Below are 105,905 nucleotides of genomic sequence, written 5' to 3' on the forward strand. Positions count from 1 at the left end.
CTACTTGTGGAAAAGTAAAGCGATGTGCTTATTTAAAACCCCCTAAATTAAGAGAAAGGCCTCAGGAGATGAAAAGGAGAGGATGAAAGACTAAGATTAACACCTGGAGATTTTTGGTCTTCAGTGCAGAGGAAGTCACCTAAAACCCCCTGCTTCCTCCCAAGTCTGGTAAACCAGACCGAGATTGTTTGTACCACTCCCTGAGGTAGCAATTCCATAAGGACATTTTAATAACATAAAAACCCTACAGAAAGGAATTTATGTCTGAAAAATTGGCAGGAAAATATTTTCCATCATATCCATTACCTCAGTAGCTACTGAGGACTGACAGCTTACTACATTTAACAAGTATCAGAGGAAAAGCCTTAGGTAATGTGTTGAGTAAAAGTACTCACAGGTACTTATAAAGAACTCCACTTACAAAAATACAGGGGGGGTTCCTCTAAAAAAAAAAGAAAAAACCCTCACTGCTGTTTAAAATGTGTATACAGCTATGTTTAATGTAGAGGGAAAATTACTGTTATGACCAAACTGAAAAATACAAAAAGTAGGATGCCAGTGTTAGTCTGGACAGGCTAAGGAGCATCAAAAGCAAATGAAAGCATTGAAATCACAAAGGAGAAAGTGTATTTCCTCTTACAACCAGTATGCGTTGTAAGAGGAAATAAAGTAACTCAAGATTAAGCATTTGAGCCCAGACTCGGAAAGCAAGTATGGTTCCTGTGCAGCACACCTCCTAAAAGCTCTGATGACCCAGGGACTGTGGGTTCTGAGTACCTTGAAAGTTTCTCTGCAGACGGGATGAAAGGGCCAGTAACTGCCTGGTGGGGAACAGACTGACCTTGACGAATGAGCACATCTCAGCATCCCTCAGAAAGGAGCTACACAGCCCTCCCCTAAAGTTCACTAAGCAGAAGAATTTGCAGTAAGATTTTGTCTTTTCACTCACCTACGGGAGTTCACGTTCCTCCTCGCAGAAGTATTTCTAAAGTCATTCTTCTTCCAATTATACACTGCAAACAAAGAGAGAATTTCCCACTGTGCAACATCTGTAATCACTGACCAAACCCTCCCAGAAACACTTTCTTTCATCAAGGCTCCTTTCAGCTGCTGCTTGATTTCACCTCTGTCGTGGTTTCACCCCAGCTGAGAGCCGAGATCCACGCAGCTGCCTGCTCCTTAAAGGAAAAGAGCAGGGAAAAGGGAAGGGGGGGAGGGGAGGGTAAGAGGTAAGGGAAGGGAAAAGGAAGGGGCAAATAACCCCAAAACCAAGAAATAAGAGGCCCGTGGGTTGGGATAAGGAGAGTTTACTAAGATAACAGAAAGATACAGTCTAACAATGCTGACAGGACTTTAGAGCAAAAATATATGAAGCTGTTGATACACAGTGCAGTTTCTCACCAAACCCACAACTCAGGCCGTGCCACCCAGAGCCGTCCCAGAACCCGACCGTCCCCCAAGAACCGCGCGTCCCGGAGCCGCCCTCGGCCTTCCTCCCGTCAGCCCCCCGATATCCTGGGCAGGAGGTAACTGGCGTGGAATACTCTCTTTGGTCAGTTAGGTCACCTGTCCTGGCCTCGCCCCTCCTTTCTCATGAAGAGCTGAGAAAGTCCTTGACTGTCTGACAGCAATTAACAACATCAGCATTCCATCTGCTGCTACAAATGAATTTAACTCCATCCTGACCAAAACCAGGACAAGAGGGAAAATTACTGTTATTACCAAACTGAAAAGTGAAGCAAGCATTGAACAGCAATAGCAAGCCCAAACCTGCAAAAATTAGAGAAGCCTGAAGCCTAAATGCTCCCTATCATCCTTCTCCCTTTAGCTTACCCAACTCCTCACACAATCAACAATCTCCTTGTGAACTCCTGACTTGGCAGGGATGAACAAGAAGTTTGCCCAGGTAACACTTTGCTATACACCGAATTCTCAACAAAAGCCAGGTGTAGTTTGCAAATGCTGCATGAAAAAGCATAAAAATAATAAGGTGAAGGAAAAAGATGAGAGATGGAAAGAGAAAATTCACAAGAGAAAAGCAAAACTATGATAGGTGTAATTGGAAGCAAATAGCTCATCATCTTGAAAGAATCTAGAACTGCTGACAATTAAAATTGATCCTACAGGACATGTGGTTAAATACTTTCATCTGAACCGCCTATCTGAAACCACTTACACGGAAGAAACCAGAAAGCACTGGGCTGAAAGAACATGGAAGGCAAAGAACCCAACCAACCCACGGACTTTTAAACAATGTTCAGGCCTCAGCAAAGTTTCCAGTGAACGTTTCTACCTTCCCCTACGGGAGATCCAGGGAAAAAGCTCCCCAGTAAGATCAGCCTGCAAATCCTCAATGACTGATGGGTAGGGAAGTGGCTGCTCTTTTCAGTGACTTAAAAAAGCCAGTAATAGATAATTCTCCACTGTCCAAGCCACAAACACAACATTTGCAGCAACTCCTGCTGAAATCCAGCCTAATTTCATAAGTGACTTCTATGTCCTCCTGCCAAGTAGAACGCTTTGTATTACTGCACTGAAAACACAAAGGAAACTCTGAGACAGCCCAATGCAAACAGGCACTTTCGGTGACAGCAACTGCGGCACTGCCATCTAGCGATTTGTGAGCATCAGCTCATCTCACAAATTTCATCCCCCTGCCACATTTAGCTAGAAGGCAATCTCGGTTTAGGCTTACATGGAAGTAAAAAAGAAGGGATATGGAAAAAAGAAATACAGAAAACCACAAGGGGTGAGGGGGAAGGGAGGGGAGCGGGGGACACGGACGGGACGGGACACACACCACATTCCCAACACATCACGCTTAAATTTATTATCAAGTCGTTACGTTTCCGCTAATATTTTGCAATAATCTGGACAACATGACCATACTTCAAAAGCATTTTTCAGGTTGTGACTCCAAAATATAGAAATTCACAGCCAACTATAACCTACAAATGCAGATGACCAAATTCCACATGGAAAAACACATTATCTAGAACGTGGTGGTATGTCAGAGTTTAGAAAAAGGAACTCTTTTCAGTCACCCTTAAATAACTGCTGCTTGTAGTGCAGTAGATGCTCCTGCTAATAAAGTCCTGTCCCCCCAATATACTTCATAACCCCAGGAGGAAAAACTGGTCTCTAAGCAGAGCCTCAAACAAAACAAACAGTTGGAATACTAAATTCAAATGCCATTAAAATGCTATTCTTGCCTGTAAGCGTAATACTGACTATTCTAATTGTGTGGAGCAATACTGATTACATACATTGTTAATATCTAAGCACAAGTCAACAACTGTCCAGAAGAGTGAGCTGTCATTTATTTATTTATTTAACTAAACAAATCGATTGCTTTGAGCCATTCCCAGCGCAAAAACCTCTCTAAATAAGATATTGCATCCCAGGTTGCATTACCTGATAGAGAGATTCCTAGGCACATACTTGGAGTCAACAGGAGAGAAGACAAAAGGAAAACCTTCAGTTGTTAAAGACAGAGTGAAGCTGACACAAAATAAAAAGACAACACTTCAGAAAACACCCCAAAACAACAGAGCTGAGCTGTTCCTATATCAAAGTTTCATCTGAAAAGTCCCTCACCCTACTTTATTCCATTTCAGACAGGCAGGGACAAAACTTCCTTCAGACTGGGGCCTGGTCAATACAGCCAGATCCCAGGGGACACGCAAAGCCTCGCTCTAGCCAAAGCAAGGGCACGGAGGGATCTCCAATGTAATCACCTTGGGTCAAACGACTTGTTCTAACACCTGCTGAATAGTCACAGCATAATGTTAATCACAACTCCCACATTAAAAAAGAAAAAAAAAAGGAAATGTTTACCAAGCAGAAACCACTTTGCCTCAGACCTAATGCTGTACCAATAGCTTGAAACACCAGGCATGACAGAATGGTTTAGCCTCATCCTACGACTTCTGCAGACAGTTACTGTAGTGCACAGATAGCACAAAACCCAGGCAGTTTTTCTAAGAGTTTCCTAGTGCCTGAGAATTATTTTGTTTCCCACATTCTTAGTGCCATTGTCAACCTTTGGGATTTGTTGCACATCCTTACTGTTGTTATTTTGAAATCATAGAGGGCTTACATAGCTCCACAAGCCACTGATGACCACAGAGAACTGTTGGTCTAGTATACAGTGTTATCTACATGGGACTACGTAAACCCAAAGACACAGCTACACAGAACCACATGCATTCAACCAGTTTGTACCAACTGACGTAGGGTAAATGTCATGATGCAACAGCTCCAGCACTTGCAGACGATTTTGCCCAAAAGAAACGTTTGTTTTTCACGGCACTATAAACGAACTAGAAAGGGCAAAGCACTGCAACAAGGTATCCTCCAGAAACAGACTTCCTGAAGCATCACTTCTATCCTATGCTAAGAGATCCCCAAGGGTAAGGATTTCTACTGCCAATCATGCTAATTCCAGCTAAAACCACAAGGGATCTAGCACTTCCAGCCTGAGCTGCAACGCTGGAGCACAGGGCCCTGAGAGGAGGCATCTGAACACTACCCAGTGCCGGGAGAAAGCCTGGTCACCAGGAGGGTGACTCGCAGGAGCAGATCACTATACAGGACCTAGCAAGCTATCAGGAGCTGGAAGTTCCGTGAAGTGCTGGTGGTTTCCAATACCACTGCCAGTCATCACTGAGGCCGCAAGGGGTCTTGCTCTGTAGCTTCATCTGCCTCACAACCCACAACCGTAACGCTGCAAGAAGCCCCAGAGCCTGCCAGCAAGGAGCACTGGGGCCAGTGCAGCCTTTCTTTAGAAGGACAAGACGGTTCAGAGTAAGGGCAACAAGACAGACTGCCTACACCAGAATCAGTCTGGTGAGGGGCAGACACCGTGCAGTCGCAGGTGTGCTGCCCAAGGGGGGAAAGTCGCCCCGACGGGACGGCTGCCGGAGCTCGTCCCGGGGCGGACCCCGCCGACATTCCTCACACACACAGCCCGGCAAAGACCTCAGCGACCCTCCGCCCCACCTGGCACAACCTCCCGCGCTGCCCCCAGGACCGCGTCTTAACATCCGGACCTGCCTACGGGGCCCCAACGGCCCCAGACGGCACCCGGGACCGGGGGACACCCACCGCTCGCTCCGGGATGCCGCCCACCGCCCAGCCTCACCCGCCCCAAGCCTTCCAGACGCTCCCTCCCCGCCGCCGCCGCGGACGACGGGTGCCAAGGCGTGCCCTCCTCCCGCCGCGACACGGGGCCTCACCGAGCCCATCCTCCAGAGCCCACCGCCTCCTCCCGCTGCGCACCGCCCAGACATTCTGGCCCAGCCAGAAGGCCGCGGCCCCGAGCACCTCCGGGTGGCCCCGCCTCCCAGGAAAAGGCTCCTTCGGGCTCGGCCGCAGGAGCAGCACAGCTCCCCCGCCACGCTCGCAGCGGACCTCGCGTCACGTGGGGGTGCCGGTCCCGCAACCTGCCCCCCACCCCCCTCCCGGCCCGCTGCGTGCCGCCTCAGGCTGCGCAAGTCGGCAGCTGCCCAGCTACCCGTAACCCTCGTGCCTTCATCCTCTGCCAGCCGGAGAGAAAACATTTACTTCAGTTTTACAGCCTTTACAAAGCACCAGGCAACCCTCCCAGCTGCCCAGGGTTTCCCCCACAACTCACCTCTGCTGCTGCCAGTGCACTTCCTGGGTCCAGTGAAGGTGGTGGACAGCGCTGGGGTGGCGAGTGATGGGGGTGTGCCCCAGCTGCTGGACCGGCTCTGGTGTTGGCAGCTCCTGGGCCCAGGTCTAGTTTTCCTGGGAGGGTGGCCTCTTGGGGGGCTGGGAAGAGTCCTGGGAGCCGCTGGCCCTCCTCTTTGCTGCTCGTCTTGGTCTCCCAGGGGCACGGTCCCTGCCCTGGCTGGCACTGGAGGGACCTGCCACAGCCTGCCCCAGACCCGCCGCCGGCTCTTCACGCTCCCCGTGGATGGGAGAGGGGGCGTGGTGTGGGCTGGTGGGATGCCCAGCAAGAGCAGCGGCCGAGGTGCTGGGGCGCTCCTCTTCCCGAGCCCCTGCTGGGCTGCTGGAGGGGGCTGGTCCAGGGGCAGGAGAGCCGGCTCTGGAGGCAGCAGGATGGGGGGCAGAGGTGGGCCTGCCCTCCCGCGCCTCGGCTGCAGGGCCATCCTCCAGGCCCAGGAGACGTCGGGCCTCCCTGCGGCAGCGCCGCACGGCGACACTGATGAGCCGGCGCACGAACGACACTGCGCGCTCCTGCAGGCTGGGCTGCAGCAGCCGGACCAGCACGTCTTCATCCAGCCCGTATAAGCCCAGGACGGCCCGGATGAGGTCCTCCAACACATCTGCTGTGGAAGGCTGCCGTTGAAATGTGGCCCTCAGGTGGTGTTGTAGCCACGGCAGAAAGCGTTGGAGGAGGGCTGGGTGCTCATCAAAGAGAGATGCCCAGGTGTCTGGCTGCAGGCCACCCACTGTAGCCCTGGGCACCGTCTCCACCGCCGGCGGCTGGGCAGCTAGCGGGCGAGGGGGGCTGTCGGTCCCCGGGTGTGCGGGCGCTCCTCCAGCTGCAGGTATGGCAGGCCATGTTGAGTCCTCTCGTGGTGGTCTGATGTGGACCTCTTCAAATTCATGGTCTGCCCGCACCGAGTGCAAGATGGATTGTACTCCCCTCTTGCAGAGGGGGCACTCAGGTTTGCTGTTAGCCCACCGCAGGATGCAGGCGTAGCAGAACTGGTGGAGGCATGGCATCACGAAGGCGGCGTTGTCAATGCTGTCCAGGCAGACTGGACAGCGGTGTGCCACCTCCGTGGCCATGCTGTTCTGGCTGCGGTGGGCTGGGAGGAGCTGCAGGTGGTGAACTGCTTCCTCCAAATGGCGCTGCAGCAGCTGGAAGCTGCGCTAGAAGATGCGCCGCGTGTGCCCTGGACACACCCTTCAGTATCTCTGGGATACCGCACTGGAAAACCGTCCTGAGTAAGGCAGCAGCACCAAGCCTCGCTCAGCACTCCAGCCTCGCTGGCTGCTCAGCTGGAGTCTGCGCTTGAGGCCGTTGGGCACCCCTGTGTGCTGGGTTACAGGGCTGGGTGACGTCACGCTTGTCCGTTGGTGACCAGTAAACATGGCACTCAGGCAGCTTCCAGAAGCTGCCATGTCAGATGACTACTTTTTGGTGGTCTTCTGGCTTTCACAAACCTTGACGGACAATAAAACACAACAGAACAGAACTGTCCCTGGTGGAAGGAACTCCAACAATCTTCTAGTCCGACTGCCCGACCACTCCAGGGCTGACCAAAAGTTCAAGCCTGTTGTTAAGGGCATTGTCCAAATGCCTCTGAAACGGATGGGCACGGGGCATGGGCCATCCCTTGAGGAAGGCTGTTGCAGTGTTTGATCACCCTCTTGGTACAGAAATTGATCCTGAGCTCAAGTCTGAACCTGCCTTGACACAGCTTTGAGCGCTCAGTCACATGCTCTGGCTTGGCTGGCCCTGTGTGGAGCCAAGAGTTGCACTTGATGATCCTTGTGCATCTCTTCCCACTCAGGATATTCTGTTATTCTATGAATTCATACTTGTGCCTGGCACCCAGCCACCCAAGGTGCAGAAGCCAACAGTTTGTCTTGTTAAATTTCATGCCCTTGATGACTGCCCCATGCTCCAGTGTATCTACAGCCCACTGCAAGGCCTGTTCTTGCTCAAGAGACTTAACAGCGGCTGCCAGTTTAGTAGCACCGGTAAACTTGCTAACGGTGCATCCAACCCCTGCCCCCGGATCACTGATAAAAGGATTGACTGGAACTGGCCCTAGAACTGAGCCCTGAGGAACAAGCCCGAAGCACTTGGCTCACTCTTGTGGGTTTTCTCCTGCCTTTCTCTCCTTTCATTATGACAAATCTCATCCTTGATCAAACTCTAACTAAATTGGAATAATAGTTAAAGCAATAAATAAGTAGAACTAAAATAAATAACAATTTCCCACACATCTGCCTGTAACCAGTGTTTGAAATGAATCGTTGGAGGTCAGAGTTACAAAGGAGAAACTGCCATATGCTTTGCCCCTTTATGCTGCATTTGTACGTTGTTACTGGCTCCTTAGTCATTAATCCAAGGCGATCATTGTTGTTATTATTATTAATTTATTAAAGGGAAAATATCTTGCTTTTATGAAGTCAACTTCCCATCTTTCTCAAGGGTAAAGGTTAAATATTGAAGAGACTGGGTTGGAAGAATTGCCCTACTTCTGGACGTGTCTCCTCTAGGAACAGGCAGAACATCACAGAAGTTCAGCAGCTCAAATCAGCCTTGATTTCTGTCAGAGTTTTGCGTGGCTGGGTCCTGGTGGAAAAGGGGGCGGGGGGCTGCAGAAAATGGCTGCTGCAAGAAGCAGCCAGAAGCTCTCTGCAGGCCCGAGAGAGTAAACATGGGCTAATTCAAGGCCAGAGTTGCTGCTGAACAAGGCCGAGCCAATCGTCCAATGTCACAGCGCCTCAGGGAATCACATTTAGGAGAATAAAAACACAGGCAGGTGCATTTTCCCACCAAAGAGGGGAGTGAGAAGATGTAAGGAGCTGTGGAGGCAGCAAGGCCGGGGAGGGCGGGAGAGGAGGCCTCGCCCTGCTGCTGGAGAGAATGATGCCTCTGCAGCCTGTGGAGAAAGCCATGGTGGAGCGGGTGTCCCTCCGCAGCCCATGGAAAAGGCTGAGACCCCACCTGCAGCCCCTGGAGAGGCTCCACGCTAGATGAAGCAGGTGGAGACATAGAGGAGATGCTGTGACCCACGTTAGAGCAAGCCCCTCCCTGTGCCGCAATGCAGGGGAAGAAGGGAGTGAAATCATGACCAAAGTCTGAAGTGATAGAGCAGCTTTGGTGGGCGTCTGGCCTCCAGCCAGGGCCAAACCACCACAATTTATGACAAAGCATCTCAGGAACTACTTGCTGTCTCTAAGAGAGAGACTTGTATGCCATCAAATACATGACTTGGTTGTCCAGCATGGGTAAGTGTAACATGTTTTATAGTTCCTGCGCTATTTCTAGACCCACCCTCAGCAAAAGAAAGGGAAAGGAAAAAACGTCACAGCATTTCACATCTTTCATTAGAAACTTTATTACATCATCCTACAGGTACATGAAGTGAAATAAATGGTAGTGAAGGGCAGAAGGATCAACAGCAGTCATCTTTGGAAAACAGAAACATTTTCACAACAAAATACCTTTTTGTTACAGCGAAGAAAGAAAGCCAGGCACACTTAATAGCTTTTCTTTAAAGATGTATTACAGTTCAGTCACATCAAAGTGAAACCTTGTGGGCTAAAACTGGGAAGTTCTGTGCTTTAGCACTAGTACAAGCCTACCAAACCACATGATTTTCTGGGCAGCAATTAAGAAACATGCATCTTTCTGTCAAAATTTCTGTCCAAATGAGCTGTGTATTCTTCAGTCTGGACTTTAGAGCTTCAGTATAAGGATCATTAGTTGGATACCTATGTAATGAAACACATTCAATCATGGCCACGGTACTTGGAAAATCCAACAGATCTTAACTGACACCTCGGCCACTTTGGAGTTTGTTTTATTCTGTATTCCCTTCAATATGAACTCAGCTTTGCAGATTGTCTCAGCAGAAAGTATGAATGCACTGAAATCTTCTTTCCCCTAATCTGCATGCGCATCTCCAATTAAAATTTATGTGACTTCTCTGGGTACATCAAAATAAGGACAAACATTATATGTGACTGTGTTGTGATTAAAATCTTTGCTTAAAAGCCTTTAAGCCTTTTAAAAAACCTTGAGGTTCATGGTGTTTCTCCATGACCACCATTAGTACACCTACATTACGGAAAAACCTCAAGTTTCTACTTACTACCTCATTTAAAGTCAGCTATACACTTTGTGCATCGTTTTGCACTTCAGTAAACTGGCACCAAGTTGCTCCCTTTTCAGTGTGACATTTCTCACTGTTGTAATGCGACTGTTTAGCAGCAAAGCTTCTCTTGCCGTCCCTGTCCCTGGTGAAGGCCTTTCTCTTAGTAGACAGTACTTGCTGAAATTACTCGTCAGCTTACTCGTTAAATTCCCACCACAATATAGTATCTCTGTTTGGATTTAAATTCTCTAAAGAGCATACTGGGATCTACAGAAAGGGCTAGATGACAAGCATGAAGATTAAGTTGGGGGGGTGGTCTCTCAAATTGACAGATGAGTGTCCTCCAGTGCAAGCCTCCTGGGGCACAGAGGGGACAGTGGGATTGCCAAAGCCAGTCCCATGGGCTTTTGTCCTGTGGCTGTCATTTGACAAAAATATGTGAGCCCTGCAGGTAATCTGTTCAGAGTGTCTACCAGCGATCCTTCACTGAAATAAATTCAGGGAGGACTCGTGCTTCCCGCTGTATGCCATACGATGCAACTGCCTATCCCCTTTCCCTGGGCACAGAGCAAATGTTGGGAGAAGCTGCTCCCAAGAAGTTGGAGAGAAACAGTCCTGCCGCACCTGATTCGGGGTTCTAGAGGTAACTTGGCACTGGCACAGAAAGTCCGGTCTGGATCAACCATTTTATTTCCAGCTGAGATGTTTGGGGAACAATTCTGCTCCAATGCATCGCTACCTTGGCAGATTTCACAGTTCCCAACAGGCTGTTCTGGAGGGAGAGAAAGGAGCCTGTTGGAAAGGTGCTCTCCATGCAGAGCCAACAGAATAAGCTAAACTTTAAGGAGGGACTGGTTTGGACTTTCCTTCTGCTTCCTCGTTACTAGCCTTGACAACACCACCTTGATGTTTTTTCCCAATGAAGTAGGTTAAAGTGTTATGTATTAGGTAACCACCTCTGACAGACATGGGGACGACACGAATTCTGCCTTCAATCCTCTCCCTCTGCCCAGAGGTTCCTTCAGCCGGACAAAATAAAGGCCAGTTGGCCAAAATGCCAAAGAAACGCACACACGGTAGAATATTTTTGCAATTACAACTAGATGGCTAGAACACAGACACACAGCATAGAAATGGAGACAGGAGTTAATAAAGAATGGGGGGTACATGTGTCACATTATCAGCGATGCAAAAGACCAGCTTAAGCACGTGTTTCTTTACGTCAGCTATAAAAAAGAAAAGGTGCCTTTTTAGCAAGTATGCACAGAGATTGCTCAGTTATTTCTAAGAAAAAAAATACACAGAACACTTTACTATTTTTATCCTCTATTACAGACATTATTACTACCTGTTTATAAAATGTAAACCTTTCCTCGCAGTTAAGATTTACAGCAGTCATCACCTTTGTCCACTCCTTACATAATCAGTCCCTGGTGACAAAAATAAACTGATGTAGCACACACCTTTTCTGAAGTAATTACTGATATGTCATGGAGCATTAGTTGTGTAGTGGCAGAAGTAGTGGTCAGAACTGCAACGTATGGAGCTGAATGGCAGCAAAAGACTTGTTGAAGGCTGGTGCTGGGTCTGGAATACCAGGAGTTTCTCGAGGCATCCACCGTAGCATACTGAGGTACGCAATGCTTTTAACTCCCAAACTATGCAAGCAAGGTATGCCCACCACCAGTAATGGACAAGAAAAACCTGGTCATGGATTCCCCAAGCAACTAGAGTATTACACTTCGTTATCACCATCAGACCATGTCTTGAGATCAGAATGGAAGGTAAAATTTGGCCAAGCGCCTTTTCTTCTACAGAACTAGTGAATCAAATCACCTGTACAAAGTGGTATTTGGTAAACTCCACTGTCCTGGGAGGACATGAATTGGCTGAAATGGGATGTTATAAAAACTGATCTGCAAGCTAGTATTTTTAAGCCAGTATATTACAGTATAAATGTGCTGCATACCTGCGTCTATAAAATTTACTGCCATGAAAAAAAGAACGACCAGGATCCCCAGAGTGTGGCATTTGTCCATCTGTCACTTGTAGACACAATACAAAACTCACACTGAGATTCTGTTTCATGTACAGCAGCTGTCTGCTGGACAGATTTGGAACCAAATCTGATGGGAAGGAAACTAGAGGAAGGAGCACAGTCCTGCCACTTTGCCCCGTGAGTCCCACTGTGCTACACATCAGCTTTTGGGGTCATTCACTGCCGACCTCTTTCGGTGAGGATGTGGGGCTGTCTCGAACTGGTAGCAAGTCATAATGACATGGAATGTGGCTGTTTTTTGGCAGATCATACGGATCCTGGCTGAAACGTCCGGTGCTGCTGAGTGCTCCCTGGACAACACTCAATGTAGGTTCTGTGATAAAAGAGAGAAGATGCATTCAACACTAGAAGCAGCAAACAGAAACAAACGCGGGGTTACACTTCAGTTTGCATTACAAAAGATCCTCTCTTCTCTGCTTCAGTATTTCTTGTCACAAGGCAGGTGTGGGAACAAAGAGGGATATTACGGTGCTTTGGCTTTACACTAAGTTACACCTGTGGGTTTGCAGCAGGGCCCTGCCACAAGTACATTTCCTGACAGAAGCAAGTGTGCTTTGTCTGTGCATAAACAAAACCAACCAAACAAAACCCCCCAACAAGAAACACAAACTTAAAAAACCCACCCACCAAGCAAATTTGGGGCTTTTAATTAGTTTTATAATGAATTTATAATTAGTTTTTATAAAAATCCTTAGAAATGTTGGGAGAAATGGTGGGTTTTGGAGGAATGTCTAATTGGGGACAGAAAAGGCAAATGGTATCCTATGACAGAAGACATAGACTTTATTCCAGCCTAGAGAGCATTGGGCTAAGGAGGATTCTACCAGACCCCCAAGTTTTCTGGAACTACACCAGCCACAGTAGCGCAGGAACTCGATAGGGCCCCTGTCAGTGAAATACAGCCTCTGGGAGGGAAGATGCTGGTTTTCATGTCAAGAAGAGGAAACAGATTCTTTCTATCCCTCCCATAAACTTACTCCAGCTGTGTTCAGTACTTAACTGCTGCTGTGGGTCTGCATGGCCAAACCAGCTCAAGGACCGATCCGCCGCTGACCAAGGCCGAGCCCATCAGCACCAGTCAGAGCCTCTCTGTGGTCACATATTTAAGGAAAAAACCCACCAGTGGACGCTTTTTGCCACCAGAGGAGGGAGTAAGAAGATGGAAGAAACTTTGCAGACACTAAGGTCAGTGAAGAAGGGGAGGAGGAGGCGCTCCAGGTGCCACAGGAGAGATTCCCCTGCAGCCCATGGAGAAGAGCATGGGGAACAGGTTGTCCCCTTGCCACCCACTGAAGATGATGGGGAGCAGAGATGCTTCCTGCAGCCCATGGAGAGGCCCCAGGCTGAAGCGGGGAGACACATGTAGAAGATGTAGTGACCTGTGTTGGAGCAAGCTCCTGGCAGGACCTGCAGCCTATGCAGAGACAGGCGCCAGGCCACAGCATGTTTTCTGGGGGGACTTGTGACTCTGTGGGGGACCAGGATGGAGCAGTGTGGGCCTGAGAGACTCAGAGACATTCTATGATTTTATGACTGTACTCCATAGCAGTGACCCACACTGGGACAGCTGGTGAAGAGATGGAGCCCCGTGGGAAAAGACTGATGTTGAAGAAGTTTGTGGAGGACCCCATGCTGGAGCAGGGGAAGAGTGTAAGGAATGCCCACCCCCCCTTTCCCGCTAAGAAGGAAGATTACTTATGAGGAACTGATGGAAACCCCCATTCTGCCACCCCCCTGTGACACCTCAGCGAGGAGGAAGGGAGAGAAATAATGAATAAAGTTGAGTCTTTGAAGAAGGGAGAGGCAGGGACAGGCCTTTTAGGATTTGGTTGCACTTCTCGTTATTCTACCCTGGTTTCTGTGCATGTGAGTGTGGTAAGATGGGTTTTTTCAATTCCCTGTTGAGTCTGTTCTGCCTGTGACGCTGATTGCGGAATGATCTCTCCCTGTCCTTATCTCCACTCCTAAGCCTCTCAAGAGGTATTTTCTCCCCCAGCTGAAAAGGGGAGTGAGAAGAGTGTCTTTGCTGGGAACCCGGCCTCCAGTCAAGGTGCAACCACCACAACAGCCTAAAATAGAGTGCGATCAAATGCTTAGCTTACGCTGTTGTTTAAAGACAGGCCTTCAAACCAGGGAAATTGAGCGCTCTCTCTAGGTTAGAGATCAGAGCTGAAGGTATTTAAAGCTCTGTCCTTGTGAACTCTACCACTTCCCTGGAAAAGACGTGGTTAGATGGGTGGAGCAGAAAACAGAACCTGAACGTATCGCTTTTTTAACTGATTTTTTAATGTGTTTTGATTAACCTGGCTCAAAGGAAAAAGTCCTGTGCTCTTTGTTCTTAACCTTCAACATCGAGAAGTACATTTTGCACTTACCAACTTCATAAACGTTCTTATTGGCTGAAGCAGAGCCAGCGATCTCAGCATACGGGGAGTCCCTGCGTGCCGGGGACTTCATTTCCACATAGCCGCATTCTGAACTTCTGGGGACAAGAGCTGGTGGGTCTTTTATAGTAGCGTAGGGGTTCTCAGAACTACTTAACGAGCAATTACTTAAATTATATTCGGAGTTCTTCACTAGATCTGCAACAAGAAAAACACGTGTTTCTCTCAAGCATGCTAGTAGTATGGACATTGATGCTAAACAGGGTGTTGAGTTCTAACAAGTCACTCCCCATCAAATATTTAAATGGAAACCAGTCATAGCACTTCCAAATGGTTAGACAGTCCTTAATGAATCCACTTCTACTGCTATACTTGTTTATGGCCCTTGGTCTTGTCATCAGCAAATTCCTGTTGCAGTCTGAGAACTGTCAATTCTGGTTAGAATAGTAGCTGGCATTCAATACAGATAATCCCAGAGTGGTTGGGGTTGGAAGGGACCTCAAAGCACATCTAGTTCCAGCGCCCTGCCATGGGAAGGGACACCCTCCACTAGACCAGGTTGCCCAAAGCCCCATCCAGCCTGGCCCTGAACAATGCCAGGAAGGGGGCAGCCACCGCTTCTCTGGGCAGCCTGTGACGGGGCCTCACCACCCCCTCAGAGAAGAATTCCAACCTAATACCTGATCTAAATCTAACCTCTTTCAGGTTAAGGCCATTACCTTTATCCTTTCACTATATGCCCTTGTAAACAGCCCCTCTCCAGATTTCTGGTAGCCCCCTCCCGGTTAGGTAGTGAAAGGCTGCTACAGAATATCCAGAGCCTTCTCTTCCCCAGGCGCAACAAGCCCAACTCTCTCAGCCTGTCTTTGTAGGAGAGGTGCTCCAGCCCTGCGGTGACCTTTGTAGCCCTCCCCTGGCCTCACTTCAGCAGCTCAGTGTCTTTTACTGGGGAGCTCAGAGCTGGACACTGTACTTCACGTGCTTTCACTTTCTGTGACTTGGGCACTGTGGCTTGAGCACTTGCCAGAAAAGACTGAGGCAAAAAGTCATGAAGTACCTCAGCCTTCTCCAGATCCTGGGTAACTGTGTCTTCTGTTTCCTTCTGGAGACAAGCCCAATTTTTCCTCTCACCCTCATTTTGTCACTGATGGAGATATAGAAGCTTTTGATGTTGCCCTTGATGTCTCAGGGCAGATTTAATTCTGTCAGCACTTTAGCTTTCTTAACCTGATCCCTGGCTGTTGGAACAGTTTCTCGTTATTCCCCCTAGACTACCTGCCCATGCTTCTACCCTCTGTAGGCTTCCTTTCTCTGTCTGAGTTTGCCCAGGAGCGCCTTGTTCATCCAGGCAGGCCTCCTGGCACATTTGTTGGGCTGCATCTCTCCAGAGCTTGAAGGAGGCAGTCCTTGAATACTAACCAGCTGTCCTGGGCCCCTGGTCCTTCCAGGGCTTCGTTCCATGGTACTCTACTGAGCAGGTCCCTGAAGAGGTCAAAGTATGTTCTGCTGCAGTCCAGGGTAGTGCGCTTGCTGTGCACCCTCCTTACTTCCCTGAGGATCTAGAACTCCAACATTTCATGGTCACTGCAACCAAGACTACCTTTGAGCTTTATATTCCCTGCAAGCCGCTCCTTGTTGGTGAGAACAAGTTCCAGCACTGCAGCTCTACTTTCGACACCTCTACCACCCTGAGACGGAAGTCGTCATCAACGCATCCCAAGAATGTCCTGTATTACTTAAGCCATGCTGCGTTGTCCTGCCAACAGATACTGGGGTGGTTGAGGTCCTCCATGAGGACCAAGGCTTGTGAACTTGGGACTGTTCCTACCTGTCTATAGAAAGCCTCATCTACGCGAATTTCCTGGGCGGTTGGCCTGTAGCAGACACCCACTATAATGTCCCCTCTTCCTGCGCTCCTTTTAATCCTGACCTGGAAGCTCTTGGTCAGCTCCTCATGCAGCCCCAGGCGGAGCTCCACGCAGCCCACCTGGTCACTGACAAGGAGGACAACAAACCCACCCACCTCTCCCCTGCCTGTCCTTTCTGAAAAGCGCCTGTCCTTCCATTCCAGCACTCTAGTCACAGAAGCCATTCCATTGTGTCTCCGTGATGCCAGTAAGATCGCAGCCCTGCAGGCATGTGCACATCTCTAGCTCCTCTTGTTTGTTACCTATGAACCCCATCATAGGGGGATGATGAACCCCATCAGCCCCCAGCAGAGCAGTTTTCTCAAAATGAGTCCCACAGTCTAAGTAGCCAAAGGTCTGACTGTGGCACCAGTGCCGCAACCGTTGGCTGACTTGCTAGAGCGGACCAGCCCTTTCATACCGCTTCCATGTGACCAGGAGTACTGGTGAAAAACTTGTGCTCTGGAGTCCCTCACTGCCACTCCCAGGGCTCTGTGATCCTTCCTGATGCTCCTCAGGCTGCTCCTGGCTCAATTACTGGTGCCCAAATGAAACAACAGCAGCAGATAATGGTCAATGGACCGTATGAAGCTTGGTAGTCTCTCGGTGACATCCCCCACCTGTGCCCTTGATAAGTAGCACACCTTTCTAGAGACTGCATCGGGTCAACAAATGGGTGGCTCTGTACCTCTCAGAAAAGCCACCTACTACCATCACCCATCACATTTTCTCAGTCATGCTGGTTGCTGCCTGGTTGTTGATTGGGCGGCCTTCCTCAGCTCCAGTCTCTCTCCCGATGGCGGCAGGTCTGACTTCTTCAGGAGGCAGTGCAGTGAAGTGGTTCTGCACGGGCACCTCAGGCTTTGAGGGAGGTCTCTTCTTCCTTCTGGTCCCTGAAGTCCCAAGCTTCCATTCTTTTGCATTACTGGACCCCCTCCCTTTGGTGTGCGCCAGGGAGGGAGTGTTTGGCTGTTTGGCTGCCGACTCTCCTTAGAACGAGCTATGGGACTCCTTCTCAGGCCCACTGATGTTACACAGCCTTCTCACTGCCTCCTGCAGCTCAGCAACCTGCTGCAGGAGGTGCTTCACCTGGGCACCCCTTTTGCAGGCAGGTTGGCCACCCACCTGTCCCTTCCCCAGGAATGTGCAGAATTGGTTTTCACCCTCCCCAGAGGCTGCAGCGGATGTGGGAGCACTGCGGGCTTGCAGTCCTGCAGCCCTACACTGACCATACCGGCTGCAAGAAGACTTGGCTCTCTTAAAGCCTTTCACCCACGCCTGGCTAACTAAGCTTAATTCAAGGGCCATCCCTCTTCTGCTCTCTAGGGTAGACACACTTGATAAGTGAAGCACTCCTGAAAAACCTGATGTGCCTGACACACAGGGGACTTGGTTTGTGGAGGTTTTTTTAAACCCTTCCCTCAAAAAAGGCAAACAAACAAAGTTCAGACATTGATTCATTGCCTAGGAATCCTTTAGTGCCAAATTATTTTACAGTTACACAGAAACCAAAGGTAATTTGGAAGAGTAAACAGAATGTCTACACATTTTCATCTAAATTCATTGAGAAAACAAGCTCACCTTTCAGGGACTTTCCCAGATATCCCCTACCAAGTCCAAAAGCACCTGACAAAAAAAATATAAAAAACAGAGAAGTTTTACAATCAAATCAAAGCAACTGGCTTACAACTTTCAAACTAAAAAACTACTCTGGGACTAATTTCTACCTTAGCAGAACAGTTCTCTTACAAGCTCTGTGACAGGGTTATAGAAGCATTTGAACTATTTGCTGACATACTTTTATACAGTATCTTCCTGAACAGCGGAGGTGGGTAAGGTCCTCACAGGCCATTGAGATTTTCTTGTCTGACCTCACACACATGACAGGCCGTTACGTTTCCCCCAGTTACTCTTCAATGAGCCAAAGAACTCCTGTTGCCTAAAGCGCATGTTCTGTTTGGATAAACCATATCCACCAGCAAGGCCTGCCATCCTGACCTGAACATCTCAGGGTATGTCCAGTTCACTCTGACTCTTGGTATTTTGCTTCCAAAGTTAATCACTTCCACTGTGTTGTCCCAGGTAAGTCAGTTCCAGTCCCTCGGTCTGCAGGAATACTCTGAACACCTGATGCTTCCATCAGCAGCTTTGCAGTTGTTTGCATTTAGTGACATCTTTCTCTTGATACAAATACCAGTTCGAGCGTTGGCAACCAGCGATGCCTCCCAGCTGTCATCAGAGACTTGGCACCTGCCTGGTTACTAATTCGTCCCAAGAGCCTGACATTAGGAAGTGCTGAGTTTTTAATCAGATTGCATCATGGTACTCTGTTACAAGCATTACAGCAGTCTAAAGGAACTTTCTCTAGACAGTCTCTCTCTAAACAAAATACACAGTTTCCAAGAACAAAATTAGGTTATTCGAGGAGACCTAAACCAACTAAATTTATTCCTACTCCATCTTTATTTACTAGGTCTCATGTCAGCTGTCCTGCTGTTTTTGCCAAGCCTGACACCCAGGTCACAAGCCTAGAGCTACCCAAGCAATCCCACTGCACCTTCTAGAAACCAGGCATAACATCAGCATTCCTCCAGTCTTCCAGAATCTCCCCATGCAGTGGGGTAGCCACAGCTGGGATCTCTCAGAAGTCCCAAGTGCTGGTACATCTGCTCTAAGAAAATGTAAAGCTGAACTCTGAGCGTTAAACTGTTTTCTTAAAAACCCCGGGTCTCGGGCGGAGCTGTTGTTAGACCAAGGCTGGGGATGGGCAGGGAAAAATCCTGCTGCAGACTGCTTCTGATGCTGCACCTGATCCCCAGAACCTGACAGTGAGAAGGACTAGAAATGAAGGTAATTCAATCATCTAAAGAATAATGGCACTCAGAGTCCCTTCTAAGGCTTTCACTGGGCAGAGACATGAGGAGTGTGATCCAGCCTTTGGGATGCTTGAGATTGGGAAAGGATGAAGTGTCAACAGGATACAGAAATTCTCACCCCTTCTCAGGAATTTTCTTTTGAGGGACAATGTGCTGTGTTTTAGCAGACAGGAGGCTTAGCTGGGAAGATGCTGCTACAATTTACATCTGCAGCAGCCCAGATGATGAGAAACTACTTCAAAAAGAGTTGATTCTGTGTGGTGGGGATTAAAAAAAAGGATTCACCCAACCCCACACCTATTTAATCAAAGTAATTTTGCCAAAAAATTACAGTGAATCCCATTCACGCTCTCCTCCTTCTTACCAAGCTCGTTGAGGTAGCCACCATGTTTCCAGTCTGCAGGCAATGTTCCCGCGTAGTCCATGACAGTTCCTCGTTTTCCAGGTTCCACGTTTTTAAGGTTCACAAACAGCTGATTGGTTTTGGCCTAATTCAAAGGAAGACAGATAACAGAAACTGAAACTGATGGGAAGTTACAGGATTTCCAGGTGCTAATCAGGCAAAGTGGTTTGGATTTGCGTGGCCAGGTTTTGGTAGCGGTGGGGGGCCAGGGGTGGCTTCTGCAAGAAGCTCCTAGAAGCTTCCCCTACGTCTGACAGAGTAAATACCCGACAGCTCAAGGATGGACCCACCGCTGGCCAGCGACGAGCCCATCAGCGATGGTGGCAGCACCTCTGTGATAGGATGTTTCAGAAGGAAAAAAACCCACAGGCAGACACTTCTTGCTGCCAGAGAAGGGAGTGAGAAGATGAAGAAACTCTGCAGACACCAAGGCCAGGGAAGAAGGAGGGGGAGGAAGTGCTCCAGGCACCCGAGGTGAGATTCCCCAGCAGCCCATGGAGAAGACCAAGGTGAAGCAGGCAGTCCTCCTGCAGCCCAGGAGGAAGATGATGCCGAGTAGAGATCCCAGCTGCAGCTCCATGCTGGAGCGGGTGGACACACCTGAAGGAGGCTGTGACCCCATGGAAAGCCTGCATTAGAGCAAGCTCCTGGCAGGACCTGCAGCCCGTGGACAGAGGAGCCCATGCCTCAGCAGGTTTCCCTGGGGCAACCTGTGGCTCTGTGAGGAAGCAGGCTGGAGCAGTCTGTCCCTGGAGGTCTGAGCCACATGTAAGCCACACCGGGGCAGTTGGTGAAGAGCTGTAGCCCCCATGGTAAGGATTCATGTTGGAGAAATTCATGGAGGATTGTCTGATGTGGGAAAGACCCCGCACTGGAGCAGGGGAAGCATGTGAGGAGTCCTCTGCCCGAAGAGGAAGGAGCGGCAAAGACAATGTGTGATTAACTGGCCACAATCCCCATTCTGCCCCCGTCCTGTGCCACTCAGGGGCAGGTGGCAAAGAATTTGTGAATGAAGTTGAGGCCAGGAAGAAGAGGTGAGGGGAGGTGTTTGAAGATTTGGTTTTATACCTCATTATCCCAGTCTCTTTTGATTTGGTAAGAAATTAGATGCATTTTATTCCGCGTTGCGGCTGTTTTGCCCATGATGTTACCTGTGGAATGATCTCTCCCTGCTCTTATCTCAACTCATAAGCTTTTGGTTATATCTTTTCTCCCCTCTCCAGCTGTGGAGGGGAGCTACAGATCGGCCTCCAGCCAGGGTCAACCCACCACAAAAAGAAACCAAACGTGAAACATGATGGAACCAAATGAAATATACTAGAAGCTAATTGACAGAGGAGCACTGAGATTTTGATGCTCTACCTTTGCCAGGGTCAGTCTGTCCATGTTGTTGACATGAGGTGGGGTAGCGCACTGAGTCAGAGTATGATAACTGGGGTTAGAGAAATAGTGACTGTTGGAATTTCCACTGGTACTGTGAGGGATGGCTTCTGAAAAGAAAAGAAAATCAACAACTATCAATAACATGGCATTTCTTTCTGAGGAGATGTTTTTTACAGCTCTGCACTCATTCCAAAACCTGATGGAGAGTTTCTGGAAAATATCTACCTAGGAAATTGCCATTCATTTGACGGATTTAGGGACACAGAGCAGGAACTGACAGGTCACTTGAAGCAAGAGCATGTTACTTGCTAACTTACTTCTCTCCTGAGGTTCCTTGCTCTCTTTTGCCTCTGCAGTCACTGTCCCAATTACAGAGAATTTTAACCACCAAGTTCATAGCAACACTCTCTAGTGCCTCAAGAGCACCCCCACCTTTGCTGACAGCTCTTCTTGGCTCTGAAAACTCTTTCTGCCACCTTCTTCACCTGCTGCCTGCCTTAACAGCTGTGGGCAGAAGACAGCAGTGCCTGAAGTTTCACGTACCCGTTGCGTCACTCCCGGGTTTGCTCTTTGCCTTCACTTGTTTCAGACCCGAGCCTCTCTGCTCCCTGCCTCTCCAGGAGATCTTGCCACAGCTCCTGTGAAATCCTGACTGGCCACAGCTACAGCAGCCGCCTTTGTGTAGTCCAGCTGCTGGCACGGAACTAAAGTCTCAGTAGAAACTGTATTTTGCCCGTTTCCAATCCTGTTTTTAAGTAGCCACAGAGGAATAGAAAAGTCCATGCTTCCTCTGAACTGGGCTGAACTGTCTCTGACAGCTGAAAGGTAAGCACGTACATCTGCCATCACACCCCACTGGTCCCCTGTGCCAGTCCACCGTCACGGCTGCCAGGGTGGTCTCTCTCCCCCGAGAAAGGCAACTGACAGCAGTGTCTCAGGCTTCCTCTTCCCCCTGCCTCTCCTTCCAGGAAGCCTCCCATGGCAGAACTGTAGACATCCTTTTCAAAACCACGTATGCGCCTGCTCACAGCAACCCTTGCTCATCCCAAAAGGTGAAATGGGCACTGTTAGGGGCACGTGAGAACCCTTCAGAGCTCAGCTAAAAAAGCGCAAAGTGAAGAGATGGAGAAAAACCCCCACCTTCTAAATGTCACTTACCTGGAATGGTGTAATCTGCATTGATGGCCCTCAGAGCAGGGGTGTAGGTCACTGCAGGCATATTGTTTTCTTTTCCTTTCTGCTTACGTCTGTAAAGGATGAACAGCACCAGCAGGAAAAGCACAACCATGACAAGAATGATGATGCCTGCGATAGCCCCTATCTGGTAAGAATCAGCAGGGATGGCCGTACTGGTGCGACTTAAACTGTTCAAGTTTCCCACTATTATTACACCAGCTGAAATTAAAAAAAAGAAATTAAAAATGTGGCATGAATTCAGAGGCTTCTGTGTCAGGAACTAAAGGCAATTTTTAACTTCTAAACCTTTCTGCTAATTTAATTGTGTTTAATCAGGCAATACAATTGAATGATGTTTGAAACCGATGTGAATACATTCCTGGCCTTAAGGAGAAACATTCATGTTCTTCCTAGAAAAAGGTGTTTTCATGGACTTGAGAAAGTAACAACATTTTCTAAACAAAAGCACAAAGCAGGTCAAGCACTCGCTCCATCAGCAATTCTGCCTTTTTGGAGAGGACAGCGCTGTAAAGGCTGTCCTGTCCTGTTCCAGACTCCCCAGGGAAGTGGTCACAGCACCCAGCTTGACTGAGTTCAAGAAGCAGCTGGACGATGCGCTCGGTCCCATGCTCTGACTTGGCTGGTCCTGTGTGGAGCCAGGAGTTGGACCCTATGATCCTTCTGGGTCCCTGCCAACTCAGAACATTCTAGGAAGGACTCTGTATTTCACACAACTACACTGATTGCTTTGCTCCAGTGAACTCTTACTGAGGCATGGAATACGTACAAAATCCACAGAATATACATCACTTAACAGGATGGACTATTTAAACCTACGAGCTTTATCAGACTAATTTAGTGAGTGATACAGAGATGGAATGTAATAGGCTAATCCAAATTTCCTATCAAACAATTAAGAGAATTTGATTGCTGGAGGCTTTACCTTGATCACATCTGGCCCCCTTCCAGCCTGGGCTGCAGTAACATGTTCCCGTGATGTGGTCACACGTTGAGTTGTTCAGACAGTCACAAATTTGCCGGCATCCATACCCGTATGTACCCTGAGGGCATTCTGCACCAAGTGTGAGAGAAAAAAGGAACTCGAATCAGTCAGAGCTTCTTAACTGTATCGGGATTACAGATCTGCAGCACCACGGACGCTACCATTCGTTCCTAGCCCCAAGCTCTGTCTGTCCATGGCCAGCAGATGGCAATGTGTCACCAGTGGCAGACCCCTACGGACAAGATTTGCTTCGAGAGGATCTCTGTGTATCTGGGAGACTATGAGAAGGGAAGAGGGAAAAGGAGAAGGGAATTGTCTCTACTTGGGATTTGGCTTTACTTGTACTGGGTCTGCCACTAAGGCCGTGAAATTAGGAAGGAACGAAAACCGAAAAAGAAGAAAAGGGTAAAAGACAGTAAAGAAACAGGCAAAATAGGAACCAATTGTCCTTCTCCACCAGACTGTCAGGTCTCCCAGGCTACTCAGAGCCCCGTGCTTGAAAACCCGTGCAGTCGTATGAGCGGAGCCAGACATCTGGCTGGTGTCACGTCATATGACACGTGTGCCGATGTGGGAAGACAGCAAGAGATAAGGTCTTCATAACCAATTCTGCAGGTTTTCTCTGGAAAAAGCCCAGGTCCAACTCCTGAAGCATCTACCCCATTAAGACTCCCCCTGAAGCAAAGAGGATGTATCAAAACACTGGCCAAAACAGAGGCTCCCCTGAGGGTTGAGTAATTGCTCTTAGGCACCAACTCTTGCCATTCCTACTCACTTTGCTCGCAGTGCTTCCCCATGAAGCCCGTGCGGCAGGTGCACTGCCCACTGATGTGGTCGCAGTCAGCTCCGTTCTGACACTGGCATAGCAATGCACAGTCCTTCCCGTAAAAACCCAGGGGACATCCTGCAATAGAAGGAGCGGGAAGAGAACTGGAGTGAAGCAACTGCTCCAGAACTAAAATGCAAACATCCTGGGTAAGTATATTAATGGACTACAGCCAGTACTGCACATCCGCAGGGGGAGCATCTGAATGTCAGAGTCATTCATTCTGTGTGTGCACATGACAGACTCTTCCACAGGGATGCCCAGCCGCAGCCAAAAGTTGTCTTCCTCTAAAGCAAGGCTAAAGAGGAGTTCAAATGTAGTTGCCAGCACTCTGCCAGTGCTTATGCAGCTGCCTCCCCTGCTACCGCGGAGGTAACGTGTTACATCTTCTGGGCCAAAAATGCTTAGCAGCGTGGGAAGACATCAACGACTGAAATGTGAAAACACCAAAGGAAAGTTCTGTCACTCGTTTATAGACCAAGAATGGATGACAAAAGTCACTTACTCTGTGTACAGTAAAGGCCAGTCCATCCTGGGGTACATTTGCACTCCCCATCGTAGGCACTGCAGTAAGCTCCATTATGGCAATTGCATGTGTGGATGCAGTTCGGTCCCCAGTGGGAAGGTGGGCAAGCTAAAACAACCCACAGCAATTCATTAATTCATCTCAAATGACAAAGATCAGTGATATCCACAAACAGAGCTGCTTACATTCACATAGAAGCACTGCTTCACTTGGTGTTTGTTGTTTTGCTTTTAAAGCCATTTCTTGGGCTACTCCATTCTGAGCAAATCGCCACAGGTTGGGTTTTCTCTAACTAAGGACTTCTTTTACTCTACATAAAAAGTGTTGAAAAAAATTGGAAGTGTCGAAAAAGCCAGCAATTCAAACTTGATCCTCAGTAAATAGGACACTCACACCAGCTTTCTCCACACAGAAAGCCAAGTAACTTTCCTCTTTTCATTATTTTTTAATCTGCAAGCAGTTACATTCAGCACAGCCAAAGGTGTAAGTCTTTTAAGCCTCAAACATGAAGGAGTACAAACAGAGAAGGTTGAAACACACCTCACACCCTGTAGATTTAGGCTAAATGTTATGCTTAATTCTTTTATTTCCCATGTTAGACTCTAGGAAATTACCTAAATAGAGTGCAAATGATCAGGACTGTACCTTTATCAAGTGGACTCTTGCTGCTGTGGTTGCATTGATGAATATAGCATGTCTAAAAAACAAGTAATTATCTATAAAGGTGGAGGTTTCTTCCACTCACAATCATTTCAACGTGTGATGAGAGGGAATTTCAGTGACTGCTTTGAAAATGCCACGGTGAATGAATCTGATACTCTGTACTGCCATTAGAACTGTGAAGTGGGTCCAAAATGCTAATAACTGTTCAGAGACAGCCAAGGATAATTTTCTTCACAATAAAATATCTCTGAATGCAGAGGGTACTCTAAGAACAGCCCCTTTCTCCTGATTAGGGGTCACATCCTGAAGTTTTTATTTGTTTCTTTACTAAAAAGAGATGTGTGATTTTAAAATACTTTTGTGGAAAGGTATTGCATGGGTGTTTCATAGGAGAGAAGAAACAGGTCAGATATAGAAGCCTTAGCTTTAATTCTGTGTAAGTTTAAAAAGACTGTTAACTGTTTGTTGCTGTGCACTGATTTGGTTGTCCAGAGACCTGTCTGAGAGCAATAAAAATTCCTGAATCCTTTAAATGCATAAGGACTCATCTATGTGTGGGCTGCATTTTTGCAAAGTGTTGGTTTTGCCCAAATTTCACTTCATTAAGAAATATACTACATTGTAGTGAAAAAAAAAAGGTACTAAGTTTTTTCTTGCTTTCGCTTCAGTTGTGCCTTATGATTCTTTTTGTTATTGTTTTTGTTTGAAAATAGTGGTCAGCTATGAGGGAATGTAAACCCCATACAGATGAAAGGTTAAAAGTTTTAAGAAGGTTACTGGTTCCAGAAGAATTTAATGGAATCGTTATTTTCCATGTGAACAAAAGGCCAGTACACAAAGCAAAGAAACTTGCTCTGTTACAGCCCATGAGCACAGTCTAAATAGATGCTTCCATTCATATTGCTGGCACCATTTTCTTGTTACTGATTTGTGAGTAAGTCTCTCCTCCTCCTAAATACCCCTATTCTTCTACTCTCCAAAATACCTACTTATTTTACCATAAAACCAGACGCCTTTCTTGCTACTGGCTTCCACAGGAATCGGCTCAAGATTTATCTTGCTATGATACTTAGTTGTGCATGCCAATCACTTCACAGAATTTAGACAGCAGAGGGTTTTTTTCCAAAGTCACCAGCTGCTACATTGCACTGGTACAGAGCTAGTTAACCTGGACTAGCCAAGCCATAAATGAGTTACCATAAGTGACGTGAAACCAATGCGGGATGGTATTCGGAAATGCACCTCCCTGGAAATCAGCACAGTCTCTTTGGAATGTTGACGTATCAGGCTCTGGTGTGGCTTCTTTTATTCATAGAAATGGGTTGACTGAAACTTTGGAATACAGTGTTTCGGACCGTGTGGATTTTGGTACTTCATGGAATCGGATCTATTTCTCGTGAGAATTCTGCCTCAGGTATTTCTCTCCTATTATCAGTATTTTCATAGACCTGACAAGGCATCTGGAGAATGCTGAATTATTTAATAAAAGAACTCCTATGAAACATAATGAAATTAGGGCCTCTGAGTCAGTAACAAAGTCTTCACTGGTTTAGCATACCAAGGCAATACTCCCCAAGTGAGGTAGAATGACAGTAATAACGGGTATCTGCGTTGTGCTTTTATGTGGCAAGGTTCTGGTGGCGAAGGGGGGAAGCAGGGGTGGCTTCTGCAAGAAGCAGCCAGAAGCTCTCTGCAGATCCTCTACAACTCTTCTTGGGCAGTGAAAGACTGAAAATCGGTCTGTTCTCTCATATGCTCCATCCCACTTCTTAGAAAAGCCAGAGTGCAATTATGTTGCTGATAGTGATGATAAACTGAAGAAGAAAACTTGAGGATTTCTTCCTCCTATACCACACAGTCCTCATTTCTGACTTAGTGGTTTTTTTTTCCTACAAACTAGATAATGTAAATAGCCAAACCCAGATTGATTGTTGTTAAAAGAAAGGGGAACATTTCATACTTACGTTGAGAGCAGTCACTACCAATCCAGCCAGGGTAACACTGACAGGATTTATCAATAGGATTGCACGTTCCATTATTGGTGCACGTGCATATTCCAATGCAGTTCTTGCCAAATCTGCCACTGGGACATACTGGAACAAAACACAATTAGAACTCCTTAGTAATCAAAATGAGATTACCTTTTCTTTATTTCAAGAGGAATCTTGATACTAGGATCAAGACAGGTACTGCTTAGTATAATGTTCAGTAAGGCATTAGAAATTCTGGGAAGCCCTTTATACATGCTCATTATACAAATAATACAAATAACAATACAGTGGGTTTCATACTGTAGGATCAAATGTTCAAACAGTTTAAACCTGCTTAAGATTCCTAATTCATACGCTGCAAGCACTACAACAGCAACTGCTGTTGGTTTTATGGCTTCCAAGCGACGGAAGGAAAATTGCTGAAGTGCTTGGTCTCTCTGTCCCAGAGAGTCTTTACTACAACTTGTACCTTCGTTACAGAGGGCTCCTGTAAATCCAGGTAAGCAGTCACATAAGCCAGTAATATGGTGGCAGGGACCACTGCTGTGTACACACTGGGGGCATGTCTGGCTGCAGCGGTGTCCATAAAATCCAGGGGAACAGACTGGAATCAGAAAGAACAAACCGTCATTCCTTCCTACACTTTCTATACAGCCGTGAACTACTCTTCAGAGCACTTCCTGACTCTGAATTAGCTCTGCTTTCTAAAAACACAAGGCTGGCAATGGTGTCCTCATTATTCGTGCAGTTCAAGGCTTTACACTCACAAATGGAGATTTGCTCGTCTTCCTCCAGGGTTTACTATATCCCAGCTCTTAATGACTTAACTGACATTCTGTTACTTGTCAGGCCACGCTGACTTGGGTTGCATGTGAAATGCATCTCTAGTTTTTATGTTATACACATTTGGCTACACATTGTATGTCCTCTCCAACACAAACAACTCCTAAGGCATATTTGAAGAGAAGTCATTTAAAAAGATAGACTGGATAGTTTTATCTGTGGAGGAGTATGGTCATCTTAGACCTTGACTTCTTACCTGTTTCCTAACTTGGAAAACAAATAGCCATTACTTCACTGAGAAAAACTTACCAATGTTTTCCAGTGATCCTTTAAGTACTCATGACATGATACAGCCAGCTACACATCACCTAACTTTTAGAGAACCTGAGACCAGAAATAGGAATTCACTTAATTCTTATGCAAAAGGCACAAGTTTCTTTTAAAAAAGGAGAAATAAAAAAGGGGGGGGCGAGGGGGACAGACAGGGAGAGGCCGTTCCATAAAATCTCCTCCTTTGCCACTCTAATCCCTTCCGGTATTTTTTTCCTGATAAATTAGAATATTAGGTAACGCATCAAGAGAAATAGCTGTTGCACAGCGGCAGTTAGCACTCACAGAACTTAACTTGGAATCTTTTCTGTATTGTAATTTCATTCAAGATTCAGTCTTTTAATTATACACTCGATACGAGTTACATGGCTCGATCTCTCTAGAGAGATTAACTTTTTCCAAGTGAAATGGTGCCAAAAAGTCTTCCTGTTTACTGAAAAGGCACTTTCTTATTGGGATCCAAATTAGTCGTATGAACTTTGTCTTCCCTGCATCCAGACCATGCTCCAGTGTGGGGCTCTGAAGCCTCCAACTGGAAGCCTCTTGTCCAGGTTATAGGCACCAGTCCAAAACCCAGGGAACATTTTTCCATGTAGTGCCACATTGAGTCCGCCTCTGGATTAACTGATTAACTGCAAGGTCTTTGTAGATTAGATAGTGAGAATAATTGCTGCACTTAGTTAGAAGTGCAATTAAGGAATGCTAATGCCACACTAATGTGGGATTTAATGGTGCCATAGGCAACCACATTCTTCACCCTGAAATGTTGCCATTCCTGGGTTATTATGACTTCATTCTTTTCTGGTACTCTTTCTATCTTCTGCTTTTTAAGACTCTTTTGGAGGACCCAGTAACATCTCTGCTCGGCCTTACTGCACCCATTTCTTGACCCTGTTTCTGAGAGACCTCCTCTGAAAACAGGGCTAACCCTCCACGTGCGGAGGACCCGCATTTCTCTTCTCCGAACACCTTTCTCTCATAGCTTCGACAATTGAAACAGAAGACAGCTGTACTGCTGGCAAACTGTGAACAATCTTCTTGGGAGAGGATATACTTTGTAGATCATACTCTTTTTGCCTCCCTCTTTCTTGTATGTTTGTCCTCAGTTCATCTCTAACTCTTCTAGTAAAATTTAAATTTTACAGAGACAAACTCTCCAAATACAATTAGGGGTACCTATGATACCCTCTACCTACTGAGGCCTGATCCCACTGGCCATTCATTGCTGCTTAAAAATAGGTGTTAAAACAAAGCAGTCACTAAGTCAATGATTCCCACCGGGCTCAATGGGAAGCTACAGTTTCTAGCTCCTGAAATTCAGACATGCTTTATTCACCTATCAAAACATGGGTTTCAAAATTAACGATCATCAGTCACATTGGGAAATGCTTGCCTTTAGAATGGAACCCCTACTAATTTGTTTCTTAGAAAGCCATGTGAATAATGATGGCATGGCAGGCCCAGTGAATAAAAGTAAAGTACGACAAGAAGAAGAGCACTGCTGGTTGGAAGCACTTGTTCATTTCAGCTAACGCTAATCTCTGTGGATTCATGTATTTTGAAAAGATGTCCAATCGAGGATATTCTCAGAGTACTTCACACTACAATCAACAAAGCATTATGGTGTTATACGTATTCCAAGTAGGGAAGGAAGAAACATTTTGTCCTTACTCCTCTGACAAGTGGTGCCTCTGTATCCTGGCGCACACTCACAGATTCCATCATCTGGAGAGCAGGATGCTCCATTTTTGCAGTAACAAGACAGTGAGCAATTTGGACCCCACTGTCCTTCAGTGCACACACTGTCACAGTGAATGCCTGCAACCATAAACAAACAAGGATGTCAGCCTTTGGAAAGAACTCTCATGCAAAGTTAGTTTAAACCTCTGGTCCTCAGAGAACTCATTTTTAAATCACAGCTCAGAAACTCTGTTTATGAAAATACCACTAATATCTAGAAAGCTGAACAAGGTAAACGTGCATCTCTGCTCCTGTCTCCCCACAGAACTGTAAATTACTTTTGTATTCCACTTTTGACAAGATGTCCATAAAGACTGATCCTGAGTTCTGTAATTGGAAAGCACTTCCGCAGATCTACATAGAACGCAAGAGCCCCATGGGAGGCTATTTTCAGGTTTCCTGCCTGCTAGTAATTTTAGATCAACAGAGATGAGTGCAAGCTTCTCAATGGTATAGAGTTCCAGAATCTTCCAAGACCTATATACATATATATAAACAAATTAAGGGGTCATTTATTCTTCTGAGTATTTTCACCACTGGTACCAATAAAGAGAACGTAGAAAAGTAGAAAGTAATTTAAATGCAGTGTAATAATGACTTTTTTTCTTACACCATAATGGCTGTTTCAGAATAGCCAACGCTTATTTTCAAATTTTATAGTAGGGAAAGGCATGACAAAAGTTATTGCAGAAATTTTTCCTTCTGAATGTAAAAATTCTTAAGGTCTGACATAAGTTTAAGTAATAATGGGGCCCAGGATACGGAATGATTTCTAATTAGTGGTGAGCTGATTACTGCTAAGTCTCATAACAAATGGAAAAATGTAGTGCACAAAAAGGGTTTCCAAACACACCATGTGAGCATTCCAAAATGCTTAGCTGCAACAGTGTTAAGGATGCTGGTTAGTCAGTGCTTTGTCTAACCATTTTTGGCATAGAATTGATTATAAAATGGCCACAACCTGAACCACTGTAAATACATTGCAATAGAACCACCAATCATAAACGTCTAATCAAAGGAGTTTTAATTTTTTTTTTTTTAATTTTGGTTTGTTTTTTTTTTAATGCAGCAGCACTAAATATAACTTTCAGGCTTGTTTTTTTCCACTATCTGCTTTTAAAAAGCATGGTGCATGTTAAATGCCAGCAGGCACTGCTGTGGAACTCAGACTTTATTGTGTCTACAGTACTTTGCATTAACAATTAAGTATTATTGTAGCGCTTCCACTGAATGAAGCCCTTCGCTAAGGGAAAAGTGGATGGAATCCAACCACAAGCATGTCTTGCTTTGTAAGTATTTCCAGCAGAATATGTTCACTGGCTGCCAGAACCCTAAAAAAGCCGAGTAGTTTCTCTTGTGACAAGAAAAAAAAGTTTTACTTTTGAAGTGGAAAACCTGTTTATAACAATACTGAAAAATAATGACATGGTTTACTGATAGACTAGTCTCAGAGGTGATTCCTCAGCCCCACAGCATGTGCCTCCTAAAGCTGACTATATCTAATTACAGGAAAGGTGACACTCCAGACTCAAATTGTTTGTTTCTCCACAAGACAATCAACAGATTGATTAACCAAGTGTGTCACTGAACAGACTGCACCAACTAAGGTCAGCAAGAGAGAAAAGACTTGTCTTTTAGAATCCAGATGCTAATCAGCAGCAGACAATACACAGGCTACCTAACAGCCATAACTGTACAATTATGTACAGACATTGTACCTCTGTTAAAACTGCCTTAAAACAAATTTATAGTAACAAAATGAAAGACTCCTTACATCATTACTGTTGTAATGTTGCCTGCATACGCAGTGTCATTCTCCTAACTTCATCTACATTTGAGAGGCAGTATAGACGTGCTTCTCAGTCTGGGTCAACTTTTCCATTAGATTCGTAGATAAACAGATAAAAGAGAGATGCTGATGCACAGGAGCAGGATGGTATCACTGCATTTCTTTTAGAAACACTAATATTTCAGAAGCATAAGATTGCTTGGCTTGAGGTTCCCAAATTTGAGAACTCGGGTTTCTACATCTGTGAAAGCACAAGCAGACACACGCAGAGGCTTTCAGAACTGACCCTGGCATCCTGTTCACATGAGTGTTATCTGTCATATTTTACACAGCTCCACTCAGTAAGCCCTGCTAGAGAAAAGACATTTTTCAAGGAGTCTTAATGGATTTCAGTGGTGTTCAGTATACAATGGTCACTATTAACAAGTCAGCGGTTGCCAAGAGTTACCACAGTGCATTATCTGAGATTATGTCGACCAGTGACATACAATAACACCAGGCTCAATTACACTGTCTTGATGTGTGCACAGAGGATGCTTTATGACAGCATGGTGTCAAAGGGTGATGCTGGGCACACTGGGATAGAAAAGACAACGGGCTCCTTGCTGCATAGAGCCACGATAGTTAAAAGAGCCAACAACTACCATTACAAATGAAAAAGATCCTCCAGTACACACCAGGGAAAAACGTCCATTAGGGAAACAGAAAAACTTACCCTTTGCTTCCCACTTTCACCCCTCAGAGGAGGTAGTCAGGTGAAGAATGACTTGTTCTACTTAGCAAAGAAACAGCGTAAAACTCACTGAATAAAAATTATGGCCACATCATGTACTGAAAGAGGGATGAACATTATTTCTGCTTCACTCTAAAAGGAATTTTATTTCATTCACTATTTATCACAAACAAAATCAATTTCACTCCTCTGTGTCAAGAATGAATGTAGCAAAGCAGAAACACTCACTCACTTAGTTAGTGAGTTATTGCATTTCTACTAAAACCGGAATCTCACCCATTCGCTGTCATTTAGAGAAGCTCGCAAGGAACTTAAAAAAACTGACTTTCACATAGCTATATTTTTGAGAGAACAGGTTAGAAATTAAAGCATTAAAGAATAGTTTTCCAGACTCTTACACTTTGCATGAAATTTCTGCAGAGAGTGCTACGCTTTTATAGAAAAGCTAGAAATTAAGAAGGAACAACCCCCCCACACACACTTTTATTAGAACTCACAAAGCAAGATTAGACTAAACTTTTACTACATGGTATCTACAGTGTACTGTCTTACAATTGCCATAGGTTCAAGCAAGTATTAATCCCTTTTGCAATAGAATTAGTTCTGAATTTTCATTATGATTTGGATAATGATAGGAGTATCTCCAAGGAAGTGTTTTTGCCAGAGCTATGGACAAAGAGCTCTTTGATGGCCTTTGCAAGTTGCTAGGCAATGGCTGAATGGTCATGATAAACTTCAGCTAAGCTGCTCTGAAGCAATGCTCGTGCATTTAATGCCCAGTGCTTTATGCAGGGGGCCTCACATCTAAATCAGCATTCCCTCAGCATTTGTAATGGCATGAATGAAGTGAGTAATTCTTCAGGCATACCAGTGTTTCTCCCCATGCTAGTAGAGTGTTTACATACTCACTGTGCTATATTTTTAAGTTGAGACTCAATGATCCATCCAAGTCAGATCAATGGAAAGCTAATTTAGTTTAGCACTCAAAGGGGAAAAATCTACCACTTCGTTCTTAAGATCTTCCCAGGCAAATCTATTATTAGACTAAGTGCTATTTTCCAGTTTATGATGTTTCCATTAGTCTTATAAAAAGTTCTCCAAACTTTAAAGAGACTTATTTTTTCCATAAGAAATGTTTATTTGCTATACAATTTATCTTAACTTTCCAATATATAAATCTCCTTCTATATCGGTGTACTTCCCCCTGTGCAGAGCTACACTGGATATACAACCGCCTAAACAAGATTAGAATTAAGCCCTCAAAACTTGGGGAAATCTTGGTGTCATTAAAGCTAATGATACATTTCCATTACGGCCCAGGATCTCACCATTTATAAGAGAAACAAACACCAGGCCACTTCTGCTCAAGGAAGCCGAGTCTTCTGATGGTGAGAATTGCTTTCCTACTTCTCTGTCAAATGACAGGCGTAATTCCCCCCCATAGGAAACAGAAAAACAGCACGGGGAAGTGGTGAAAAAGTTCATAGGCAATATTTAGAAGTATTCTTGTCTTTCCAGGGAGAAGTACCTTGTTTCCTATCTGAAGGTAGCCAGAAAACTGAAAATGTTTCAAACTAAGGAGCCAACGAAAGGATCAAAGTTTTTTCTCTAGAAGTTCACACTGCAGCTTCTTGATCAAAGTTTTTTTCTCTAGAACTTCAGACTGAAGCTTCTTCACTGGGGCAGCAGAAGAGTTTGTGCCTGCACATTTCTGTAGGAAGCCAGCTACAGCAGCTTGTCCGCACAACCAGTGCTGAATTAGAGACTGAAGGCAAACATCACTATCTGCAACTTTTAGGGCAAGAATCACTTCTGAGATATCCCTGGTATCTTTCTGAAGGATGTATTGTTGCTGCATGCTGTCATCCACTCCTGTGATGTCCTTTTTTTCATTTTCATTTACCACATTTTAAGTAGCTGCAAGAAAATAACACCTCCCCTTTTCTTAACTTTTTGATAGCAAGAAAAGAAATGCACTTCATCTACTTTTTGAAAGTTCTTCTAGAAGACTGCTATTTTTTTCACAGAAAGACCAAGTGCAACACAGAGGCAACAGAGATACAGACACAGTGAAGTCCAGACATAGGGCAGGCCAAACCTTTTATTAAAAAATTCATCTCCCCGGGTCTGCAAAGTAAATATACCATTTATCATGACACGGTGTCGTGTATGATTTAATGGTGTGGCACACTGAATATTCATCACAATGGGAGCTTGTGCTTCAGGTGCTCTGGGCACACTGGCCAAGGTGGACAGAAACCCATGATTGCAGCTTGGGTGTACCAGGGAACCGGCACCACGCATGCTTCTGCTCATTTCTCACTCTAAATGTGAGGGATACCTAGGACACTAGTGTTCTTATGGTTTTTTTCCTCGATGTAGGAAGGGGAAAAACATGTCCACATTAAAAGCCAAGGAGGAAAGGAGAGCTCTGTTTCATTCTTCCCAAGGGACCTGGTTATTTGCATCAATGGGGAGGCTGTCAGATGTCAGTCCTCCCTGCTATAATCCAGGCTATTAGGGAAAATTTTGTTACTGAAAGGGTTGTCAGCTATTGGAACAGCCTGCCCAGGGAGGTGGTTGAGTCACCATCCCTCAGCATGGTTAAAAGAAGAGTAGATGTTGGACTTGGTCTAGTGTTGGACCTAGTAGGGCTGAGTAGATATAGTTGGACTCAATGATCCTAAAGGTCTTTGCCAACCAAAACCATTCTCTGATTCTATGCTCTTGTTGATCACCCAATGCTCACCTGCAGCTATATCTTGAGACTAAAATAAAGGGTAGCATGCTAGCTAGGCTGCCCTCGCTATACAATACCTCAGTAGCTCAGAGCCCCCCTCACTACCTTAGGGAACATGCAATGTATGCTGTGACCCCCCCTACACACCGTTCAGCGTATTTCCTGCTCCCCAGTGTTACGATACAACTGTGTCATCCAGCAAGGGAAAAAAATCTCCCACCATTGTTTTACTTCTGCAAAGGTATACAAACTGTTCCCTGGGAAACTGTTGACAACTGCTCTCTTCACATGGCTGAGAAAAATATTGCAATTTAAATAACTACTTGGAAGCTTTATATGGTTTTGGTATCAAAACATTAGGGGATGTTCAGCTTAGATTCACTGATTTACTCTTCTTGAAAAAGAAAAAAACCTTAACAAGTTCACATTTTTCAGTTTCTTCAGATGCATTTATTTTTTAGAACTACCCTCCCAATGCTTTTTAAACAACTAAATCCTTCCGTCACATCAGATAAGCATTACACTTACCCAAAGTCAGTTCCTCGATCTCTTTGTGGCTTTTTTCGTAGGAACTAAACACCAAAAAATACCAAGTCTGATGGTTACTTTAACAAACCTAAAAGAAAAAAACCCTAAGCTATTCTAACATACTTTGTTACATTTAGTTCCTTCCTCTATTGTCACAAACCCTTTGCCTGCTACTCCACTTATTATGCATATACATATGTTCCACACCACCTTTCTTAATCCTACCTTCTGATGTTATCTCTGCAATGTAACTTTATAGAGCAGCTATTTGAGACCCTGTTATGAAAGTATTGCTCAGGAGTATTGCTCTGACATGTGAAGTGTGGGAGGAGGATATTTCCGGACACCGAGCAGAAAGCAAACTATGCTCTTTATGTCATGTGTGTCTGGACATCACCAACGTGTTAAAACTAGTCCGTTACACACGCTGTTGTGATGACACAATCCCGGGACAGATACTCCATTTTTTCTAGAATCACACACAAAGTCTCTTTCCAGCAAAATCTTTTTCCTTTCCAAAGATGAAGATTTCACTGAAGCCAAAAGCAGTGTCTCCTTTCCAATACCTGAGGTCACGCAGTCAAGGTCTGTGCTACGTCTGAAGTCGTCATCTCCACCCAGGATAGTTCTATCACACCAGCCAGCTCATTTTTAGAACATATGACAAAAAGATGCTACTTTTTACTATGGACTTTCAAATCTACCTACTTTAACCTGGCTTCATTCATTACCTTACTTTCTGTCTCTGGTGATTTGTCTGCCCTAGTGTCTCACAAACCAGTCATCGATTGCACAATGACAATACTATTATTTTCTCATCATTCACTCCAATTACTTTTATTATTTTTGCAGCCTTGCCATTTCCCAGTGGTATCTGAGTGACTGAGGGGAGGTCACACTGCGGCTTTTGGGATGACAATAAGGCCAAGAACACTCTGGGCTCAGTTAGGTGAGTGCTGGCTGTGGCAGCCTCCCTCTCTTTCTGTGAGGACTCCTGTGGAGAGAGTCCACAGAGGCTACTGACCCTTGAATACAAACAGGAAAGCTGAAGCTTGCAACGCGCTACAGTATCGCACGGAGACACAGAAGTCCAGAACCCTCTGAGAGGGGCAAACTTAAGAGTGTCAACTCCATCTTATGGAAGCTGGAAGAGTTTTCCCAACACTTACATAGACATTTAGGTGAGAACTCAAATCCCTTCCTGGAGATAAAAGGTTTGTGATAGCATGCCTTTCTGCAGAGTTTCATCATGTTTTCAAATTACCTTGCTCTCCATAGACAACAGTGCCAAACACAAATTCTAATGGATAACCAAATACAAATACTTCCTAAAACCACAAGGAAAATGCCAGAGAAACCTTGCAGAAAAGTGCAACAATTTTCATGCAGAACAAAATATGTGCAGAGACACTTGAGTTCTCAAGTTTGAAAAACCTAAGTAGAAGCACAGCTTCTGCACAACTGATCCTCTTTTTGGCTGCCAGAGCCAAGCTTTCTGGGTTCCTGCACGCAAGGCTTTACGTACCAGAGCTGCCAGCACAGCCTTGCATATTTACAGCTCTTCACCACTTCCTGAGGAATGGTTCTGTGAAGGCGCGCAAGGTTTCAGATTGACCCGTCTACTCTCCTACTACCAGTTTGTCTGTGGATCCCACACTCAACAACATTTCCATACCTGTGAATCACAGATGGAACAAAACAGCCACAGAACTGGCCCCTGTCTCCTTCCAGCCCCACACAGTCCTCCTGTGCACACCAAACTGAAAGGCAAGACCAAGCCCCGCCATAGTGGAAACTCCCATTGTCCTTCAAGAGTCTCTTTTGTACCTGACCATCCCGGCAGACAGCGACAGTAACCCGTGGTGGGATGACAACCGTCTGCATGGCTGCAGTCACAGCGTTCAGCGCAATCCATACCGTACGTGCCATCCTGTGGAAACCAAACAAACAACCCAGAGATGACGACAGCTGGGAGTTAGAAGACAACAAGTTCTGGTCAGTCCTGCCTCAAAAAACAACCACGCATCTCTCCTGAATCCATAAGCTGCGTTCTTAAGATAAAGCACTTTGGGCTTCTGCAGCAGTTTTTGTGTCCTGCATTTTCATTCCTTCAGTTAAGAGGGGAAAATAAAGAATTACATTCTCTGGAAAAATCCCAGAGGAGGGACTTGGAGACGGTGATTCAGAACACAGCAACCTACACTATCAGAGGCTGCAACGAAGCCTTCTTGGACTGTCCCTCTAATTTCCCTAACAGCTGAGGTCCTACTCCAGGACCAGGGAATCCCTTGATGAGAAAGCAGTTCAGAGTCCTTTCTGCCTCAGCTTCTGAGTTGTCGATGTACTGGACAAAAAAAAGATACCACAGAATACCACAATTTCTACAACAAAGTAGTAAAACTTTAGATTAAAATGTATCTTCAGTGTAAAGCTCATTGCCTAAGCAATTCAAACTGTATCCCTTTGATTAAAAGTCCTTCTCTCTGCACTACGGCATGTGCTGGTAAAAGAGAATTTCTCTGGCCAGGAGACAGGGCACAAAACATTTCTTCTGGCTACGCAACGTTTTTTGAACCATCAAGAGAAATTACAGTTGTAGGTTAAACACCCTTCTTGCTGTGCTGAGCTGTGCCACAAAAGCAGAGCTGATTTTCATGGAACTACATCTGAACATCTGAATTTGCCTTTTCTTCTTCCACAGAAGGTGGCACATACATCTGGAGGCAGTTCCATACAAAATCAATCTGACAAACTGAAAAGAGCAAAAATCTTCACAATTGCATTTGTAAAACAAGGGAAAGTACAGCTGTGAACTGATCTTACACGAGAAGTGTCAAAACCAAATTAGCAACATGGAAAAACCCCACTAGAATTAAGGTGATACTTATGGGGCTGCCCACAGCAAGGGCAAAAAAGGAAAAAAAATCCATGTCAGGTTTTAAAATCAGCTAAAAAAGAGGGTTTCGTTTCTAAATTAAATGAATTGAATTTACCAGTCACTAAAAGCCAGAATAAACCCCACAGGAAAGCTCCTCTGCTGGTTTTGGTGTTCGTGCCTACAATTCTACTAGGTTCCACAGCATTTACCTATTCAATCCCAGCACTTTCAAGTCTAAAGTAGAACAAAATCTAAGAGCACTCAAGTGCTAGGAGCCCTTTGCTCATGGCAACAGTACATTTTTATACAGAGAAAAAGATAAGATTAGGCATTTCCTTTGCATATAATCAGATTTGCAAAGAAAGGAAATCCTCAAGTACCTAATTGAAAAGTGGTATGTTTAGTCTGCTATTTATTTAGACTAAAGTAACGATCTGGGCAGTGATAGGAATTTTCTGAAGTTACTGAAAGAAATTGAAATACGTTGATTTAAATAAACTCCTCAAACAAGAACAAAACCAAGATAACTCTGGACTCAACTGAATTAGTTTCCCATTCATTCTCCTACTCTGGAATTAGGAGGCAGAATATGCATTGGAATATGTACATGCTTACAGACTTCACTTGACACAGGCAGAGAGAGACAGCAAGACAAGGAGCATGGGCATGCTAAATTATCTGATGGAGAAATGCTTTTAAGCACTATTGTGGCTCTATTTGCAACAGTGAAGCAAATGCCATGAAACACTACCCATCTTTTTTAATAAGTCAGTTTTGGAAGAGCTATTGGAGCTTGGGAGATCGCATCGTCCTCCAGATCAGACACTAAGTGATAAACAAAGCTGCCCTAGGACAAAGAAACATTAGTCTTCTGATGGAGACGTACTGTTGAAAACGCTGCATGAACGTGCACAGATGGAACTCTAATCCACTTTGCAGAATATCTTAGAATTTGTCTGTCACTCTACTCACTCTGTCAATGTAAGCTGTAGCTCACCTGGAAACTAAAAACAACCACCAAAACTCCAAACAAACAAAAGCTGAGTATTCTGAGAGAAGTTCAACAGAACAAATTTTCATGCAAAACAAAGTCGTGGCTCCCAGTTTAACACTGTAGTTCAGTTATTCCTACCACATTACTGCTCAGTAGAGCTCCTCCAATCTGATAGAAGCTTAAAGGTGATAACAGGAGCAAAATTCACAAGGTTTCTGTTTGGTTTTCAGGCAAAAATTTGGGTCTGTGTTTTTCAACAAATTCTAAAGGAGCTGGAGAAAAGTCTGAGGCTCGACTTTAAAGCATGAAAGCAGGAAGAGTTTTTCATCTGTGCATCTTAACTGTGTGTCTTGTGTACTTCAGCGTGTTGCACTGTGGAGTTCTTCCCGAAGATTTGTTGTCATGTGTCCCCAATCTTCAACCCAGTTGTGTATGGGCTACCAGGAGCAGTCCTCCTTGGAGACTTATCCCCCCGACAAAATTCAGTGCAAAATCTGGTGAAATTATGAAACTACCTGGCAAGGGAGTTCGCACTTCTCTCCTCTCCAGCCTGGGGCACAGGTACAGGTTCCATCCAGAGCATTGCAAGCCCCTCCGTTAAGGCACTGGCAAGTTAAGTTACAGCCAAGCCCCCAGGTACCTCTGGGACAATTTATTGAGCAATCTACACCATGCCAACCTGCCAAAAAGAAGAATTTCAAGTGACAAATTAATCCAAGTTTTCCCCCATTCCTCTCTGCGGACGTGTTTCACTCTGCCTATCAGGCAGCATCTTTCGGAGATGTGCAATCCCAGGGTACCACTAGCTACAAGCTAGTAGCAGCAGTTTCAGACGAGGACTCGTCCACGTTGGAACAAGGGTGGTGAAGGGCACCTCCTGACATCTCTGCACAGCACACATTTGCAGATGGGTGCCACCACGCAATAGCAACTCGGGGGAGATCGGCAAGGAAAACACAGACACCTTGAAATTTCACTGCCAAGCACCAGAGGATACTGAAGGTTTAAGGCATGGGCCAAAAAAGCAAGGACTATATTCCCTACATTCAAGCTGCTGCTGTCGTCATTCTTCCGCCAGTACTGAACAGATGGAGATCTGCAATACAGTTTAGAAACTAAAATCCTAGACACAAAACAGAAGGAAACATAGCAGCAGTGCCTAAGTTGCATTTCTCCAAGGATACATGGAAGACCTTCTAGATTATTTCTGCACTTCTCTCCAGATGCAAAAAAGACTGTAATGGGAAATGGTTCTAAAATGCACCCTTCACTGCTGATTATGCTGGGTAACAATGATTTGCAGACTGCACGCTGGAGGCAGAGAAATGGAAATAGATTTTTAAAAATATGACCATCTGATACAATAGAAACGGCAGGAGACAGTCCGACGTGACCATCAGCAGTGACACAAGCCAAGGTTCTAATTTTGTACCTTGTTTACAGCAAGCCAAGGGAAAAGTAATTCTGCACTGAGACCAATCAATAGACTGTGCAAAACACATGGATTGAAACGAAGCCGCCTCGTGCCCTGGATTGAGAACTTCACATTTAGGGGTCATTTCAGGCAAAAATGTTACACCATACGAGCTAGAAAACTGAGACACTTTCTCCCATGTCTCTTTCCAGGATTTATACATCTCCTTCTGTTACAAGACAAGCAGCTGAGTTCAGATGCATTGCACCGTTTGCCGACCTTTTGCACTGTACTATGACTAAAACTGCACAATGCACAAGAAGACAGGATTTTGCCTGGCTCAAGGATAGTTTTCTCTCACAACCTAGCCTCTCAGCAGTAGCTGCTTTGCGGTGGTTACAGAATTGTCTCAGCTGCACTGTCTCCGGGAAGAGCAGAAGATAGAAACTCCACATTTCCTACACGTCTGATTTAACAGTATCAGCCCCTGACAAATTTAGTGGCTATTTTCCAGTGTAACTAACACTTCTCTCCCACTCTCAAGCGTTGTGCATTTTTAGACAGGGAGGTCTACCACGCAGGCTTGGCATGGGATTTGCTTGGGAGCATTCAACAGTCTCCCCTCTCAGCAAACCCCCATCACAGCTGAATGACGCTGGACTACAAACCCTTCCTTACAGCAGAAGTGACAAAGAGAAAGATGTATTGGAAGAGTGGATCTTTAAGGGAGGTGAGTAGCATAGTTTTGGGTTGAACATCGACACAATATGAAAAAATTTCTACGAAACCAGTGCTGGAGGATGTCTGAGATATCTTTGTTCCAGCCAAAGGCATGTGCTACCAGGAGATGAAGAGGTGGGCAGGCACGTGCAGTTTCTGAGGGGGTACAATGACCATCAGAATTACTGCTGGGAGGTGAGAGCCAGGCAGGGAGGTCAAGGAGCGTCAGTCTAGTCACACGAATACTGGGAGACCTAGAAAGTTTCTCACAGAAGCAGGGAACAGCGGGCAAAGGCTTGGAAGGGTCTTAGGCAAGGTTTTCTCAGAGAGCTGGTGAGGAAAAGAGCATTCAAATAGAATAAATTGCCAGTAGATACTAACATCAGTGCTAAAATGGCAGGAAGAAATCGGTGCCTCTGTGTGGCTGAGAGGGGCAAGGGTTGCAGCCAGAGGTCATGCACACCCAGGCTGAGGGAAACCCGCCTATGCATTTCGACCAGGCAGGCTGCTGTCAGACACATGGCAGGCATGCCTGTGGTACATCCAGCAGATGACAGCACTGCCACCAAGAGAGAAGTGGTGGCACACCTCAGGGTAAACACCCGTAATTCACTAAGCCGCAGCCTCCAGCCCACTGAGAACACAAACATGAGGCATGTGCACTCTTCTCAGGGCAGATGGTTTCCTAGTTTTCACCTCCCAGAGCAGCAGAAGCATAAATCAGCTGGTGATATGGCCTTCAGGGTGCTCTGCTTTTTATTAAGTTTCTTTCTTCTTCTCTACTTCCAAAACTCAAATTCATTTTATGATTAGGGAAAAAGGAAATTAATCTGAAGGGATGCTTACCTGCTTTGCAGGCACAAGAACCATCTACTGGTGAACAGATGGCTTCGTTTTTGCAGTTGCATACAGATGAACAGTTCATTCCATACGTCCCCAGAAGACAGGGAGTACCACAAGCAGCACCCTGAATTACACAAAAACAGAGTCTAAAAACTATTCAGACAATAGAACTAGTACATTCTGTAGACTGACTCAGGTGCTACAAAAGCCAGAGAACATGCCTGTTCCAGGCTGTCACTAAGGTATCTGAAATTTCATGGCGAGGGACTCCTTCATGCTCTTTAAGTCCACAGTAAGCATTACTTTCCTGTTAGTTGTTGGGAGAGCTCAGGTCACACAGCAAACACCACTTGGTTAGATCAATGGACAGTATCTTAAGTAATAAGGAAGCCCTTCACGAAACCAAATCTCGGTAAGACAGCAGGTTCATGGAACATGGATGTCTACAGTATTTTTAAGAATTAATTTGACTGAAGTTTTCACAGTTGTTGTTCCTACAACAGTCACCCTGTAAATATCCAAAGCACAGCATGTAAAAGCTGCAGAATAATCCATCCTGAACTGCAAAAACAAGTGTCTTGCTCTAGATTTTCTCTGGAATGAACATCAGGAGCTTCTGCAGCAAGATAGTGATTGAAACCATCATTCCTCCCCTTATTTACACATCACAAGCACATCCTCCTACTTATCACTGTCTTTACAAAGTCACTATCTTTTCTTTCCTGAAATGCTCTTCAGTGCTGAGAACCAATCACATTTTTGCCTCAGAATCTTATAAAACGCCCAGTATTATTTATGTACCTAAATACCGTTACCTTTCTTTTCCTGTGGTGGAGAAAGGACACTCGGGCACCATGAAGAACTTGGCACTCAACTAAAGCCAATGGAGTTGAAAATGTACCGTGAAAGAGAGACTTATTTACCTTAAATCCAGGGGCACAGGTGCATTTTCCAGTCACACTATTGCAGTCAGCACCATTTTGGCAGCTGCAGATCTGCTGACATGACTCGCCATAGAATCCTGGAGAACACGTCTCGTTGCAGTAGAGCCCCGACCAGCCAGGCTTGCAGGAGCATTCCCCAGACACAGGGTGACAGCTGCCAGGAGGGGATGGAAGGGTAAGTAATTCAGGACTAAATGTGACAGTATCTTTTTATCCAAAGAACAAAATGCTGCTACAGACCGGTTGCATAAAGGACCTTGTATGCTACATGCAGAGAAGTCTTTACTCCCCAGATCACAAAGCAAAGTGTTCTCTATATGTCTACATGGATGCATGCCAACTAAGGTAAGAAATGTAACATCATACAGGATCTAGATAATTTGGAAGGACATGAAGGGAAAAAAAGAGGTAGAATTGTTCTACAGCTGGTTGAAAACAGTCTGAATCACAGTTTTTACCATAAAATAGGGATCTACAGTTATAAATATAATGGTGATGAAAGCACTAAATTTCCCATTATATCGTCAGGTTTCCACTCCCAGTACAAAAGGTTTATTTTCATAACACTGGCCAAACTCAGAAGCAAAGTTTCTGAGAAATATGATCCTTCAGTAAAACCACATGGCATTCAAGATAAAATAACACCACAACAGCCAGTGAGTAGTGAGCTGGTTCTTTTCTTTAAACCTTTCATTGGGAAGAGGACAACTAGCATCTTTCCAGTAATTAGGCAAAATTATTGGCACTGGGCAAAAGTCAGGTATATCATCAGAGCTGTGATGTTTTGGAGAGTGCCTCCTCTATGCTGCCCATACCTGGTAGAAGACCAGACCGGCTGTCCCTACCTGGAACAGCACTTTCATTGAAGGGCCAGTCAGACAGCTGTTGCCTCAGAACAAATGGACATCATCAGCTGTGCAAAGATCTATGTGCTGGAAAAGGGAACACAGTGGGGCACTCTGTGGCACTCTGGCAGACAAAGCACTTGCTTAATTCTTACCAAAGGAAACCCTTAATATCCATATCCAATCTATTTACAATGGGAAGACTGTTTAAAGATATTTGTTTGTCACAGATTTCAGTGAAGGTCCTTTAAGTGTGCTGGAAAAAAAGTGTGCCTTTGTCCAGAGGCATTCAATGACGCGTGACAAGAGCCTGGTTTTGCAGGACTTGCTGATTCCTTGGGTGTTTCAAACTCAGCATTTTTCTGACCATCTGGAAGTTTGAAAAATACTTCCTGCACTTTTACGTGCTCTAACTTACGTAACAACAAGAGTTTTTGGAGAAGTTGCAACATAACAAGAGAATGCTGGATTACTTGCAACTACTCTTGGACTTGAGGGCTACTCTTGTCAAGCAAAGATTTTCCTGTTTCTGAATACAACCGTTGATCAAGGGAAGTATGAATTACAAACATCGGAACATTATGCATGCACTGTGATGTTGTAAGAGATTAGATGTCTTGTGGGTATTAAAATCTCTTTTACAGTATTGAGCTGGTTTTCATCAAGTGATAGGAAAGGTCTTTTTAAGTATGTCATATATGGAGGAATCGTTCATGAAAACACAGGATGCAGCAAGATAATCACACTTGTCACCTATTCCTAACTACCTGTAGATACCCAGTAGCATTTTGGATCCAATTCCCACATTTCTTGTAAGTGGAAGAAGAGACAGCAGGGAACACGAAAAGATATTTCAATCTACAACTGAACAGTTCTTGAGATATAAATTAGAACATATTTATAAAATTACTAGTACTGGCATTTTAAGACATACATCACTGTCCTGTTTGGTGTGGTTTTTTTCTTTCAGCAGAGAGGGACACAACACACATGAGAAAGCATTGGGTATAAAGCAGAGGCAATGAATATTCTTGGCCCCCCAGTAAATGTTACTAAGGCATACTGACACATATTGATTGACACCATAATTAGTACTCCATAATTTGTAATTAGATGTAGGAAGCTGCAACACTTCTGAAGGTTTTTGATGGGTACTCATGCAGTTAGCCTAATTGACAGTAAGATTTATACATTAAGAAAGGGAAGTAAAGAGATGTGGAGAGATACATGCTTTCTGAAAAAACAGCTTACTTTGCAGAGAGACAAAAACCCTCTGTGGGTAGCTGACACTACAGAGTTTGAGAACTTTGATGAAATTAGTGATACTCATATGATTGATACAGGTGTTTTGCTATTAAAATATCTAAATAACGTAATTCTGTAGCACCCTATGCAATTTAAAATTCCCATGAAAAGCTTTTGACCATGTACACATGAGTCTGTGAGAAAAATGCAAACTTGCAAGATGCCCTAAGTTTGGCGTTAAAAATACACCCTGACTACATTAACTAAATTAACACCACAAAATTTAACTCAACCCTATATATATATATGTATATATCCCTCAGAGAAAGCAAGAGACAAAAGAAACGCCACCAGAATGAGTCCTGAAAAAACCCTAATCCCAGCCTGAACTATACCAAATTAGTTGGTGATGCAGAATGACCTCCCACAGTCTTATTTACAAATGTGAAGCAGGGGTGGAAGATCACCAGAAAGAGCTTACAAGACTAAAGAAAAAACCCTTGTAGAAAAGTACGTAGCTACAGTGTGCTCTTTTTACACCAGGTGTCACGTGAGTAAAGACATGCCAAAACCAGCCTGAAATGCTGCAATTCCTACATTTTGTACATTCCTGTACAAAACAAGGCGCTAATGTTGACAAAGGCAGACAGAGGCCTTTTTTGCTTCTTCCTGCAAACCGCATCTTCAGAATGACAAGTTTCTGTAAACCCCCCAACCTGTGATGGGAAGTGGCAGGGACGTATGGATCTGCTCATACCAGGTCACAGCGCTGTTGCTGTACCCCACTGAGGAAACGGGGTTTATGTGGCCTTAGTCTCAGCCAGCCAGTGCTCACTCTCCGTTTTCTCTTGACTGTTGAGTACAAAGGGAAAAATGGATACTTTCACCTGGTCACAGAGAACAGAGGGCTGGGTTCAATACACACTCTAGCTCAAATCCTTGCATATCTACCAAAAGAGGCAATGGACAAGAACCATTTGTGAAAAAACTCTTTGCATAAGAGGCTTTTTACCTTCTGCTGTTCTCTGGACCCCTGGAAAATAATAGAACCTCCCAGGTATACCTATATCTAACCCTTCATGAAGCATAGGGGCTGCTAAGCACGAGGATGGGCTTGCCCTTCATGCCCTGGAGCTGCCATCAACTGATAGGAGCAGTGAAATCCATGTATCTTAGCCAAACCAAAGTGCAAATTATGAATGGTTGTCCAAGCTGTTTTGATGCAATTTCCTCAATCATAAAGCAGCAAAAGAAACACATCTACATTTCTGAACTATGGTGTGTAATAAACTTCTGTACTTTGAAGTGTTTGAACAAAATGGCTAGACACGCGTTTGTGTCCTGCAGCTATGTACATGTACTTTATAGCAGTATTGCTGTACCTTTTAAACTAACCTTTACTTCATTTGTGGGTCTGTGAATGCTAGGAATGTATGGAATACTGTAGGGCTCTAGGTCTACCAACAGCTCCTCTCTGAGGGTATCTAAACCCAGATGAAGAAAGTTTTCACAATACCAAGGGCCCTACAAGTCCTAACAGAATCCTTGTCCTACAGACACACGGCATGTATCTGAAGAAGGAATTGTACCCGCTGTTTGGTGCCCTCCAACTACTCGTTACATTGCTGCTAAATGGGTCAGCGCTAGGAAGCTTTTAGCTAGAGCCAGCCCAAACAGTACTTGGGCAAGTAAAGGATGAGGATATTCCCTTCCTTAAAAAGTTGTCTCGGGGCCCATGATGTTTAGTGAGACATGGAAACAGGCAGACACAACTAACCTCTCATAAGACGCGCAAAGTCTGCAGGCGGCATTATCTTCTATGCCATTTCTCAGTGCCCTTGGCTTTCTGTTCTTTGGTGACCTTAATCATTTCCTGAACCACGGGGAAGGAAACTACAGAAAATGCACCTGTGAAGTCATGAAAATCTTCCTTTTCCTCAAAGATTCCTACACCCTTTCAAAAATGCTTTTGACTAGTCATACCGAAAGGACAACGTTCAAACAAAGACCAGCCATATGCTGCTGTTTACATAGGAACATTTGTGATCTGATGTGACCACAAGCTGTCTTCCAGCGGTATAAATGAAGGAACAGCTGTGTTGAAAATGAATCAGAAGTAATCCCGGTAATATCAGAAATACTACACAGTGTAATGCATTCCTGTCAAACAGGGCTGCTACAATAGTCTGCAGACAGATTTTCAGGAAAGCAGCTAACCATAATTCACAATACAACAGTATCTGGGCTTCTAACACAGTTTGAGAGCTCAATAGGTCAGCATTATGGTGCCATTTACTCTTGAATGCACAGCCCAAAGATTCAATTGCTTGATTTGAGGTCAAAAACTCTGTATTTTTTCAAAAGACACTTCAAGTCAATGGGATAAACACAAGTGCAAGCACACAACTGTAAAAACATATGAATATAAAGGGAAAAGATTTCAGCTTGCTGTCGGATGGTTTGTCAATGAAAGGCATGTCGAACAACTCAGACAATCTACAAAGTCCTTTTGCAGAGAGGCCTAAAAGAACAAGTATTCCCATGTATGTGCTTGAGTGCTTAAACATCACTGCCTAGTTCTGACTAAAGGCTTTGGTTTTACCTGTGAGACAAAGTGCCTCTTATAATCAATATACAGCAGCATTCTCTGTGACAGTCGAGAGTTACTGCAAATTTATTTCACAGCTCTTCTCAACAGCAAAAATTTAGATCATGCTCACAAACCTTTTCTAAGGTACTGTGGTTAGTAAGGCAGTTAGGTGGACGTGAATGCACAATGTCCAAAGTATTTAATCAGAAGAACTGTGTTTTGTAACAAAAGAAAGCTCTCCAGAATTGTTCTATAAATACATTGGCTTGTCTTGACTGCTATCTGACATTCCTCCCTCACAGCTGAAAGTTCATCTCCAAAGAGCCAGACTTCAGATTCTCCTAAGGCTCTGCTCAGACACTGAGAAATCCACAAGGACACATAAAACTCACACCGTAGGACTCATTACCAACTGAATAAGGAAAGATGGGAAAAGATAAGCCAACTGGAAAACTGGTTGCATTCAGTCTCCTGGGGTCAGATTTTACCTGCCTTCTGGGAAAATCATTTACATCACAAAAGACTCTTTTTTCAACTTAACTTTGGTAAGGCTTAAAAAATTTTGTATTAAGATAGCCACCTACACCAAGTCTTACTTATTCACACAGGCAGAGACAGAGAGAAACGGATCATCCTCTCATGCCCAACTGGTAAGGCTACATCTATTGATTTCAGTTATTTCACACTTACAGCACACCAGAACATGCAAGGGATGTATGATCTATCCTGCCTACACACAGTGAGCAATGTAATGATCTACCCACTTGGTAAATAGAGACAAAGGTCCCACTTTGTCATAATATTTATGTGGCGGGTAAGCCACCAAATAAATACAGCAATGAATATTAAGATCACATATAGCTGCAAGCACTGTAATTCGGAAGCTCTTTTGGGCTGAGAGTTTCCTGATCCAGTTAGGGAATATCAGATTCTCTCACAAGTCCTTCGCTGCTTCAGATTGCATGGAAGTACTAGAAAAATCAGGAAATCTTTCTTTTCAGATTTCTATCTTCTCTACAGAAGAACAGGTTCAAGGGTGTAAAGCCTACCTCCAGGTAGTGGGCCTGTGGCAGGGACATCTTTTATCACACTTGAGACCATAAATTCCTTCGGGACAAAGCCTTGTTTCACACTGCTCTCCAGTGTATCCTGCTTCACAGAGACAGGCACCACTTATATGGTAGCATTTCCCACCATTCATACACTTGCAGGGCTCAGCACACTGCACCCCGTAAGTCCCCACTGGACACTCCTCTTGGCACCTATGAGAAAAACAAACAAAGAAAAAAGTGGTTTAGTTCCCATCAAATACAGCTTTGGGACATTCCAGGGAAATTGAGTTTATGAGCAATCTCTATACGGCTCTAAAAAGCCTCTGAAGTGGAGCAGTGATTTATAGAAATTCATGTTTCAAGTACTTTATGTCAGAATTTGTAACTTTTAGAAGTAAACTGGATTCTCCACTTAGCAATAGCGTGAACAGCCAGCAGATTTCTGTGCCCCTGTAGATGCTCAGGGCCTGGCAGTCCTCTGGCAATCACGCTCAGCAGTCTCTGATGAGAACCTTTTCTAACTGTGTTTTCCAAACACACTATGTTTGACACAAGGCACGGCAAAATGTAATAGAAGTCACAAGAGCCTTCTGACTGAGGTCAAAGGGGTATATGTGTTCATATCATGCCTCCGCAGTACTGGCCTCAATCCCTTACTCGTATCCAAGTGTCGAGGTATTTGCAACTCTGCCCTGAGGGGAGCAATAAAATCCCCATTACTTCAAAGGTGCAGCGTAATAATAGAGCTAATAACCCCCTACAAATGTTTCCCAGTGAAGTTACACAAATACAACTGTGAATGGATTGTCTCCAAATGACCATCTGGAATTCCAGCACTGCAATTTCACTTTTTAAACATCATCTTCATGACCTTCTGAAACACCATCTTCCTGGTGAGGACAGTGTTGTCTCAGCCAAAAACTTTTAGGCAAAACGTTAATTTAAAGTAGATTCTTCCAAGTTAACTCCGATCATGTAGAAATTGTTACCGATGTAGGAAAAGTTAAGGGTTCAGAGTGCAAAGTACATGACACTTCACGTACCCTTCACGGTACCTTCTGAGATTACAGTAACCAGGATGGCATCTCTTCATGGACCAAGAATTTAGAAGAGGACCCTGCAAAGTATTCTGCCCCTTTTGTAAGTGCATATAACACAAATCTAGCCTTGCAATAGCATCAAGAAACGACGTCTCCTTAACTCCCCTGTACTGATTTTAATGCCGAGTTGTACCCCGCTTTGTGAATCATGCGGGTGCTAATTACAAGGCCTCACCAAGTCTCTGAACCATGAGGAAAAACACGTCTTTATGGTGACGGTGAATGAAAGGTGGGTAAGGAAGTTTCACACCACCGATCGGCTACATCTGACTGTAATAAAAAAGGCACGCTTGATGTGTTGGGTGCACGTGCTGGTGTTTTAGGCCCGGCACCCTGTTCTGACCAGAACCGAAATGAACACCTCGACTCTGCGTGTGATTAGCTCTTTTCACACCAGGGGGTTTTTGATCATGGGATGGTTTATTTGGCACTGGGATTCCTGGCAGCAGATGGGGTCCTCCTGTCCCAAAGGGGGACAAGGATCCTAGCCCAGCAGTTGGCAGGGCTTGTGGAGTGGGCTTTAAACTAGGTCTGAAGGGGGAAGGGAATAAAACCAGGCTAGCTGGAAAAGAGTGTCAGAGTCAGGGGTGGGACCAAAAGTCCACCTCAAGTGCATCCACACAGCTAGGGATGCCATCCTACAACCAGAAGCACTGTGTGTTGGCGAGTTCCTTAAGTCCACTCCAGGAGGTGAGGGATATGTTGAAGCACATCTGAAGTGCTTCTACACCAATGCACGTAGCATGAGGAACAAGCAAGAAGAGCTAGAAGTCCTGCCTTGGTCCCAGAGGTATGGCAGCACTGGCTTAAGCAAAATCTGATGGGAAGAGTCCTGTGACTGGTGCGCAGTGATGGGTCGTTACAGGCTCTTCAGAAGAGACAGTTACGGCAGGAGAGGGGGGGACATGGCACTCACTGTATGCCATGGAGGGGCTGGACTGCGTTGAGCTATCAGTTGGTGATGACACTGATGAGACTCTCTGGGTAAGGATTAAGGGATAAATAAAGGGGATGTTGTTGTGGGAGTCTACTGTGGACTGCCCAGCCAGAACAACAACAACACTGATGAGTTATCCTTCAAGGGACTAAGAGCCACCTCTAGATCCCCTGTCCGTGTCCTTATGGGGGTCTTCAACTTGCCAGATGGTAGCTGGGAACACCACCACAGCTAATACAAACAGGTCCAGGGGAGTCCTAAAGCAACTGGATGATAACTTCCTTGTTCAGGTATTGAGGGAGCCAATGAAGAAAGGTGCCCTCCTAGATCTCTTGCTCATCAACAAAGAAGGACTTGGGGGGAAGTAGAAGTAGGTGGACGTCTTGGCCATAGTGACCACAAAGTAGTGGAATTTAAAGTCTTTGTTGGGAAACTGCTTTTGAAAGCATCAGGGTCCATCAATGCTGGCCAGTTTTTAAGTGCCACCTCCTAAAAGCGCAGGGACAGGCAATTCCAAAACACTGGAAATCAGGCAGGTGGGGCAGGAGGCTGAATAGGGACGTTCCTCTAGAGCTCAGCAGAAAAAGAAAGTGTATGGCCAGTGGAAGCAAAATCAGGAAATGTGGGGGGATTACAGGGACACTCTTCACCTTTGTAGGGAGAAAATTCATGAGGCTTAAGCCCAGTTATAGCTGAGAATGGCCAATACTGTGGCAGACAACAAAAAGGGATTTTTCAAATACAGTAGCACCAAGAGGAGTCTGTTAATTGAGAGCTAATGGGGACACAGACTAACAGAGGTGTGCTACGTCTTTGTTGCCTTTGTCTTCAACAGAATTGATGGGCTCTGGGACTCCAGATGCCACGAGTTGGAGGACCATGTCTGTGGTAATGATAAATTCTTAGTGAACCCCAAACTTGTGGTAGATCTGCTGCTCCACCTGGACCCACGTAAGTCCATGGGCCCCGTTGGGATTCAACCCAGGGTACTTAGGGAGCTGGCTGATGTCATCACAAGAACGCTGTTTTAAAATGGTCCTGGGAATCCGGAGAGGTCCCAGTTGACTGGAAGCTGGCAAATATTGTCCCAGTTTTCAAGAGGGTTAAGAAAAAAGACCCTGGTAATTACAGATCTGTCAGTCTCACCTAGTAAAATTATGGAGAAAATCATACTGGAAGTTATTGAAAAGCACCTAAAGAACAACACAGTCATTGGGCACAGTCAACGTGGGTTCAGGAGAGGAAAGTCCTGTCTATCCAATCTAATTTCCTTTTACGACAAGGTCAGCAAGCTGGTTGACCAAGGGAAACCAGTTGATGTTATTTTTTTTGGGATTTCAATCAAAGTTTTGATACTGTGTCTCACAGTATCTTGCTGGACAAAATCCCCAGCATACAACTAGACAAAGCCATAATGCGTTGGGTGGGCAACTGGCTGAAGGGTCAGACCCAGAGGTTGATAGTAAATGGGGTTACATTTGTCTGGCAGCCAGTCACTAGTGGGGTTCCCCGGGGCTCCTTTTTAGGCCCAGTTCTTTTTAACATTTTCATAAATTACTTGGACACAGAACTACAAGGTGTCTTGTAGTTGACACTAAATTGGGAGGACCTGTTGACTCTGTTGAGTGTGGTGAAGCCTTACAGAAAGACCCGGACAAATTCAAAAGCTGGAGAATCACCAACACCACACATTTAACAAGGGCAAGTGCCAGATTATGCACCTTGGAAGGGACAACCCTGGCTGCACATACAGACTGGGGGATGAGATGCTGGAGGCCAGCCTTGCTGAGAGGGATTTGGGGGTCTTGGTAGACAGCAAGTTAAACATGAACCATCAGTGTGCACAGGCAGCCAGGAGGGCCAACGTATCCTGGGGTGCATGAAGCACGGCATTGGCAGCCGGTCCAGGGAGGGGATTGTCCCACTCTGCTCCGGTGCGGCCTCACCTCGAGTACTGTGTGCAGTTTTGGGTGCCAGAGTACAAGCACTTTTAAAACCTGTATTTTTTTGCTGCTGAAATGCATGTGCTAGCTCAGGCAGTTCCCACACATTTCTTGTAACACTTCCCTCCCCTGCCAGTCCACCGACCTGAAATCAGAACCAGGTCTAAAACCTTGCTTCTGATCCCTTCCTGTCCTTGAAGTATCTTGAAAAACAAAAGAATTGCAAATGCAGCCTGTTTTGCAGGAAAAGAGGGAGCTCAGCCTTGCAGAAGTGATCAAAATGCTTCTGTCTGTTAGGCATTTCAGATTAAAGTTAGATTTCAAGTTCCAAGTCAAAAAAGTTAATTGCTTTTAGAAAAACAAGCACAGTGCATAGACTCTCATATCAATATTACTTTGATTTCCTTGCTTTATTTGTACGTGTCCTTAACTGCATCTACCACCTTCTGCACTGTTTCTTCATAGACACAAATTTAATTTTGCATCCAAATGACTCTGGACTAATTGTGCCTCTTATTCATGAGGTTTTTGTCTCCTTACACCTGGCACAGCTCTTCCTCTGTCCTGTGAACACTTGATTCAAAAGTGCATATGGTTATAATACCTATTATTGTTGGCAGAGATTCCCTGGACTGACCCCAGTGATTAAGCTGATTCTGACTTCAGGAACTGAATTGCCCTTTAAACTATCTGCTGGAAAACTCTTTATTTCATCACTTTCCACTGCCTTCAAAACCAATGTCTTGCTGTATTATCTTTCCAATCTACCAAAGATGATTTTCAACAATCATCAGAAAATAAAAAAGTTTAACTTCTTCATTTGAATGAAATATTACAGAAGACAACTCTGTACAGCAGACTCTCCGACACACTTCCTTTGAAGACAAATCAAATGAGCCTCCGTTGCCACTATCACTGCCAAAAAACTGCACAAAACCCAGATCTTCCCTCCTCACCCCTTCATCACACCCCAAACCGCATCATTCTATAAGCCACTCTGGTCAAGATCCACAAGATACTGTCAGAGCACAGGCCACAGCAGGAAAATCTCAAAACCGAGCACTTCTTCATAGAAAAGAGATCAGATTGGCACTTTTAATTTGTGACTCAGCATCAGCTAAGTGAAATGGCAAACATTTCATAAGACTCTTTCAATGGTATCACAGACATTTTCATTCTGCTTTCTACCACTTCTTAACTTTCTCTGTGGAAGCAAACCCCTTGCAGGTTCAATGTAAAAATCATTTTTCCTTACCGTTCCCCTGTGTAACCTGGGCTGCAATTGCACTGGCCCGTTGCTGAGTCACAGGTCCCACCATTGTGGCACTGGCATTCCTGGGAACAGTTTTTCCCATAACGACCCTCAGGACAAGGCTGACCGCAGACCAAGCCCTGTGTGTGCCGAAAAAAATCTTAGTATTAGATTTAGGATTACAGCTTGAATGGACAAGCAAGAAAGATTTGTAATGAAGGAGAATCAATGAGATCATCCATCTAGTACTGATCTTGGAAATGCCAGGCCTTTCTCCAGCTTTAAATGTGGAGTATGTTTAGCACTGGAGGAATAATAGGAAACACCATCTCCAAGTGGCAATGAAAATATTTCGACATTTCAGACTAATCTCACGGTCTTCCCAATTTATTTATCAGCAGCAGTATGTATCAAGATACCCAGAAATGCCCTCCAGTCAGTAGTGCTGTAGAAATCAGTATTTGCTGTAATTCCACAATTATATACTTTATGATAATTTGCTTTCACTGATGAGAGGAAAAGCTGTTGTAATTTCACTGAAAGCAGCATATCTAAAAACTTAGGTAGGATGTCTGCTTCCTTTCCACAGGCTTTGAACTTCTGCAAGGCTATTTACATCCTTGGAACTGATTACACTTGTGTAGAGAGTGGAGCATTAGAAATTAAGACATTTAAAAAGCACTCTCAAGAAAAACACATTTACAAACATTTTGTGAGACAAAAGACATGGAGGCATTTCATATAATGTAAGATATTGCAGAATTTCTACCTGGATACTTTAAAACTTCCTTACATGAAAAGAAAAAAGGTTATACTGAAGAAATTGTTCCACAGAACTGAAAAATCTAAAAGAGTTATGTTTAAATAACTACTTGGAATAGAAAATTAGTCAAAGTGCCAAACAGTAACTTATTAGTTAACACATATACACTCTTATAAAATTTCCATCAATGCTTCACATGCTATCTCATTTTTCACAGGCTGTATTACGGCAAATAAAAGGAGTCAAGAATTTATGCAAACATTTATATTCTGTGACAAAGAATTTCATTCTTCTAACATGAAGTCAATTAAAAATAATCCGTAATCCAAGTTTGGTATTCAGGTGAGTGGTCCTAACCAAACACACAAACACAGATCATAATTTATAGCTATGTTCTCTAGTTGGTGGAAAACTGACTTCTGTCACAGGTTATCTCAACATAGTACTTAAACTATCATAAGCTAATTAAATTCGGTAAATTTGTATTTTCACCCCAAATGGGCATTCAAATAGAAAACATTATTAGCATATACTGTTGCTAAATTTTAGATACAAATGCATTTAAAGAAATTACATGGCCTTTAATCACCTTCTAGCCTTTTGATCACCTTCCCACTCAGAGTTGGCAGCCTGGTAGTAGAGAAAGCTGCTCACAGCTGAGAGGTCAGTTCTTTTCTTTTTGCCCCACTCTCTGACAAAAAGGTAGAAAATCTAAAGATAATGTCAAAATTCTGATACCACATTTCCATCAGCAACATATAACACAGTATCTGAAGGTTTGGGGGGCTCTGCCATGCATACTATATGAATTGAAACAGGCACAAAACCCACTTCTAAAACACATAATGATGTCACCTCCATATAACATTAAATTATATCTAGAAATGTATGACTTTTAGACAAGATGTAAAGGTTGTTGCCTAATCACAGTACAATTCATGTCTTTTGCTTCCCAGAATCTGACATGGTTAAAAAGGCTGGCAAATTTTCAATAACAGAAGGTTTTGCAAGTATTTTATTCCAGTCCCTTATGTTAAAATACATTTCTCATTACTCCTGGCTATAGGCAGACAGCATTTGCTATCCTCATTTGCTGCCCTTTTCTGACCCTGCCCAAAATCTACAAACATGGAAGTCTTATGGGACTATTCAATTTCAGAAAGTGTTTTTACCATCCATCCTGGTGGGCAAGCACACTCCCCAGTGACGTGGTGACAGACGCCTCCGTTCTGGCATGGGCACCTCTCCTCACACTGTGGCCCATGCTTCCCTGGCGGACAGAGATCCTCGCAGCTGGGAAGGTGATGGTGTACAACAGAGACAACTGTTACTTCGACACACGTCCCACTTTCCAGCCACCTCTTTTAGTGCTATTGTTAACTTCTCCAGCCAAAAATATGAAACAGATAACAACCCAACATAAAGAGACCCACACTTGAGCACTGTGTAGTACCAGTGCAACAAATCTAAGTAAAAACAACTGGCAACCTAGGAGCTATTTCTTCTTAAAGATACTTCTTGCTACATTGGTTGCTGCTCATTCGTGGTTACTGACAAAGCTCAAAATCTATTTTAGAATAACAAAGCCAAATAACTACATGTTCCAATGTGATTTTCCAAGCTTGTAGCCAAACCACTTCCATGGAGGTCCAGAAGAAGCTCTTGCTACTTTTTATGGTTTTAACAGTACAAAGGGCTTTCTCTCAGCTACATATAGAAATGAGCACTGCAACGTGGTTTGCCGAGCAGCTTCTTAGCCATTAGCCCAGCTTCCCTGTGTTACATAGCACCCAGACCAACAGCATAGTGTCAGAAGTTAATCTAAGCTTAATTTCTCTTCTTAGCACTATTTAAAACTTTTATGTCTCCCCCATAAATAATATACCCACTGCTTACAAGGCACCAGTGTATCCAGGAGGACATCTGCACTCTCCAGTCACATAGTCGCAGGTAGCTCCATTCTGACACTGGCATTTCTGGTGGCAGTCATTTCCGTACGTCCCTGGATCGCAACGTTCCTCACAGCGCCAGCCCTTGAAACCCGATGCGCAGTGGCAGGCCCCAGTGATGGGGTTGCACAAAGCTCCATTTTTGCACTGGCAGCGGCTGCTACAGTGAGGTCCCCAGTGGTCACTGTCGCATGCTGATGGGGTAGAAGGAAGAATTTAGAGTGTTTTTATAATCGCTCAAGCTACAGCACTGACTCAGCTGTAAAAAAAAGTAAAAAAAAAAGATGGAAATAGTTATGTAGCACATCTTCAGTTCTCCTCAGTCCTCAAGGATCTTGGCAGACAAAAAGAAATTTATACACACAAATTAACTTCCTAAGCATAAAAGCAAGTGCTTTAAAATATGAAGCTGTGAATTAAATACAAGTTCTACCCCCTTTATTGTCAAACTCTTCATTATGACTCTCCACCATCAAATAACTGTTAGGGTTGCAGTGAGCTTCCATTTACACAGTCTTGCTAACTCAAAAAAAGTTAAAAAATGCAGTCTAACTCATGAGCCACTGTCTGAATCCCACAAGGAAGTTAAAAAGCTTGCTCAACGTAAGACTCTGTTATTTTTCAAATCCAGATGTTCCTAATTGTTTACATAATTGTAAATATTTCCTTTTCAATCTTGCAATGTACTAATAGGGCAAAATAAAACACACCAAGTGTTTCACCAAGCAACAGAAATTAACAATTCTATGTTTAAACTTCCTCTGGAAATTACAGATTTGGATATCCAATGTGTCTTCACCACCATTCATAGAATCACAGAACCACAGAATCATCATGGTTGGAAGAGACCTTCAAGATCATCGAGTCCAACCGTCTGCATCAATGTAGCCCATTATAATCCCATAATCAAACCACCTGGAGGTTATTTTAGCATCAAAAGAAAAACCTTTGTGTTTCTTAAGTGAGAAACAGGGGAGTTCTGTAAAGAGCCAGAAGATTAAGGTCACCCAGAGTTCAAAAGAAATGTGCTAATCATATGGTCAAATGATCTGATTTTATTTTTATGTTCTGTTGATAACAGCAGTACAGCAAGAAACCTGGATTGCAGCAACTGGAAGCCCAGGGTCTCCTCTTGGGATACTGACAACATTGTTCTCCCAGTCCCCTGAGGCAATAAAGCCAGGCACAGAACAGGCACACTTTCCTAGACTAATGTAAAGTAATTCAAGAATCCCCCTCGGGGTAGGAATTATTCAGCTATAGGAGATGTTCACTCAGGCTACACAAATAAAAAATAATTAGGGTCTTTTAAAGAATCAAGTCCTTAAGATTTTTTTTTTTTCCAGGGCAGGTCACTAGAACATGCATCCATAATGGAGATATTGTGAGCACCTACACAAAATAAAATACACAGCCACAGAAAATATTGCATGTATTATAAACATCTAGCAATACTGTCAAACTGACAGAACAACAGTCTATCTTATTTTTGGTCTCTCTCTTTGAAGATGCGTGGTTTCTGTTTTGACAATAGTATAACACACTGCTGTCTACACCAACAGCATCTCACAAGTTTCCTTTGCCCACGAGAACTAACATTCATATAGCATAACAGCTATATGTTTCTTTTCAATGTATCTGCATGGAATATAAATTGTGATCCTCATGCTTAAAGAGTTCTCAAATTGTTGTGAGGAAACTAGCTATTTTATATATATATACATATGTATATTTATATATATATAAATACAGGTATGGGTGAGATGCATCTGAGACAGTTGCATGTTCTGTGGTGACTACAGTAGACACTACTACATATTTTTTTGCTTGACACGGTAGCTTGGATTCAGACAATAGTCTGCCTCCTACTTCCAAACAAAACTGACAATTTTAAATTCAGACATTCTTCATGGAATAATAATAAAAAAAAAATATTAAAACCTCCTATCCTGACATGTCTGACGTACAGAAGAATTCAGACTGATCACTGGGCCACAACTGTTCCAGTGAAGAGCTCAGTCAAGGATGAATGTGGCCTAAACATGCTCTACATAGAAACACATGGCAGGCAAGACAAGATTTAATTTCAGTTGATTAATGTGAGCTTGTGTTCTTTCTCCACTAGCTGGAAATGGGATATTTGATGCAGTGCAACAACATTCATGTTGCTGTTTGAAGATCCAACATAATGAGTTTCAGAGCCACACAGGCCAGAAACACCTACTATTATGCATCTGCCATTGCATCCAACACCCGGGCACCAAAACCACCTTGCTAGAAACCACTTGTGAAGCAGCAGACACTTTGTGGTCCCTCTGCTATTTTTACAGTCCCATCCCCAGCCTGCCTCCCTAGGACGAGCCCCTCTGTCTCCTGAAGATTCATGTGCTGTGTCTGGGAACCTGAACCTCTAAAAGCATGCACCACACAGCAGATAATAACTCATTTCTTGGTGTGATCTCATTATGTTTGCAGGAAATCATTAATATAAAAAGAAACATATGGCTGCTCATAGGATTTCCAGTCTTATCATTATTCTCCTGGCAATGGCCAGGTGGGTAACAAATATTGATTGTAATTTTTCACTAGAGCACAGTGGTGAAGCATTCCATCAGGACAACGGTGCCCTGGCATAGTATGACTGCACATGACAGTGTTTTACATAAGGTCTGTAACCAGCCTAGCATCTATCTATGAACTATAGGCTGTAGACAAGTTTGCAGGATTAAGAAGAACAAAAAATAATTTTGAACAAGGTGGATAAACCATATATTTTACCTCCATGTCTCCTAACTGATAATCAATAATGTACCCCATAGGAAATTAAAGTGATTTGTCAGAAAGTGATGCTCAGTGTACTATTAAAAAGAAAACAGAGGGTAGGAATGTTTTCTGTGGTGAGTTTGGCTTATTTTTCATTAGTTTTGGAGGCTACATTTACTAACTAGTGCATCAGACTATCTCTGCTGCTTCCTAGTATTCAGACACTAGGAAAGCCAGGCTGAAAGTCACATAGGTACTAACGTGGAGGAATGGGATCATCTCTGAGTTAATGACTATCATCAGGTTACAGGCTGTCAGCTGGAGTTTAATCAGAATAACTGCTCTGACTGTACCAACTGCACCAAGGTCACAGGCACACATGGATATGCAAACACAACATGCACAGACACCCAAAAGCGTCAGCTACTGGCTTCCAAACAGATTTGGAGCTGTAAATCATCTGTCACAGCACAGGGTATATGTGAATGGGAAGCAAAGTGTGGAGACAAGAGCCATATGTTCAGAGTGGTTTCAAGACAGACAATGCATCTCAGCACAGTTAACTCCTGAAAACAGTCTGAATCCTGCAGAAATGCAAAGCCCAATAGATAAAATGGAGTTCATTTTCTGCATAGACATATAGAACTGGTCTAATGCTGCTCAGTTTTATACAAAGCACATTCTGTACAAAGGTACTTTTCCTTTCCCTTTTCATATAAGTTATTTTCACACTCAGGTTTTGCTCTTTTAGACAGAAGAACCAGCTAGTTGTACCTATCAGCTTTTATAGTAGACTTACAGGGTTCTTTCTGCCTTCACCTTAAACTGTAGGGCGAAAAAAAATCAAAGTAAATGTTTAATAAACATGTTGCTAATCTTCTTTTAATACATTCTGTTCATGTGGGGTTTCTATTTTTATTTTGTCACCATTATATGTCCTGTGCAAGCCACACAATGCTACAAATAAAGGATCGAGAACTTTTATCTCAAAAAACAAAAGTTTGTCCTTGGGAATAAGGCCACTGCATTCTACAAACCCCCATTTAAATGAGCAATTATAGTATGAAACTCTAAGACAATAGAGGCCTACCATCATAAAGAAATACTTGTGGAAACTGAGTACCAGATAATGACTTTAGAAACACAAAGAAGCTCAAGGATTAAACAGTGAAAAAATCTCCTCCAAGAAAAAACTGAAATCTGTGATCCAAGTTTCTGGATTTTGGGACCTTTTGTAGTATTTAAAGATTTAAAGTTCTGTGTTCCCTACTATAATAAATTTAATGTACATTGTTATTATGCTGGGCTAGATGTAACTCTATGCATGTGGTTTCTGTGAGCAGCTAGTGATATGCAAATTGGGATTGAGGAAGACCTGATATTTTACTGCACAAATTTATTCCTGACAAACCCACCTCGATCACCTACAGCTCTCTACTTCTCGAAAAATATGGCCTGTAATGAGAACAAACAAAGCTATGAAATTAAGACAAAGAACATTTAGGAAGAAAAACCTCCTAAGAAGCTCTGACTCAACTATATTTCAAGTATGCTACAGTTTCCGTTACAACATGATATTCAAGCCAGACAATGTTTATTGCAATGCTTTTTTTTTCAAGATCTTTCTTCTATTTTTGACTTTGCTAATGGGTAGGTGAAAGTGAAGAATCACAGCAGAACTAAGATTCACTTTCTTTGACAATAATTTTTTGTAGCTGTCTTAAATGTAGCACCAAGACAACAGAATGAGATTTTATCCTATTTTACACATCATTCTGCAGCACCCATTTTGTGTGTTTCTGGAAATATGGAGCATTTTCACCAAAACAGAGGAGATTCTTACCACAGTGTTAAGCATATAGTCTTGCTAAAAGAACTGAAAAAAAATCCCTACCAAAGACAGAAAAAACAGAGTGAATGCTCCCTTTCTTTCAATGCAGTGTTGTGAAATACAGATTTAAAATAAGCAAACAGTTGCAAACATGCAGAAGTCCTAGCTCCCTGTCCTTGCAACTCCAACATGATTTTTTCAGATAGGTTCAAGGAGCCACAGCCTTTAGTAAGTGAAAGCTAATTTTCTTTCTCCAGCATGTAAAACAAACTGAAGTTGCCCATAATTTCAACATCATCTTTGACCGATCTTTCTTCCTTTCTAGACTGTCACATCAAGGACAAGGCTAAATCTTTGTGTCTTTATTTGTTTCCTTCCTTTGACTCTCAGATCTCTACTACCTTGATCTTACTTTCATGGTCTTCATAGTCTATACCTCATCTATCATTTCTTACCCAGTCTCCAAATATCAACCCCGACATTAACATCGCCCATTTACATGCCCCTTTGTTGCATTTTCAGGCTACTGTCTTACTTGTTTCTCCTCAATTTGCCTCTACAACATGGCAGAGCTCTCTATGCCCCAAGCCATAAAATTGCCATGATATATGTCCTCCTCCAAGTCCCTACCTTATAACTCCTCCTTCCTCTGAAGCCCACAAAAAATCTGATGTGGCAAGTGTATCAAAACCACTACCTGTCCCAGTCATTTACCAGTCATTATTTGCATCCTTCCTCATCTCCTCATCATCTGTTACCAGCTTTGTGTTATCTTTTTTCTTCCAACCACAGGTTCTCTGGGCCAGAGGCTACCTTCTGTTCTGTATTTTTACTTACAGAAGGAGTTCGTGAATAGTCATGAGGTCCACCAAGGAGCAAGGATTACCATCACCTCAAAGTTCACCAATTATAACATGCCCATTTCAAAAACAATTCCCTTTTTTTTTTTTTTTTTTTGAGAAAGAGGATGTAAATAAGAAGTTACATTTCTAGGAGGGCCCAGAAGTGACTTGTGTTATCAGGGGATGACCACCACTAACAGCCAAGTATAACCAGCATAACTAAAACAGGCCAATATTGACAAAACTTTGATTTATCCAAAGAAGTAACTCACTGACAATCTTGTTATTGTAAATTGCCTAACGTTGTTCAGAGTTCAGAATTTGGAAGAACAATTCTTCCCTGTGTTCCAGAATCAGGAAATATGCTTGTCTTACATAAATATACATCAGCGACACTAATACTATAGATGTCTACCTGGCAGCAAGTAGAATCTGATAAGTGTCAGTGAATTTCATAACAAAACAATAACATCTTATGAAGATGGCATTTAAATTCATAGGCAAGAGGAGCCACTATTCTCAAATCTTTTTCTGATGACCTCAGTAATTAAACAAACCCAAGACATGTCCTCCCTTTTCTTCATCAACAACAGATGCCCATCTAACTTTCAAGTGCCAACAGAAGGAAAATTTAATTTCAATTCATGGGTTAGATAGTCTTCTATTTGCATGTGTTTACTTTGCCCAAAGAGAATGCTGTAATTACAATATGAAGGTGTACACCACACTCCAGATTAAAATTTTGTCAGAAAACTGGATTGATAATATTTTTGAAGGATAGAAGTTATTTCATATACCGTGACAACAGACAAGTAGGTCATACATTACAGCAAGACATCATGTACCTTTGGTCTACAAAAACATACACTTGGACTCTGAATTACCATTAGCTGATAATGACAAGAAAAGTCATAGCCATGTAGATGACATCTTTAATGATCTTCATTCTGAGTGTGTTTGTGTTCAGAATATTCATTGATTCATGAAAGAAAAACCATGATAAAAATATGCATGCTGTCACTGTTCTAAATCCACATCCATTCAAGCTACTCTTGAAATTATTCTTTGCTATTACAACTTGGTTAGCTGCAGATCTAAATTGATGGCCTTTATCTCTCTCAAGATATTCCATCAGCTCAGGAAACAGATAATAATTCTCCCAACTGGAGTTCAAACTGAATAAAAGAAAATTCCTGCTGATTCTGAAAGCTGTAAATACTCAAACGTCTTCAAAATTTTACTAGATGCCTTAAGCTCCCAGTGACATTAGCTATAGGTCAGCCTGGATTGCAAGACAGTAAATGAGGAACACAGCAAACAGGCACTTCAGAGATGAGTTGAAAAGGCCAGAAAACAAGGTCAATTATTCTGAAAATAAGAATAAAATCATCCTTTATAAAACCTTTTAAAGTCTTATTTAATAAAAGCGTGATATTATTCTCCATATATATTTATATGCCCTGTTCTAGTCTAGGGTGTTACAAAAATACATGTGCATGCATATCAGAAAAGAAACCTTTTTCCTTTAAAGAATCACTTACAATGCTTCTAAAATATCAGTACCTTTCACTAAGACTTACTTTCACTACATCCCAGACAGAGAAGTGCATACTGATGGTTTTTTTCAGAATGCACTTTCTATTAAATCTGGATTTTCTTTGAGTCTTTTGTTTCTATCAGATTTCATTTGCTATACTGTAGGCTTTTTGCCCTGTGGCATAATTTACATTCTTACTTTTTGTTTGGTGTATAAGAAAGGATTTTTATTCAAAATGCTAAGCTTTAATTTAATTTAGGGTTATTTTTTCTTTACTTTGTAAAAGCCTTTTGACCCATGAAGTGGAAGAACAATGAAAATGTGTTTTTCAGATCCTACTAGAGGCTGGAACTATATGCTTTTCACATGCTGTAAATTTCAAAAGACTCTAAAGTGCTTTGGACATCAAAACACAAGGTTGGATAACTGCTAAGGAAAACACACAGATGGCTATTGGCAGTCATTTTATCTTGCTACTGAGATAAAACCTGTTAAAAATAATACTATTATAGGAAAAGTTGCAAATTTTAAAGTATCTAATTGTATGTTATAAAATGTACTGGTATCTGTGATCCTGAATTTGCACAGATCTCCTTGTAGGAGAGGAGTAAATTAGGCTTTTACTTTTTTTTGCAATCACTTGAAGGTCATCTTAATTTTTAAACTAGCAGCAGATGTTATCCTTTATGTCCTTGAAAATCTGGCTTTACAATCTCAAAAAGTGGCTAAGTGTGCCACTGTCAATACATAAGTCTGCTAATACACAAGGCAGATTGAAATTAAATTAATACTAAAAATAAATTTGTACTGTTAATAGAACAAAATTTACACACATATCAACTTAGGTAAACAGCACAAATATACAAGTTCATGATATGGTGAAAAGCAGGTCCACTAAATGTTTACAAATCAACAGAACTATCACCATTTACTGCAGTGCCTTCCTTCAGTGAATGTCAACATAAATAAATTTAATAACTCACTTTTGTAGAAAAAATATTTTTCTGCTGATTTGGCTTAAAGATTGGAACTGCAATTCAGCAAAACTCTAAAACTTGTCCACAAAAACTAGCTCCCTAGAACTTCAAAAGCAAAATGCTTTATAGGATATAAAGGATTTATAGGATATAAAGGATGTAAGGCTCTATAGGATATAAAGGATATAAATATATAGGATATATATTCTAATATATTAAATATAAGAATAATATTTTAAATACATTGTTGAACTGAACTCCTCAAAATCACAACTGCTATGTAACCCTGTGAATTTGATACCACGTAGCACTATGATGCTGTCAACAAAGAAGCTGATGGCAACTTCCATTACTACCTCTTTTCTCTGTGCCTGCTCTAACTTGCTGGTGGGTTAGAATCTCAACCCAAAGATATCTGTCCTTGTTAGAGAAGCAAATAAAGAGCTCATCTGGCAAAACTGATGACAAGTCAGAGAAAAAACAGAAGTATTAATTACAGAAGAATTAATGTTAATGAAGAGTACAGGGAAGACACATGCAATAAGAAAAGGTTAAATTTAAGACTGTTATGACTTAACAGTCCTTTTGCTAACAAGTTACATCTGCACATGTGACCATTTTGGAGCCAGAGCAGGGATCAGTTCTGCATTACTTGAATGAGCTATTTCTCTAAATTTTCCATAAAAGCAAATACCTTTCTGTCAGGATACTCTGCAGTACCACTTTTGTGTTTAGCAGTTTCTCAGTTCTGCCAATCATGCCTTTCTGGTGAAAGCATGTGGTTAAAACTAGACCCTATTTCTACAGCCTGTTGAATGGCTTGGAAAACTGAAGGATGAGCTAGCTCTTTAGACGTATCTTGCAATCTCTGTCTGTTAGTCAAAATCCTTTCAATGAACAAACAACAAAGGCAATTCCTTTGTCAAAGAAGCTCAATTACAGATTCACAAGCTGTTCCACCACAGTGTACAAGATGGTCCCAGACACCTTATAGGGTTAATGGGAATTTAAACTCCACTGAGAAACTGGCAGTGCTTGTAACTCATCTGAGTGTCTCAGAAAGCTATGTGAACGGATCCAGTTTCTCTTATATTCTGCATCTGCCAAATCCCATGAAGAAAACAGTGAGATTCTAGTGGATTTTGCGAACTTTATAAACACCCATGACAGTAAAGGAAATCTGATAGTAGCAGAGCTACTGTACCTTAAAAATTTCCTTAACATGTGCATTTAAAGATATGAAGATGTTTCTCTGAGATGCCAGATATAAACAATCAGCTTAATGTATTAAGCAAAAACCCAGTCCTCATGCTTTACAAAACCCTAGAGCCAAATTACATGTTAGTGCCACTTGTTCTACCCTATGCCCTCAGACTATAGTCCCAATGATACTCTGTTAATAATCACTAACAAAATGAAATTTCAAATTAAAATCCAGTGATTCACATAAATCTCATAATATTTAAACACAATAAAATCAGAAAATGCCTATTCACATTTCCACAAACAATCCTAACATACTTTTCAGAAACCAAAAACATGTCATTCGCTTTCTGCTTTACTATTCAGGCCAGCTGGGGGATCACAAAGGCTATAATCTTTGCAGATGAATCAGTGTAAAATTGATTTTGGCCTTCTGCCTCTGTTCCAGCTTATTCAGAAAGTGTCCTATTGATTTTTAAGAAATTATTTGTGGACTACTAGGCATGAGAAGAAAAACAAACTGAATGTTCTGATTGCTTAGTGGCACTCCATGTTAGGTTGCATGTGTATCTATCTTGCACACACATTCAAAACTGACCACCAGCAAATACTGCTGCAAAAGTGAACAGAAAACAGGCAGAAAACATAATCTACAAATGTAAAACATGGTTTGATCATCTCTACGCATCTTAACAGCCAATTATCGCTACATGTAGCAACTTTTACAGAAGACTGCTTTACATGCAATCTGTGGTCAAAAACGCTTCTACAACATGCAGAAATCCAATCTGATATATGCAAGTTAAAAATCTGATGTAAACCACAATGCATTTTGGAAGGTAAAGGTTTCTTTGTTTTGCAATAAACTCTGTTCACATTTTTGACTGACAAACATACCTACCTTTACACTGAGTCCTCTAAAATTTGTCCTTGTCCCCACACCAGAAGCGATCAATTTATACACCTTAAGTTCACAATAACATCTTCAAATGGGTGCTGACAGTGAGCTGCTTGTGCTCACTTGCTCACTCCAAGGTATAGGTTCAACATGTCTTCTGTCCACTTGTTTGTCATTGACCTGAGTACTGTATTCAGTCAATAAATCTTTACTGAATAACTTGTTTCACATGACTGGCATCTCTCCCGCTAGAATGGAACTGTCCTGCAAATGAGTGATCTCTCAATCCAAGTAGCATCTCTTTTCAGATATATGTATGTACATTATCATCACCTTCACTCACTGCAAGCAAACACTGCCCAGTATATTTCCTTTAATTAAAAAGAAAAGGCCTGAAGAAAAAATACCTCACACAGAGAGAAAATGTTCCCAAGGTGGTATTATCTAATTAGCCAAATTCCAAGTTCCCCACTCAGGTTTTACACAAAAAAGAATACATCCAATCCTATTCCCTTCTGGGTGGGACATAAGGTTTTCAGAAAGGCAGAGGTTGTGATAAGGGTTAAGGGTTGTGCTAGAATTAAGCACTTGGACAGCCTCAAGTTGTCTTGTCAAATCTTTATCTTTCTTCTCCCTAAACTGAAAGTAGACACTGACCTAGGCTGTTAAGAATTGGGTAAGACTCATCCCAAAAAGGAGGTATTGATTGCTACAAAAGGAATTGTGAGCCTTCCAAAAAGTTTAGTCCCTAGAAAGGTTATTAGGCTGTAGCATGGTGGTATGCAAAGATAGTGGGGGGGGTGGGTGTGTGTGGGGGGTAAGCTTGCTGATTCAGCTTTTACTGCACAACGCATGAATTTAGTTCATGCAATCACTCTCTCATTTTTGGAGAGAATATGACAGCATTTAGGAAGCACTTGTCTGCAATTACCACCCAGAAAGCCACTGTCACACAGACACTGTGGCATGTGGTTTAAAATTTTGTTTTAAACACACTGGGTAAATAAAACTGAGAAACGACAGATAAAATCAAGCTGGGGGTTGTCAGACAGTCAGATGCCACTACACCCAGGTACATACAGATGAAAATCCTTTGAAAGGTGAATAATCAATTCTAATTGAGGTAGGATAGCACTTTGGAAGAAAAAGTTTAGTTCTGCGATTTTACAGAAAGTTTAGTGCTCAGGTAGAACAGTTGTGTCCATGAAGATGAACATATGACTAAATCTGGAATTTTGTCTAATATCTTACACCTAGAGAATAATCTTTCCCTTTCAGTCATAGTATTTTATTTGGTCATCAGAAACCATCAAATCCCTGCCTTACAAAAATACTGGCCTGCCTTGCAATCCTTGTTTATTCTCCATTTTTCAGTTACATAGTTGCATTGTTAAAATGTTCATATAATATAATTTTTATAGCATGGCAATTTGCACGGATTTTTGTTCAATTATTAACCTGTCATTTAAAAAAATATTATTTTTCACAAAAGCATCAATTTTATCTCACTGTCCCTTTGGCCACCAAAACTGATCAAGCTGGGGATCACACAGAAAATTCAGTTAAAGGCAAAATACGAAAATATCCTATGTAAGGTGAGCAGCAATAAAACTCGGTGCCAGAGAGCCAAAACCCCATCACTGTATCTCCAAACCTATCTACTGCTCTTCAAGTCAATCTGACGTGTGTTGTAGCGCCCAGACACAGGCGTAAGGAAATGACACACAGCTAGCAACAAAAAGCAGCACTCACAGCTCAGAAGGACACTCTGGAGAAAGCCGTATCTTTCTTAAGTTTGTCCACACAGGATGGGATAAATTCCAAAATAAACACCCCTGTAGCATGTGCACAAAAGCATCTTCTTTCTCAGCCTACCCCCCTTCTCCTAGGGGTATGCTAGTGATCCGAAACAAATTTAAGTAGTTCCAATGATCTCTAACATCATGCAGAAGCCTTTAGAGGATCAACAACCTTTCCAGAGATCACACTGTTCAAAGGTACGCAGGCTCTTTCAGCTTTGCCCTGCTGTATACACACAGCAGAAAGCATTTTTGCTGTTGAGGCTGCTGTAAGAAGCAGTCAAAGGCAACCAACTGAGGAATAAGCAGGGGAAAAGAGTTGCACATGTATTCAAAATGAATCATGCCATACAGGTAAAAAAAACGAACTCTAGAAAATCCTGTGAGAAATGTATTATTTCCAGAGACAGATTTAGGTGTTCCTGCCTCATCTAAAATGCCCTTTCAGGGAGTTTTGGAAATAAATAACAGTATCTTCCCATTCTGCACTGTTTAGTGATACAGATTTCTTCTGTGTGTTCCATTATTTACAGAAGAAATCGATACATAAGTCTTTCAGAAAGAAAGATGGCATTTTATGACAATTTGTTTTGATAATTCAGTGCACCAGATTAAGATCAATATTACATTAATACTGCATTCTTAAACAAAACTTGACATTTCTTTAGAGCTTCTGTTACAGAAAGAACCACAAGTAAGTACATACAAAGACTATACAACAAATTCAATAATTTTTAAATGGTTATGGTCTTCCTCATGTAATTTATTACTGATTATTTTTATTCACTCTCTCTCAAACTCCGTAAGATGTGCTGCCTGAACACCACAGCACTTCCAGATGAAAAGTCACTATAGCAACTTGTTTACAAAAAAAAGAACATTTCCCTATTTTTCGTTTAGTGGGAAAAAATTAAGGTGAAAATACAACCATATTATTTTCATCCTGCTGATGATCTAGGCTTTCCACACTTGTTACTTCTACAGGAATTGCATTCTGAGTAGACCAGCAGCATGGTACCTTTTCAGGACCACAAGCTCTGGCTTATGAATTTGAATTTCATATGTCTTGTGAAATTTAAATTATAAAGTTATTTTATTGTTGACTAAAATCTTTTCCTTGCAAGTGCACAGTCACTAGCAGCGAGCCACTTGGAACTTGACTTTAATGAAGTATATAACATTAGCCTAAACACTACATTTTGAGAGACCTTGCAAAAGGGCACAGAAAGATGGAAGAAATAACAAATTATAGTGAATTAAAAAATCAAGAATTTACTCTGAGAAACTATTTCAGGCAAAGAGAAGAGTAAGGAAGAATTAATGATCTGCAGAAATTATTATTTTTGCCAGTGGAAGGGATAATGCATAAACACACCAGCCTTGCCACTGCAGGTTTTATGCTCCCGTCCAACCTGTGCAGCCTGATGTGCCTGGTTTTACACTCAAATGATACTAGAAAACAGCAGTTACTCAAGAGGTCATGAACTAGCACTTTGTGCTTTTGACATATTGCTATGTTCTTGTATCAAGCGTGTGATGGCCTTGATCTTCACAATTTCTTTAGGAAGTGTGACCATCTACATATGTCTGTACCCACATGCCAAGCAGGAAAGGTGCCAACCTGCCCATCTCCTGCTCCTGTGTCCTCAATGCTCCTCACCTTTTGCCAAAGGGGAAGGAGAAGAAAGTTGGGAAAATGTGACTAGTGAGAGAAAATGGAAAGGACACTGAGCAGACAGGTAGCAACCAATAATGCAACAGGGGAACACAGCAAGGGGAAGAAAAGGGCAAGTTAGTGGCAGAGTGAAAAAAGATTGACTTGTGAGGAAGGTCTTGCTCATAGCTTCTCCTGGCACCATCATGACAAAAATAAAACATTACGGACTTTCTTACAGATAAACCACAATTTTGTCTACTTTACTCCAGGCACTAAATTCTGTGTTACCAGACACATTTCTGAGCACAAAATAGCTCATGGCATTTAGCACTGCTAACACTGGTGACACTACTTGCAAGTAAATGAAGAAAAATCAGGTCACACAGAGTAACCTGGTAAGTCCTATCAAAGCCCTGAGCAGAAAGCAGAAGACCAAGCGCAGATCTATGATAATCTGCCCAAGAGAGAGAACAACACCATGGAAAGAACACTAGACAGGCAGAAGCAGGTGAAAACTCACCACTGGAGCAGTTGGGTCCTCCCCAGCCAGGCTCACACTGACAGGTGTTCGGCGCAATGCAGCGACCGTGGACACATTTATCAGCACAATGAGCTGTCAAGAGAAGAAAATAATGAAAAAAAAATTTAAAGAGGAACTCATAGAACCAGGAAAAATATTTTAAACATTCCTAATCCAGGTCTTTTTTGTCTCAAACATCTTTTAAAAGCAAAATAAACATAATGCATTTCAGTTCGATGGCATCTCTTCAAAACAGATTCCTCACTCTCTTCTATTTCTCCTAATTTCAAAGGGTCCAACTAAAACCATGTTGGTACTACTCACATGCTTTTACATTTAACAAAGAGAAAACTGTTGACTTTTAATGAAAAAAGATTTATAGTATGACATAACTTGGAAACCTATCTGCATGATCCTTGGTGAGAGGCTGTAGGCAGCCCTGCCTAAGAAGGGAAGTTGGACAACATGACTTCTTTAGGTCTCTTCCAAATTAGACCACCCCATTATTCCCTGAAACAAAGTCTCACACCAAGAAAAAGAAAGGACCTTCTGTACCCATGAAAAGAGGTTCTCTAGCAACAGCATGGATAAAATATTATTTACAACACATCAGTATTTTAATACTAATTTTTTGCAATGGTTGCACAATTTGAATTAAGCACAACAAAACAAAGATAATGACTATGGTACGGCAGGAGATATAAACCATGTAATTTACAGCAACCTTTAACCTAACTGCTAAGCAGAGCTGCATGGAATTTTTTTTTTTAATGATTTGCAAGCATGCTAGAATTACTTCAAAATACAGCTTTTTTGGGAAGTTTTACGAAAAACTTGAAATGGCTTCAATATCTAGCACATTGATGTAACTGACTCAGAATAAACAGCATCAATCAACTGTTGCTTCTGTTCGGCCACTGCAGCGGTGTTTCTAAGTCAAACGTGACTCTTGAAAACAGGCTCCAACTACTAAGTCTCTGTAGATTTTATTCATAGGTAACAATGTTGGGGGTTGTGACAAAGAAATATGGGATAAAGACCACTGAAGGAACTTGTATAATATAAATATATTTATATAAATAATTTATATTATACAATATCTATATTGTATAATATAAATATTGCTAGTTCTAACTAAATTCAATGAATATCTATTAAAAATTTACATAGAGAGAAATATATGCCATACAAATACACGAAATTTCTTTTGTGTTCATGTAATGCACACATAATTCTTTTCTTTGAAGAAGCTGAACTAATCCCAAGAATGTTTAAAAATGTTCAAGATATACAAAAGAATTAAAAATATCCGGGGTTTGGGGTTTTTTAAAAAGTTTCTTAAGGCCCCCAAATGTATATTATTAAAGAAAGTTTCTTTCTACACTCTAGATAAAAAACTACTTTGTAACCAAAATAAATTATTCTGTAGACACCTTATGGGATAACAGGTTCTTGGCAACTGAATCCTAGTTAACATCCCTAAGAGACAGCATCTGTTAAAAAAAAATACTGCGGTGCACATGGGGATAAGACAACCGAAAATTACTACATGACCTACAAAATAGTGTATGGTGAGAGCACCATGAAAAGCACTAGAACAAACTGAAAAGACATGAATGACACCAGGGACATAGAAACTATTTTTTCTCTTTTTTTTATGGAATTGTTGTACATGATATAAGAAAATCCTTAAGTGTAAGTGTAGGTGAAAAATTTAACATGAAGTCTTTTTGATACTGAGCAGCGTGAAACAGCAACAAAAATTCACCAGCAGCAACAAACTGCGTAAGTTGTATCTTTTACTTTAGTAAGGGAAAAATCAATTGTCATATGAAAAGCAACTACTCTTAGTCTTGCATCTTTTCTTTTACATATTTCTCCTTTTCTTATATGTCTTGCAGTTTCCTTCAAAATCTTCTATAAAAGCTTGCCATGTCCAACGTACAGGTCTACTTCAGTGGACTGTATCCTTTTCTTAAAAAAAACAAAGGTGGATTTGCTCTTTCTGATTGCAGAGAGCTTGTATCTATAAAATACCTGCTGCTGCAGGCACAACTACCTGTAGTAGCCCTTTCCACACAACTGGAGGAGCTGCTCTGTCCCTGAACATAAGTACACCATCCCACAAGGCTGCCTGAGCTCTATTCCCACCTCAGTTGCAAGGCATTGGTACTTCTGTAACCAGCTGAATGAACATGTCCCGCTGGGGAAGCTCAGCAAAGAGGATGGATATGAAAAGACGCGTGTAACTCACCCAGGCCATCAACACCACTCTTACAGTGAGCTGAAAGTGATGTGAGGGAAAAGGGTTAACCAACATGGTAACAGACCTGCCTTAGCACCACAGCTTTGGAAGGGGATCTCACACCAGATGGATTAAGCCAGTCACGCTAGAAGCAGAGAATATATAGTAGAATTTTAGATCAAGCTTCCACTTTCAAACACTGATCACGTGTCTCATACTGATATCAATGAAGTGAGGAAGACAGTGCTCCAGCTCAAGAAAAGATTGCAATTCAAGTGCCAACTTATATGCTGATGGGCTCCAGCACACGACCTGTGCTTCAAACACAGATTGCTCCTCCTGCTGTACCTACCTAAAGTATTACAGCTGAGTGGAGAAATCCCTGCACCTAGCAAGGTTTCTACTTCTGAACTAGAGCATATATGGAGAGTGGAACATTCTAAGAATTGAAATTTCTGAATGGCATTTTATGACTCTGATCTCTGTGACTAAGTGACATGAAGTTATTTCATTGTAGGACACCAAACACAGTATTTGGTGTATTTAGAACAGCTGTGCATTGCATTATCTGATGATAAAGAAGATACAGAAAATTTTCCAGTAATAAAATTTGGAAAAAAGGCATTTATATCTTTGATGAAATTTATGCACACATTTTAGGACAGGCTGCATTTTCATTTTGAAAAGCCAAACATAAATCAATTAATATAAACAAAGGTTAAAATATTTTGGCTGTACGCATGCACACAAGTAACTGACCAAGAGAATCAGCTACAGTTCCTCAATTAGACTTCAACCTTTTCACCATTATCACATCATCAAAAGGGCAGATACCTGAAATCATACCTGATTCCATGAAATTTCATACCTGAAATCTTAAATATTAATTGCTGTCCACTTTACAGGTAGTTCACGTTAGGAAGACTGAAGTAATATAGGAACCGGGCATGCTTCTAGATTGTAAGTACATCTCCATATTATTTCTTTCAGATAAATAACTTCCAGCAAACAAAGTCATACTACATGCCTAACTGCTTCATTTTTAGCATTTCTGTTAACAGCACCCTATCCTAATTTGGATACCTAGTTTTAGAAAAGAGAAAACTGAAGAAGAAAAATTCAAACTTCTTTGGCTGTTACAGTTCTCAATATTTTGTGAATTAAATTTGACTGCACAAACCAGACCAGAAGCAGAAAAAAACACTTTGACATACTCCACAAGGTTTAACTTCAACTTCTCAAAAATAATTTAGATACTTTCCCCAGGACTTTCTGTGTAAAATAAAATTCAAGTATCTTTTAAACTACATTGTAAATGTGTTTTTTTAAAATAAATAATCCTTTTTTCTTCTGCTTGATTACTAGTTTCTGTTGAAGAAGGGACAGGTGGAAGAAGGGGCAGGTGTCTTGTGATGACTATAGGTATTTAATGAGATTATGTAGGGACAAAGTCAGAAAGGCTAAAGCTGAACTGGAACTCAAACTGGCCAGTTCTGTAAAAGATAATAAAAAGTCTTTCTATAGGTACATTAACAGTAAGAGGAGGATCAAGAAGAATCTCCAGCCCTTACTGGATGCTGAGGGAACATTAGTGACAAGGGATGAGGGCAAGGCTGAGGTCCTTAATTCCTTCTTTACCTCAGTCTATAATAGTGAAGATGGATATTCCCCGAGTATTGTACTCATCCTCAGGATCTGGCTGACAGAGAGGGGAAGAATAGCAAAATTCCCATGGTTAAGTAGGAAATGATTAGCAACCTACTTGGCCAGTTAGACACCTACAAGTCAATGGGACCAGATGGGATTCACCCGAGGGTGCTGAGAGAGCTGGCAGATGTGCTTGCCAAACCCCTTTCCATCATCTGTCAGCAATCCTGGCACACTGGGGAAGTTCCACTCGAATAGAGGCTGGCAGATGTTACCGCCATATATAAGAATGGCAAGAAGGAGGATCTGGGGAACTACAGGCCTGTCAGTCTGACCTCAGTCCCTGGGAAGATCATGGAGAGGGTCATCTTGGGAGCTATCATGCAGCACATGTGTGATGGCCAGGGGATCAGGCCTAGTCAACATGGGTCTACAAAAGGTAGATCCTGTCAAACTAACCTGATCACCTTCTATGACAAGGTGACCCACTTAATGGACAAGGGGAAGGCTGTGGATGTGGTCTACCTGGACTTCAGTAAAGCCTTCGACATGGTTTCTCACAGCATTCTGACTGAGAAACTGGCTGCCACTGGCCTGGACAGGTGGACCCTCAGCTGGGTTAAAAACTGGCTGGATGGCTGGGCCCAAAGGGTGGTGGTGAATGGAACCAAATCCAGCTGGAGGCCGGTCACGAGTGGCGTCCCCCAGGGCTCAGTCCTGGGTCCAGTCTTGTTCAACATCCTTATCAATGACCTCGATGAAGGGATTGAATGCTCCCTCAGTAAGTTTGCAGATGACACTAAGCTGGGAGGAAGTGTTGATCTGCCTGAGGGTAGGGAGGCTCTTCAGAGGGACCTGAACAGACTGGACTGATAGGCTGAGACCAATAGGATGAATTTTAACAAGGCCAAGTGTAGAGTGCTGCACATGGGACATAACAACCCCATGCAGCACTACAGGCTTGGGGAAGACTGTCTGGAGAGCTGTCAGGCAGAGAAGGACCTGCGGGTGTTGGTTAACTGCAGGCTGAATATGAGCCAGGAGTGTGCCCAGGCAGCCAAGAAGGCCAATGGCATCTTGGCTTGTATCAAAAACAGTGTGGCCAGTAGGTCTAGGGAAGTAATTGTGCCCCTGTACTCAACATTGGTGAGGCCACACCTCGAGTACTGTGTTGAGTTCTGGGCTCCTCACCATAAGAAGGACATTGAGGTCCTGAAGAGAGCCCAGAGAAGGGCAACCAGGCTGGTGAAGGGGCTGGAGGGCAAATCATATGAGAAGCAGCTGAGGGAGCTGGGGCTCTTTAGCTTGGAGAAGTGGAGGCTGAGGGGAGACCTTATGACCACCTACAACTACCTGAAGGGAGGTTGTAGAGCGGTGGGTGATGGTCTCTTCAGCCAGGTGACAGGAGATAGGACAAGGGGAAATGGCATGAAGCTGTGCCAGGGCAGGTTTAGATTGGACATTAGAAAAAAACTTTTTACTGAAAGACTTGTCAGGGCCTGGAACAGGCTGCCCAGGGAGGTGGTTGAGTCACCTTCCCTGGATGTGTTCAAAAAAAGGGGTGATGAGGCACTTAGGGATATGGTTTAGCATAGGATGGGAATGGTTGGACTCGATGATCTTCAAACGTCTCTTCCAACCTTGTAATTCTGTGATTCTGTGACTCTGTAATTCTGTAAAGTGAGTGATACCAGTTTGTGCATTAAGGTAGGTAATTTATTTTCTACTTCACAACTAGAGGAAACTCAACAGGCATAATTCTCTTCTAATTGTGCTAGAAATACGTTACACTGTCAGAAACTGTATGTGAGACTGACAGAAATGGCTGTCAGAGATGCATATGCATTAGTCTACAAGAAATCTACCAAAAGACATCTTACTTTTGTAATTCTTTCATTTCAGAAACATGCTAAAAATTGAATGGACTTTGTAAATGTAAAAAAAAACCAAAAGAGCACTTTTTGTAAAAACTGAGCCTGTAGCTCAGCCTAGCATCCATATATATCAAATGCCCTAGGGATTGCCACTGATATTATTTGGAGTAAATAAGAGACTAAGTCAATCATTCAAGCAGGTATGTGCTTTCTAAGGCAAGGGGTTAGTTCCTTTACAGAACTTCACAGAAAGATTCTATCTTGATACCTGCATATAAACTGCATTCAGATCACCTCAGAAAGTACAACAGATACAAACTTTAATTACATGCACTGTCACTTTTAAGAGAAAAAATAGATAAAGAATCACCTGAGCTCCAGTTAGTCCACTCTTCTGCAAAGATACTGCTAACACTGAAGAGTAAAGTCAGAAATTTGCACGATTCATACAACCAAAGAATCTCGGAATGGTTTGGGTTGGATGGGACCTCAAAGATCATCACCAACACCCCTGCCATGGGCAGGGACACCCTCCACTAGACCAGATTGCCCCATCCAACAACCTGGCCTTTAAACACTTCCAGCGATGCTGTTTCTACAACCTCTCTAGGCAAACTGTGCCAGTGCCTCACCACTGTCCCTGTAATGAATGACTTCCTAATGTCTAATCTAAACCCCTCCTCTTTCAGCTTGAAGCCATTACCCCTTGTCCTATCACTGCACTCCCTGGTAAACAGCCCCTCTCCCCCTTCCATGTAGGTCCCCTTTAAGTCTTGGTAGGCTGTAACTAGGTCTCCCTGGAGCCGCCTCTTCTCCAGGCTGAACAAGCCACACTCTAGCAGCCTGTCTTCATAGGAGAGGTGCTCCAGCCCCCTGATCATTTCATGGCCCCCCTCTGGACTTGTTCCAACAGCTTCATGTCTTTCCTGTACTGGGACCCCAGAGCTGGAGGCAGTACTCCAGGTGGGGTCTCACCAGAGCAGAGGGGCATAATCACCTCCCTTGAGCTGCTGGCCACGCTATTCTTGATGCAATCCAGCACCCTGTTGGCCTTCTGAGCTGCTTGTGCACACTGCTGGCTCATATTGAGCCTGTCATTGATCAAAAGGCTCAAGTCCTTCTCCTCAGGGCTGCTCTCAATCCGTTCTCTGCCCAGCCCGTAGTTTTACTTGGGATTGTGCTCACCCAGATGCAGGACCTTGCACTTGGCCTTGTTGAATTTCATGCAGTTCTCACGGGCCCATCTGTCCAGGCTGTCAAGGTCCCTCTGGATGGCATCCGTTCCCTCCAGTTATAAAGAGAATTTATAGGAGGAGAGCACAAACCAGGGAAATACTGGAAGTAGTAACAGATATTTTCAACCTTTCAAAACAGATCTCACATCATGTTGGAACTGAAATTAAATTTTATGTTTTACTACCCACCTGAATACAAACCCAAATGTCACAAATAATAGAAAACAGAATAATTTTTCTATCCAGCACAATTAAAACTGCATGGCATAATACAGTCAATCTGCAAGAGAGTTTATGTACTACTGAAAAGTTATAGAAATGTTGTGGGTTTCTACAGCAAGGTATTGATAGGGGGGGAGGGGGTGCTGCAGGGGTGGCTTCTGCAAGAAGCTCCTAGAAGCTTCCCCCTATGTCCAACAGAGTAAATACCCGACAGCTCAAGGATGGACCCACTGCTGGCCAGCGACGAGCCGATCAGTGATGGTGGTAGCACCTCTGTGATAACATACTTAACAAGGTAAAAAAACCAAGAAGGACGTGCTTTTTGTAACCACAGAAGGGAGTGAGAAGGTGTAAGAAGATCTGCAGATACCAAGGCCAAGGAAGAAGGTGGGGAGGAGGCGCTCCAGGCACTGGAGGTGAGATTCCCCAGCAGCCCATGGAGAAGACCATGGTAAAGCAGCCAGTCCTCCTGCAGCCCATGGAAGATGATGGAGAATAGAGATTCCACCTGTGTCCCATGGAGGACTCCATGCTGGAGCAGGTGGAGACACCTGAAGGAGACTGTGACCCCATGGGAAGCTCCTGGCAGGACTGGCAGCCTGTGGAAAGAGGAGTCCATGCTGCAACAGGTTTGCTGGCAGGACATATGACACCGTGGGGGATCATGCTGGAGTAGCCTGTTCCTGAAGGTCTGCACCCCACAGAAGCCACACTGGGACAGTTCATGAAGAGCTGAAGCCCCCATGGGAAGAACTCATGTTGGAGAAGTTCATGGAGGACTGTTTCATATGAGAAGGACCCCACACTGGAGCAGAGTGTGAGGAATCCTCCCCCTAATAAGGAATAACCAGCAGACAATTTGTGATGAAGTGACCAAAACCCCCATTCCTCATCCCTCCCTGTGTAGCTTAGCAGGGGTGCAGGAAAGGGAGCGAAATCATGAGTAAAGCTGAGCCCAGGAAGAAGGGCTTGGTGGAGGGAGGTGTTTTAAGATTTGGTTTTATTTTCTTTGGGTACTTTCTTGGGTGGTAATAATTTAGATAATTATATTCTGTGTTGAGTCTGCTTTTACTGTGATGCTGATTGAGAATGATCTCTTCCTGTCCTTACTTTGACTTCTAAGCCTCTCAACATGTATTTTCTCTCCTGTCCAGCTGAGAAGGGGAGTGACAGAGCAACTTTGCTGGGCATCTGGCCTGCCTCCAGAGTCAAACCACCAGAACAAATAACGTGTCTATTATAATATTTAATAACACAACTTAAAACTTCCCCAAGAAATTTCCTGAAAACCTTCCAAGGGCTAAGATGGAGGTTGAGTTCTGATGTTACTTTGTTGTTTAGTAATAGTAATGTAAATACAGCATAATTTCAACAAACTCATATATATGTTGGAAAGACAGGTACGTATCTGAGTGCCTTAACAGACTTTGTTTTTGTTTAAACTTATGTTAATTGTAGCAGGAAGGTCTTTTCCGTAAAACTCTTAAAAGATACCTACTTCTAGTGTGAGCGTCATCTTCTTGTGAATGGCATTAGTCAAAAGGAGAGGATGCTAAAATTCTGTATCAAGAGTTTGGGCAGTTATTTTTAATTTAGAGAAGCACAAACAAAACAAAAATGTCCATATGAGTGACAAAAAGGCCTGTTTGTATGCTATATATATACTGAATCCAAAGACAAAACACTAAATGAATTTTCATCAAGAAATAAAAAAGTAACACAAGTTTCACCTATGCAGAGTATCCAGAATCAAGTATGGAAGTTAAAGTCACAAATCCTCACATTTCATCTTGTATCCTAAGATGAATTCAAATTTATCTGTTCAGACTGGACTCCAAAAGACTACAAAAAAAATCAACCCAACAACCCATTTAAATTTCAGCCAGGGCTTTTTTCTGGCTGTTTGTCATTCTTTTCCTTTGTGAGCATAGCATTTACAGACCGTAGCAACGTGAGGCTGGAACATTCTTGCAATTCTTTATGCACTGACAATTCCCTTCCTGCTATGCACAGTGAAGTGGCACTAGCACTCGTAAGTACTACCTCTAGGGCAGGAGTGACTGATGAAAATTCATGCTGTGGATTCTCAATTACTATTTTGAAAAGGAAGAAACAAGGTGTCAAGTCTTCATTGTATGCACTGAAGTGTTGAGTCATACTAAAATCATCTACCAGTACAATTTTCTAATAGAGCTTTCTAAATTGAGAAGTCAAATAACAGAACAAACACCAGAATGTCAACAGCACCACATATATTGTGGCCTTTCAGAAGCATCTTTCATCTTCCACTCAGTGAAAAATAATCCACACTGCATGGAAAATAAAACTTTCCTAATAGAAATTCATGCAGAATATATCTACAACACTTCAAAAGGCTTTGATCCTCCTATCTTGTTGAAGCTGTCTGCTGTTACAGGGCCCCACATTTCCAGGAAAAAAACTAACTCCACCACCCCAGTCCCTCTGACATTGTTACATTGCTGGTTAAGGTTCTTCAGTGGTTTTAAATCTCATTATTAAAGAGCTGAAGCAAAGCCAGCTGTCTTCCACTATAATGCATGCCCTTTTTGAATCTAAAATTAAGAGAAGTACACACACTGTGATAAGTAGACTAACTAGGAATTGTTCTCAAACCTGCTATGACTGTAAATAGGTAACTAGGGCAAAGGGGAACCATTGTTTTATCATTAGCAACATCCTGATAAATTAATTAAATGAGTTAACCAAATAAGGCATGGAACACAACGTAGAGGAGGAATACGAGGGACCAGGACGACTCCCACCACCAGCATACACGGCCACAGAAGAATACCAGGATATGTCACGTGTACCCAGACCTATGGGACTATAAAAAGGGTACTCTAGAGGGGTGAGGCGCGTGCCGTTTGCAGGAGCAAGGGTCTCCTCTGGACGCCCAGCGCTGTTTTGCCTGCTTGCATCTTGCTTAAATAAATTGTGTTTGGAAATTTACAAATTTGTCACTGCTGTTTGTAACACACACAAGTCAACATCACAAAAAACTTTACAGACCAAAGATCGCCCCTGATGGTCCCAGTTCTTCAGGGAGATAAAAAGATGGAAAAGATTTGTTTCCCTGACTTCTGGAATCTTACCACTGAAGTCCATGCTGGACATGTGTAATCAGGGGAAAAATAATTTGAAATACTATTGAATTAATTTCATGTTTAGTTCTACACGTTTTCCCATCTCCAAGGATATGGTATCCATCACAATTGCCCACCTATCACATTTTCTTCACTGTCGGTCCTGCTGATACAAGCATCTAGATGACTCTATGACTTTAAACAACCCCGTGTTAAACTACTAACCACACACTTCCAAGGCTCTGAACTAACACCTCCTCTGTTTCATTCTTCCTTTCTATTATGTGCTTGAATTAATAGCACTTTAAGAATCAGGCCTTCCTAGGTCTGCACAAGGCTGTGTGAGAGAGAAAGCAGGCTGAGCCAAGGCCATCACCAGGCACCGGACACAACTCGTCCTTTTCCAGACTTAGGGAGATGTGGAGACAGGGGCATGTGATGGATGAAAAGGCAGTGCTGCCACCTTCAAGCAGTTGTTACAGATCCCTCTCTCAGCAAGACAAGATACACCTGGGGATCAACTAGGGCCCACAGTAAGGAGAAAAAATAACTTATGTCTCTTCTCATTTTCAATCTCGTATTTATTTACCAATTTGGAAAATGCAGTGACACTTGTGCTTTGCATTTTCCATATGATCATTAGATGGAATCACATCAAAGCTGGCTACTTAAGACTTCTGAGATCCAGTTATGCTGTCATTTGCATATGCACACCACCAACTGATTTCAACAAGAGCTGCACGTGCACCACTGATGAGTAACTGAGCTCACACAATTCAGCTTCTGCAAGCTGTCCATCAAATGGGAGACAAACCTGCATTGTGATAGAAGTATGGTATTTCAAAACAAAGAAGAAGCTAAACTTACGGACACACATTTCCCTGCTCTCATAAAATCCAGGGCAGCACTGAGATTTACGCCTGTACATTGTTTTTTCACCATGTCTGTAGGCAGTACGGTAACTGATCCTAAAGAAAAGAATGAATGATTGTTACATACAATTAATGGTTCAGAAACAAAACAATATGTATTCTTGCACATTTTGAAGAACACTCAGGTATCCATAAAGAGGAGAGAAAAAGCTCAGAGACCTTGGTTTATCTTTTACTGAGTTCAAGAGTTCTAGTGGTTTCTCATCAAGCCTTATGTCGAGAGGTGGCTAGGCAGCAAGAATAAAAGTTCAGTATTTTGGCTGCCTAATCGATATGCAAACCAGAGCATCACTGCCTTTACCATTAGCATCCTCTGTGGCAGAAAAAGACTGGCAATACAAATCAGTTCCCTGGATCATTACACCTACCGGTTTCCAACGGTAAGAATTCTGGGAAACATCCCCCCATCAGTTTTCTAAGGGCAGAGATGTCATGAGAAGATAAATTCTTCTTAAAGTAGGAGACGGGAGAGCTGTAGGGAGAGGTGGAGCCTCCTGGGCAGCCAGTAGCACTGCACACCTTTTGCCAGGGGGGAGGCTGCATTTTGCAAAGCAGTGCTGAACAGCACACGGAGAAATAAGTACATAAACCCGTCAAGAATTTTAGAAAATATAGCTTCCTTCTGACATGAACAAGTGGCATTTATCAGAAGGGGGCTCTCCCAATGCTCTTTTCTCTCTGCTCCTCAACACATTGATAAATCTCTGATCCCTGGCTCTCCTTGCTGCTGAGCACATACTCCAACAAGCAGTAAGCACATTCTCACAGTACCTGAGATAGTCTGAACATGTAATCTCTCTTTGAACCCAGTATCTATCGGCTTTTTACATACTACCCATACTGATCTGTTTCTTCCAGCTGCTGTGCTCCAGGAAGCCTCTTCCATTGCTGACAGTTGATACTTACAGGCCTGTTCCTCTGAGGAAAATGCTTTTTACAGTTTTTAAACATTCAGCTCTTGCTTTCTGCAAGCACAAGGGGTTTCCTTTAGCCAATCTTTCTATTTTCATTTCAAGTAGCGTACACTTTCTCCAGAACATAAGGCTGCAAGCAGTAAGGACTCTCTCATGACATTTCTGAACAAACACAACTCTCAGGGTCCCAGAATTCAATTTTGTGCACTGAACGCTTTTTCCCAACCTGTTGTATTTCTGTTAGTACTCCATGGGATGATACACCCTGATCTGACAATAAAACACAGGACACTGCTTGGACAAGCATTTTCCACTTGACACAGACCATGGCCTTTAGACAGACTAGCCACTATAACTAAAATCTCCTATGTATCATGCTTGATTTTGACACACACAAAATCTTTACCAACATGTACAATATCAGCAGTTTGACAACATTAACAATTATACATTACCTGTGTCGTGTGCACTTAAACCAGTTTAGGATGTCAGTACAACTGGTGTAGTAAACTTGATCAAAAGGATGCGGATATGACTCCTGCACCGTAACAGAGTAACTGGGGAGACAAAAGGGAAGCAGACAGATTACTGAGTGAAGTCCCTCATTGTACAGTCTGATTTAAGTTTTTTGCACACTCTTGATATAGAAATAAATAAATATAAGAAAACACATGCAACAAAAAACTCACAGGAAGTTTAAGTAAAGCATGAGCCAGTCAACCTTATAAAACAGAAGATATCAAAAAGGTTTTTCTTCCACCAAGCAAAGAAAAATATATGATTGTGGAAAGACATCAAATCTCTTCCATGTAATATATATGATGAAATAGTACTACTAGACATTTAAAGAGCAGTAATGTAAGCCTAAATTTTAAAAAAACCCTCCAATGAGCACAAAATTGAAGCAGTGTGTAGTACGTGTTCTTCTGTGGCAATAAACTTTTACCAACATCACTGAATAGCTGGAAGGAGTCAGAAAACAAGATTTCTTCTGTTATCATACAAATAGAAAAAAAACCTAAGTGAATTTTCTGAGAAACTTATTTTTAAAACTGTATCTATATCCAGAGCAAAACATCTTTTTTGGTAGTGGAAAGTTTTGTCAGTGTATTTAGATACTAAGATGTGTTAGCACAGAAACACGCCTAAGTAATAATAAAATAACAATTATGCCATCATTCTATTTAGTAATCATAAATTATAAAATATTAAAGTCCATACCTACCCTGTTTACCAGCTAATTTTTAGCAGAGGAACTTTTTTGCAGAAATAATATACTGAAGTCCTATTATTACTTTCTGTCAAATTATAAGTGCAGTGTCCTAGAAATAAATGTGTGCTCTGATGTCTAGAGCCTGCAGAGCTGTCAGTGGGGCAAGAAGAACAGAGCCCTGCTGCAAAAGGGAAAAATACTGAATCACCCTAGAAAATTCTTCTGCAGGCTATTTGTGCTGGCAGTCCTTGATTGCACAATGGGGTTAGAAAATATCGGAATGCGTGGCAGGTTCCCGCACTAAGACTAATTCCCAAGACCAGCCAAAACACTTACTAAGTATGTAGCCCATCTGGCTTTCACTCTCTTTCACTTACGCCCTCTTTGATCTCTTAGAAAGTATGTCAGGGTAACAGCCACAATCTCCTCTTCCTACTGTCACCGCCTCTCCTGACGGAAAACATATCCAGACCCACTTATTCTAGATGCCCATAATCTAGTCCCTGCTTTTCTTACATCTATACAAAGACAAGCATCCCTAATCCATCCAGCTGTCCAACCTAGTCTGACAAAATGTTGGTGGGGTGCAGACACCTGCCTGGGACTCCATGTTATTTTTGTTACAAGGCAAGACACAAACTCCTTGCTGTGGTCATGATTTATGTGTAAAGACTGTTTTATGACTGGCTGGGGTAGATTTTTGAAGGCATATATATATATATATAAATATATATAGCACTGCCAGTGACAACAGCTGTAAAGAATTTTTTACTCTACATCTTTACAAAGAGTTTTATGCCTGGAGTTTTACTCTTTCACACTTATGTATCTTTGTTGCCAGCTCTCAGCAACAGTGTGAATGTTTTAGTATCTTAACTTGAGTTCCTTCTCATTTCTGAAACTTGGCAGCAGAAACAAAAAAAGTTCATGAAACAAAATGGGCATGCTTCTAGATATATTTTTCTTTCTGCAGACTTTGATTAGTTTGTTTTAAAATACATTTTGCGATGTAAATGGCTGTATCTGAGGTTTTCCTCTATTTTGCTTTGACTATGCTGTAGCTTTCCTCAAAACCACTTTTATCTGAAAAATAGTAAACAAAACATACACAATGCAGAACAGTATCCAGTAATATCACAGACACATGTCTGAATACTGTATTAAAATACAGGTATTTAATATGCCAACTACTTCATATGCTCATTGTTGTACAAGCCAAAATATAAGCATTGCTAAGGAGAGAGACTCCAAATGCTTCACACAAAGCTTTTACAAATTCCTGGAGAAAGTCCTTCAATGATTTACATTTATTTATATTGATATATATATATACCTAAATATGTTTCAATCTTCTTTGTAAAGATGAAGCTATAATAATGGCAAATAGAAGTAGAGTAGCCTAGCAGCAGTACCCATGATTAAACATAAAACACAGTTTACCTTAAACGAAGAAACACTGACATCCTCAAGTGTCAGGATTCTGTTCACCACAGGCACAATAGTAATAATGAGACCATGAGGCCTGGGTTCATTACTATAACCTTTACACAAGAGAAGAAGCATAGCAAACACCTGTGGCTCAATCTCTCCCACCCATTGTGGCATTCTCCTTGCAATATGCATGCAACTTAGTGAATTAATGGCCTAACTAAATTAATTTCTTTCCATAAGTTATAAATTCCTGAACCTCATAAAAAAAAAAAACCAAAAAACCCCAACCAACTAATATTAATTCAGATTAGGTGAATGTTGAATAGGGAAGAATGAGTATAATCAGATTTGGCCAAACTCCAATATGGCTAATTATATTTTGCATATGGAAAAGTTTTTCACTTAAATTGAAAAAGAACTATTTTTATTCACTTCTTCCACTCAGAGGGTTCTGCAATATTGCTGGTCCCACTGTAGTATTTTTTGCATCCTAACCCTTACTGCAAAGATGACTGCATTTCAGACCTGTGTGAAATAGTCCTTTACTTATCCATGAACTTACCTTGCCCATGCACTAATGCAAAGTAGTTTTTTCCCCAGTTCATTACTCAACTGAAATCTTTAAATCATTTTGAATTTACCATGTAAAACAAACAAAATTATTACAATCATAATTCATGTCATATATTTTCCAGAAGAAGATTACCTTTCCCAGTGGCTGCACACATTGGGATCTTCCAGATTCAAAGATGAAGTTGTCCCCAGCCAATGGTAAAGGAGTATGACAGGGAACCCAAAAAAGGAGTTCAAATGAAGAATCATCTTTCCAAAAAGGTGGCTGTAAGAGTAAATATTTATAATACATTATGAATATTATACAAATGACAAAGGAGCTAAAACTGTATCATACAAGAAACACACTGTTTGCCCAGCAGCAATATGGAATAACACAGTGAAGTAGTTTAACATGAGTGGCAGAGTGATCAGCCAGTGAACAAACTATTTTAGAGGTCCCATCAAATTACTGTCAGCCAGGTTCAGTCTGTTCAGTGTTCACATCAAAAGACAGAGATAAAACATAAAGGCTGGCGTTTGCTCATGACCACAGGAGTAGAACGCTCTGGCTCATGACACACCATCTGAAATGCTGCACTTGACTTGCAGGAGGGATTTGTGTTACTCCATTTATTACCAGCAGCACCCTTGATTCCTGCAGCCTACGCTGACCTCTTTAAAACCCCAGAAGCTCAACATCTCAAGCAACACCTTTTGTAAAAAGCTACTCCCCAAAATTACACACTGACTTCACTGCATGGCTGCCATAGGGATGGCTGAGCAGCTTGACTCAGGCCAGGAGGGAGGTGATGCCCCGGTCTGCTTGGGAAAGGTTGCAGCCTAATACCTGGTCACCACTTTGACATAGTTCCACAACCTGGCTTCCTACAGGGCCCAGGCAACAGCATCACATGGAGACATGCAAGTTAGATAGCTTCACGTGTTACCCTGCATTGTTACTGCTCTCTAAAGTTGTGTTCCCAATATAGTTTGCAAATACATCCCCTCCTCTGCCAGTTGTACATTTCCCAAATAGAATAAACATTCTGCTCATAACATAAAACCCTAAAAGACTACCCTAGCACTTTTACTACGTCTGTCTTTGTTTTCAAGCAAACTATTGTAATTTGCCTATTGAAACACTTAATCCAGCCTGCCATTCATCCATAAATGCCAGAATGAATGCTGGTAATGTGTAGTGAGTTAGACTACTATATTTCCCTTTCAGAGAACATTTTACTTTTATTTTCATTTTTACCCAGAATTTAACACTATGTGACTACACAGATCACCAAAAAATGAGATCGAGTTTAATCTGCACTGTAAGAAAACAATTTCTAATAAGTTTATTTTGAAAGAATACAAATATTTTTAACAAAGTAACATAATCTTAAATATCATTTTCTTATTTTAAATATTATGGAACAGAGTAAAGAAAACCACACCAATAACTTTATTTTAGATTAAAAAAAGTCCCTGACCATGAGAGAAAAAAAAAAAACAAACAAGAGATTAAATAGCCTTTACAATGCCTTCTTCAGAAGTCAATAAAAAAACTTCTCAAAACAAAACTATTATATTTAAGGTATCTGAGGATACAGAGATGATCCCATTTTGCTAACTCCCCCCTGAAAAATCAGGTCTGCTGAAAGACATGTCATGGCCAGTAACTGTTTCTTTTCATGTACATTGAATAGCAGAGCAATCAATGTGTAGTTGTTTAAAAAGCAGTATAAGCAGCTGTATGTTCAGCTAGTAAATTCAACAAAGTGGTGACTTCCCTCACTGAAAATGGTCACTTTCATTGTGCTGACTGTAAACTCCATTTCCTTTTCTTCTTTTACTCTCAACTTCAGTAACTTTCCTTTTGGATACATTTGACCAAATTTAAAATGAATTTAAAAAAAAAATCATTTGCATGAACCCCCTAGTGTAAAACTTGATTGCATTCCAGATCTTTTGCTTAATTATTAAGGAAAATCAAAACACAAAATCAGTACAACTGATTAGCATTGCTAAAGTGTTTATATTAGCAATAAAAAATGTAGATGACTCATTTAACTCTTGCTGTCTACAGCTTGCACTGAGATACCCTGTTCAGAGATTCACTTCTTTTCTTATATATCACTTACATTATCTCACACAATAATGTATTTGTATCTTCACTATTTACATACATACAGTACCTGCAGTGTAAGTACTGAAAATGCTTGTGTTGGAGAACACATTCTCTGTGCAAATTAGTTATTAGTAGGTGTATGTGAGAAAGGAAGTAACTCATGCTAAAGCAGAAAGCTTCTCTGTCCTCCTAAAGCATATTGTATAATTTATATTCCTGACTCATCAACAGAAATTTTGCTACCAGGCATTGGGCTTTCTACTGTGAGTAGCACCATGACCTCCATGAAGAAGAACTTCAAAGAGGCAAATCGTTGCTCTCAAAATGCTCTCCAATATCCAGCAACGTATTTGCATATACTGGGAGAGGGGAACAAAGAAAAGAAGACACGTTTCAAACTTCCTATGAGAGCTAGCAAAATACATTTTCCAGTCGCTAGGACTGTTAACCAGCATGTCAGGCTCGGTGCAGGTGAAAGCTGACTTCACAGCCCAACAGACCACACAACAAATTTAAACTAGCCCATAGTGTTTTACCAAGAAACCTTTCTTCTACTAAACTACACGACAGAACACGTATGTCAAGAGAACACAAAATCTAACTTTTCTGTAGCATTTTTTATAATAGTTGAGGCAAAAACCTTAGCTGACAAAGCTGCATCTTTATTCTCACTTGGGCAGGATCTCTAAGGCAGGTCCTGTGCAATATGAGGTAAGTTCTTCTAAAAGACTTCTCTTTTTCCCTGGATTTTAGTTACAGGCTCAATGTTTAAAAATGTTATCAGGAAAGCAATGCAGCTGCATGAAACAACTGTAGACTACTCCCCTAAATTTCTGTAATCTAATTAAGGAAACTTTGCTCATTATACATTTATTATATCAAAGGAAGATATTAATAGCCATCAATAATAGTCATATTAAGAAATGAATCTGATCATCCCACGGCACATTTTAATTACTAGCAAGTGCATTATAAAATAGTGTAACAGGTGCACAGGTATCCTGAAAATATGCTCCCATAAATTCCAGATACTCCCCTAAAGTACATTTTAATGTGAGCAATTACACAAATTGCATTCATAGTGAGCAAGTGAAAGAGACTGTATGTGTACCTTACAAACATAGACTATTAACCACTGCTACCCATCATCTGAGAGTTGTAGACACTTTCTCTGCCACTACCAATTGTGTTGATAGTTTTGCACACACTGTGCTCTGGTTTGTTTTCTTCCCCATAGAGCTCAGGTACAAAACCAGAGAAAGGATAATTTAAAAAAAAAAAAAAGCAAAGCTTTCTCCTCTAAGTAATGAAAACAGAGACAGGATAACAAATTAAACTCTCCCCCCACTCAGAGCAGAGCCACAAGCAAAATCTCAGGGTAGGCAGCTCTCCCTCGGATTTGTCGTAACAAAAGGTAAATAAATGTGAGTGGAACTAGGGGAGTAGAGGAAGGTTAAACAATGTGAAAAGTAAAAGAAGTGAAGGTTGCTCAAGGCTGCAAACAAAAAAATTTTTGGTAAGCAAAATCAAGTGCTGCTGGTGAATTAAGCAGGATTAGAACTGCCTGAGCAACAGAGAATAGTATGATACAGTTCCTAACACGACATAATGGACCCAAGACCAAGGGAAACGCTGATGTAGCTTTCTCATTACTGTTGCCAAAGCATTTTTTTTACCACTGCAACATAAAAGATGCAGCAGGAACATGCCATTTAGTTAGAAGACGAACTTCAGAATAGTAAGAGCTTTTCAAACTCGTCATGATACCTCTGAGGTTTTCCAGCACTCATTTCTCCCTTCCTGCAGTGATACAGCACAGTATGTTGAACTGTTGTCTGGGCTGTAACCCCATGGGCTGTTCTCAATTACACCTCCATTGCATTAACCTGCATGTAACACAAATGCTATTTTAAAAAAATCTACAATTTGTTCATCACAGTTAATTTTTTAGAAATTAATTGTAAACCACAGTCATTACTTCTGAGTCCCTTGCTGGTGTTTCTGCCTTCATACTCTCTAGTGCATGACAAAGGCAGCACTGCATATCAGACTTAGTGACTGCTACCCATAACTAGAAATAATGGCTCCAGATGAAATACTTTTTCTTAAAATTTTCTGGTGAAGGATTGTTTGATCCTTCACTTCCTACTTAGTGTTTTCCATAACATTATACTCTCCTTGCTCTTGAGGTTCAGCTCCTCTACCAGGGACAGAATTTGTTTATAAAATCATCTCTTAAACTGCCAAAGCCAGACAAAGCAAAATTTGAACCTGACCTACTCTTGTCAGTGATAATTAGTTCCATGTTAACTTCTGTTAAAAAAACCTGATTGCTTTTATTGATTACATTAGAGAATTAATGGGTGAAGAGCAGAAGATGTTTTTCCTTTAGAAATCAGTAACCAGTCTGATGCTGTCATGTGAAACCTCTCTCGTAAACCAAATATGCATTTATCTGAATTAGAAGCATTACCAGCCAGATCCTAGACTGGCTGAAGTACAATCACAGCAAACGTAAATTAAGTGACTGGTCTTTTCCCAAATCTTCAAAATACACCACTCCAAAGGCATCACTGCCTGCTTAGGGGAGCTGCAAAGAAACAGACATACAACTCATCTGGCAAGGCTGAGACTATGCTTGACAGAAAATGTGTGGGATATGGACAGATAATATGACAGTTTGCCAAATGATAACCCAGTAGTGTCCTAAACTGAATGATCCTTTCACGCACCCCTACGATCAGAGATTACGAGGACCCTTCTTCATGCAGTTTAATCAAATCTGACCCTCTGAACTGACCCGCTTTACTTTTAAACCTGACTGCTCATAGCAGTATCTGCTGGCAGGTACACTCACTGACAATCTGACCCTGCTGGATGACATTTCCTAAATGTATGACTAGCTATCAACTGCACTAACCCTGTCACTGAGCCCTCCCTCATAACATACTATTATAATTTTCTTATTTCATACCCAGGCACATAAAAGTAACAGCCTATCTAGGGGGGCCACAAAGATGACCAGAGAGCCAGAGCACCTCTCCTATAAATACAGGCTGAGAGAGTTGGACTTGTTCAGCCTGGAGAGAGGACTTCAGGGAGACCTTAGAGCAGCCTTCCAGTACCTGAAGGGGCCTACAGTAGAGATGGAGAGGGCTGTATAGAAGGACATGGAGTGACAGGGCAAGGGATAAAGGGTTTAAACTAAAAGAGGGTAGATTTAGGTTAGGTATTAGGAAGAAACTCTTCTCTATCAGGGTGGTGAGGCACTGAAACATGTTGTGTAGAGAAGCTGTGGCTGCCCTCTCCCTGGCATTGTTCAAAGCCAGGCTGGATGGGGCTTTGGACAACCTGGTCTAGTGGAGGGTGTCCCTGCCTGTGGCAGGGCGTTGGAACTAGATGGGCTTTGAGGTCTACTCCAACCCAAACCATTCTGTGATTATATGATTCTGTTTTCGGAATGAAATAAGGTAATGACGAACACTGGAGAAAAGGGACATCTATCCTTATACTAACAATGCCACGTAAAGTGCTGCAGCACATTCCTACATGTCTGGTGCCTCCACAGCACTGCATACCCCAGCATCACACTGCAGCCTAGACCCAAAAGCACAGCACTATTCCACAACCAGCATAAACTGGGTCCTTGAGGGCTCCCTATTTCCCTACAAGCTACTTAGCATTTTCCCAAGTTTTGATCATACTGTAAAAATCAGGTTAGAGTTTCCCTAGGATCTTCTGGCCTCCTGAAAAGCAAGACTCTTTCTGGACCACCAGCTTCACTTCCTGCCATGCAGCACTCTTCACCACCCAGTGAGTTTCCATAGCCACTAAGCTGGCAGGGATGATATATCCATTTATCAGTCCTCTTCTCCCTCAAATCAGTGTTAAAAGGAGACAGAAAGAAAGTTCAGTGGCAGCCAAGTTTGCATGAGGTAAGGTAAAGACAAATGCCAGCATGCCAGATCCTTTGCAGATGGACTCATTATTATTCCTCTGAGGCAGGCTGCCAAGGATCACAAGCATGGGGTCATTTCACTGTAGCTGTCATTGTCCACTAAATCAGAGCACTATTCACACTAAAATACACGTTTTTTTCAGGCAGGTAACAGTTATAGGTCTTGGGACATACAAACCTGTGATCATTAAGGTTACCTACAGCACATGGTACTGTATGTTTAAAGATTATTCACATAGGAAGTTGACAGAACAAAGAAAAATCTTGTGGATAAATGTGCTGCTTATTTTCCACACAGATAAAAAGTTACCAAATAGAGTTAAAGCCGTCTAGAATCCACACTGAAGTATCTGAAAAGCACACTTTCACAAGATGAAATAGCAGCTACAACTTAAACCCTCATATACTACTTTTCCACACTTTAAGTGAATCATGAAAAACTATGTCAGGTAAGTATATTTATTAACTGTTTATGGTTTGAGTATTAGTGGGCAATATTTTTATCATTTTAACTTCAGACCCTTGTACCAAAAAAATAAGGGGAGGAAAATTCTTCAAGATGCTTAATTCTCCTTTGTCCCAAGCCAAATAATGAAACAAGAAGAAGCTATGGACAGAAAAGCTGTATGTGAGATGTGGAAGGACAAATAAAAGGAATTTGTTTCTAAAAAGAATTTATAATAAACCAATTTTGTAAACAGAGACCGTTGAAAATTTTTACAGGGTGTGGCTGTACTGTTAGTAGTACCATTGTCTCAGGGTCATATTTTCGGTTAATGGCAATGTGTAGCTTGTCATCAGGGGACAACTTGGGACCTAAAGTAGTTCCCTCTTCAACACACAGGGGAGGGCATGCAGGAGCCTGGTTTGAGAAAGGCCGCCCTCAATTGCCATCTCTTTTTCTTAAGTATGTGTAGATCTTTGGAGGTTACAGTTTTCCAGCTGCCTGTTTGCAAGTGAGCTATTGCAGCTGTTTCTTGCCTGCACCCTCCAGTCCGATCTTTGAGGTCTTCCTCCCTCCCTTCCAGCTGCCCAGCTGCCCCCAGGGAAGCCACACACCACCTTTTAGAAGAAAACAGTGGTGGGATGCAGAGACTTGCAGAAGCCAGGGCCTGGCTGGTGATGTCACTCAGCTGGGATGAAGCTACCAACACTGGGACCAGCAGCTTTCAGTTGACACATAGACAGGACAAATCAGCCCTGGGCATCTTTCCCAAGGTGGCCGTTGACAGCTAACAGTCAGTAATGAAAGCAAGTAACACAGATTTTAAGAGAAGGCATATGGTATAAGGCTTGATCCACATATCCACACAGACAGACTTCCCTCCTTTGCTCTTCCCCTATTTTAATCAAATAATGCAATCCTTGCTGGGCCGTCAGTCTGCATATTAATTACAGAGTTGTTATAATAGTGCAGGTGAAGCCTAGAAGCCTGAGTAAAAATGGATCCATGTGTTTAAGGAAAGCTATTTCTCAAGTTAGTTGTCAGTGGTGTGCATGAAAGCTCTGTTTATTACAGAATAACATGGCAAGACATCTGTATGGAATTTTTAGTACAGTTCCCTAAGTGGATAACATCACCAGACATCTGATATCTCTTTTTTTTTTTTTTCCCTAACAGGAATCATAAGAAAGGATATTGCATTCATGGATGCAACTGTGAAAAATTTGTGGTTGCTGACAAGCTGCCTGGGACAATCCTGTGGTTGCCTAAATATACCTATGCTCTGGTTCCACTGCTGTGGAAATTCAAATTCATGGTTTTACACTCTCTTGACCATAGCTTTTGTTACCCCTCTTTTCTTATGATCTCAAGTACCAGCCTTCCAGACACCATGTCACTTCCAGTTTATTGGTAAAGGAGCACAATCACAGGACTCAGACCTCCTTTTGCTTCCTATGCAATTTAGGACCCATTTCAATAGACCTGCCTTCATTTAAAGCCTTCTGCTTTCTTGTTTTAGCCTTCTTCAAAGACCGCCTCTGTTTCTTTCCTCCCCCCATTACATGCATGTTGTCTTTTTCCACCCACAATTCCACCATACATTGGATTCTTCCCTTTCCCAGACAGTCTCTGTTACCACTGGCAAAATTCTTCAGTCTGCAGCTCCGCACATTTGTCACAGCCCTTCACTGGAGCCTTTCATTATAAAAAACCAGATATATGAATACCCTCATTTGTTGGTATCTTCTACTTCCTAACAAGTAGTTATAATTTCTGAACAATTTTTTTGGTAACACTGCCTCAGTACACTTATCTTTGTCTATCATCTAAGGAAATGCCATTTCACATATAATGTGGAAAATAAAGCTCCTGTTTTCATTATTTCAACTAAGCATTTTACTCCTGTAAATCCTTAGCACAGTACCTTGCTACAGACTTAAATTTTCAAACCATCTGGTTTTAAAAAAAAAGTTAATTAACTCTGATGCCATCTCATTTTAACAACTTCAAAACATTTCAATGTTGCAACTTTTCTTTTCCACCTCCAGCAATCTAGTTCAAAATGTCTATCATCCAGTGTACATGCCTTCCCTTCCCTGCCTCCCCTCACCCCCATCCCAGACCTGCAAAGTAAACCCAAAACATTTTGGTAGAAGAACGGGGAATCAAGAAGTGTTTCCTTTGACACTTCATTCATTCACTTCTCCAGTCTTTTATTCTGGCATTTGCAGAGGTTAGAACAGATGCAGTATTCCTGTGCTCTCTGTGTTCTCAGTGGGGAAAACAAAGGCCATAATGCAAAACCAAAAGAGTGTTAATTTTAGTTTTTTTAACAATACCACATTTAAAGGAGGGGCAAGTCTTACCCCCACTAAAGTCAAAAGGAATTCTTCCCCTTAAAAGTTTGCAGTAAGACTGCAATATAACCCAATGTGGTGATTCTACAGTGTGTAACATGTTAAGGCTGTGGTTTGCCCAGTACACTGGCTCAATGACACTGGAAGATCCTTTCAGTGCATCTTTTGGAATTTCTGCTAGGTAGAATAAATGGAAGGACCTCTATAAAGCAATATGTGCAAGACCAGACCTGCTGTCCCACACATTCCTTTCATGTCTCACCCATATCCCCGTCTCTCTAATTTACCACTGCTGAAGGCATTAATAAGGTGATTATGGTGATTACAGTGTGTCCGTTTATACTGGTGGAAGCTGCATGTCACCGTTACTGTCCCCGAGAGTGGGGTAGAGACTGAAGTTATTCTATTTTATTCATATGCAGTTATGGAAAACAGTGCTTATCACAGATGAGCCTTCTCCTTGACCTTCACTTACTGGCTTGTTTGATTTGCACTACTCCTTCAGTTGACAGTATGACAGTTTGGCCTCGCTATGTGTAGTTTTAATCCTTTGTCTCCCTATCAGTAGAGGGGAAAAAAAAATCCTAGGGAGGAATTCAGCTTTCCAGGTGCCAATGGTGTCTGCAGGTTTCCTCTCTTTCATGTGTTTGTGTATGTGTACCTGCAGGTCAGTGTACAAAAGAGGATTCAGTATGCTCTTAAATAAATAGTTGAAGCTGTAAGATGAGATGCTGTGCTTTAGTGAATGAAGAATACCTCTAAGAAAAAAACACTGCCAACACCTGGGCAGTAAAATCACGTTCATTCCAACCAGGATGAAACAAACAAATTTGTATTTTATGCATAAAACCACTTTGATACTAATAATTTCATATAGAAGTTTTCAGTTCTGATTTATATAACTTGCAGTTTTCTTTTGCCCTAATTTTTAAGACATCTCAAATCATTACATTCTTAAATTAGTATCTTTTTCAATATAGTTTCTCTTATTAATATATGTTAATTTACTTTGGTTGCAGGTTATCTGAAACCTTCCTAAATGTCTGCTGCTAATTCCAGCTGAAGGCAGTGTAATTTGAACTCAGAAGAATCGAAACCCCATTTTTATTAATCCTTCAAAATGTTATCCTTCAGGACACACACTGCCTTCTTTAAACCTATACCGCTTTGCAGCATGTGTTGTAAAAGGACAGCAGCAGCATGAGTGTATAACTGTCATTACAAAAACAGTCTATTCATAGCATTGTCTGACAAAGCACCTTCAGTAATAAGGCACCCTATTCAGAGATCTAATTTTTGCAGACATTTGTATGCCAAATTAAAAAAAACTCCCTTATGATGGTGGGCTTAATGAGGTACTTTGTTATTCTCTGTAATAAAAATTAAAAGAGAGACAGAATTCTTCAGCTTAATTGCCACATCTGTTATTAGGCACTTTACTGTGATTGACTGGAGTGTATGTGTCAGAGTGTGCCAGAAAACAGGCAAACTCTGTAAGTAGACTTGTAACTTCGCAGCCCAACTGGCATTAGCGGCATCTCTGTTACAACTTCTGCCACCGCTCAGTTAAAAGTACAGAAGCATTGGCCTTGGTCCACTCCTTCACTACAATAAAAACAAGTATTGCAAACTGTGCATGGGGGGAGGGGGGGTTTAAAGGGAAATTCAAAATATTTGTCATTTTCAGAAGGAAATGCAGTGGTCATCTGCACATGTAAACATGTCACCTCTCATTAACAGATGAGAGACTTAAGCAATCCAGAGATGGGAAACTGCACAGGATGAAACATAATGTTCAGTAGTATGTGGGGCTTTATTTTCCTAGCACAAGCAAACAACCAGCTGAGAGGACAGTGAAAAGCAGCACGGCATTTGCAGAGGGACTGGATGAAGGGCAGACAAGTTTTTTAAAGAGAGAGTGGTGAGGTGATGGAACAGGCTGCCCAGAGAGGCGGTGGATGCCCCGTCCCTGGAGGTGTTCAAGGCCAGGTTGGATGGGGCCCTAGGCAACCCTGTCTAGATCCAGGCCTGGATGCTGGTGGCCCTGCCTGTGGCAGGGAGGCTGGAACTGTGTTACTTGGTGTCCCTTCCAACCCAGACCATTCTATGATTCTGTGATCATGGCAAGGGAGCTTCTGGGAAGAGTGAAAATACAATGGATGCTCTCCTCTCATCTACATGGAAATTTGGCATGAAACCTGAACTCACTCACAAAACTGCTTCTTCTCTCTGGAATCCAGAGCAGCCCAACAGCTCAAAGCTGCCAGCATTTGCCAGCATTTGCCAAAGTGCTCCAAGCAGCTTGGCAGGGCTGTTCATGCAGAGGTAGCAAACCTGACTGCACGTCCCTGGCAGGAGATCTTGTATATAATTAGGAGAAAGAAAAACCCAGGTAAGAGGGAGACATTGGAGGAGCCACCCTGAAAGGCTTGTGTGATGCAGGGAGGAAGCTCCTCCGGACCATGGCCATATGTTGGGTGGTGCTGACAACTCACTTTTTATGACTCAGATTCTGACTTTTGATGACTCAGATTCACAATCATGTCACCTGGTGAAAGATACTGCTGTTTTTTACTATCAGCTGATCTACCTTTGGCTTTAAAAAACACACTTTTAGCATCTACCAGTCCTGACGTAGCAAAATGACTCAAGTTTACATGCACTTTCTCCCTTGACAAACTGCTGCTTTCCAATTTCACACAGGCTTTCTACTAAGAGCACAGCAATGTATGTTGCTATTGTCAGAAAGGAAGATGGACAGACTAGCTGCCATATTCCCTAAAATTGCTTCTTTTCATCCATTTCATTTAGTAAGGAGCAAGGGATTATTTGTCCTTCCTTAACAATTTTCTGCGCTACTCTAGAAAGTGCAAAGAAAGGCAAGAACGTGTAGAAGATCAACAAAAACTCTATCAATATACATTGCATCCACTCATGGAAGGCAGAAGGATGCCCTTGTATTGAAAGCTAAAGCAAAGCTGTCTTCCACAGGCAACAAACACAAGTGATGGGTGCTTCCTCTGACCCAACCGATCAGCTGCCCAGTGAACTAATCCATTAATAAATCCTTCTTCTCTCTGGAGTGCAGATCAGGACACTCTAATTCCCTCTCTCCAGGAAAGCAAGTTACCGGTTTTGGGAAAGAGTTTCCCACAGGGGGTGAGATGAGCCAGGGCAGATGCTCTCTGTCAGCATCTGAAGGTCTCTCTTGTGCTCTCAGGAGTACAAAGCTGCTCCATGCTGCAAGGGGTTCCAGCAAGCTTCCATGTGAATATCTCTGAGGTGTCTCTTGTGTCTTTTGCAAATAGCTGATCTTCTTTAACCTCTTTAATTTAGCAAAAGATAGGATTCACTTACTTAAGCACACTTATTTTTAACACAGCATTATGTAATAATCTCACTGTAGTATTTTTTATCAAAGTAACTCTCTGCAAGACCTTCAACACTTTTTCTAACAGCATAAGGTTTTTTGTTCATAAGGCCACTCTTAATAATCACACTGCACATGGTAGTTATCGAAATGTTTGATCTCATTTCATGAAACAAATCCACAGCAGATCTCGTAAAAATTCAGGTCTGCTAGTCTCCAAATTCAACCTAACCTTGGGACCCATGCCTCCAGTTCAATATTTCACCACAGGGTCAGTAACACGCATATCGTATTTACAGTGCTTACTGTGGCTGTGGGTGTAGCATCAGAACAATGAAACACAGACTTTGGGGTCTTCAACATTTACAAAGGACCACATGCAATATCAAGACCGAGACAATTTTTAACAGATTTGGGTTGCTTCTGAAGACACCAGTAATGCCCTCTTGTCTGGTTTTTTGCATTTCTTTGTTTTTCCTATTGGTATTCTTCTTGAAAAATGCAATAAAAAAACCCCCACGTACATGCCTAAAAGAAAACCTGGATGTACTACAACTTTGGTGTTTCCCTGGCAATAGGAAATATGACAGAAAGCAGGGTAACTTTTAGAAGAATAGTGAGAAACTCCCACAGGAGAAGAGGAAAAATCTTAGAGTACATCATAGCATGCAGCCTCCAGAGATGTTTCTGAATACAACTAGAGGTTTTGTGAGAGGCTGCAATGGGTTTCTGCTTTGTTCCAAAAGCTTCCTAGTGAAGACCAAGAGGCAGCAGCCTCATGCTTTTTTTACATATTCTCTCAGGCTAGATGACGAGGGGTATTTCCTCCCTGCATCCCGGCACTACTTAGGCAAACCACACCAAAACAATCCAAAATCTATTTTTTGAAGTTGATCCGCTGTCAAAACACAAATTAACTTGCAAAAGGGCGTGGTACACTCAGAAAGGTTAACAGTCTGCAAAGACACAAAAACCTTATCTATTTTAGTGGTGCAGACCACCACCCCAAACCACTGTATCCTCTGAGATTCACCTACTGTGAATGCATATCTTATCAGTTGTTATTCATATATATAATGCAAATTGGCATGTCCTTGTGTTCAGCAACAAACAATGGAGCTTATCTTAAAAGTGCATTAAAGTTGCAGAGGAACAATATTGTTCCAGAGATGACATTTAAGTCTCCCAGCTCTCTGAAGTGGGCTATGGAGATGGAAAAAATCTGTTGACAGCAGTGCGGATGCTTAGAGGACACATCGCTCTTGCTCTGTTTTTCTTTAGTTATTCAACAACTACCCACCCAATCTTCTTATTCAAAAATTAAAAATGCGCTCTTTCGTGGGTTCAGAAGTTAAACAACTCCACTAGAACTAGTGAAATTCACTCCTATTCAGTACCATCTCCTGTCTTAAAGTGTTGTGGCACACTTGCATAGCAAAATTTGGAATGTGTAATACCTTTAATCCAAACAATCCTAAGGCATAAAGAGCACGGATGTTGTTATGTTTTCTTAGCAGAGCCTATTACAATTCAGCTTTCTTCTAAAAGAAAATTTAATAATCTATTAAAGGAAGCCAGTTGTTCTGGCTTTGGTGGAGGCTGCTTTGGGATAACGGGATGACATGGGGGGAGGCAGGGGTTGTCTGTCTGTCTGTCTGTCTGTCTGTGTCTGTGTGTGTGTGTTTTACACAGACCCTACCACGCCTTACCCAGGTGATGCACAGGAGATTTGTATTCACACACCTCACCTCATTTACTCTGAAAGTCCAGTGATTTCTCTTGAGTTATTCCTGGTTTGCTAAATGCAAGTTAGAAAGTCAGGCCTTCAACTTCTGTTGTCATATGTCTTTTACTTTAAAAGACACGAAACTAACTAAAATTACTTTATTAAAATGCACATTCTTTGCGCACAGCTAAAATCTCCATGAAACACACCCTTCACTTTAAAATACGCATTTCAATCTCATCGGCAGGAATCAGTCAGAAAACAGTTGTTATTTACAGTATTAGGCCAGGGAGGAGAAAAAAAAAAAAAGATTAAAAGATCAAGTTACTCTCCAGTTCCAAACAAGCCTGGCCACAGCTGCACACCAGCTTCCGAGCAACTGCTCCACAAACACACAACAGGGCTTCTGTCTTCCCACAGGGTTTGCTCAGGTTACCCACATGTGGCGTGGATTAAGGCAGCACTAAAGCCCTGTTGCAGAGCAGGCAGCGCCAGGAGTTAAGCATGCAAGTGGGCAGTGCTGCTGGTAATATCCCACTCTGGCACTCTGCCCTGAGGAGTGTCCCCCCACCCTGTGTCCAGCACCCTGTCCCAAGACACGTCCCCTTCTCCTGCCCCAAGGGGTCTGTCACAGCACCAGGGAAAGCCCACGCACACCTCTTACATGGTCCACAACTAGGGTAGGAAAAAAAAGACCCCAAGTATTTTTCTGCTTTTACATTTTTACCTGGATAAGCAGAGGGAAGTCAGAGGGGAGGAGATGAATGTGTTACGACGGTGTAGACCAAAAGAGCATAGCAAAGAGTCAGTCTCTGTTTCTGCTGGTGACAGAGCCATGCCAGGCAGACTGTGCAAATTGTGAAACATCAAAACTGAAAGCCAGAGGAAGGCGCAGTCCCCACGTCAAACACCCGTGTTTGCAGCTCAGAGGTTCCCCGCACCAGGATACCTCCCCAACCCAGTGGAAAGGTAGACCCCGTTCCACAGTGCACAGGTGGGCTACAGCTGGAGCACCCAAGCCCAAAGCCCACACCCAGGCCAAGGCTTAAGACCTCAGTCCCCTGCATGGGAAAAGGGGACAGTTTCACCAGGGCTGTTACACTTGGTAGACCATTAGCCTTCCTGCAGGCAAGCGGAACAGCCAGCAGTGCCCAGGAGGTGGATTTATTACCTCTGTACTTAACAGTTCCTCTCTTCATAAAGGTGACGCTGAGAAACTACAGTATGTTTCATATTCTTCCTTTCCTATAGGTCATGACAGAGAGACAAGACCAGTGCAAAGCTAGAGCAGCAGCAGCTGTCTAGCCACAAGTGCCCAGATCTTTGTCCAGGCAGGAAAAAAACCCCAAACAACAAAACCCATGTCTTAATTGTCATCCTGGTGCATAAAAAGCAATGTTGTGGTTAATCAGCAGCAACTGAAAAAGGAAAAAAAGGTAGTAATGATAATATCAGTATGCTGCAACCAAGGAAACACTTCTAAGCCACAGATTATCAGAATCTCCCACCAGCCAGCAAAGCAACACCACCCTGTGGGAATAATGGCACTGGGCATTTCATTGTGCCTCTCTCCCATGCTCTCCAACCAACACACAGCCAGCAGGGACAGGCATTAATTACTTCTCAACTGTTTCACCTCTGCTGCTTTGAGGAACATAGCCTTTGTCCAGGAGAAGGGATTGCACAGTAGCAGCAGGAGACATGCAATCTCTGATGGAAGAGGTGTCTGGGGTTTGTGGACATTCACCTGCTCACTCACAAAGCATGACAAGTAATGGCTCTGGAAGTAACAACAAAAGTAGGAGAAAAAAGTAGGCCCAATTAGGACAAAGGTGCAAATGGAAAAAATGGGACTCCCATTTAGAAGCTCACAGAAACTCTTGTTTAGATGTGTCTGCTTATTCCTATTATAATTATCTAGATTTTTTAATGAAAGTAAACTCCACTCTAGAGAGGTAGTAACTAAGATTTGTTGAATGCAACCTGTAAATCCCCTTCTCATCTTTCCACAGAATATTCTTGAGGTGTTTAGATTCCTGAAAATCTCACTGTTGCATCATAAAAACCAAAATACCTCAAGTTTCAAAGTTCCTATGTTTTGATGTCACTGAATACAGCATTCTGGAAACTTTCAATGCATCAGAAAATACCAAAAGGATGGGACGACCTGACAATATCAAATAGTACTGTGAGAGCTTACATCGTGAGACAGCAACACCAAAAGAATATACATCAGGCAAGAATCTTGCAGTCCATCTCTGCATTAAGCCCTACCCTTATTTTTAAAGTACATACTCAAATGTCCTTCCTTGCCTTTTGTGGTCCCAAAACCAATCGTGGTACAGGAGGATGCTATTTGAACAGTGAAGCACATCCAGAACATGAGTTCATTTGTACAAATCCAAACATTATTATTTGGAAGTAATAATTTCCTTTCACTGAGTAGAAGGGACACATTACAGATGGGCTTTTAGATTTGGAGATACTGTTAACTTTCCTGTCTTCATGAGATGGACTGAGCTGTTTCACACAACATGCACTTTTAGGACATTCAAAGTGAGAGAAGAATTGAAGAAATTCTTACATACAAAAAACCCCAGTATATGGATAATTAAAATCCACTGCTGACAGAAGGCTGTGCAGTGGTCATCCTTTAATAGCAGCACATACAGAGATCTCAAGTATCATTTCCACAGTGCTTCCAGGAGAAAGGGAAATCCTAACTTCTGTGCAGTCCAGCACCCCTCTATCACAGTTTAAAAAAAACTAAGTACCAACCTTTTCCTTGGGGACTGTTTGAAAAAAACCAACATCCTGTCTAATCCATCTTTACTATCAACACCTCATTTCTTTCGCAGGAGCACTGAGACTCTTCAAGCCCACTAAGGTCACAGGAAGAAGCAACAATCACCAAAAATCCATCCAAATGTCAGGCCAAAACTGGCTGGGACTTCTACTGACACGTGAAATTCAAGAAGGTCATTAAACACTCCATTTTTGCCCCTCAACCACAAGTAGCTTGGCACAGAAAGGAATTGGTGGGCACAAGCGCCATGTTCACACAGAACCTGCTCCTGAGAGGCATGTTTTTGGAGGGGGTGAGGAAGCAAGAATGGCCGGCTGCTGGGGCAGCCCTCCGCCCTGCTAGATGGAGCAGGGCAGAGCTTGGCCCTTTGTTGGTGCAGGCAGGGGTAACAAAGTCATCATCTCTTCAGGCACTTGTGTATTAAAACAGAACTACCGATACACCAGGCTTCTTCGTTTATCATTTGTACCCCAAACAACAAATACCACCTGACCCTCTTCAGATCACATCTGTATGACACAAAAACTCTTAATACAGGCATAAGTAGTTTTAGTGATCTCTCTCCCAAAAGTAAGAAAAAACCCCACCCTCACTAATGACAGAGAACTGAATAAATAAAGAGATGAATTATTTAGTACTACTCTGTCACCAGTTGCAAAAAATGCTTTCTGTTCCTCTTTGCATTTCAAAAGCTTCTCTAAAGTAAAATATTCACTAGGAAAGTGTAAACAAAGTAGGAAAAATGTGTCAGTATAAATAAAACACAACCGCAGAATATGAAATAATTTTGTACTTCAAGATTCTGTATTCAGAAATTGAAACAGTCAGAGTAAAATTAAAAAAAAAAAAACCCAACCATATTTTACCCTTATGTGAATTAAAGAAACTGAACTCATGGTGCTTTGTTTTTGTAACAGTACTGACATACCAACAGACAGGCAAAGACTGCTCTGTAAATTATGCTTCCCTAAGCTAAGTGTTTAGGAGCAAATACAATTCAAAATCACACACAAGTTTAATCGGGTTCCCAATGTGAATAAGAAAAAAGAGATGGGAAAGGAAAACGGGGCGGAGAGGGGGAGGGGAGGGAGAGAGGGGAAAAACGGGGAGAAAGGAGGACAAAGGGAGAGAAAGGAGAGGAAAAGGGGTGTGGGGGGGGGAGGATGAGGGAGAAAAGGGGAGAGGGAGGGAGAGTCAGAGTAAAGTGTAGTAGCAGCTAGAGAACAAGACCTAAGCACCTTTGCCAGCTGTGATCACCAGTGACTCCAGTCACCATTGGGTGCCACCTCCTGTGCGCTGGAGAAGACAATAGAGCCGTCAGGGCTAAAAAGGCAAACCAGTTGTTTCTAAGCAAATACATTTCTAACTGAAGAGCTTTTCACTCCAGGTGCCGCATCCTATTTTTTAAGTAGATTTACAATGGCTGACAAAAGGATGCTGCCTTTGGGACCAAGATTGCAGCAGGTCACAAGTTGTCAGGGACACTCTTCACGTATCAAGTGCTCTGTTTCTTGTCCGTGGTCTTGAACCCTTTAAAGGGGGTTTCCAAGTCACCAGGCAACTTCTTCTCACGAACACACATAAGCATTATTTGTGCCTAAATTCCACTGATCATAACTTGTGCGCTGACAGACCAGCACAGTCCAAAATTTTGTTAAGACTTCAGAGGGAACTAAGACTCTGTTGTGCATGCTCAACAGCGCACTGTGGGAAGCAACCTTTTAGCAGAGAGCAAAGGGACTGGAAGATCTATGTGGTCTGCTTGACAGACATACTCAGTCTTACTCCCACCATGCCTGTCCCCAGTGCTACCTAACATGGTTTTTTTTGCGGATTCCTAACAACAGTTTCAAAAAAACCATAATGAGATCAATTATGTCATTTTGTATTTACTTAACCAGACCTGGATGTGCATACACATGCACACTCACTCTCTCTCACACACACTCATATACACGTCTTTTTTCTGCTTTTTTAATATGCAAGTGTGTTTACGTTCTCGGGGCCACCAAGCTCAGTCTGACTACTGGCTTTGGGAGGATCTGATGCCAGCCAGCCGTGCATAATGACCTCTTTGTCCGGCTGTCACATGAACAGTGTTGTGTTACAATCATTGTCACTCCAGGCTTAAACTGCAAGGCATGCTTTCACACAAAACATTTACTTTGGGGACTCTTTATGACAGATCCATGTGATCAAAACCGTTCCACTCCTCTTTAGTTAATCAGTTCAGCAATGCTGAAACTTTAAAAGCCAGAATTCAAAAGCTCTCATCCAAATCAACTGATTTTGAAACTTCTGAGTTGCATGAAGAAAAGGCCAAGTAACGCAAAACAGCCATAATCTAAATTACTATGCATGAATCGGCTCCAAACTGAACACAGTTAGTAGAACACAGACTGTCACAGCACACAAGGTCTGAATGAAGCCAGTGATAGTGAAGCACAGAAGTAAGCTTGATTTAGTTCACTTCTGCAGCACCTAAAGTCAGAAGGATACCACCATGGTAGTGGGATCCCCCTAAAACCCAGTTTAAGAGAAGACAAGCACAGCATCACAGCTGCAAACTCCTCCCCTTTGTTCCACCAG

General features: G+C 42.5%; 1 protein-coding gene across 1 annotated transcript; it reads right to left on the minus strand.

Annotated features, from left to right (window-relative positions):
* Positions 1-12,038: 12,038 nt before the first annotated feature.
* On the minus strand, positions 12,039-86,802 carry MEGF10 (multiple EGF like domains 10; the record flags this gene model as incomplete). Its single annotated transcript, XM_084278830.1, has 24 exons — positions 12,039-12,199; positions 14,262-14,468; positions 17,759-17,803; positions 19,418-19,541; positions 20,819-20,946; positions 21,998-22,234; positions 22,959-23,087; positions 23,794-23,922; positions 24,350-24,478; positions 26,998-27,126; positions 27,494-27,628; positions 29,809-29,955; positions 37,495-37,597; positions 40,055-40,218; positions 42,520-42,640; positions 43,440-43,614; positions 49,190-49,402; positions 54,428-54,564; positions 56,360-56,480; positions 57,084-57,330; positions 71,164-71,256; positions 82,358-82,458; positions 83,792-83,893; positions 86,687-86,802. The coding sequence occupies 24 exons, from the start codon at positions 86,800-86,802 to the stop codon at positions 12,039-12,041; spliced, it is 3,393 nt and encodes a 1,130-aa protein (XP_084134956.1).
* Positions 86,803-105,905: the final 19,103 nt, after the last annotated feature.

This window comes from Gallinula chloropus, assembly GCF_964237585.1.
Source record: "Gallinula chloropus genome assembly, chromosome: Z".
In the NCBI taxonomy this organism is placed as follows: domain Eukaryota; kingdom Metazoa; phylum Chordata; class Aves; order Gruiformes; family Rallidae; genus Gallinula; species Gallinula chloropus.